At 45.1% G+C, this 144,179-nt stretch overlaps 2 protein-coding genes and 1 long non-coding RNA gene across 4 annotated transcripts; 2 read left to right on the top strand and 1 right to left on the bottom strand.

The window, feature by feature from the left end:
* Positions 1-43,318: 43,318 nt before the first annotated feature.
* Positions 43,319-110,978, bottom strand: LOC142768889 (uncharacterized). The gene is made up of 3 exons (XM_075871375.1): positions 109,119-110,978; positions 44,095-44,160; positions 43,319-43,617 (listed from the first exon to the last, which is right to left on the bottom strand). Exons 1-3 carry the CDS (start codon positions 109,298-109,300, stop codon positions 43,377-43,379), a joined length of 489 nt encoding a protein of 162 aa, XP_075727490.1. The 5' UTR covers positions 109,301-110,978; the 3' UTR covers positions 43,319-43,376.
* LOC142768427 (uncharacterized) lies at positions 73,568-75,799 on the top strand. Its single transcript, XR_012885280.1, has 2 exons — positions 73,568-73,909; positions 75,505-75,799. It is a non-coding gene; the product is annotated as an uncharacterized LOC142768427 (long non-coding RNA).
* A 17,279-nt stretch (positions 110,979-128,257) lies between the features above and the next one.
* On the top strand, positions 128,258-135,092 carry LOC142768890 (uncharacterized). 2 transcript variants are annotated; one of them, XM_075871377.1, is made up of 3 exons: positions 128,258-128,391; positions 132,737-133,122; positions 133,216-135,092. In XM_075871377.1, the coding sequence occupies exons 2-3, from the start codon at positions 133,065-133,067 to the stop codon at positions 134,544-134,546; spliced, it is 1,389 nt and encodes a 462-aa protein (XP_075727492.1). In that variant the 5' UTR covers positions 128,258-128,391; positions 132,737-133,064; the 3' UTR covers positions 134,547-135,092. The 2 variants fall into 2 exon arrangements, with proteins under 2 accessions (XP_075727492.1, XP_075727491.1); XM_075871376.1 differs by having other exon boundaries at positions 132,737-132,925; positions 132,991-135,092.
* The last annotated feature ends 9,087 nt before the right edge of the window (positions 135,093-144,179 follow it).

The raw sequence follows: 144,179 nt of genomic DNA on the forward strand, positions 1-144,179 counted from the left end.
TCATGACAATCAATATATCTATCGAGCGAAATTTTATTTGCACTCTGGAGATATCAGTGCATCGACTGTGCTGAAACAGAGGACCAAAAGAAAATAAGCTGCACTCGTGCAGCTTAACAAAGCTGTGGCCGCTCATGCAGCTGCAGTAAGAGGGCGCAATATTTCAACAAATCTAGCAATAGTATCGGAAGACGAAGAAGTGTGTTGTGAATAGAAGCTACTTCTGCTAACTCCGGTGTATTTCAGTTGTAATTTAAGTCTGTTGATCAGTTTTCGCTGCTCCCTTGGAGGGGATGGATGTAGACCATCCCGGGCGCCCGCCGGCACCAGCGGCGTCAGCGGCGGCCGCCTCCAGGAAGCAGATGGGACAAGCGAGTGACAGCGACAGTGAAGATACTCATGCTTACTATCTCAGCAGTGAGGACTTCTCAGATGACGGTTTCCAACCTGTGCTGAGCCGCAAAGCGAAGAGGAGAAACATGAGGACATCCTCATCCTCAACTATTCAAACTGTAACTGAAGCGCCAAAATCGAACACTTATACCATCCTGTTTCTGCCTGCACTTCCTACCGTCCGCATGAAACGCCTTAACAGACAGTCTGTGTCGAGGTCTCTGGAAACGCTCGTGCCTAATGAGATCACGGACATAAGAGTGAACGCCAGAAAGAATATACTGGCTGTAGACGTTTTGCACGCAAGTGCGTTGGGCGTTCTGCGCAGTGTAACTGACTTGGACGGCAACCATGCAGGTGCGTTCTCATGTTCCCTTGGGATGGGATGTAGTAACCGGTGTGATCTACGACATTGATGTGACTATTTTCAATAATGACTTACAATTTCTTGTCAAGTCAATAACTGATACTCCGATCGTTGATGTCACCCGGCTAGGCAAGTCTCGCTGTGTGAAGATTGCGTTTAGGAGCACATCACTCCCCTCTCATGTGAAGGTGGGGTACTTCAGACATGCTGTGCGGCCTTTCATTCCAAAGCCTCTCCAGTGCCGTAAATGCATGAAACTTGGACATGTGAGCAGCGTCTGCGAGAATTCGGTGGTATGCCACCGCTGCGCCGAGCACCATGAAGCGGATAAGTGCGTCGCAACTGTCAAGAAATGCTCTAATTGCAATGGATCCCATGAAGCCACATCGAAGGACTGCCCGCGGATCCAGAAGGAAATTGCCATCTTGAAGGAGATGGTGCGCGATCACTCATCTCATCGAGAAGCCGCAGCTAAAGTCAGAAGGCGTCGTTCACGTCGACGTCGGTCTTCAAGGACGCCCGCTACCTCCTCGACACGTTTGCCAGCCTCATCAGTACCACCTCCTTTACCTCCCAGACCACATGCTGTGGGAAATGCTGTAAAGGAAAAAGCCAGTGAGCATACCCTAACTGCGACAGAGTGGCCTGCACTTCAAAGGGAAGCAGCATCAAGCGAACCGAAGGAGTTTTATGACGGCCAGTCCGCGATCCCGGTTCGAGATCTTTCCAACCAAGACAGGCAAGTGACGGCAATCGTGCAATCATTAATTGCCACGATTCGCACGCTACTGAGCAGCATACAATCTCCGTCTGCTAAGAGTGCACTGCAAATACTGGATGCACTGAATCCAGTTCTTGCTAACTTCGTATAAGCACAATGGCTCAACAAAATTTCATCTTCCGCACTGAAGTTAAAAGTGCGTCGATTTTTCAATGGAATGCCAGAGGCATGAAGTCCCGTATCTCGGACTTTCGCCAATTTGTTCGGGCCAATCCATTCCCTATACTTGTCATATGTGAACCAAACGTATCAACGGCTTATAGATTGTCCGGTTATGAAGCTTTTTGTTCAGCTGCTTGCGAAGAACGACGCAAAGTAGTTGTTTACATTCGCACAGACTTGACTTATCTTTCGCACCCAATAAGTTCAAATGACGACAATCAGTACGTGTGTCTTCGTGTAAAGAAGAATGCAGTTTCATTCACGCTTATTGGTGGATATATATCTCCGTCATCGCGATTTGACTGCGACAGATTAAAAGACATCCTGATGAGGACCGATGGGCCTTGGATCATCACCGGTGACTTCAACGCCCATCACATGCTTTGGGGGAGCACTAGGATGAATGCCAGGGGCCGGAACATTGTTACATTCGCTTCCAATTACGACCTTTCCATCATGAACGATGGTACCCCCACATATCTGCGGGGTCTCACGTATGGCAGTTGCCTTGACCTGACATTGGTGTCACGATGCTTCTCTCACAAAGTTAAGTGGTTTTGCGATATTGAGACCCATGGGAGTGATCACATACCCACCTACGTGAGGATCGATGGTATCATAAAAAATTCCTCTTCCGGTGTTGCAATTGGCACTGACTGGTCGATGTTTACATCGCGTGTTGAGAACGCTTGCCAAGAAGGCCTCGCCTGCAGCCTGGAAAATACCATAGCGGAAGGTATGCAAGCGTCCAAATGTAAATTACCATTTTCGTCTGAAATAACACAGTTTGACATCGAACTGGAAAAATTACGAGCTATACGAAGGCGTGCTGAACGACGATACAGACGCACAAGATCAATTTACGATCTGAGGGAAGCAAGGCGGCTCCAGAAAAAGATTCAACGACGCATTTACAAGCTGGAGAGCGAACGCTGGAAAGCATTCTGCGAATCTCTAGACCCTCATAAGCCGCTGTCTTATATCTGGAGAACAGTTCGTGGTCTTCGCTCCTCTCCGCAACAACGGCACCCTTTTAAAGCTTTGGCACTCCATCATGGAAAAACAGAACTCGAGGTGGCTGAAGAATTTTGCACGAGAGTTGCCGGGAATATTATGAACGAGAGCATCGACGCTGTGATCGTTCCTGAGACGCGATTACCAGAAATGGACATTACATTCACCATGGAAGAACTGGAAGGTGCGTTAGTCGCTTCTAAGCGCATGTCATCGCCAGGTCCGGATGGTATTACTTATAGTGCGTTGGGACACCTTGGACAAAAAGCCAGAAAAGAACTTTTAACATGCTTCAACAACTCCTGGCTCAGCGGCAGTGTTCCCCGAGCATGGAAAATAAGTCGATTAATACCACTTTTGAAATTGGGAAAATCACCATTGGACTTGACAGCGTATCGCCCTATTGCCCTCGAAAGCTGCCTCGGAAAAGTGATGAAAAGAATGGTTCTATTTCGTCTCGAGTGGTACTTGGAACGATACACCAAATACCCTTCTTGCATGGCAGGCTTTCGTCGGGGCCGCTCCTCCATTGACTGTGTCCTTGACTTATCGACATTTGTTCAACAATAAAAAAGTCGCAAGCGCATATCAGTGGCACTCTTTCTTGACGTGAAGAGTGCATATGATAATGTAGCTCACGATGCCATCCTCACTTCTCTCGCAGCAATGGGCATTGGTGGACGAATGTTTCAATGGATAAAAGATTATATAACTGGCAGGGGTTTCTTTGTACAAACATATGAGGGTACAACTGCTCAACATTACACCTACTGTGGGGTACCTCAGGGAGGTGTTTTAAGCCCCACATTGTTCAATGTTGCTCTCATTGGTCTGGTGAAGGTTCTGCCAAAGTCGGTGTGCCTATCCATATACGCCGATGATATTTGCCTCTGGAGTGCTGCAGTTACTCGCCCTCAGGTGCGTGCACGAATACAGCGGGCAGCAACCCTCACAACAGCCTACCTTAAGAAACAAGGCCTAACTATATCAACTGTGAAGTGCGCGTTGATGGCGTTTACACGCAAACCAATGACGCCATACCCTGTTTACATCAATGGGCAGAGTGTCAAATATGCACGGACGCATCGTTTCCTGGGCATAATAATCGACAGAAGTCTTTCGTGGAGCCCGCATTGTGCGTACTTGAAGAAGAGACTGCTATCTATTGTGCATATAATGAAATTCTTGTGCGAGAAAGCATGGGGAACTTCTGTGGCCTCCATGCTACAGCTGTACAGGGCCCTATTTCTGGGTCTCTTGCGCTACAGCTTGCCGGTACTGACTAACACTTGCAAATCGAATACTCATTCATTGGAGAGTTTGCAGGGTCAGGCACTGCGTATCTGCCTAGGTCTGCCCCGATGCGCTTCTACTTATGCCACAATCATGCTTGCCAAAGACCATCCGGTCAGGACATATAGAGTTGTGGATTGCCTCAGAGCGCACATTCGACATGCTAGCCGTGTCCCCGACCACCACTTGGCCCTTCTACCTTCCGGAAGACCACGTGCTACGTTTTCAGATGTCATAGCCAAGCACCTAAACAGCATTCCATCAGGATATACGCCAGCTGCCAGAATGGCATGTCCTTTGTGGTGCCTCGACCAGCCGCAAGTACGTCTAAAAATTCCGGGAATCAAAAAGAAAAGATATCACTCCAGAGTAGCACTGAAGCAAGCAACACTGCTATTATTACATGAGTTGTACTTAGACCGAACGCAGATATACACTGATGGGTCCATCTCGTCCAGCAGCTCATCAGGTGCCGCTGTAATTCCGGCTGCTGCAATGACAATCAAGTTTAAGTTGTCGCATATGACTACATCTACGGCATCAGAGCTTGCTGCTATAAGGGCTGCTTTACAATATCTCGTTCAAGAACGTCCAGGAAAATGGGTCATATTCTGTGATTCGAAGGCAGCGCTTCAGAGTTTGCAGTCTGCCATGCGTAGGAGGAGTCATGACCAACTGGTACAAGAAATAAGACATTGCCATCATGAAGCTCTAGCACGAGGGCATGATATTATATATCAATGGCTGCCTGGACATATCGGTATTACCGGAAATTAATTAGCCGATGATGCAGCCCGCTCAGCCCATGAAGAAACCCGTGTAGTCCCGATTCCTCTATCAAGGAATGATGCAGCAAGACAACTTTACCTGCTGGCTCGAGATCTCACACGCACGTTCTGGTCGTCTACCAGCTTCCAAAGGTGTCAATTTTATGAACTGGATCCTTCGCTCAAGCTAAAGCTGCCATCACAACTTTCCCGCTCCGATGCGACACTGGTATGCCGCCTTTGGTTGGGTGTTGCATTTACAAGGGTGTACTCCTTTCGCATTGGTATGGCAGACACTCCTACATGCGACTACTGCGGAGCTGAAGAGACCATCGAACACGTCCTGTGCAGCTGCGCTTGCTACGACACACAGCGATGCCAGCTCCGGATGGTATTGAATCAACTTGACCCCGGACCATTTTGTGTGCAGAAGATACTAGGACCTTGGGCATCTGCCTCAGTTGCGCAGAAAGCAACTAAAGCACTGCTACTTTACCTAAAGTCAGCAAACCTGAGCGACCGCCTGTAGACTGTGTGTGCTCCCCGAGTGTGCTCGTGATTGTGTGTACCTTCTCATCTTTCTGCAACCTCTTTTCTCCTCTTTATCCCTTCCCCAGTGCACGGTAGCAAATCGGATGTGCGTCTGGTTAACCTCCCTGCCTTTCCTTGCATCTTTATCTCTCTCCCTAGCAATAGTATATGCATTGCTATTTATTTAGGATGACTTTAGTAAGAAGAATAAATAAAGACACATGTACGTCAGAAGCTTGACGTCACACATCGCCAACTTCAGACGTCGCCGTGACATCGTCATAACGTCATCAGGATTTGACTAACGGGACGTCACGTGAAGACACGATCCAATGACATCGCTTGGTGAAAGTAGGAGCCGATCACGGAGTATGTGCCGCGCATAGGATGAGGTGCATACAGTTTTTGGAGCGGGCGGGGGACAATCAATACGGCGGGTGAGATAAAAAAAAGAAGACGCACGAACATTGCTTCTGTAGGATAACTGTCATTCAGTTGTGTTCGTAAATGTCCATGAGGAAAAAACAGCGAGTTGCAGGAGGACTGGGAAAGAAAGCACAGGACGGAGCGCTTACTAGTAACTGAAAAGTTTTTATTCCAAAAGAACATTCTGATAAATAAATCACACAAATGCATGCCATCACAAGCCGTGCTAATTATCTAGAAGCATTGTGGATTATCAACAGACGCCAATTTTTTTATATACCTGGGAAGCACGCGTTAAAATATTGCATAGCAAGAAAGACCCTCAGCTAAGGTTCATCGAAAAAAGCAAACTCAAAATGTGGAAGCAGTAAAGACGCCTGGTTTAGAATTTCTTCCCTTTTTATTTCGAAAGGCCTCAGTTATTAACCTGCGTGTTCACTATTTCTGCCTATTATTTAAGAATGTGTCACCAAGCTCTCACTGGCAGCGCGTCACTAACTTTGAGTTCGGTGACCCTGTAAGCGAGATTCGATGTTTCTGAAAGGGTAAATTCAAGCAGCGGCACGCCTGGTTTATGGATTCATTGCATGCATGTGAAAGTATTACTTTGTAAATGAACATTTTTATGCGTGAATATTGACTTACCTCATTCTTACTGGTGACATTATGATGCAAATTATTATGTAAAGGCAAGGAGCAGCCGGAGAACTAACGAGGCACCAACATGTTTACTTAACAAATATCACCAATAAAAAAATAAATTACGCCTTCCAGTCGTCTTAGGTGCTCGCACGAGAAACCCCCTCAGTTTTAAATATTCATTTACGGTTTAAGGCAATGACCATTGTTTCCTTGTTTACTTTTTATGTGAATATTCAGTATGTGCGACCACGTAAAATGCTCATGTTTTTCATACTGCATGATTTGAGCATGCGCAGTTGCGTGCTGGGCTCCCTTTCAGGCATTGCACATTTTCCTCTTACCCATCTAACCTACGACATTTTGTTGCCTGCAAACACGAGCTCCACACTCCTTCACTTTGTTCTTGTGTAGTGTATGTACATAATTAATGCCCAGTAACGAGGCCGGTGGACATTCTGTAGCATTATAAAGCACGTAGTTCCGAGGAAATGGACGAAAAAAGGCACGAAGATAAAATGAACACCACGCAGAACAAACAATGAACGAAACAGCATATAAAAGATAAAGGAAAATATATTCACAAAAGTGGCCAAGACAACGAAGTCATTTGCTACAGCATTATGGCAAGGTTCTAAATGAATAACAAAAAGAGAAAAGAGCGAGGGCGTAATGAAGTTTACATAATTCAGAGCTCGTTTCCCCGGGTTATTCCGAACGTGAGATTCGCGAAGAAGCACAATTTCAGCTTAAAACAAGGCAGAAGCATGAAAATCGGGAATAGAAGAAGGGGCCGACCAAGGCGCCTTCATCAGGACACAAGCCAGCAACGCCACGACGCACCTGGTGGCAGCGGAGGGAAACTCGGAATTAAAGTTGGTTTCACGTGTTTTCACGCAGGCAACCGTTTCTACCAAGTAGTGATGCGGCAGTTCCGTTGGAAGTTTGATCTCGCCCGTACGCGAGTAAGTCGGAAAGAAAAAAAAAAGGGGGGGGGGGCGGAAGGAGCGATTTTCTGGGAGAATGGGCTGAATGCAAATTTTTGCCGTAGGTTTCGTCGGTGGAATTGCCTGACACGAGAGGAGGAGAGGAGCAAGACTCTCTCTTTTTTTTTGTACTTGATAAACCCGCGCAGCCATTCGCGGTAACTCGTTTCAAAGGTACCACCGGCAAAGAGAACAACTGCCGGCTCCAGCGACTCGAAAGATTCGCCATCGCACGCACGCTATTCCCGAAGCTGCGTGGTTCACCGGCCTTTTTCATTCGAAAGAGCTCCTCCCCTTTTCCCACTACCTCATCCCCAACTGCATACGGATGCGCAGAAACTTTTTGGTAGCGCCACCGTGAGGGGAGTTCGTTGCAACTTTCATGCAGCTTAGACGAACAGCGAGCTCTATGCTTCTCGCTATGTTAGGGAGTCGTCTTTCAGTTCATAATTGAACACGGAGCTTTTCGCTTGCGCCTGTATGACGCGGAACGCAGATTCTTGCTTCCGTGGTCCTCGCAGGAAGTGTAGTGGGCCTAACAAATACCGCGTTGGGAGATTGAAAGTTTAATGAAAAAGAGAAGAAAAAGGGGAACGAAAAGAAAGAAAACTCTAAAATTAGCAATGATCTGCCAGGAAGGTAACCTGGGTGAATGAGAGAAGCGTACATTTGGTTGACGCGTTGTTTTCTAATTCTAGAAAAATGAGCGAAAGTATCTGCGCAGCGAACAGGTGTGTACAGTCGTGCCCAATATGTGTTGTAGCATGCTGCCTGTGTTCAACGAAGCGCCCAAGCAGCAAGGAGGCACCGGTTTAGAAAACGTTAGTGCCGCAAACGCTGCTTTCACCAGTAACAGGCTTGGGTCCTTCAACCATGGCCACGACGTCACAGCTCACACTGAACTGTCACCATACGCGGGTTAAGTTAGGCTTAATTGCGCATTGTCAGACGTGTGCATATGCGCCTCCATGCATTACATGCGTGTGTGAGTATTGCACATTTGCTTGCGGAAGTAAACTACTCTTCTCTGCATTTTAGGACTTTAGTACTTCCTGGCCTTCTTCGTCCTCTCTCGCGCTTTCCCTCGCTCTCTGACGCCCCAATTTCAGAGTTTGTTGCTATGCTTGCGTTCAAGCATGCGTGAATCTATCTAAGCTTCCCTTATAGAAGCCTCACAGAAAGCCGCAATATGTGGGAATACCAATACGCAGGTGCCAGTTAGTTTACCGTAGCCGAAGTAAATGATTTAAAGAATTTTTTAGCACGAGACTCACTCAGAGTGGACCAAGTAAAATCAATTAAGGTCGCATTCTTTTTTTTTCTTGCGGGGACCTATTCAAAAGTTTACAAATTATATTATTATCGTTGTGGTAAAAATATGATAATAAGAATGATATGATATCCAAAAACAGGGGTTGTATCGACCCGACGTTTCAGCAAGCGGACTTGTCTACTTCAAGTGTTTACTTCTCGGAACGTTGGCTTTAGATAACCGATTGATTTGACTAATATGTGGGGTTTAACATCCCAAAACCACTATATGATTATGAGAGACGCCGTAGTGGAGGGCTTCGGAAATTTGGACGACCTGTAGTCCTCTAACGTGCCCCCATATCGGAGCACACGGGCCTACAACATTTCCGCCAACATCGGAAAGGCTATTAACAACCGTTGTTCAAGGATTTTTCATCGCATGCTTCCATCTTCCCCTTGCTACCAATACTCATACGTGGGGTTTTACGTTCGAAAACCATGATATTATTACGAGAGACTCCTGTTGTGAAAGTCTTCGTAAATTTTGACCATCTGGTGTTGTTTAACGTGCATTCCCGTCGCACAGTATACATGGGCCTCTGCCCTTTCACCTCCATCAAAATGCGCTGCAGCCGAGATCGAAACTGCAACATTCGGTTCCGTAGCCAAGCACCCTAGCCACTGATCCGCCGAGGAGGAGTGACTCTCAATATCAACACATCAAATTATTCCTGTAAAGCGTGCTTTCTGTTAGACAGTACTGTTACGCCACATAGCTTATTTTGTGCGCCCGATAGAGCTCCGTTCAAGATGCTGCGCTCGTTTCCGGCGTGGTAGCTAATTAAGGCAAAATCCTTAAGATGCCTCATCAAGCGCGAAAACTTACGTTAGCCTCCGCGGTGTCTCCGAGGTTCGCCTAGCGCTGCAGGCACGTCAATTAACTTATTCATGTGGGAGAGGGGAGAGCAGGTAGCCCTGCACTTGGGCGGCCAATTCTGCTCTGGCGAGGGCAAACCCATAGCCAGAATTTTTTACGTGAGAAGCAAGGGGGCCAGCTGTTGAGGGCCTTGAAAAACCAGTTTTTCAACACGAAAGTGTTGTATGCCGGGGTGAACCACGGCTCCACTGACGTGTTTCCGTTACGGATATGACGTTGTGAATTATGTAATAACAGAATGCAAGGAAAGAAACGGTATGCAAGGCTTTGACGCAGGGTGTCGAACCAGCGACCTTTATAACAACAGCGCGTGGCACTAACCACTACGCCACAACGCGCGTGCACTGAAGAGCGTTAACGGCAAGCCATTTATATGCACCATATACCATTTGGCGGTCCCCAGAGCTTCGCAGACTCGGCGAGTTTTCGTCATCAATAGCAAGATGGCGCCACGAACGTGTGTTAGGACCACTCTAAAAGTCGTCGCCTCAAGCGCTTCGGAGCAACGTTTCTAGACTAGGTAAGTTGCAAAACTGAGCGATGTTGCGTGGCGCCGCCGCTGCCAGCGACAAATATGGCGCTGCTGTCGCATCCAGATTCACTCACTGCATGCTCGCTCACAGAACACCTAGCTCGCTCGTGTCACTGCCGTAACCTCCATCGCTGTGCATGTTGCAGTGCGTCGATATCTGTGGAGGCTTTTTTTGTATGTGTTGCGTGTTTTCATGGTGCCCGGATGTTGCGTTCTCGGCTGTAGAGTAGCTACAGGAAATAAGAGACACCACGACATTTCTTTTGTGCCCACGTGTACCTGAGCAGCGAGAGGTATGGGACCACGCTATTCCTCGTGCAGATAAGAAACTGCCTCAGCTACTCACGTGTGTGATATGCACTTTCATGAGAGGAACATCCTGAAGACTTTCACTCACGTCATATGGTAAGAAGGTACAAATCGCAAGAGAAAAGTGGGACCTCGTTGAAGGATGCGTTCCACGAATATTCCCGAATTTGCCCGCTTACCTTTGTCGCGGGGCCCGCGACAAAGAAGCGAAAGCTGCCCGATAGGAGTGGGGTATTTTCCGGAATATCATCGGCGAAAAATAATAGACTATCTCCGAGCACTGAGCTCGAATACAGTGAAATAAGTCTCGACATGCCGTCAACTAGTGGCGTCATTTCGCTTCAAGACATAGAAAACGTTATTTTGCATGCTGGCGGAAAGTTGTTGAAAATGGCGAGACAAGACGTCTTGTGGTGTTTCTAGGGCTCAAAGAAAAAAAAGAGCGCCATTTGTGGAGAAATGCGTTGTCGTCGAAGAAGACATGACAGTCACCATTAGCAGCCGTCGCCATCACTTAGCCAAGTCGCCTGGTAATGCAGATACCATCGCCCAATGGGCCAAACTTCTGGAGGACATAGAAAAGCTGCAGGTGTGTTCATGTTGTCCCAATTGATTGATATGTGGAGTTTAACGTCCCAAAACCACCATATGATTATGAGAGACGCCATAGTGGAGAGCTCCGGAAATTTTGACCACCTGGGGTTCTTCAACGTGCACCGAAATCTGAGCACACGGGCCTACAGCATTTCCACCTCCATCGGAAATGCAGCCGCTGCAGACGGGATTCGATCCCGCGACCTGCGGGTCAGCAGCCGAGTACCTTAGCCACTAGACCACCGCGGCGGGGCATGTTGTCCCAATGCGCCAGCAGGCAGACTCGTGAGTAATTACTACGAAGTGCTCACCGATACCCCAAAGTGCGGTCTCTGCTCGAAGCTTTGGCTGCAGCTGTGTTAACAGGTTTCATTAGAGGAACTCCAGAAGAAGCGGAGGGAAGACATGCTCAAGAGTATGGCCGCACGCGTAGCTTTTTGACGGTCTAAGTTGCTAAAGAATGTGACTGACATGAAAAAAAAAAAAAGCTGACTACATAACCAGACAAAAGCCACAAGATTGCGCCATATTATTGTAATTTATTTTCAAGCCGAAAAACACAGCCACAAAAGAGGATGCCAGACATTGTAATTGGGTTTTTCGCGTCTAAAAATCTATTGCGAACGTACACCAACTAGCAACTAACCGACAGACTCGTATGTTATGCTATGTATATCAAGCATTATTTATTGTGGGCAGTTCAGAAAACCATAATTATACTGTATTTGCCTTACACCACTAAATATTACGCAGTATTAAGTTTCTGCGGCAGCACAGCAAATCTCGATAATATACTGTTGGTAAGCTCTTTCAGAACGGCCGCCACGGCGTCTTGCCATGACGACTACGCGTTTTCGTCTGCTAGCGGAAGCTTGTTGCACCGCCAGCGCCACCAAACCGGAAGCTGTCCCGGCGCCGTGTGCCGAGTAGTCTGACGCGGGGAGTTTTGCAACTTACCTAGTCTAGAAACGTTGCTTCGGAGAGCGTCGTTTTCACAGAGCGTGGTCTCTCCTGCGCGCGCGCTTTTCATACTCGTGATTCAGAAGAGCACGAAGGTCACATCACTCGCTGCCGCGGCTGCACTTATGAAGGAGCATGCTCCTCACACACGAAGTAGTAAAAATTGTCCCAGTTGTTCGTGATCGTCCTGTGTATACATGTGCACTCGTTTCGTGTGCATTTCTGTTTATACAGCGCGCTTCAAGTGTCGAGCTATAACAATTGTTAGACAGAGCTTGTCCTCTGTACTCACATTCCGCGCGTGCCTTCTGCTTAAGGTGCGGGCTTCAGCTTTCGAGCTTCTGCTGCTTTCCGTTCTTCGCGTGACTTTGCAATTTGGTGCTGTAGCATTCATTACTTTGGCTTTGTGGCGAAACAATGCACAATCATCGCTCAACGACCTCTGTGATGACACGTTTCACATTCGCGTTCTACCGATTACAAGAAAGAGAACAGCCCCATAATTTTAATCATCTATTCTTGGTGAAACTACCCTCTTTATTTCAATATCCGAGGATGGGGGACGTACAGGACCCCTAGGGCACCCACCCTCCCCTGGCTATGGGCCTGAGTTATGCAGGGCATTACCGGCAGTGGTCGCCAGTGTGACCTCACGCCAAGTTTTTTTTGTGCAATTTCATCATCCTGCTGATTTTTGTTTATTTGACCCGACGCCGAGAGTTGAACCATGGACCTGTTGAGTGGCATCAAGAGGTTTGCAGGTACAACATGGTAACGGAAATCACAGGGCCAGGTTGATTAGCGCAATACGGGAGGGGCCTTTGCCCAGCAGGGGGTTATTGAGGTTGATGGCAATCTTGAAGGTTATGCTGATGATGATACGTCGTAAGACCGGCATCAGCGCCAATACGAATGGTGCAAAGAAACCAACTCCCTAATAATGGTCAGCCAAAAGTAACGTGACTCTCAGGTGAACGTGCGTGAGCAGCCCTCGTATCAAAAGCCAGATGAACCCAACGGAACACGACGTAACCGATAACGCAAACCTGTGACTTCAACAAGGCATCATCAACCAGCACAATTTGTAACCCCGCAATGACGTCATTGTGACGTTTCTATGAGGTCAAGTCGTGAAGTCATCAAGTGACTTTGTCGCTTGGTGAAAGTTCAAGCGATCTCGGAGGCACCACCACTTGCGAGAGAGAGAGAGAGAGATAAATAGAGAGGAAAGGCAGGGAGGTTAACCAAGCTTGGCTCGGTTGGCTACCCTACACTTGGGGTGGGGGAAAAGGATATGCAAGACAACGTAAGGTGCCGAAAACTTTCAGAACGGGGAATCGGTGAAATCCACCATACGAAAAAGGAAAAAAAGTATAGAGGGAGCATTACGTCATGCAGCCAGCCTTAGTTAGCCAAACCGTTCTGAAGCCAGCTGGGTCAACACGACATGTCAACTTTTTCGTGAAGACCACGTGAGCAATGAGATTTGCCGAGACTTCGCGGTATTGCGCCCGGTAGCTCGTTAATCGAAGTGCGCCTTTTCGGCGCAGACCAGCCGGCTCACGCAAGAAGTTCGAAAACGGAACGCCACCGAGGCCACTAAAACCTACCGCGACGCTCCGACGTCCATGTCACGTATTAGGGTGACACAGACGGCTTCAATCGTGTGACGCAATGCTCCCTCCTTTCCTTCTTTCTTCTTCCATGCAATCCACGAAGGAGAAAAAGACGAATGTGACTGTCACTTTCCAGTATTCTTAGGCAAATGTATATTATAGCTCTTATATAATACAATGAAAGCTTGACTTATATGTGTATGCTTGTTGAATCTTATGTGGGCATATGTGCGTGGAACGGTCATCGCATTTTCTGCGTGAAATCAGATGAAACGTAATTTTGTAGTACCCGCTGTGACATCTCCGGCGATGATCGCAGATGGTAATACAGTCTGCAAGGCCACATAGCTGAATCACATGAGATTCTTCGACTTGGAAGTTTCTTCAGATCTTGAAGGGGCACACAAACTTTCGCGGCTGAGATAGCCTGTATGGTTGATTCCCAGGAACATCCATATATCATCTGCAAAATATCAACAGCGAACATAGCTAGGAAGGTATCTGAAAAAAAATTTCAAGTTTGCGCGAGCACTCCACTCCATCGTGCCATCGACACCATCGAAGGGGACCTTTAGGCGACCTCCTGCTTTCCTCACGTCACGGCGCTGCAGTCAACAAACAAGTTATGATGACGTCATAGCCGCCATTTCTTTTGCTCCGTTTGTAACCGCAGTTTGTAGGCCCGTGTGCTCAGATTTGGGTGCACGTTAAAGAACCCCAGGTGGTCGAAATTTCCGGAGCCCTCCCGTACGGCGTCTCTCATAATCATATGGTGGTTTCGGGACGTTAAACCCCAGATATCAATGAATATGTTACCACAGTCTATATTTCACGGTGGCTGATTGCGAGTGCGTGGCCGTGGCGCAGGCTTAAAAAATTCTGTGTTTGGCGATATTGCAGTCCCATTTCCTATTCGAATGTAATTCTTGGTGCAGACCGGGTGAAAGTGTGTCACAGTTCTGTATAGTGACGTGATCAAAAGCTACACACGCTAGGCGGCGACAGTTGCACCCAGTTTTTGGAGCTCTCTCAAACCGAAACTGAAACTGATCTATAATAAGGGGCCTGTAAATAATTATCTGTCGCGTGCTGCAGCAAACGATGTGTTGTGTCATGACTAACAGGCCCCCAGCGACACATCGCAGCAAAAAAAAAAACGCTAGGCCAAAGTTTTTGTGTCAGTACCCCTTTAAATAAGCGAACCATATCTTTCATTTATATCTGATGCTACAACACGGACACGCTTCGCCCGGCGTTCATCAAGGCTTCTTTCACATATGTGTTGCACTATGTTCTGCCTCCTTACAGCATCGAGAATTCTGACTGGCATCATAGTGCTTATCAACTCAAGCAATCTGCAAGAGCCAGAGCGACGCTTGTTACGTGCTAGATTTCTGAGCGTTTTACAGTTTATGGTATAGTGTGCACTGTACACTGATGTGTAATGAAAATAATGCTTGAATAAAACCTCTACGAGACACGCTTCCTTTTAGCCGTGTTTCCGTACTTCTTCCTAAACCATTTTATCTTCAAAACTTCTCAGCGTCTCGATCATCGTTGCATTTTATCGTTGTTTTACGGAACTGCCAACTACACTCAGTGGTTGCAATCAAATGCGGAGCTGCCGTAATAAGATATAGAAAATTACTACGAATTCACCATTTAGCCGTGATGGCGAGTTTCACAAAAAAACCAGCTCAGTCGAAGACTGGGCGAGCAGTTAATCTTCCGAGGCTCATTTGGAAACTCCCTCAACTGTCGCTCATTACTGCATTCTGAATAACCTTAGTGAACGCAAGGAACGAGCGCCAGCTCGTTGAGAACGTGAGCGCGGGACTCGAGGGAATCGCACGCCTGACGACCTGCTTGACGAGACTCCGAGCAAGTTTTAAGCTCACGCGCAGATTCTCCTCTACGAAACGCACGATGAATCAGTCAGAAGGTACGAAGCTCCTGCGGACGAAGATCTGCACGATGGCGCCTGTGCGCTACCATCTTGTTCTGTGCAAGGCACAGGGGACAGCCGTTATCAGTCCAGGATGATTGCAGCTTTCGCGGACTCGGAAGAAAGTGTTACTCTAAGATGAGACGGTGTTTCAGAGGGAAGTGTTGCAGATGGACCAGTTAAAATAAAGTTTGGAGGAGCTGCGCCTTAGTTAATGCGTCGGGAAATGTGCTGATTATCGTTGGGAAAGAGCGATGTTGACTGAAAGAGAGACCGTGAGTTAGAGGTGTGTATCTTGGCATAAGTGATAATATATTGGCCGGAAGCAGCGTTCTGGCATTCTGCTCAACGTTGAGAAATAGAAACCAAGCAAAAAAAATTTTCGAAAGAAAATGCGAAGGTTTCGGTTCTGAGGATGAATATGTGGGTACTCTGAACTTAGTATATATCTTATCGGTCCTGAGAAATAATCTTACGGGAACCTTGGGAACACTGTTTATGAACTGTGTAACAGAAACGACGAGAGCAGTTTAGAACTACAGGAACACACGCGTATAGTGAAAAAGTCTGTCACTCTTCTCTCCTGTGCCATTACTTAACAATTCAGCCAACCAACTCACTGAAATGTCAGTCCTATTTAGCCTGACAACATCACCACCAAGGCCAGATCACAGTCCATGCTCTGAGGAGAATACTATATGGGAAAGCTGTATTTGGGTAAGTTTTGGTCAGGGGCGCAGCCAAGAGATGACATACCGGGCTCGTGACCCCCCCCCCCCCCCACGGTATTTTTTCCGCCATGGCAAAAAAAGTGAAAAATTACCATTACAAGAGGGTGTACCTCCCGATATTACAGAGGTGCACCCTGCCCCAGCCTCACCCGAAAAAAAAAGTTCAGGCTACGTGCCTGGTTGTGTCGTATCACTTCCAGAGGCAAAAGATGCGCAGATGAAACATTTTCTCGGTGCCCCAGAACTTAGCTACTTCCATACAATTCTCCTTTATTTACTGGAGAAAACTCTCGCGCTGCGATCATTCTGCCCCCATAGGAATGATGGGTGGTGCCCCGCCGTGGTGGTCTAGTGGCTAAGGTACTCGGCTGCTGACCCGCAGGTCGCGGGTTCAAATCCCGGCTGTGGCGGCTGTATTTCCGATGGAGGCGGAAATGCTGTAGGCCCGTGTGCTCAGATTTGGTTGCACGTTAAAGAACCCCAGGTGGTCGAAATTTCCGGAGCCCTCCACTACGGCGTCTCTCATAATCATATAGTGGTTTTGGGACGTTAAAATTCCACATATCAATCAATCAAGAAATGATGGGTGGTGCATGGATTTGCCTAATAATCACGCTTGTGGCTTCAAATACGCTTATAACCTGGTTCATTGTAGTGTTTTGGCGTTTCTTTCAAATAATGGATTGGATAGTTGTGAGCTTGAGTTGAGTTGAGTAATCTCTGTTCTCCAACGGTTGTTATTTCGCCCAGATAGGCCATCAGTGATGCATCAGAAGGGACAATCGTGCAAGTTGGTGGACGTGAAAGAAGCGCTGTAGCATGTGTTTTCTTTCCCCTCCCTGTTTTGGTCGCGCTATTATTCGTTTAAGACGCCAGCGATGCCCCGTTCGAAGAACATCTTTCGAAGACTTCGGTGACGGCGCCGGCCCGCTGGGCGGCACACTATTGGGCTTCGGGCGCCTTGTGAAGGAGGGTGGCTTGCGATTTCTCAGCAAGGCACCCCGCTCCGGAGGGTTTTTCTTTAAAAGATGTAAATTAGTTGGCCTGAAAGGTGAAGGTGGGGAAGCGCAACAGCTGAACATATGCTAAACTTTGTGCAGATGGAGGCCACGCTTATCCGAAGAGAGCCGAAAGAACAAAGTTGAGAAAAATCTACATGTTGCCCATTATTTACACGACTGCTGAAGTGCCATACGTTGAGGTTCTCATATATAGTTACCAAAAGATGGAAAAGCATTCTTCAAAACTTTTTAGCGCGAACGACATGGAAAACAAAGAAAAAGACACAAACAGCACTCGTTCGCGTCCTCGTATTTGTGTTCCGTCTCGTTCGCGCTGAAAAGTTTTCAAAAATGCATCAGTTCGAACTTGTCCACCTATCCACCTTACTGCAGAAAAAAAACAACTTGAAGTTCCGGCCAACAAAAAGTGAAGAAGGCACGACACGAGCACTGGCTTACAACTGACTTTATTTTTTTTTTTTGACATGCGGCCGTATATATGCCTCAACATTAAAAAAAATGGGAATAAATAACATGATAAACAGAACCTACCTTCCATCGATATGGAAATTTCGCGTGTTTTTCTCTCTTTTATAGGCATGAACCAAATCGCCCAAGCGGGAACGCTAACGTTAGACACCTGGGCCAGAGGTCTGTCTGGCGAATTGACAGAAAATTTTATGACTACATGACTTCCTCACATGCTCGACAGAGGTACCCCTTCCTCCCTGGAGAGTGCCAATGACTCCTTCACAAGTGTCGCCACAATCGCTGGTGGCACATCTTACCAATCGTAGCGTTCATTCGCCGCGCGACGTAGATACCGCGCTAACTTTGTTATCAGCGGCTTTCACTCTGTCACGTACAAGTGTAGTTCTCTAATAGGAAATACAATTCTAGAACAATCAGATATATCACAAGGGTACCAAATCTGCATCAAGCATCGATAGTTGTTCCAGTATTAAAAAAATATAACTGTAAGGCCTTGAGGTACCAAAACAATTGATTGGTTTATTTATTAATTATTATGTACGATTTAGCGTCCCGAAATCACCATATGATTATAAGAGATGCCGTAGTAGAGGGCTCCAGAAATTTACACCCCTGGGGTTCTTTAACGTGCACCCAAACCTGAGCACACGGGCCTACAACATTTCCGCCTCCATCGGAAATGCAGCCGCCGCAGCCGGGATTCGAACCCGCGACCTGCGGGTCAGCCGCCGAGTACCTTAGCCACTACACCACCGCGGCGGGGCGTACCAAAACAATGACACGACTATAATGGACGGTATCGTGGAGGGCTCCAGAAATGTTGGGCACAGAAGTTTCTGCAACGTGCCCCTAAATATAAAAAAGCCCACGCCCCTCCAGCATTTTCTCCTCCAATGAAAGTGCACGATCAAATCCCAGTGATGGAGCAGAAAATGCGTACGCTGCGACCGAGACTCCGACGCGCAACCTTTGGGTCATGTGATGAGCCCCATAACCAGGAAGTATGTCCAGCAGGAAGCATATCTGAGATTCTGCTGTCAGTTGTATCAATAGTCACTCGAGTTCGTTAGTCAGTCTGGTGATGTGCTTTACTCGAAGCTTCAGTGCACTGCAACATTGTGATAGTATTATGCTGCAGCTTAAGACTTCTATTTGTACAATATAAGCATCTGAGAATTAAAACAAAGAATTCCATGATCTGTGCCACCGTACCTGTGTTCCGGGATACTGTTTTCGTCTTTTTGCAAATGCATCTGCGAAATATCCCGTTACATCAAAGACAAATGAATCTCAGTATCTGTATTTTTTACTTCTTAAGCATGCATTTTTATATTTGTATTCTGGATTACTTTTATGAGTATCTTTGTCCAGCCTGGTCTAAGGAAGGTCCAATGCATGTAACAGGCAAGTTACATGAAAGTACATCGCAGTTTTCCTAACTGACCTATTTTATTCGCAATAATCTTGTTAAAAAGTATGCGATTTATATTATATTTGCACCAATACGTTCAGAAAAGCCGAAACTTCAACTACTTCTTCCCCCACCCGATATTTAACGCTAACAAAAATTATTAAGGAATAAAGAAACACCACATACTATACACGGAGAAGTGGCTTCTGCATATAATAAACGTTTCAAGATTCTGATTGCCGTGAAGCATGTCAGGGGGACTAGTAAAGCTTCGTAAAGGCTATAAACGTTTATAACCACAACACTAGAGCAGATGCCTGAAATGATCGGACTGCAACAGAACGCTCTTCCTCTTGTATAAAATTTCGCGGAGTGTAGCGTCACCTTTTGGTTATTTCCTATTTATTCTATATTTTCTGAATTGCACGCTCAAAACCGAGGTAGGCCTATAAACTTCATCTTTTCTGAATCTTTTGCTGAAAACCCTCTTTAAATGAGATGTGTTTTAGTTGTAATACCACCCAATAAAAAAGTTCATTTCTAAATGATCCACCCTGTGCAAGGAGCACGCATGGCAATGTATGGATTTCAGGCGGCAGATAGTATTGAATGCAATCTTTTCTTTAGTTCACTACCTCAAATAAACTTTTGTGCCAGTGTTCGACATAGTTGACTATCATCACGCCCTTTCACCTTTTTTTTCGTACCGGAAAACAGAATCGGTGTTGTCGTCTGAAATTTCTAGGACAATTACTGAGCTGACTGATCACAAACTAGGCCCCAAAATTTCTAGGACAATTACTGAGCTGACTGATCACAAACTAGGCCCCAAACAGCAAGCTAACGCTCGGAAACGACAATATTACGTGGCCATTTTACTCTTCGATGAAAATAGCTAGCTTGGAGTCACATAAGTCACTTATTCTTGATGGAAACAACATGAAAACTTGGACCTGCTAGCACAATTAAGAAGAATAAAAACAAAATAAAAAGAAAGAAAATACACCATTGCGTTCCTTTCTTGTGATCACACTAGTTTAATTCCTATTCTCTGCAGATTAGGAAATTCTATGGAATGCTAGAAACCTTGCCCCCTACACACAGAAAAAGACTCACACACATACACAAAGACCTCTTTGTTTGCATTTCCGAAGCGATTCTTCCGAAAGCAGCCCTTCTGGGAAAACAGCTGCCACACTGCTCCATGCCGCACACTGATGTGCTCTCTGTGTCCAAGAAACCAAAATGGCTAAATAGAAAAAGATAAATGGACTCGGTTGATATCCACATGATGAGAAATGAAAGCCCGAGAAAATAGCGTCGTTCTCGGGCAACTTACTTTTACCCCGGAGCTATCGTTAATTTCCAATCAACGCGTGGGAGAAGCAGGAGTCATTAACGCCTCACAGCGATCGTCCATGGGCATAAGCGGAAGCGAAATAGGAATACAAACAAGTCACTCGACGAGAGAACGTAAGATGGCACGAGATGGCACTGGCTGTGAAAGAGTGAGTGGGGAAGCGGCCGCTTCATCAAGAGTGGCGGCTGCACGCGTGAAGCAATTTGTTGCCTGTCAACACCGCTGGCAGCGCTGTCTTTGTATTACGCGTGCTTCTCGCTAAAAAAAAAAAGATATGACAAAGGTGAAGAGAAAGAGGCTAAGGGGAGGAGGAGACATGGGAAGGGATGTTTTCGGCTAACTCCCCAGTGTCGAAGCGTGCCACAACAACCCCCCATGGCGTCGATCCTACCCCTTTTCTCTTTTTTCTTCCTCATCCGTTGTTGCTTTTCCGACTCGAGCCAATCCCACATCCCACCCTGCCCCGCTTGATTGTCTCTTGCCTTCTGGTTGTTACCACCCAATAAATTGTTCAGGCTGTTGGGTTTTGTATCGTTCTTTCGCTACCCTCCCGCATGAAATGGACGCAGAGTCGTTTATTTAAGGTTAACTGGTATAACAGCCCAATTAGTATCAGTTGTCTTGCCGAACGAAGTGGAGTTAAAGCCAATGGCTTTAACTCCACTTCGTTCGGCAAGACAACTGATACTAATTTCATTGGCCTCAGCTGGCGAATAGTGGTGGACATTCTTGCTGAGACGATAGCCTCGAATGTCTCACCGAGCGTGAAAATTTCCTGTCGGCGTCAGCATATTTGATGACAAAAAAAATTCAGTGACGAGGTTAGGACGAAGTCACGTATCCGCACTTGTGACTTCCCCATTCACTATGACGTCACATAAAGTGACGTCGCAATATGACGGGATCACTTGGCGTCGTTTGGCCAAAGTGGGCTGATCCCGGAAGCAATGAAAAGACCCCGTGAAGTGCAGCAAGCCTGTAATGCTTGTGATTCCGGAGGCACAGAGTTTCCTATAAATACATCACAAAGAACACTGGCGCCAGTATCCACAGGAGCGGCAACGCATGGCGCTTCAGCAAGCGTGGGAATGATTGGTACTGCACGCGTTTGCCTAATCTTCGTACTTTCGGCTCCGTTTGGCTTCGCGTGGCTTAAAGCTGCTTTGTTACAAAACAAAAATAAGGAGATGTTAAGCAGTGACACTTCACTACCTTAACCTTATAGACTTCCCATTTCAAATCGCCTCATAAAGTTCACAGGAACCCAATATTTCATTCGCAAAAGAACCAAAACAGCTATAAACAAAGCCACAAGTGCGTACGAGGCCCGCAACTACGAAGACGGAAGACTACGCAGATACGTGTGCTACCGATCATCCCTATGGTCTCGGAAGGATCGTAGCACCAGAGTCACCTTTAGTTAAATTTAAATAATTCAGGGCCCGAAGGTAGTGCGATATTACATCAAGGACAGAAAGCTTTTAGGGCGACGCAGGGCAATCGCTACAGTCGACTGCGATGGAAAATATGATGGCTTTCACCATGGAGGCATGTTGCCCAAATGCATAAGGGACTTTGAAAATTTCTGAGATGGTAGATGCGGAAGTGTGCCTATCGTGACAGGTGCGTTATGCCCTTCGACCCACCTACAGAAAAGTTCACACTGGCTGGACTCCAAGAAATACTACGTGGGGGAACGCACCCGAACCTCCTGAGCAGCATAGTTTCCTAAAATTAACTAGATGGGACTCTGGCACTGCGATCGTTCGGTGATCATGAGAATGATGGGTAGTACACGTATCTGTCTAGTGTTCGTGCTTGCAGGCTTCGAATCGCACTTGTGGGTTCGTTTACTGCTGTGTTTTGGCTTTGTTTCGAAGAAAAAAAAACGAACCCATTTGAACTTCATGACCCGGTTTGAAACGGTAAGCCTAAAAGATTAAGGTGGTGAAGCACGACTGCTGAAGATTTGCTGATTCTTCTTTCGAGACAATACAGCTTCAATCTACGCGAACCCAAACAAAGCCAGAAATACGAAGATTAGACAAATCTGTGTACTACCATCCACACCTACGCTCGCTAAAGTGCCATGTGTTCCAGCTCCCGTAGATAGTAGCGCCAGAATTCCCTCTAGTGTATGGTTAGAAAATTAAAGGCTGTGCAGGGTTCTCTCCCTTGCTGGCGTCTATCATAGAAACGCTGCGTGCATTCGTTGAAGAACCTGGGCCCATTCTTCGGAGACCCTCAACGCGTACGAACAGCGGAAGTGCACCCTTTTCCCCCTATAATTATAAGAGGCCGCCGCAATCGAGCCTCGGGGGCTTGTTGTCCCACATGCTGTGTTAAGCAGTTCGGTTAAGCTTCGAACACCACGTACTTCAATGCGGCTGGTTGCGATAGGCAGAGACACATAATTACTGCTGTCAACAACATGACGCTGCTGACGTGGGCCGCCCTGCGTATGCGCTCGGCCCCAAAGGCAGAGACAACGGTCATAGCCATAGTTGCAACCTTTCAGGAGCGTAGAGGAGATTCATCATTTGATTCGTACGGGGGGTTTCACGTCTCAGAACGGCCATATGATGATGAGAGACGCCGTAGTGGAGAGCTCCAGAATTTTCGACCTCCTAGATTCTTTAACGCGCACCCAAATCTGAGCACACACACCTACAGCATTTTCGCCACCTCCGGAAATGCAGCCGCCGCAGCCGCGATTCGATTCATCGACCTGCGGGTCAGCAGCCTACCTTAGCCACTAGACCGCCGCGGCGAGGCGATACTCATCAGTTACTCTATCCAACTGCCAGAATACCTGCCAGCTTTTTTTAACAGGCCGCCTTTCGGTAATGACACTGAGGCTGCTAGGACCCAAGCTCACTAGCCACCATCGGTTGATCTGGTGCCCGCGACACGCAGGGCTACAAGGCAATGAAAGGGTGGACGCTCTAGCTCACGCATTGTGTAACCGCGGAGAAAATCGCTCTCTTTCCTTGAACGTACCATTTCTACTTAGGGAAATTCTAGCGCACCAGTGCCGGATGTGTGAGGCACTTCACAAAAATGGGGATATTCAGTAAGACGTACTTGTGCATCTACTGAAATTACACTCGATGTATCCGATGCTTCACCCGGCCTTGCATCCATGGACCGGCGGCAGGCCTACTATCTACCACATCTTGAGGGGGTGTGATCTCAAGCCAACATGTTCTTAGCCAATGTCCTCGGCAAACCTCTAACACTTAGTATGGAGCAGTCACCTTCTCCACACTCACATTCTCCCCACACGCTTCGCCTAACACCGATTCCCACAGTACGTGGGATATGTCGAATTTTAACATTTATTTTATTTACATCTGGATTCACCGCTCACGCACCCTCGCTTACAGCCAATGACACCAACACTGGAATGCCTGCGAAACGAGCTGTTTAAAATAAGGTTTTAAAAAATAATCTCGGACATGTTAGGGACATGAAGAAAATAGTTCGCATGGGAACTATTTGCTGATGAGGCGCAGCAAGAAATGGCTGGCCGGATTGCTTCCTGCAGCTGCCATTTTCCGAATTTTCTTGCTATGATTGATTGTCCAACTTCAAACATTATAAAGAGATCACAATAAGGACCTTGTTTTTGTAGTTCACTGTTTGCAGTCAGCATTGCGGATATTCGCTGGGTCTGCGAATCTCAGAGGTAAAGGAACGTGTTTTCTGGTACACGTTTAGTATTCCGGAAAACTCGTTTCCCTGTCCACGTTATAACCAAAGGCATACGTAAAGCTTCTCAAGCAAAGGGTGTGTTCTTTAAATGTGAAGCATTTCTTAGCAAACTTCGGTGACTTTGAGTATCTATCTATATATCAATCAATCAATCAATCAATCAATCAATCAATCAATCAATCAATCAATCAATCAATCAATCAATCAATCCATCCATCCATCCATCCATCCATCCATCCATCCATCCATCCATCCATCCATCCATCTATCTATCTATCTATCTATCTATCTATCTATCTATCTATCTATCTATCTATCTATCTATCTATATATCCGTCTGTCTGTCTCTGTCTGTCTGTCTGTCTGTCTGTCTGTCTGTCTGTCTGTCTGTCTGTCTGTCTGTCTGTCTGTCTGTCTGTCTGTCTGTCTGTCTGTCTGTCTGTCTGTCTAGCCGCTTACTTTTGGGTGCTTTCTTGGTCACTCCCTTATTTTAGCGGGAACGAAAATTAGTATGTGAGGGTAAAATGGTTTGACGAATATGACGCGCTCGTCAAGACATGGAGTATGCCACAATCCCGTCGCGTACGTACTCAAAACACTTTTCGCCAGACAGTGGCACATACCCGTGGACAGATATGTGCCGTTGGTATGCGGGTATGCGCCACAGGTGATTGACACTTATAGTATCCACCCGGGAACGACGAGAACGCACATGGGCGATTTTAACGCGCGAGCGTTGAGCAATACCCGACATCGGTAGCGTCGACCCAACGAAGGCATAAAATAAATGTCAGCGTTAAGAAAAACCTGACATAGGCAGCGTTGACCCACCGACGAATGCAAATAATAACATTCAGGGTCCCTCCCAGCAGGAATCGAACCCAAGCATTTTGCGTGCCAGTCAAGCATTTTGAGTGCTAATCAAGCATTCTACCACAGAGCTGCGCCAGGTCTCGGAACTACTTATGGGACGGCTTTATGCTCTCCCTTAGTGAAGTACCCTGTACTCTAAATCGTTGACTGCTTTTTTCTAAACAGACGCTAGTCTTCGCGAAACGTCAATAGTGGTTGCACTAGTGGTTGCACCCAATTTTATAAGCATTACATATCTACTCAATTGACACGGCCGTCATGTCGGGTGAAGGTCAATTGGGGTTAGGTTCCATGCGCTGAAGTTTATTTATGTAGCAGTGTCTAGGGCCAACATCTTCGTAAGCATCAGCTCTTCATATCATCTTCTAGTATTGCTAATACGAATGTTCCAGTTGCCATCGTAGCGCAAGTGTAAACAACTGGTGGTATTAACATCTGCAACTTTCATTTTTTGAGTTATTATTTCTTGACTGTCTCACTTGTAAATGAAGATATTTTGCGACGATTGAAATTGGCTTTCAAACCAATGAAAGGCCAGTTCCTCAAAATTTTCTACACATAGAGTTATTAGGTTGGTTTGTTTTTGAACACACGGGACACACACAAACACATACAAATGCATAAACACATTTGAACGTACACGACGCAGCACTGTGTCCAATGTGTGTACTGTCCCTTTTTCTCGCACTTGCCACAATAACGCTCATCTTTCCTATGGTTTGTGCAACGATGTTTACTTTTTTATAGTTCTATCACCAACTACAGTACTAGAGTTCATCCAGTAAAGCTGTAGCCGCATGGATGGATGGATGGATGAATGGATCGATGGATGGATGGATGAATGGATGGATGGATGGATGGATGGATGGATGGATATGGCTGTACCCTTTAGGTCGAGCGTTGGCTATAGCGCCACCAAGCCGTAATACTTAATGAACCAAAAACTAGATTTATTTTTTTCCTCAAATAGAGAGGTTCAGTATTCGTGCTTTGCACTGAAGGGTTTAACTTTCACTCGTGCCTTGACTTTAGCCACCAATCAGATAACCTCCTTCTAGTTAATTCTACCCGCTTAAAGTCTATTTTGCGCTCATTGTCCCTAAACCCCAGTGCTTTGAAAAATTCTGCGCCATCATCCTGAACTATAGGGTGAAGCCCTTTACAGAACATTATCAAGTGTTCGGCAGTTTTTTCTTCCTCTCCACACGCACTGCATACCGATGTCTACCCCTTCATATTTGGCCCGATATGTCTTGGTTCGCAATACTCCCGTCCTGGCCTCAAACATTAGAGAACTACCCCGAGTATTATCATAGATCCTTTCCTTGGCAATTTCCTCCTTAAAAGTTCGATAGATCTCTAGTGCGGACTTCTTAATCATGCCAATTCTCCACATATCGGTCTCAGCTTCCTTCACATTCTTCTTACCATAATTCTTTTTGGTTTGTCCCCCTGCTGTTTTCCAAGTATTTACCAGTCAATTTTCTGGTTCACTTCCGCCATTTTTTGTCGACATTCCTCATGTACAAGTAGCTGAATACCTTCCTAGCCCAACGCTTCTCCCCCATTTCTCTGAGTCGCTTCTCAAATTTTATCTTGCTGCTAGCTTCCCTGCCCTCAGATGATGTCCATTAGCAGAAAGGTGCCGCCACCTAACGACGGCGCCCGAAACTCGCAATCGATCGCAATCCGCTTGCTGCGCCAGCAGTGTGGTCTCCGCGAACTTATTTCAAGCCACAGTTGCCCGATTCTCACAGCGAGGGCACTACAATGCCGCAACTGACAACGTGGAGATGAGCTTGCTACATTTAAAAAAAAAATGGCTTTTTCGTAGGAAACGTACGGTGAGCATCAGCGATGGTGACGAGTCAAATAAATCTAAATTTATAGGCTCAAATTATTCTACGGATTAAAAAGGTTGAACTCGTCTGCATGTGTTCTTTCGTGTGTTTACCGTTGCATTACTTCCGTTCGTACTCCCTCTCAGCAGCTTCGTTCTTACTTCGTTGCAAAAAAGAAAGAAAGAAAGAAGTGTCTACTTTTTCTTGGCGGTTTGCGTTTCAGCAAGATGAAGTGATTCTAAAAAGCCTCAAGGACGAAGTTCCATAACTGCAGGTTTCCAAATTTGGACTCTATCTCTTACCAAATTGGTATCTTCTAAAAGTGCAACATGGCGGTAGTGATTCAACTTTAGGCAAGTAGAGACTTAGAAGTATTATTTTAGAGTCTCTTATGAATTTGTCTTGAACTATTCAAACGCACGATGCCTCCATCGGGGCTATTTAACATCATGGTCATCATTATCTCATTTTTATGCGAGCACGAGAGACCAAGTGAAAAGCAGCACCTTGTGTGAATTATGACGATAATGAAATACAGTGCAGACCAATGACAAGCCCACTATATTCTACCACCCACTTATTGACAATTTGCATGGTGTAACGCTTGATGAGAGTCTACAATTCGGCCACGCGATATTAGGTCTGCCAAACAAAAAAAAATTGTAAACAGCACTTGTGCTTGAGCCAAAGTTACGAGAAGCGGACTTGTCAAAGCATCGGCTCCAAAGCACCGCCTGTTTACGTATTTCTCATCACAAACGACCATCTTAGGCATCTCCTGCCTTCTTCTGGAGGTGTCTTGACGACTATATTTGCCCGACATGACTACCATATATAGCATTTTTCCACCGTGCTTTCAAGTACTGGCGTGGCACTGTGATAGAATACTTCAATGAACCGTACAAAACCCCCGTTCGATGCAAGCTCAAACTTTGCTTTTTATGATCGAATTTTTAATAAGGTCCCGCGAGGTACAACAGGCGGCCTCTTTAAATGCCATTATCTGACTACGCACTCTCATCTGAATTCACTCAAATACTTCTGCCCTAAAATAAAATACCTGTCAGTATAGGTGATAGGACAGTATAAGTGCTTTTGTTTGAAAAGATAATGCAGCAATGACCTCTCATTGCCATTTTGTCTATCGTAATTATTCCAGAGCCACTTGATCACTGCTACTGCTAACACATTTACAACATTCCTCTCAGTTATCGCACGGACCACACAATGACTTCAACTACTCCCTTGTCTACGGAAACACTAATGCTTTCAACTACTCATCCCTCCAGCTCACCATATGGCTGTGGTACGATCTTTCCAATAGCATCGTCCGTGAACATAATCACAATATATTTCACCAGCATCTCATCATGCTTTTTTGGATAAATATTAGCTGGTACATTTTTTTGTCATGTTTTTGTAACACTATTTTTTATTTTCGTTTAATCAGCAAAGTGATACTGATGTACGTTTTGTTGCACTAGAAATAGTTTGACTAGAACAACTGAATTATTCGGCTAGAAATGAATGGACTAGAAACGAGATTGGTTTTGCACTACAAATAATTTGGCTGTGATTGTCATTGACTTTTAGGTTATTCTACATTGTTCCTGCTTCTAGGTATCAACGTTGTTTTTGATGCCATTGTAAGTCGTTCTTACTTCATATTGACCCCCTTTTCACAATGCCTCTGCGACTCCTGTAAGGTATTTGCAAACAAATAAATTCATAACTGAATAACGGATGATGAGATTTAACACAGTGGAAAAGTTCGTTGTAGGAAAATGAGAGAAACAAGGAGAAAGGGAGATGAAATGGGAGAGAACAAAAAGTTAGGAAAAAACAAAATAAGAGAAACTGCAAAAAGAACTAGAGAAATAAGAACGTGCAGGAAGATGACAGGAGACAGATGACATTCAAAAGGGAGAGAAGAAGGAAATGCGGGAAATATGGGTATGGTAATGATAGCAAGAGAGACGTTGAGAGGGAGTGAGGTGAGGGAAAGAGAAGAGAAAGAGACTGAAACCTAGCGAGACAAAAGTGACGAAAGACTGGAAAAGAAGACACATTAGGGGAAACATCGTAGAAGGGGGAGAGGGAACAACGAGTAGGAGAAAAGGAAAAGAGGAGTAGGGAAGGGGAATGGCAGAGATAAATAAAACGAACATACAGAAGAGAGGTAGTCACAAAGAGAAGTAGAAAAAAAAGCGAAGAGAGCGAAAGAAGACATCGTTGATCGCTTTTCTATTGAATAATGACGTCACGTCGCCCTCTCTTTTGATCTAGCGAAGGCGGTGGTCACTCGACAACCAGGGCGACAGCTTTGATCGCCGCTTCGGCGATCTTCAAAAGCCAAGCAGTCCTCGCCTCGCCGTCGCGCCTCGGTGAGGACATTCATATCCCCCTTCACGTCATGTCTCTCGCACGCCACGTCATTCTTTTGACCTCATACACATCTCGTCAAATGCTGGAACGCCTCTGGAACTCATTGTTAATACTGCCTTCATGCTTTCTCAACCATTCAACTTTTCTTTCATGTCTTTCCACGTACCAGGGCGCAGGTTCAGCTAACGTCATCCCGTGAGCTTTCACTTGCCGGGTGGTATTACGCTCTCTGAAAACGGCTGGTTTGCCTTTATCTTTCTTTCTGTCCTGTCTAGGAGAGCACGGAGTGCGTGCACAGAACACCCGATGATATGTGGCGTTTAACGTCCCAAAGCCACCATATGATTACGGGAGACGCCGTAGTTCAGGGCTCGGGAAATATCGACTACTGGTCTTTTTTTTCAACGTGCACCAAAGTCTAAGCTCAAGGGTGTACAGCATTTTAGTCTCCATCTAAAATGCAGCCGCTGCTGCCGGGATTCGATCCCGCGACCGGAGTGACGGTCACACAGAACACCCGAGATGCGCGTACTTCGCATTTGCATTGTGCGCGAGTAAAGCCGCAATAATTCCAAGACTTGCACTCATATTGACATCTACAGCGCGTGGGGTAGTAGCGGTTTAACAAAAAACAAACGAACGTGAAAATTACGGGCATAGCAGGCTCAGTGACTACACCGGCGCTTAAGTAGAGCGTATGGTGTGAAGTGAGGTCAGAACGAACGTTCTGACCGTGTACGTGTTCTGTGTCTTCTTCTCTGTCCCGTCCTGGATGCGCCATACCTCGAACAACATGAATAACCAACAAGCCCGCCGTACAACCTTAGTCAGAACGAACGTTAGAGCGCAGACGTCCGTTTTGTCGAAGCGAATCACGTTATGTATAAATGTGCATGCCCATGTGGAGAAATCGTTGCGGATCCGGCGTCGAAAAACGTTCGACTATACCTTGCTTGGACACCGGGTCCACATGTTTTGCTCTTTACTTCTCTATAACAGTGCATAGCAATCACTACAACTGTAGTTAACGTTGCCACGGCATGACGCCCATAGGGTATTTTTCCTAAGTATTTTCGAGTTCCGGTATGGCTCTGAATACTTTACTACCACGAATCCTCTATCTCTCTCTCTACGACACACACACAACTTTCTGCCCCTTTATCACCGTGCATACTAGCTATGAGGCACATACGTACGTACGTACATACATACATACATGAATACATACATACATACATACATACATACATACATACATACATACATACATACATACATACATACATACATACATACATACATACATACATACATACATACATACATACATACATACATGCATGCATACATACATACATACATACATACATACATACATACATACATACATACATACATACATACATACATACATACATACATACATACATACATACATACATACATACATGAATACATACATGAATACATACATGAATACATACATTAATACATACATACATACATGCATGCATACATACATACATACATACATACATACATACATACATACATACATACATACATACACACATGCATACATGCATACATACATACATACATACATACATACGCACATACATACATACATACATACATACATACATACATACATACATACATACATACATACATACATACATACATACATACATACATACATACATACATACACAATATATTGTAGCTGTCTCCCTGAAAGCTGCCTTTGAGACAGCGTGACCTTGGCCTTCTTTTTTTCGCCGCTTGTATCCTTCTATTGGTTGCTCATTTTCAATCCTCGCTTTTTTTTCAGATTCTATCATTCGCAGCACACCTCAGCCACACGCTATAGAACAGCCTTAGGCGATCGTTCAACAGCTCACGCACGTCGGCTTGGTGTTGTGGCCCGTTCTATGGCGCACAGCCCCTATTTCTTACTTACGCTATGTAGCATAGCACGTGGCCCATTCTTTGTGCACGTGATCCAAGCACCGTCAAACGTGCCTGCTTTTACCCTACGAAAGTTCCTCTCTGCACACAGCGATCCCGTTCTCAACAGTACAGTCATGTCCGCGCACTCTATTGTGCTAGCCTTTGCGGTGTGACGGCTGTATTGCCGTTCCATTGCAGAAGAAGACGGTATTAGGTGCTCACGCACGTTACCCTCCAGTGTTGAGCAACGCGACCAATTCGATGGAACACGGTACTTTGGCGGTCGCAGTACGCAATAACACCAATGCCCGAGAGAGCACATGTATCCATTGGGCTTTAGACTTCGCAGGTGACTTGGTGGTCACTTGAAAAGCCGTGGTCTATGACACACCACACACACACACACACACACACACACACACACACACACACACACATATATATATATATATATATATATATATATATGAGAAGACGGAAGACAGAGATTGACTTTGCAAACCCAAATTTTATGTAAATATATTGTAAAAAAACTAAGGCACCTATAGCCTGCACACACGAACTTTATGTCTAGGCACACTGACCATGCCTCAGGCAGCATGTGTTTGAGCATGGGAAACGTTTCTTCTTAATGATTTTTCTTTCGAACTGGAAGGCAGCTGTTTGTATTTTCCATACGTCACAATGTATACCAGCCGTTGTTTTTTTTTTTTTTGAAAATCAAGAGAGTACACATAATTTGAAATATTAACGACGGAATTCACCCAGTGGCGGCGAAACAGAGAGTGCCAGGCGAGCACTAAAGATGGTCGTTGGTCTCAAGAGGAATACCTTCACCTCCAGTATTGACAAAGTGATGAAAGTTCAAATGAAAAGCGTTTTTTTTTTGTAAATGAACACAGATAATCAGAATGTTAGAGAGTTTGCAGTATATATGCTTTACTATCGTTGACGTTTGCTACTCCCATTAGAACGCGAAATTAATTGACTCATTAATATTTCTTTGGGTTTAATGGAGAGCTTCGGAAGTTTAGACGACGTGGGACTCATGAACTTGCTCCTAAATTCAGGCACACGGGCTGCAAGCATTTTCGCATGCATCGAAAATGCGGCCGCCACCGCCTGGAATTGACCCCAAGACCTTCGCAGTCGAGCACAACAGCTCCTAGACTCCCGTGGCGGGTGCACAATTGAGTCCATGATGTACCCAACAAAAACAAACAGTTGCTTTCCTAGACAGTGCTGTATTTCCTCTTTTTCACAAGGACCAAAAATATTAAAAATAAAAATTATGGCACCCTAAATCTTCGCCTTTGGGAGTTGAACGCGATAGCAACGTTCCGTTCCTAGTGCGTACTTAAAACACTTAGTGCATGAAATGTTTTTGAACTTGATATTCACCCACTAAGTGGCCTTAAAGGGGCCCTGAAACACTTTTTTCTTGAGTAAACATAAATGAATTTCACTGGAAATGCGTAATGCCTTACGAATTCAACGCTGCAAAATTTTTTACAATCCGTACAGTACGAGCGGAGTTACATTGGTTTGTCACACGCTGCAATTGCAATCTCTGTTTTCTCGTCCCGACGAAAGCGCTGGAAGCTAAGCAGAGAGGAATGGGAGGGGCAAAAAAAAACAAAAAAAAACACGTCACGTTCGTCTTGTGATATTGAGCACTTTTTCGCGCGCGCGGACAAGTGACGGCCTCCCGTGGCGATCTCTGTAACGAGCGAGCGCGCCATGGTAAAATCAGCCAATAGGTCATGGATGAGCTTACCACGAGTCATTCTTGGGCTTCTTACGTGGTTTATCGAGAGAAGAGAAATCAATCTTTAGCTGACTTTGATCATTTCTTTCAAATTACAGGCCGCGTGCTGCGCTATAATATTTCGCCAGCGTGTTGTCGGGAGCCTCTAGTACCAATCCGGCAGGGTTTTTCTGACTATGCTCAAAGAGGGCTGCAGGGCCCTTTATGGGAGGGCGCAGTAGCGTGTGTGCCTTTTGTAGTGAGGTACCGGCTTTCAACCACGGAAACAATATGATAATCGCATATTCTGACGCCCATTGGCAATGAACTCTTGTACCACGCATTATTACTGCAATATTTCATGTAGCATTGTGAATCATGTATACAGGACGCGTGTGTTTGTGAAGCATGAAATTTACTGCTGCATTTCGAAGCAGAGGAAGTTCTTTTCATTGTTTTTTACAAGCAGACGCAAGGCCGTGCGGTAGAACATCCGCTTGCCAAAGAAACGACCCGGGTTCGATACCCACTTGAACCCGAACCACCACGGTTCGGTCCCCATGACACTTTGTTCAACCTTTATTGCATTTGCATATTTCTCAATTTTTGAGTCGCGCATAAGATGATGATGATTTGTTAGCTCACAACCAACGATGCCGACGCCAACGCCAGAATTTCTGCGAAACGAGCTCTTAATGGTTATCAATTTAAAAGTTGTATGTCATGAAGAGGCACTGCTGCACGCAGGTGAGAGGTGCGGACGGGCCCGCAGTCAAGCGATCGTGATGGTCTGGTAGCTTTCTAGGCGACGTCGTGGCAGGGCGTTGTCTCCTTCCCAGGACAGAAGTCAAATGCACTGGTTGTTGAGTGCTCAATGTCACAGATGGGCGTGGGTCCTTAACCATGTGGTCATGAAATTTCTATACTTAGGTTCAAAATAGGCTGTTCGCATCGCTAAGGTAAAAACAAATTTTGGTCTTCAATAATTTGAATGGCTTTGGTAAAGGTTATCTTATAGCTTAGAAAAGAGCACTCTATTCGGCGCAACGTGAAAGGTGTGGCAAAGAAAAAATTCTGGCTGGGCCAGCCCACGTTTTATTGTGACATTTATGCGAGAAAAATAGTCAGTTTACTTTGGATGGTGACAAAATATGGTCGTTGTAATACACAAAAGTTCTCATCAACACTGATCTACATTACCATCACACTGGCAAAACTACTCATCCTGCAGACTTAAAAAAAACGCGCATCACCTAGCTAGAGCCCAGCAACAAGCTAAAAGCCACCATGTGAGACTGTGCAATCGTCCAGCGTGGCTGTTTCAATCCTTGCGTGACCTGTGCAAGCTTCACATTTTCATTTCTAAAAAAAGTCAAATTCTGCTTTTAGGTTATCTACTATCTGTTCTTACTTAACAAAATTCTCCTTGACCACGTTTACACAAGCTCAATTGGTGTGAGGAACGATCTTAGTAAAACATTTTTCCAGGTGTTGTTGCATTTGTTACGTTCCGAAATGAATGTTGATCGTAATCTGATAAAAAAGAGCAAAAACGCAATGGATGCATAGTTCTGCGTCAAACTCAGCCAAAGTTCTAGTCAAACGCGGAACGCAATTAGGCAAACCTATCAAGGCGAGGTACTTTCATGAAGTTGTGTTTTCGAGAGGCACAAAAGGTTTCATGGTTTTATCAGTGCAAAATCATCCCAGAGCATTCGAGCATTGCACTCACAGATTTCTCTGCTTGCTTGCAAGTCCTCCACAAACGTTTCCTGTGGGGAGCCATGGAAACTGCAACAGTGGTGCGCCTACTGCTATGTCAAAGATTTCTCTGCCTAGAAGCACAAGATGCTTGTGGGCACTATAGGATAAACCGGAAAATCTGTCCGGAACCTCACATCAGCCTGGACAGGTGGTATGCGGCGGACCTGAGGAGGCTGCAGATAGGCACTTTAAGCAATCCTTACATTTGCACGGCCTGTTGCCCGCACTGCACCCGCTGCCGGGCTGTCCGTGGTGCGAGCACGAACGACACGGTATGGCTCACGTACTTTGGCATTGCACAAGAAACAATGATAGGCCACGAGAAAGGACGAGCTTAACTGAGGGATCTTCTGAATTGGGCCAGCTCGCTGAGCGATGGCAAGCAGCCCTCTTCACCGAGACCCTCGAAGACTAGGTGCGGGTTATCCAGCGAGCCAGGGCTGTCGCCAAGCACTTCGGAAGATGTTAAACGAGCAGTAAATCCCTGGCAGCCTAGCACCGGGCACAACAACCGTTGAACAAATCAAGTTTACTCAACTCCACAACATGTTTGCTAGTATGTAGCACCATCATGACTTTCAACGTGAAACTTACCCTGCAAAGGTAAATTTTGTAAACTTCTGGCAGAGCTAACCAATCGAAAAGTGGGCTAATCGGAAATTATTCTTTATTCAGCAATCTGGGAGCATGGGCACACACTAAAGACAAAGAAAGAACCACACAATACGAGCGCTCGTGTTGTGTGTCTTGTCTTCCTGTGTTTTGCGTTCCCGCAGTTGGCTGAAGAAATTTTGTTACAACTCAAGCACCAGAGCCAACATTTGCCGATGCCCCGAGCAGCAACCTATTCACGTCGCTGGTGCAGCGACACGGCACCCGTCAATGATTGAGCAGTTCACTCAGCCTGACATCACTGTCGCTACGACGCTGTCAACAGGCTGTCCCTCTCTGGCCTTTAACCATCGTGAAGAAATACACACAGCAAAAAAGTGCATGCTGGAACCAGGGGCGCGAATCCGCCCAAGACGTTAGCGCTACAGCATCTATCAGTTGATTGCACAGTGCGGGAATAAGTGATGTGCCGGCGATTTGGTGGCATTAATAATTAGTTTACACATTAATTAGTAATAAACGTATGTCATTGTTAGGAATACAATTTGAAAACCAGCTGTCCGGAAGGGTAGTATAGTATTATTATTAGAGCCTGAATTCAGGAAAGTTTCTTTTTATTATGCTTTTTCAGTAATAGGGTTCATTACTGCTGCATTATTTTCACCATCTTTCTGTGAATGTCTTTTTTTTTTTTCAGGTAACCCTACTTGAAAATGTCTGGTATGGAAGCAGCCCCACATCTTTTGACCTATCCGCACGCAGTGATAAGCCGAAATCTTTACAGATAAAAAATTGTCAGATTCCACCTATACACTGGGAATTTAATATATGCGAAACATGATATGCGAAGGCTTATATGTCACTTGAAAATCAGCACAACAATACGAGGCATACGTAACTTATGCCGTACATGACTTTCATGTCAAGATTATCATGTTCGCGTCTAGAATTTTTATTGGTCGTCCATACACGTCTCATATTACCAAAGTTGATATTTATGAAGCTAGCGAAACGGCCAAGCGCGCGTTGTGAGCGTAGCATGCCACGTTTTACATGACACGCATGTCATGATTGCCATGTCTGGACGTGTCATTTACATTCGTGGTCTATTCACGTTAGGTAATACCAAATTTGTTATATGTGAAAAAGCCACGAGCACGCTTGAGCGTAGCACGTAGTCATGTTTTTCCTTGACACGTATATCATGATTATCATGTTTGGAGGTGTCGTTTACCGTCGTCGTTCGTTCGCGTCACGTAATAGCAAATTTGGTATGTGTGAAGCTGGTGAGAAAGCCGCGAGCGGAGCATAGGAGTGGTATGTACTCGTGACAGGAAATGTGCATTCGCAGAGGGAGTAAACATCGCGGGGAAGAATGCGTCGGCGTCGCTCCATTGGGCGGAGCGTAACAGAGGAGAGAGACAGGAAGGGACTCGCATTCGCAGTAAAAGTGGTCACACAGCACGCACACCGGATTTAACTCAGCCATGAGATGATTCGCATCTAATTCGGCGACCCTCCATATGGAAGAGGTTTTCACAAAGCACTTGCCCAGCGGTGCATCCTCTCAGACTCGATAACGGCTGGCAACAAAAAGAGTAGGTCTTAGCGTTAGAATCGTCGAGTTAATATACTGACTCTAGTGAAAAAAAAGCTGCTCACAAAGGCCACGAAATAAACGCTGTAGACGTATTCCAAGTTTGTAAACTGTGATAGGTGCCATCGATTTACTCAGGCGCTTGTAGCGACGTTGAGGAGTGCCGACTCCGCTCAGCCCAAGGCTCGCAACGACCCTTTATGATCGCGTAACAACTGACACAGCAGTTTTCAGGGTGGCTTCAAGCGAAGCGCGTCGGGAAGCCTCCTGCACGAACACGCATACTGCCTGCACATATACTTCATAAAGTGATCGGCGTGTTGGCCGGTGTGCTAGCTCTGTTGATATAGCATCAGACGCGTTATTCGATAGTTGCAGCTTCGCTCCGTGCCCAGGGCAAGTTGTCGTTTCGCACACTTTTCTTTCGTCCGAACTGCATTAAACTTGTTTCTAAGAACCTCCCACATACTTCCCCCGGCACTATTGCATGTTAGTTCTCATTCACGTGTGTCTAATAAAGAAAAACGAGTCCTGAAAATTTCCTCCCTTTTCCTTCATAATTGGCCGTTGTATGTTACTTGAAGAATTAAAGTAACCACAGAACAATATTCTCAGGTCTTAAGTTGCGCAAGTGCTCCTTTAGAATCCGTATGGCGAGAATTGTGAGAGTTGTATAACGCAAATTCTGGCGCACCATTAAATTAATGTAATGGCCACAATAGAAACGTTCCAGGATGTCTGCGTTCTTGCGGTTGGTGGTCTCGCTGGTCAGCTTATCTTCTATAGTGTAAGTACACTAACTTCATGCCTTCAATGTGTTGGTTTTGAACGCTCCAATCCGAAATCTTATGCAAAGGGAACGCGAATGAACCTTCTCACTATATAGGCCAGAAAATACGTAACGTCCGTTGCAACGATGATTCATGATTGATATGTGGGGTTTAACGTCCCGAAACCACCATATGATTATGAGAGACGCTGTAATAGAAAGCTGCGGAATTTTAGACCACCTGTGGTTCTTTAACGTGCACCCAAATCTGAGCGCACGGGCCTATAGCTTTTTCGCCTCCATTGAAAAGTTTCAACAATGGCTTTTTCAGATATTTTTGCTGAGCTTTTTCCCAGATCACGTGGTTAAAAAAGGGTGTTTGGGCGTCACCTAAGAGCCTTTCAACACACGCAATCCGAACGTTACACTCATTTGTCTATAACTTGCCCAACTGACATCTTCCTGCTTTCCGCCACATGCCACAGCCACATCCCATTCTGCCTCATTGTCTACGCTGCACTTTATTGTGAATGGCGATAGCAATGATAAATAAGCCCCCGAAAATGGGCACTTGACTGAACTGCGTACTTTTCTTTACTGCGCGTTACCGTGTGCCATTTTAGCTAGAAGTGTGACCTTTGCACTTTAACTCCCAACCAGGTTATCTTCAAAGGCGCCTGCTCACACCATTTTTCGAGCTTGACCACCAAGACGCCCTTAAATCTCATTAAACTCTCTTCTGCGCCACCTCCACCTGTTCACAAAAGAAACTCTGTGTTCTAGAGTTGTTTCCTCAGACCTCGAAAAGCCTGAATAGCAATCTCCGTCGCATCAGCCGCCTGAAAGGAATGCGCATCTTTTATGTCCCCTTGCGAACATCGACCGCCCTGCGCGCAATCGTCTACTTTGCATATAGTATACCAAGCCACGGTCTATAAGCCTGGGCATGCCACAAACGCCCCCATACGAAAAACAGAAAAAAAATGAAAAGATCCTGGTTTTAAAGCTGTCACCCGCATGGAAATTCACCCTTCTCTGCTGCGGAAACTCCCCCGCCTACTATTCGCCTTGCCCTTCACCAAGAAAACAAGACGACAACAACAGAAAGACATGGTCCGAAGCGTTGACTTTTGAGATACGGTTGGGGGAGCTTCATTAAACTATTTCGCTCTCCACACGATCCCTCTCAGCTGCCGCTTCCTGCAAACCGCCCTCTAATTCTAGGCGCGTTAAACTCGTTTATAAAGTTCCTTTTTTTTTTCTGAAACGAGATCGAGCTCCGAGATAGCTACCACCGCGCTAAGCTGAGCAGCGCTCGGCCGCGGAGCTCTCGGTGTTATGCAGAAAATCCCTGCCCAACGCCGCTATCAATCCTCTCCACCTCTTTTTTTTCTGCTGAACGTAAACAGAACGCACGCTGTTTAGACTGGTAAGAATACTGTACAATACAAGGAAGTAAGAAAAAGAGAGAGAAAGCAAGGACGCAAAGAACAATGTAGCACGTCCTCACCCCAAGAAAGCAACAGCGATGCTAAAGAACGCTGCATTTGATGCAGTGAGGCAGGTCGCTATGCGCGTTAAGAAAGAAGGTAATGTTTTGGAGTAATGGAGAGGAGAAAATAAGATAGAAAAAGCATTTCGTCTTTCTTCGGAAAAGTAGTGACGCCATGGCAGTGATTAGCAATGAAATAAAATATAGGGGAGTGTGAAGCACGTTCCCGACGAACCGACCAACCGACTGACCGACCGGGAAGGGGGAGAGAAAATGTACGATAAACTTTTTTAGGCACAGCCTTAAGAGGAGAACAGATGAAAAAGAGAAGAGAAAGGCTCAGATACAGTACAATATAGGCAAGGAGGCAGAGAGAAAGAGAGAGAGATAAAGAGCCTGAACAGTTATTGCGCACCCTTGCCTAGCGATAACAACAGTACTGGAGAGAACGCAGCCTTCATTGTGGCGAAACCGTGGGGAACACTGGCAAAAAGTTGCTCTCTTTCTCTCTAATCAAAGCCCTGTACAGATTGATGTTAATGTTCAGAAATTCAGAAAATAGAGCGAAGAGAAAACTAAGAGAAATAAACATCGCGTAAGGATAGTGACATGACCACGATAGCAAGTATCAAATGATAGAAGTGGCAGAAGAGGGTAAATATCCTCTCCTTCAACCAACAATTCAAGGGGCGTTGAAACGATTAAACTGAGATAAATAGATGGAAAAGAAGAAAAGAAAGGGTACGAGGGTTTGCGCAGACTTCTCAGCTGTGTTTACGGCACGAACTGGTTCTTTTTATTATTTTTCGGCGTTCTTTCTTGGTAGGAGTCATGTCTTTGGAGCCTAGAGCTGCCAAATTAAAACTTGCTGCACACGCCGACACGCCGTTGACCGGCTGTGCTTCAGATCTAATCTTGATCGGCTCGTCGATTCGGTTAAAGTTTAACGGTGATCGATACCAAGTTAGGCGTGGCTCTAAACAGGTCTCGTCACGGCCTTTCGTCGCTAATTTGCGTCGGAGCAATACAGCTCGAGACTTGGTCGGTATTAGCCACAACCATAACTTAAAATGTGCGTTCCGTGTTTCCGTGGCAGTTTTTGTTCGTTTAGAAACAGTGGGAGCTATTGTAAACTTACGGATCGAGTTATGTAGCAGCTAACATCAATGGTACGAGCTTGAACATAGTTATATTTATTGTAACATCACCTGAGGTTTTACCCTCTGACACCACGACATAATTTTTAGACACACCATAGTGGAGGGCTTCTGAAATTTTGGCCACACGGATTCTTTCAGGTGCTCTTATATTCACGTAAGCTTACTACCAGTGATTCGCCTCTATTGATTTGCCACCGTGGCTAAGCTCGAGCCCGCGAGTTTCGGGTCTAATGTAGAGTATCGTAGCTGCTGTATCGCATGATGCTAGAGGTTTTGTTTGTGTTCTGTCACTACTATAGTCGTGAGGCCTTTGCTCCACGTGAAAATTACGGCAACGTAGGAGATAAATTAAAATGGGAAAGCTATAGGAAGGAACAGCTTGACTTTCTACTAAGTCTACTGCTAACATCTGTTTCAGAAGACAAAACCTGTATTGTAATATTGCTTGTTTCATGAGGTTTAACATTGCAAAACATCTCAGGCAATTAGAGATTCATTTTCGGGGTTTAACGTTCCATAACCATGATATGTTTATGAGAGACGCCGTAGTGTAGGGCTCCGGAAATTTTGACCACCTGGGGTTTTTTAACGTGCACCCGAGTCTAAGCACACGGGCCTACAACATTTCCGCCTCGATCGGAAATGCAGCCGCCGCAGCCGAGATTCGACCCTGAAACCTGCGGGTCAGCAGCAGAGTACCTTAGCAGCTAGACCACCGCGGTGGGGCAGGCAACGAGAGAAGTCACAATGAAGGAATCCAGATAATGTCTGCCTCATAGAGCTCTTCAACGTGCAATAATATCGCGAAGTGCAGGGACATCTATAGCATGTCTCTACCATCTGTTTGCGACGGCCGAGGTCGGATCACACCCTCGTATTTTGGGATTTCGGGTCAGTAGCCAACCACCGTAAAAGCTGAGCCACCGGCGCAGCTCCGTTGGGCACTGTTGTATACGCAACAGCGATAACATTGTACGGTGCTATTCAGTTACTGAACTTTCAATTAGTAGGGTACAAAGCTACGAAGGCTGTGAAGTATTAGTTTAATAGTGCTTCCAGGCGAGATGATTACAATAAGTATAAGTCCTTTCACAAGCAAAAAAAAATGAAGTGATAAATCTAAGGGCCAGCAGACTTGCGCTGCGCTCATTTCTGTATTTAAGGGCGAGTCTGACGTGGTGGACCAGTGATTATGGTGCTCGGCTGCTGATCCGAAGGTTGCTGGTTTGATTCTGGCCACGGCGGTCACATTTTGATGGAGGCGAAATGGCGAAGGCCCGTGTACTATGCGATGTGAGCGCCAGGTTAAGAACACCATGTGCTCAAAATTTTCGGAGCCCTTCACTACAGCATCTTTGGTAATCATATCGTGGTTTGCGGACGTAATATTATCGCGGACGCAAAACCCCAGATATGATTATAATTATTTAAGGCTCTTGCCACGCTCGAGGCTGAGAAATTATTAAGACAAAAGCACAGCGCAACAGCGTTCCCACGTGACAAGTGACTGCACTTGGACGGTTACTAACATCGCTTGGTTCGTTTGGCCACCACTAATTTATCTTTTTCACCACGCTTTGTTGCATGCGCTAGCCACCTAGCAGCCAAGTCATGAAATGCTCCTTGACCTTGGAAACATTCATTCTGGCACGAGCAGTTGTCTCGGCGCCGTCGAAAAGTGGCAGATAAAAGGACAAGAAAATGAGAAAGACGGATACAACTTGCTTTTTTTTTCACAGGTTACTCAACAGACATTTTCTCGGTTTCAGTTTAAAAAATCCGCACAAATTGCTGCGTTGCGCAAGACTGGGTCACAGAAGAGATAGTGGACTCGTCGTCTTCCGGGCATGGCTACGCTTGTAACCCTTCCTGAGTCTTTTAACCAATATTCTCTATAGAGCAGTATATATGGATAAGCTAGCGAAAATTCTTATATGATACGTATGTGTCGTATTCAACAATCTCATATGAACACATGAATAACATGTGTTCTCGTATGATTATTTCAGATCTTTGGATAAGTGTCATACGTCTCATACGAGATTTTTCGATGAGATATGCTTGTTCTTTATCCTTTTAGTCTGTGTCTTTGCACCTGTTTTTCTCTATGCATATATGTCTCGCTGTTGTGCTTCCCCGCCTTTTTTTCTATTTCCTTCCTTCTTCAAAGCTATTTTCCAGATTTGATTTTGAGTCTTCCCGAAAGCAGCTCTGTGTCAAAACTCTTTCATAGCCAGTATTTGCCGCACAAATATTGTAAATCCCGTTTGTGACCATACTATAGCACACTAGAAATTAACCAAATAACACCTGAGCAGTGAACACCGTTTAGCGGCTGCACGTTTCAGCTCTTTTCGCAAACCATCCGTACTGAGCGCTTGGGTAGAGATTGGATGCGTGCCATTTCACGAAGACGATGGTTTTCCAGTACGCCACCCGGCCAAGTGCGACCATAATAACCAAAGTGCTCGAAGATGTCACCACTCGTGAGACTACGACATCTGCGACGTAAAAGAGATTCTTATATCATCAAGCGATGGCGAATATCAGCTTGGGGTTTATTTTGTACTCGTTCTGTAACGGAAGGGCATCAAAAGTTAAGGCTTCAGCATACGTTTACGTTGCAACGTGTCAGCACATTGTTTTTTTTTTATGCGGCGTCGCATCCTGGCCCCGTGGACACAGATAGCACGCCACTTCGCATGACCGTTTCTGCTTTTTGTTCATGAGAAGATGACGCCGCGCTGCGTCAAAAAGCCACGCACTCAAACGCGAAAGTGTGGCCAGGCCTTCACGGGAGGATGAGGGGAAGCAAACAGCCAATATGCGAGTAATGAATTGTGTTTAGAAAAAAAAAATGTTTAATGATTTCGAGTACTTCGTACTCAACCAAGGGAGAGCACTGAGCCGTCTCGCTAAAACCTTCCTATTAAGAACGGAGCATTTCTCTTGCACGCCCAACGAGTGTTCAGGATTGTTTTAAAGACATGAATAAATGTACTGTAGCGACGGGGCCGCCACCGTGCAAACCCACGGTCATAAAATCCCTGCAGGACGTCTCGGGTTGGGGCCGGACCACGAGCTTCGTTTTCTTTCTTCCTTTACGGCTTTTCCAATCTACGTGCTGCTCTCCTCGCTCTTTCTCCTTCGTCTCTTTCACTCTTTTATGCTGCCGGTGAACTGCGTGTACTTGCTCTATCTTCCACTCCCTATAAATGACACAGTAAAGTAGACGTTGTTACTCAAAAGAAGTGTCTGTCTAGTAAAACCTTACTCTACAACAAAATATAGCTTACCAACATTGGCCGGCATTGTTTATCGAAGCGTCAAATAGCAGAACGCGTTTGTACATAACAATTCGTTTGTGTTTTAATGTTTTAAGTGGACGCTAGGTGGTGTCACCTTCTGACGAGTCCTGCATGAGGAAGTTGGATGGAGGGGAGGGAGGGAGGGATTGTTGCAATTTCGGCACACTACTGGCGTTATATTGGAAAAAGCCTAGCTCGAAGCAGACTAATTTGGTTCTCCTGTCTCCCAGCTTGGGTTTCAGTCCGATTCAATTTAACCGGAAGCCCTTATGGTTCTACTCTATATGACAGAGTTGTGCCTCCACCTGTTTTGTGCCTGTTGTTTGCCCAATTGATATGACAGCATTACCATTTCAAGTTGCTGATTTCACTTCTTACCGTCGCAAGGGCCTCGACGAGTTCCGTGTGGCTCCCCCTCGTCCCTTCACAACGTGTCGTTTCGTTCTGTCAAAAAACACGTGTAGAAAATGTCGATTTATTTAGTTAATGAAAAAAGAATCGCCGGAGGGGCCGGACAATCGCACTGTCAAACTAAAATACTGGCATCTGGTACACCAACCAGAATACCAGTGTCTGAGGTCTAGCGCATACAGGACAGAGAAGGAACATGACGCATACACAGCGTTCATGTGTCTTCTTTTCTGTCCCATCCTGGGTACGCTATATCTCAGATACTATAGGTAACCAACAAACGAGCCGTAGAACTAGAGGAGAATATATTATCCAATCTACCACTAAGCCCCTGAGTTAGTTAGCATAGACTGTATATAGAACACATGTCAGACGCTCATACCATGCGTTTGGTGCATGATGGCCCAAGCTGCCTATGCGCCCTAAAACCCAAACCAAACCATGCCACACACACAAACACACACAAACACACACACTAGCACACACACCCACGCACGCATGCGTGTGCGCACACGCAAACAAGTTTACATTTCTGGGGCGGTCAGTAGAAACGACACCGGGGATTGCAAAAATATTACCTCGGCTGTAGGATTTTCTCTTCGCGAAACGCGTGGAGATATTTTTGCCTGGGTGTCGCGACGATCCGTCCATTTGGTGAACAGCGAGAGAACCGAAGTGCGAAAGCATGTTTCGCTGCACCCACGCGGCTTTCAAAAGAACGCGGATTAGGATATTTGCGCAGGACGAAAAAAACAATGTGGGCCTTCAGTAACAGGTACACACTGGCGCCCATACAATACAACGTCAAACGGCAAAAAAAAGAAAATAACATCTTCATTTCTTTCTTTTTTTGGGAAACAGCCACATTCTTCCCGTTTTCAAATTCTTCTTCGAAAAAGAGAAGTGGTTGTATTTTTTTATTTTTTTCTGTCGCTTAGAACTGTAATTGGCGAGGCACGTAAACTTGATGGATTTCCGATGTCATTCTGGCTTGCTGTTGGTGGCTACATTGGCATGGCTGAAAAGGGCAACGCAGGAGCACATAGCCAGAGCGCTAATATGCAAGAAGGGTCTTTTTGCCAGGTAATAAATTGGTCTAACCACATAGGGTCAATTTCTCTTCAATCTGTGAACATCCTAATGGGCTCTCCAACAGGTTTGAAAATTTAGAGCGGGCAAGAGCAATGTAGATACTAGGCGCTGAGGATTTTTGCTGCAAATATTTGTAGTAAAAGGCACCCCAAAAAGAGGTAAAATGTCTTAGTCGCTTGACATTCACTTCAAGGGTGCGCGCCTCATCACGAAGGAGGTGACGTATACCAGCAATGGTCTTGCGTACGTCAAAGTTGTACTTGACCCTGCGAGCATCATTTGAGGCGATGTGTGTGATTTGTTCAATGTGTTGTCTTAATGGAAGTATGAAGGTTGACAGAAATGTTTCAGAACATACGAACAGAATCTATGTCCGGTACTTTTCGGCAAACGAAATGGAGCTCCCTCCATATCGTTTGCGTTAGTGTCCTCGCCTTTCTCTCATCGTACTGGGGCCAGCATTACAAGGCTTGGCGTGTTTTAAGTGCATCGTCCCTTAGAGCAGTGCCAGCGAGGCGACGCTGTGTATAAGGATGTACAGTCGACATGCCAACCTCTTCAAACGTGCACGCATAAAAGGGTTCATACCACAGAAATAAGCAGTACAATACAGAGAACGCCGAAACGACCCAACACCACTTATGTGCACGACCTGGCTTGGACATGCCAATCAATTGTAACCACGCGTACGTATGACGTGCTGTAGCGTCTGAGTCATGTGACATTCCGGTTCTGAGTTGCTCTGAAACCGTAGAGGGCAGGGATAGAATTTGGCTCGTGAATTCAGCACCGGTTTTGTGGCAAAAGTGGCTTACCTCCTTGCTTCATGCGTTCACCACTCGTAATAAACAATAAAAAATTCATGTGGCATAAAGCTTATTATTGGGCTCACAACAGCTTCTAGTGTCTAATTATAATTCTTTATGCAGTAAAGAGTTTGACAAAGGTTGATCGGGTCAGGTATTTTGACGAGCAAGTAGAGGTGAAAAAAAAACACAAGAGACGTTTCGAAACCCATACGGGTTCCTTTTTCAAACTAAGAAAGCGAAAATCATATGTCGTTTTTTATGCTAAAATGTGACCTAATGAGCCGGTGTAGAGGAGAGGTTTATTGTCATCTCTCTTATTGACAGTTTTCTCACTCGTCTGGATAAAAGCAGTATCCGAAAGCAGTGTTGTGGTCAAACTCTTTTCTTTGGCTCTAATAGCGGCGTTGTTCCAATCAATGAAAAGACCACGATTGTCGGCATGCATGGCCGAATCGTTTGACGCTTTCTTGTGTTGCCCACAGATCTTTCATGTACCGTTAATCTCCTGAACACACGACGCCCGAAGCAATTCGTTATTTTCTTGATGAAGGAGGCAACACTGATTTCCTCAAGTGACGATTCAATGAGCAAAGGGCTCCGTGATTTCGCAATCGTTCTTCGTGATCCTGCGGCGGCAATGAAGTGCCCCCTGTTCCCTACGCATGCGACGCCGGGGAGATGCTGAGCAGACAATGCGACGCAGATGAATGCGTGTGTGAATACCTGTGGCCTTCTTATGGTCGAATAAGTCTTGTAGTTGTGACAGCGCTGAAAGGTACGTATAAGATATAGCATAGCTTGCGCCCCAACGCGGTAACATAAATACAGGTATCCAACTTTACTTGAAAGCAAAATTTGAGGTTAAATAGCATTCCTATAGGCGCCTTTTTTGAAGATAGGCATTTGTAGGCACCCATAAAAAATTAGGCACAAACGTCAAAAGTAAGCATTTAAGCACCACAAAAACAATATAAAAGCCCTTCTTAACCTCTATTTTGTGCTCATAGATCAAAGTAGCACGATAGCAACGCAAAAAACAGAATAAGCGTTTGCTGATAATTCAGTCTCTAGATATCACCATGCTCGTCGTCATCGGAATGGAAGCCGTGTGCAGTGCTACAGGGGCACAAGGTCTGCGGGCCACACCACACAGTTCTTCGTGCTCGCCACAGTGCACAGTCATCCTCTTACAAAACTCGGCATAAGAGAAATGACAAAAAGCTTGACAGACACTATCAAAAGTTTGAACATTTTTACGTGGGCAACTAAGACCCGGTAAGCTCTTTGAACGAGCAGCCGACGGAGAACATTTCGGGGAAGGGACCTCTAAGGATGCCATGAAAAGATTTTCATAGTGTAGGGCCTTTTTTTTTCGTTTCTGTGGCAGTTCCGTTGACCTTTAGGTAATGTTATTGGTCGAATTCGAATTCATTATGTTTGAGTCAATGTTTTCAGATATTTATTCCTTCTTTCCCTTTTGCTAACTCTCTCAATGTCTCTCTTTATTTCTCTTTATTTTCTCTGTTTTCATAATTAGTACTGCCGGCGTTATGGCAAGCTTTGAGAGTATACGACAGTCCCTGCACCCATAGTGCTTCATTTTTAAAAATATGTTTTAATTGATAGCACAAATTTAAAATGCATAAGTTTTCTGGAGAGTAGCTTAGATATTTGTGCCATCTTGCGAAACAGGGATGTCAACCTAGTGGTTTAGTCTGCGTGTTATCTAAAATCCACGTCGCCGGTGCTACAAAATACGAAGTTAATGGTTCGATTTATATTGGAGTACGCATTCTCCGTATTGAATCAAAACAATGCAATTCACATTCAAACTCTCGAATATATTGAGAATCGAGCAGCACGTTAACACTTATCAAATTATTCACGTCGTAACAATCATCCCATAAATCTGCCAGGACACACGAAGGCCGATGTGTGAGTGCTACTACCAGACACTTGAGCGAATGATCACAGTTGCCCCGAAAAATTTCGTGTTCTTTCATTCCTGCAATCAGCGATCAGCTCTCGAATTTTACTAGTCACACTACCACTTATTATTTAGCTGATACACTGCAATTATTCAACTTTCAGGAGAATTTCATATAACGATTCCACCACAGATATTCAACCAATTCTATTAATTCTCACCCCATTTTTTTCCCTTTTTTTCTGACATTGCGCCAAATTAATTTCACAGTCAAAACACAGTAATCATATTCCCCTAATCTAGAAAATCTATAGGTTTTTACTTGCATTAACCACCGGCTTCTTGGCCAATCCCCCTTAGTGGGTGAGAGCCACAAAAGAAAGGAACAAGCAAGCAAGCAAGCGAGAATGCTTCTTTGCAATACAGCCTCCCAGCACTCATAAACATGTCTTCTCCTAACGCACAGTTGTTATGCAGAAAAGCACGCTTTACAGGGGCGCTTACCTTGCATTTCTGTTTTTCAGCACTATTTGCGATTGCTTTCTCCTAACGCACTGTTGTTATGCAGACAAAGCACGCTTTACAAGGGGCGCTTTTTTGCATTACTGTTTTTCAGACAACGTTTTTACATATTGTCAGTTTAATTGATTGATTTGTAGGGTTTAACGTCCCAAAACCACCATATGATTATGAGAGACGCCGTAGTGGAGGGCTCCGGAAATTTTGACCACCTGGGGTTCTTTAACGTGCACCCAAATTTGAGCACACGGGCCTCGACATTTCCGCCTCCATCGGAAATGCAGCCGCCGCAGCCGGGATTTGAACCCGCGACCTGCGGGTCAGCAGCCGAGTACCTTAGCCACTAGACCGTATATTGTCAGTTTAGTAAGGGTGCGCTGGCTCAGCAGTGCGGAAAGAGATCGGTGAAGGAGTGCCATCTGCTACCAGTGCTTGTGAAACAGCGGGAAATTTGTTTCCGAACACGCGGATTTTGGCTAAAGCGCCTAGATGAAGGCCGAATGAATACTAATTATTGATAAATAAGCGGTGCGCCTGTGCATAAATGATGATTTCTGTGTCTGCGAAAATTCAGTGGTGTGGTCAGGAGGTGGCACACCAGGCCTGTGTCGTTCTTTCTTTCCCCCTCCCTCCAAAAGAAATCTTCCTCGCTATTGTTTACAGAAAAAAAGCGTCAATCTAACACACTTCCCTGTCTGGCACCTACTTCAGATTAAAGTGGTTCCCCTAGCCAACAAAAATATTTTGCCTGCGCCTCTGCAATAAACAGCGTTCATCTACACCTTGAAGTTGTGGACGATTCTAAGCGAACGAGCCTGTTATAATTACGCATCGTGTAAATTGCGTGTAATACAATATTTAGAAACGGTTGTGCTTCTATTTGAACAGCTATGAGAAATAATTAGGCCACACTGGCTGTCTTGTGCGAATGAGCACCACGACCCTGCTACGATATATGTCAGTGATTTCTCAGGGCTCACAGCTGGCACAACTCACATAAATGGTATAAGTTTTATGCAAATATGTGTTTCATACAGAAGCGTTTTTCATTGTAGCCGAAATTTTCCGTGCAGTTACGAGAAAGGCTTCGAAAGTGAAGGAAGAAAAAACTACAAAAAAGACACAATGTAGTGCAGTAGATGACTTACAGAGAATATTTAAACAATGTTTATTTGAAAAACCTTTTTTCACAAATTGTAGTTCACATATGACACGACGATAGAGCATGCTTGGGTGAATTAGCAATTTAATGTTGTAAACATGCCGAACTGCAGTGCGCCGGGCTGTTGAAGTGGCTGTGGCTCCAAGGAAAACACTTGCGATCGGTGGCACTTCTTCAAAACCCCAAATGACCCTGCAGTTCTCAAGGCCTACTCTGCTGGTACTCCACAAAAAGCCTTCCAGGTGATGGTCAAGGCCTACATTGACGATCTAAATTTTGAATTCGAAGATCTAATCATTTGCTATGAGTACATTGTAGGTGCAAAATTTGCCGAAATTCCACGAGGTAGGGGGCACTCAAGCTCGATGCTGTTCCTTAAAATTTTCCGAATATTCCTGCACACTTGACTAAACCAGCGGTATTAAAGCGCAAAAGAAGCCCTCAAAACTTAAAGACGCCGCAATTTCGAGGGTCCTACTTAGGCAAGTGGTGGCGATGAGTCTGACGTTAACACAAAAAATAGCCATGTTGACCAAGGTTCCTGGCGCGTGTCCAATGCAGAGCTGTGTCCAGGTGTAGCAGCTTGGTTCCCTGCTTGACAAGACCGAACAAAGTTCCAATCCTGAAAGTTGTTCACAACAAAGGTGTTGAAATTGACATGGCAGTGGTGGTAGCAAAATATTTCACCGTTGTCTTCAGTTCTTGAGGTGAGCTTGTTTTCCTGTGCGCATACAGTGAAGATGGTTTGGGAAGTGAGCTGAAACTCTCGAGCTTACAGATGGTATCGACCTTTCTCAGTTATGTTAATCACCTAAAAGTATGCACGAGTTGTCATAGCAGCCTGTTTCCTTCCACTTCGACTGTAACATCAGCCCTGAATATTCGGGACGTGTGGAGGAACACTAAGTGTTTTGAACTGTCACACTGCTTGATATAGTTAGCTGCTTCGAATCTGCAAGTGAAAAGCGCGATCTTGCCCTGAATCGACGAGTGGAATAGAGATTCTCGGCCAGGTAGCAATAATACTTGCTCCAGATGGACATGTAAAATTAGTAATAAGTGAACACACGCCGACGCCTTGAGAGCGTATATTCGTGAATAGGTATATTAGTAAATGTCTGCGTTCCTGTATTAAATGTCAACCGGAATCCAAAGGTTTTAGTCATAACTATCACTGCTAACAGTGTAACGGCCATCAAACGCCATTCCACGAGTGCTGAAAAAACGCACCAATATTCTCAATCCACTGGCTTGTACCAAGGGACTATCACCGATATGAAAAATGCACGAAACTTCGGTACACACTTGATATGCTTGTGGAACATGCTCAAGGACGTTTTACATTCAATCGAAATTCAGGGTCATTCAGCATCCACTGGTGGTGCAGTGCTTAGCACTTAAGTCACTGGAGCGTGGCGTCAGAAAGGTAGTGTCCCACATGCATCGGTGCTCCAGTAAAGGTACAGTAGAACGATGTTAGTGTATCACATTCGAAGCCACAGAAAGCTGTTAGCTTGTGCACGAGAATTTACATCAGAGCCTTACTAAAGCCGAAACAACCTCGACATTGCTGGGTCCTACGTGGCGGCTACGAACACTTCATTGCAAGCGATCTATGCTTAGGCCTGAAACTCTAATACCAATCTCTGGATATATTGAGAAATTTTGTTTGTGTTCCTGATGTGTACATGTGCGCTGCGCCGGCTTTATTTTTGCGTGTGTAAGGGCATGCATGCGTATGTGCGTTTATTTGGTGCGGGTAGGTGGGTGGATGCATGTTAGCGTGCGTGAGAGAAAGAGAGAGTGGTTACGTCAGTGACCAAACATATATCTTCCCCGTGAAGCTCTGCTACGACTGAAGAAACCCTATACGCCTAAAACGCCATTCGAAGTGTTTCTTTGCAAGTAAACTTTAGCGACTACTTTAAAATGCATACAGGCTCGAAGATGCAGCTGCCAGAATACAGCGCCACATGCATGAAAGCTAGTAACATGGAGTCGACATTGATGGATTTCATGGAAGCAGCCACGAACTCGGTTTTCTGAAGAGTCTACATGCAATATGGTAGAAATGTTGCTTGTTGAAGCGTTTTAACAGAGCCTTCGAACGACCTGACACCGCCTTGTAGAAAGAGATGAGGGATGACGAAAATGAAAGAAAAGACACATAGATTTCTTTCTGCAGCTATACGGAACCTAAGAACAAAACTTCGTTTATCTTTTTTTTTGCTTTTTATACGCGCGCTTGTAATGCCAGTCGGTATACGCTCCGCTTTAGAACAACAAAGGCGCTTTATATTGGACTCAGCGAGAATATACCGACGTCGTTTCTTGGATGTGTTGGAAATAGTACACCAGTTTTCAAGCATATCCATCCACTTCCGGCTCTAGCAATGTTCTACTCGATCCACTTCTGGAAGTCCCTTCATTTCTCCAAAGCTCTACAGCCAGTTAAATTACAAAAGTGTGTGTCAACAACGCTGACATTTTACATTTTATCGTGCCATAGTTAGATAGACATATAGGTAAATAATAATGAATACCTAAACACAAACACTGTATATATTGATACGTTTATGGAACTGTCGCCCTGACACAGCTGAATTGGCACCCAAATGAAGAAGACGACAACGTGGTTGTTGTGGGTTGGACTCTTGAGTTTTTCCCGTTGGCCTGCATGACTGTGCGCTATTTAAGCCGTTAGCAAGACCAGCTCTCGGTGAATAATTCTACCCTGCACCTCCACCAAAAGATGTTACGGGAAAGATTTATTCACCGAAAGCAAGTCTTGCAAACGGCTTAAAGAGCGCGCAGTCATTCACGCCAACGGGAGAAACTCGAGAGTCCAGCCCACAACGACCACGTTGTCGTCTTCTTCATTTGGGTGCCAATTCAGCTGTGTCGGGGCGACAGTTCCATACACGTATCAATATATATATATATATATATATATATATATATATATATATATATATATATATATATATATATATATATATATATATATATATATATATATATATATATTTAAAGATTTAAAGTATCTAGTTTATGACCCCACGTTGGGGTGGCTTAATGCACAGAAGAGAAAGTTGTGAATAGAAAAATTGCCAAAAGATACCAATCTCATGTTGCATGGTGCCACACAGAATGAAATACGTGCGTTCAATGAAGCTCCGCTGTATATAATATCTACTTTTGATCTGTAGTAATCGCCGACTCTACTTTTTTCTTGCTATAAACCCTACGTGAACGTACGAACTTGCAACACATTTGTCCAACAAATCAACGTCTTTTTTTCTGTAATGTGACAAGTTTCGCTTTCACAATGTGGCTAATGCTGAGGAAAAAAATCAGTCGCATTATTTACGCAGACGCGTTTACATAATTGTGAAAGATCAACGCTAACACCCACTCCGTGGAATGAAGACTCGTTTCCTGAAGTGCTTCTAACTATAGGCGGGAAAACTGGTGCCGACTATATAGTTCTCGAACGTCGACAAAGGAGCTTGTCTGCTTATATCAATTCTTTTTATGTGTCCTGTCGCAATAAGTCCAAAGCTCACGGGAAAATGATGCCGAATCCCTCGCAGAAAAATAAACATTCGCTTTTGGTAAACAAGACTCTGGTATATCCCGCCCGCTTCAGTGAACAACAGAGAGAATGTCGTGTCCAATATCGATCTCACATATCACAAAGCGCAAGATGATATGACGCCGCTCGAAATAGACTTCTGGTCAATACGAAAGCACCGAGACACTCTTTGCGCGCCCGCACGAAACATGCTAGTTCGAAATCTCGATGAAAACGTGGAGCCAAAACTGTAATGCGTCTGGAAACCACGAAAGAGTTGACTTGTTCAGAGAGATGTTATTTTCCTTTAAAGCCTAGAGGGTTCACGAGTAAAACAGAATTTAAAGATCATGGCACCGTGCGTCTGCCCTGATAACATCTAAACCGATTCAGAAGGTGAAATACACACAGTACATGTAACGTTTCCGGTAATCAATCCCAAGAAAATAACGTCACCATGTAAACTTTAAAAGCGGAGTTTGTTAAGGCCAAAGTTGTTCCGGCTATTGCAAACAATAAACTCTATGGCGCAGTGATCTCACCGCACGTTGCCTAGCAACTGATGGTATCGCTTCACACCGGCTTCGCGAGCCCGGAGAAGTGAACTGAAATGAACTTAATTTGGCCCTACAGAACTGGTCAAGCACCCCCCTAAGAGGGGTCCTCCGCAGTTGCTGCCCACACTCATGCCGGGACTGGAAGATCGTGGCCCTCCTGGACTGCCGTGTATAGGACTTAGAGCACGGAGCTTTTAAGGGTCATCTCCCAGTCTCGCTCTCCGCTTAACTTTGTGCCTTGTAACGCCGAGCACTGCCAGAGCACGTGAGCGAATGTGCAGTTGTGTGCCTCACAGCTAGGACATCCTGGAGTTACGCCATCAGCAAACTGCTATGTGCTACGAGACGGGAATGAACCTGCCCGTAGCATCCGAAGAACCGACGTATGCGGCCGAGTGCAGCCTAGATTGCGCAGTCGGGTACTTCCGCCTAGACAATTGATAATGGGGCGTCACTTCGTGAATGGTGCCTGGTGGATCAATACTCCTTCAAGTTCCTGCCAGTAGCGCATGACTGCGCATGAACTGTGGTGTCAACGCGGCACCCTTGCGCTTGGCACTTCCCTCGACACAGTGCACCGCCACGCTACTTCGCCAGTCGCGATGAAAATATTATACGAGCATACCGAGCCACCTATAAAGGAGTCAGGGAGATTGGTTTACATGGCCTTTGCTGAACGAGAAATCACTGCAGGGCCACTCCATGAACGTTAACCACAACAAAATTGTGAGTAAGACCACGTTGATATGCATTATCGAGACTAACATTGGCCGGGCGAAGATTTACGGTTCTAAACTTTGGCATAGCCGCCAAATATCAGGAGCAGCTTTGTGCCGATCAGTTGCACTGTGTCTTTAGCTTTGCGCCGCTTGTGCAAGCTAGCTCCCAATTTTTTTTCCTCACTTCAACACGACGTTGTCGATGTGGTTGTAAGCGTGCTTGACCAACTGGACGGGCTTACAGACAACAAAAAGCAGCGGTAGTCTAGGACAGCATCAGGAGGACGCGCGCGGCAGGAGCCACCCTTTCGAAACTTTCACGAGCTGCCTTCCCCTCTTGCTTCCCCAACAGGAGACAGTCGAAACGCAGCGCATAATTTCCCCACTTCCCTGCCTCTCTTCACCCCCATCCTTCCCTCTGAAGGTAGCCTCACTTGAACTCGCCCTCTCCTCAGTGAACTAAGGAATCTTTAGTTTTCAGTGCCATTGCAGTGTAAACATAGGTGCGCACAATGTTCCCTATTATGAAAGTTGGAGGTGGACAATTTTTAACAGTTTCGTCCACCTCTCTTTCTAATACCTCCACTCTGAGGAGTTCACAATCAAAATAAAGGACAGAGCGGATGCAATCAAAAATTTTTGACGTTGCAATGACTCACCAACACTCACATTGGTACACTAGATAATTTGAGATATGGACATTTCGAATTCTTGTTTATGAGTTGACTCCCCACAAGAAGACATTGTAAAACACTTTTCGGGGAGCCTGTAACAGTTTCAAATGTCCTAGTCAATGTCAAAAGTGCTAACTTCCAGTGTACTAATCGGTGCACTTAAAACAAGTGGATGCTATTGAGTCTACGAAACTAAATTATTCGGTAACTAAACATTAAAAAAAGGAATAACTATCATACTAAGACTCTTCTCAAAAAACGCGGAACATTCAAAAAACATATCTCGGCTTGAAGCAAGCATGCATTCCCCCCCCCTTAAAAAAGTAAAATAGAAAAGCCACAAAGTTGCACAAGAAAAAAAAAACACGCAGCTGTGCATGAATAGATGACGCTCATCAATCTCTGGGCCAATCACGCTTGCGACTGCTACCCTGACCGCTCGAGTTGTAATTTTTTCTGCTTTCACACAAAAGAACGCAAACAAACAAAACAATAACCTGGCTACCATTGAATTTTTTTTTCAGCACGAGGAAATTTGAGAATAAATTTTCATACAGCGTCGTTCAAAGAAACGTCCACGTGATTACAGTTCGCCGAAAAGTAATATTTCTTCTGCGCTTTTAAAAACAAGCTATTCACTTTTTCTCGTAATCCAGCGAAAAGCTTTCGCCAGTCCGGCACTATATTTCACGCGGTGCTCTGAAAGAAATGTTCGCCTGCCAAGTTGAGCGATAAAAGCAGGAGGAAATATCTAACAGTTATAGTCCCAAAACTCCAAAGAAGAAAAAATTATATAGATCGCAGATAGAAAAGAGCCGTTCATTTCCGCTTCATCCACGAAGGGCATACCTGCAGCTCTATTATTTGTGTAGGCTTTAGGGCTGGCGGCACTGGCATAGCGCTTAAAGCTTCCTGCCCAGAAGACAGTTCACCTCATAAATATCCTATACCTGTTTAGACCATTGTTATTTCTTTCTTTTTTTCCCATTATTCTAGCCCTTCGTTATACACTTCCGGTTATCTTCCAAGGCCAGAAGACGAAAAGGACTTTGCTCAAGATTTTTCCGTATCATCTCTCACGTCCACTTTCTTGCATTTATCTAAGCTTGCTTGTCGCAGTTTCTCATCTTTCTTTACTTTCTTCTTTTTTGCTGGTTTACGCTGATAAACATTGTTTTTCGTTATGTTCCTCAGTGGTTTCATATAAATACCACAAAACACAATGCACGACTTACCTTCAGGTGGTCAAGTCCAGCAAGGCAAGCAACATGGAATAAAGAGAAAAAAAATTTTGTTTTACTCCCTTTGTTAGGTATTTACTTGGCTTGTTTTAACGGTTTCTTACTACCACCTGATACATTTATTTCCGTTTCGTGCATTAAGTAGTAAGTTATTGCAGTCGGTTATGAAGCAGACAAGTGAAATGAAGAGCTCGTTTTTCTTCGATAGATACAATAATACTGAGAGCTATTCAAATACGATGCGAAGGAAAGTATCACGGAAGTTATTGGAAGTAACTGTATGTGTATGTTAAAGTAGACAATAAAAACGGCCGCGTATCTTTGTGATGTGCTGAAAAGAACGTCGAAAGGCCATAGTATTTTGTCTACAGGCGCTGTCTGAGCTACGGCATCATCTGGTAGTAATGTGAAAAAAACAAAAGTTTTTTTTAGAACGCGGAGCCACTGGGAGGTGGCCTCAGCGGGTCGCTTCAAATAAAGCTCCTGAATGATTTAGCGATGGGACGGAAGCACGCGCTTTTTCGTTCATGGCATCGTATAGTCATTGCTGCGTAATCAACACTGTGGTCTTTTTAATTATCTGTCTACGCATTTTCTAAAAAAAAGACACAGACTACCTATTACTCGCGCATTGATGTTGCGCCCAAATATGCGCAATATTTCCTTTTTGATTGACAGTGTTCACTGGTATGCGCCGCCGCGGTGGTCTAGTGGCTAAGGTACTCGGCTGCTGACCCGCTTGTCAAGGGTTTGAATCCCGGCTGCGGCGGCTGCATTTCCGCGGAAATGTTGTAGGTCCGTGTACTCAGATTTGGGTGCATGTTAAAGAACCCCAGGTGGTCGAAATTTGCGGAGCCCTCCACTACGGCGTCTCTGATAATCATTTGGTGTTTTGGGACGTTAAACTTCACATATCAATCCGTGTTCACTGGTATGAACGCCACAAAGAAATCAAGATGGGTGGGCGCCGAGCAAGGGGTTAAGCTTTTACCGGTTGGGGGAATTTTAGGACAGACAGGCAGACTAAAAAGTTTGCTTTTAAGTATTCAGGGAAATGCTATCGTCTTTAAAAGACAGCCACTTCTACGCAAGTGCCATATATACTCTATAAAATAGAACTAATTCGAATTAGAGCTAAGTGACATTTCAATAAAAGTTTGTGGTATGCCTAACGTTTAGAATCTCTCTACAGTACAGTTTCTCAATGCACTGTTACCAACTCGAAGTGTTTGAATTTCGCCTATAATAAATACTTGTTCCCGTTAGTATTTGCACGTACCATTTATCCTTAATTGAATTTGTGCGAATTATCAATGCGATTTCTTTCATTTTTGTTATCTCTGTTTTTATTTGAGATCATCATGATGGGTTTTTGAATCCTACTATTTTTTCTGTTTTTTACTGACGCTGTAGAAATCATATCACGTATATGACTCACCGTTTGCCAATACTCTTGTAACTGCATTTATGCCTTGTTGGGAGGTCCCGTCGAGTATCTAGTTGGGACCTCCGAATGTGCATATATGTCTCCATGCCGCATTTTATTTTGTGATATGTTTGTTTTTTTATTTATAGTTTTATTTATTGATACTACAGCCTCAAGCAGAGTATACAGCAGGTGTGAATTACTGATACAATATATCGAAAAAGGCACCATAGTATACAAAGAAAATGCATAAAGTGAAAAATACAATGCATAGTAGTAAAACAATAAGGTAAAACAATGAGTAAGAAACAGCAACTACTAACTGTAGAATGCAAAAATACACCAAAAATATGAATAAAAAGAAAGGAGAATCAAATTTAAAGGAAAACACTTGTCTAATTGTACAAGACTATGCAATAAACAGGAACATTTAATAAAAGAGAAGTACACTCAACAGTGCTAACGAACTACTGCAGGTATTTTTTGAACAAAGGAAGCGTGTCGTGTGCTACAATAGTGTCAATTAGGTTATTCCAACCAACAATCGTCTTTGGGAAAAAAAGCACTTTGAATAATTCTTTCTTTCAAAAGGTGACAAGTTGTCACTAGTAGCGACCGAACCTACTACCTTCGGAATAACACGCCGAGTGTTTTTCCAATAGGCAAGAATCTCAAGGAATCGCTTATCCTGAAGGAAGTGTCATGCTCTGTTCTTCGCGTAATGTTGAATTACGACGATGGACTACATTGCTACTTCTTTTACCATATGTTGTGCAGTCATTATCAATCTTCACTGTGACCCCTTCACTGAATACCTTCGCACGCGTAAGCTATTTTAAATGAATCAATAAATAAACAAACGCCTCGATGACTATTATTGCCTTTGTTTAGGCCGTCGCTGGACCAATCGGTGCTTATATAGCAACGCCACAACAGAGCGACGTAAAGGAGCCGTTAAGGGCTTTAGCCCAGACATTCTCAAGGACAACGTCTCTAATGGAGATTTTATTCAAGCGTATTTCTGCGCAGTCTCTATGTGTAAAGAAGCAGCCGCTTTCGCCAATCCCACGCGCACTTTCGCGTCTAAGACCGGGGCCCTCGTGAATAAGGAAATTCGCGTTTATTAGCGCAGAAAGCTTTTGGGTCGAAAAGAAAATAAAACAAAGGGTTTCCATATTTCTAGACGATTGAGTACCATAAAGTATGCTGAATATGTTATGTGGACTCTATAGTTGTTCCTAAGAAGTGTGGCGATGGCCGGAATTTTACGTATATTTCAAGATGTGATTACTTGAACCTTCAACGCAACTACGTTGAAAGCATTAGCACATACCTAAGAGTCACGGCTCGTTTGCACATATAATTTATTAAAATGCTCTCTTGAACGAAGCGCAATACCAAAGAAGGTGAAACGGCTCAAAGTATTATGTCGGCGTGGGCTGCGGTTACTGTTTTAAACTTCAGCAGATAACGATGATGTACGGTTTTGCGAGGCGGGACTTCAATCTCGGTAATGCATTTAAAAAGTACTTCTCGGCTCTGGTTTGAGCATAAAGTGAAGCGACTGCAGTGCAACACGATATGCATGATTAGCATGAACAAGTGGCAACAAACACATCAAAATGACGCGATCACGTGTTTCAGCTGACTATATATATATATATATATATATATATATATATATATATATATATATATATATATATATATATATATATATATATGTGTGTGTGTGTGTGTGTGTGTGTGTGTGTGTGTGTGTGTGTGCGCGTGTGTGTGCGTGTATTCTCGGAGAGTAGTTGAGCGTTATTGATTTGAAACAGGTGTCGGCCATCTGCGGCCTCCTGCATGGCGTAACATAAAAAAATAGAAATAAGGCAAAAAGAAAAAACAGTGGAAAATATAAAAGTGATCTTGAAGAGAGCAAAGCTGCCTTAATTTTTTTTTGCCTTGTACTATGTGTATGTGAATTTCAACGTTGTCACGTGCCTGTTGCCAATCAACGTTATTGTTCTTCCAGTTCTGTTTATTATTATTCATCAGCTCATTTTTTTTCTTTTTGCCTGCAAGGCAGCAGCTTCCTACAAACAAACTCCTATTTCCCGTCCGGCGTCCGGCGTGCCGGCTTCTACCTCGACACCCGGCTCTCTACCTAGAACAGATGATGAGCCTTGATTTGAAGAATAATACCCATTGGCGTGTGAGGTTCCCATGGGCGAGTGGTGGCAAGGGCCGCCTATTGGAAGTATTACTTGCTGGAGGGACGAAGCGCCACACCACAGACATACCAGGGCGAATAGCAAAAACTGCCAAATGAGAACACTATGTTTTTTTTAAGAAACATTATTCTGAGTGCGCAGGGAACGTTTAAGAAAGAAGATAGAGCAGAGATATACAAGTACCCGTTCAGTTAGGTTCTCATTTCAAGCTTGGAATAAGGTGGTCTTGCGCATGCGCCATGATTTGCCTTTTCTTCTGTGTGCAATCTCCTCCCCCTTTTGACTGTATATATATTCCCGCCATCTGTGCAATTGGATGTAAGTGTGCGCTCGGTCCTATCTCTCTGCTCTATCTACCTCCTAAACGTTTCCTGCGCTCACAGGAAGTGCATTTTTTTCAAAAATGCAATAGCAACCAGCCCTAGCAGCCACTCTTTGACAGCACTATGAAAATGAAGTTAGTCAACTCTCTGTTTTCTGCCTCCTTCTGACACTGTATTATATATGCATATTTTTTTCTGCCATGTCCTATCTTCTTGTACAAATAGACAGTGAAGCCATGGAACGCGTAAAGGATATAATATGGGGTCTTTAACTGTAGTGCAGCAAATACGGTAAAAATGTAGAGAAAGTAACGTGGATCAAACCACAAATCACCATCAACAGGAGCCGAGCGTACAATAGTACGAGAATGCACCCGATCCTCTTCCTATTAGGCTACAGTCTGTCATCCTTCCGTCCACATTAATTGTGAATCTTTGCATGGAAACATCGTAGCGTCAATGAGCATCGCTATTAGTCTATTAATCATGTCATGGTTAAATGCTGGCTCTATCCAGGAACACAGAGGAAAAAAGGCATGGTTTTCAAGCTATATCTAGCACGCAACGGCACCTCATAAAGAGTAAAGCCACGACGGCGAGTGTGGGACACTCTTCATTGGCTTTCTTGGGTCACTTGTGTGTTGGTTTTATCACGCTGTGTCCAACAATATGGTCCTCGACCTTGTTCCTTTCTTATTTGTTATGTCAGGTGCACTTCTTCGCTCCCTTGGGGCATAGAATGTACACGGATCTAATATCCATTTATACTTGAATAGCGCAGAGACGAATCACAAATGGAGACTGAACAATATGATCGCTGACTTAAAATTTGGTTGCTTTATTCAAGTGAAACAGAAAAGCGAAGGGAAGGAAGAAAAAACAAAACATGTGCACCCAACCTATGCACATGACAGAATAATCTACATGCAGCATCATTGGTTTTTTTTTTTCGAAATACCTGAGCTCACAGTCAAGTAATACATGTCAACTAGCTCAACTCTCCCTTTTGCTGCTCTTGAAACTGATACCCCCTTTTTTCTATAGCATTTTCGTCTCCTTTTGATTCATCCCGTCTCAGCATCCTTTATTCATACTCCCGTGTAACAGCGCACCACAACAAAACAACCCTACTAGAAGACGAAGAACGACACCCACAAGGGTTGTGTACGTGCGTCTCGATTACTTCTAGCATTGCAGTCCGGTTGTTTTGTTATGGTGCGCTGTTACACCGGGGTACGTCAAGAGGAAACAATACAAATAAACGGGACAAGAAACGCTGACAAGACTTGGCACTGACCAAAAAATATCATTCTTTATTTTGCAGTCACAAATGTATACGCATCCTGGGAAAGAAAAAAAAAACGCTCGTGTTGTTAGCTCGTGCCAAGTCCCGTCAGTGATTGCCTCGTTTGACGGCACTGTTTCCCGTTATGAAACCGATTGATTGATTTGTGGGGTTTAACGTCCCAAAACCACCATTTGATTATGAGAGATGCCGTAGTGGAGGGCTCCGGAAATTTTGACCACCTGGGGTTCTTTAACGTGCACCCAAATCTGAGTACACGGGCCTACAACATTTCCGCCTCCATCGGAAATGCAGCCGCCACAGCCGGGATTTGATCCCGTGACCTGCGGGTCAGCAGCCGAGTACCTTAGCCATTAGACCACTGTGGCGGCGTTATGATACCGAGTGAACAATCACAGGTTCATACGAGATTGGGTACGAAGTGACGCTATCTCGCCTCAGATGCCACTTTTAGGTCGTTTACTCCTTTGGCCAAACGATGCGTAATTATTAACATCAAAGTGTTCACGTCCTAAGACCCTGTTATGATTATCAGGCATGTCGTAGTGCACGGTCCCGGAAACATCTACCATCTAGTGTGGTTTAAAAGGCACTGACATAGCACTGTTCACGGGTCCCTACCATTTCGCCTTCTTTGATATGTAACCACTGGGGCTGGGAGCGCACCAGCAACCAGCAACCGAGCGCCGTATCTACTCTTCCACAGAAGAGGAATGGCAAATGATCTTTTGTTTCCTCTGCTCCCCATGTTTCACAGAAAACTGGAATAATTTTTCGAAGTAGCAATTGGCCAACCCGTGAGATATGATCGAAACTTTTTGAATAAGAAGAAAAGGAGACCACAGCTCCAGCCAACCTTCAGTTTTGTTTCATGAAAACGAGCTTGATTTCGTTGACAGCATTTGTCGATAATTTTTTTCCACAGTTCAAACACAATTTTGACGTTTCACCTTTGTCTCGACATGCATGAGTCGGTCAGTTTTTTCACGTATTCATATGCTTCCTTGTGCTAGAAATAATTTACTCGCCAGCAAGTGCTCATCCTGTTGTCTCTCCTTTTTCGTCTTCGTCTGTGGGCAGTTAGATAAGTTAAATCATGCAATCCTTCTCCTTTAAATGCTCGGTTGAAAGAATGACAGCAGCGAGACGGCCGGTATTTCTCCCGAAGAGAAAGAAATTAATACTGCACCGATGACGAGAATGTACGCAAGAGACCGAAACTAGGACAGCGAAACGGCTAACCAGAGACCATGACGTGACGCGTGTCTGATACAAGGAGGATCGAAGAAAAATTGCTAGAGTGGAAGCTCCCGCAATGCCTTGCCAGCAGAAGTGAAGCCACCTTTTGCTACTGCCAAGATGGCGAAAACATGCTATTTTCTGATAGTGCCCACTTAAAGATCATGTGGCTATGATATGTTATGTAAATGCTACGTTAGTTTTATATTGACAGATAGTTGTTCCTGACAAAATAACACATAGAAATGAGTATGGATGACTGAATCTTCAGAGATCTTTGCCTCCAATTAGAGGCTCACTAAGGAAAACTAGTAACTGTGGAGCACCATGTGACCCGAAAGCATTCCCACATTAAACTTGTTGGACGTGCGAGGCAAGCGCTTGGTTTTTAATCGTTGAACGGGGATACTTTATCATGTTCCTAGTAAGATGGCCACCACAGCCGCCATCTTGCTTGAGGAATGGCTTCTTTTCTGCGCAATCATTTCCACTCCACCATTTTTTTTAATCCTTCTTGATCTGATAGCGTTCGGCTTCTTGCAAGGCACGAGGGCATGCTTTGCCGGAAAGCTTGAACATCGACCGAACCACTGCCGACGCGCAGGATACGAGATCGGGAAGCGCGTCTGTTATTTTCGTATGTCGCTCGCAATATTTACGGTTTCCGACTGGCTCGGCACGCAAGAAGCCGTAGTTTCAATGGTCAGTGATGTGAACGGCGGTTCATGCGTCGCTGAGATTAATCATAGCAATCGACCCAGCCACCTTTTCATTTTCGTTTCTCGAAGCACAGAAATTACTACGGCTGGTGCCGATTCGCTTACTTTGTGTTTAACAGCAACTTGTTATTGGAAAACTACGCACTCGCTTAAGATGTAATTGCACCAAAAAGGCGTTAGAAACAGAGCTGCAGCTTAAAAAACAACAAGTAATACTTGAGCACTGGAGCTTCGCCTGTAACAATAGGATGCAATATTGTACTCGGGACCCGTGAATTGCACTCTTAATGTTTTATTTATATTAGTGGTATTTCGGTGCTTTGAAGCGGTGAATGTGCCATTCTTTATTAGGGACGGCTTACTGCTCTCCCGTAGTTGAGTACCAAGTACTTGAAATTGTTAAAATTTTTTTCTAAACAACGACAAAAGCATGCAGCAGTGGCAAATGGTGTTGTGAGGCCCACGGGACGGTTCTATGCTCTCCCATAGTACAGTACTAAGTACTCAAAATCGTTAGTCACTTTTTCTAAACACAAAAGAGGAATACCCGAGCTGTTATGGCTCGCCATGCTCGACGACAAATTTGCTTGACAGCAGTATAGAAGATACAGAGCCAAAGCGCATTCCTGCTACAAAGCCTAGAAAGTGTAGTGAAGTTTACTGATAATTTCGTCTTGTTGCCTGGCTCAAATAAAAACTGTTTCATTTGTAATGAGAGTCGAAGAGCTGCCATTGGTGATAGGTAAAATGCAGTTATTCTTATCTTTACAAGAATGCCTTCCTTTACTTTGCTTTTCTTAAACGGCCGAAGTGATGTAGTCACGGGATCGATCCCGACCACGACTGTAGCATTTCGGTGGAAGCGAAATCCCGGAGGCCTGTGTGCTGTCCGATGTCAGCTTTTGTTAAGGAACACCAGATGGCCAAAATCTCCAGAGCCATCTTCTACGACATCTCTCATAATCATATATTGCTTTGGCACGTTAAATCCCAGATATAATTAAGGCAGTTTTGCCAGGAGAACGAAGCTATTGATGCGATACGAAAAAAAAACTGAATCTTATACATATGCCAAAAGTAGCTGATAACTCCTTCAGAATTAGATATGGCTTAACTCCAGAAAACGCTGGCGTAAGGGAACATTGCCGCTTTAAAGAGGGACGCGGTTTTTTGCGACCTGCCGCTTCGACGCGAAGTAAGCTGTGCGAATTCAGCACGCACAAAAGCACGAGCAGTCTGCTGGCTTGCTGAGACAGCTCACGCTCTTTTAAATCAATTTGCGCAGTTTCGGCCAGAGCGACGCACCCTCCCACCAGCACCCCTTCACGCCCCTTTGCCCTGCGGAGGCGGTCAGCCTATGTAGCTTCTGCTGGACCGTTGAGCCTTGGCGAGGCTTCAGTCGCCCATGGATATGACGTGATTTTTTTTTTGAAATTTGAGGTCTGTCCGTGCCTCCACGAATGCCCAGAATTAATTATGAAGAAGCCAATATCGCTACCCCCACTGTATGATTTCGCCGCTTTAACAAGTAAGGTTCAACTCTGTTCCGCCCATGTAAAGCTCCAAATTCGCTGTCGCACGATATGCTACACACAAAATCTTTTGGGAAATCCAAATATTCTTAAAATCAACATCACCAAACGCCAAGTTTGTAGCGAAAATCCCTCAGGGGCAGTGATAGAGAAGTCGCAAAAAGACACCTCTATCCCAAATTCCAGCTTACGATCACCACCGGTGCCGCTAGTTTCAGCTTCAGTGATCAACTATGTGTTCGAAGAGCTTAGGTGTTGACTTTTCTTAATAATATTTAATAATCAACAACAGTCTTCGGATCCCGAGTTGTCTTTCAAGGTACGTCAACCGTGTCATTAGCAGGACACAAAAGAAAGAGAGAAAGAAAGAAAGAAAGAAAGAGAGAAAGAAAGAAAGAAAGAAAGAAAGAAAGAAAGAAAGAAAGAAAGAAAGATCAAACAAACTTTCAACGCATTTCCAACCAAAGATAAAGAAAAAAAAATCCTCGCTGAAGCCTCGCATGAAGAGTCGCTGACTACTCTTCAAGAGTGTGAAACGATACCTTGTTTTTGGGGCGGTTACTGTCTCTTTTTTTTTCTCCAAAGGGTGACCATATTTATAACGCAGACATGGCGCCGCGGTTATTCTTGGATAGGGTTGCGAAATGACGGGAGTGGCTGCGTAAAATATGAATCGTATTGTCGAAAGGACGAGTTTTATGGGACACGTACGCTTTTCAGGAAGCGCGCGCGGTGTTGCAATTTTACGAGCTCGTCTTGTTTTACTCTCCTAAAGAAACCAGAGTTCCCCCAGGAGCGTAGGCGCTTGCGTTCACATCGTGCGCTACTTAATGGCTGCTTTTAGACCGTGCTCAGTACGCAAAGCTGCGACGAGTTGTTCTGGTTTTATGACGCAGATGCCAAATATACACTACGTACAGCAAATTTTATGTATCCCCTTCAGACAAAAACTATGATGCACTGTCAGCAATGCCGTCAAATTGTCATGAAAATCACAAGACACTCAGTATTACATTTGAAAAATTATTTTTATGTGTGAGTTTAAGTTACGTATATCAATTAACATCAAAGTATTTATTTATTCCAGCATCAGTGATCTTCAACACTTGAAAAACTCGGTGTTATGCCAAGCATGCGCAATTTTGGGAAACTTTATGGTTAGGAGGGCTGTTAGGTAAATCATTAAAAGTTGATTGAGTGATTTGTGGAGTTTAACGTCCCGAAACCACCGTATGATTATGAGAGACGCCGTAGTGGACGGCTTCGGAAATTACGACCACCTGGGGTTCTTCGACGTGCACTCAAATCTGAGCACACGGGCCTACAAGATTTCCACCTCCATCGGAAATGCAGCCCTTGCAGCCGGGATTCAATCCCGCGACCTGCGGGTCAGCAGCGGCGTACTTTATCCACTAGAGCACCACGGCGAACAACTATAAATGTTGGCGAAATGATGATTCCTAACTGCGAACAAGTTACTCTGGAAACGCTGGACTTATCATATGCGGTGATTCTGCCAGCAGAAGTCACCACAAATTTTACCCGGTACTGGAAGTATGCCAATAAATACGGCAGTCGATATTGATCACACATAATTGCCCACTGTATACATAGTTGCACAAACCGTGCTTACGAGGTCCTCACAAGTCATTTTCTCCAACAAACTGTAAGAATGAACGGCGTCAATTCCACTGGCTAGGACTGCATCACATCTACAGTGCCCCAGTTGACGCGCACACCTCCCGATATAAAAAGCTACTCGTTGACGTTGGTGGGCTAGACTGACACAGAGGTCTTGTGGATGCGAGAAAGATGAAGTATTCGGAGGGACTGCTCTACATCCGGTCGGCGCAGCTGTCAAAAACAAGTTGCCTGCGTCAGTGATAATATTGTCCGAGGGCAACAGCAATTATTTACGTCGGCGTGTACAAGACCAATGTTTAAGTGCGTGCCGGTGTGTGGAAAAGAGAACGTGCATAGGTGCTTACAAGTTCTCTCACTCATAAAGAGGTGGAAAGGGGGATATCCTCGTTTCTGAATATACGCTCTCGAGAAAAGAGAAAGCACATGCCTCCATCTCGGCAGGCCAAACACCAGACGCGATTTTCACGTACCTGCACCATCAGGCAGAAAGCGTATGCCTGCGTTGTACTGTATGCAAACACACTAGCAGTACAGTGCATCAGGAGTGTCCGTGTGTTTTTTTTTAATTGTACTGGTCATGACAATGTGCAGGGACTCTATGGAGTGTTTCAGCGTGCTACTGCTAGCCTCATAAGGCAAATAAATCATGCAGGCGAGGTATTCTCACTGCTGACGATGAAGTATATGAAAATGTTAAATTTTTCTTTCACTATGCGTACCTTGACATAGCGTTTCTAATTCGCCTAATGTTAAAAAAAATTAACCACATGTAAGCAGCGTACCTACACCCTTACAAATGTTTCAGCGCAGAAACCATCTTATTGGGTTAGTTTATATACGTGTTCTTATAAAATTAGCTCCAGTGAAAGAGCTTTCCAGTGATGACGTGCTCTTGATCCAAATTCCAGGAAGCCCCCATCCCACTCTTAGTCCTGTTTTCTGAAATTCGGAAGAAGGGGTTATTTTACCGAGAATAAACAATAAAATTGGTGTTTTTCAAAGCCTTCAGATAGTGCCTCCCCCTGAAAAAAAAATCCCTGACTACGGGCTTGCTCCAGCGGCGATCCCGATTCGATGGCATCTCGTCAAATGATCAGGTATCAGTGGTGCACATATTATAGAGCATCGTTTACACGAGTGCTAACAAATGCACGAATTATATATATGGCTGTTCCTTCCGAGAATGATTTGAGCTATTCTGAGCCGAGCAATGCACTCAGGCATGCTTGAAGTGTTATGAATAGATAGCCGAGTGAAAGAAAACCTCAACGGCTTTGTTTCTGCTTGAGCGGGCGTGCTTCAATAAGTCGGCTATTATTTATACACGGCAAATTCAATTACCGTTGTTCTGTGACTATCAGAAACAACAGCGCTGGCATGAATAGAAATCTATTGACGTCAGGGGAGGCAATGTTGTAGGTATTCTACACTACATATCTACAAACAATGCCACTCCTTCGGTCAACCGTTAATATCTAATTTGGTAGCCAAATATCACTACTAAAATAGACGCTTGGTAGGAGTTGGAGGAGCCAGACAAGTGCGAGAGAAGTTTGAAGCGAGGAGATGGAGGTAAACAAAGACGAAGAACACCGAACGTTGACATTGTGGCTTGAAGCAGTGAGGCTCGAAAAGTAAAAAAAAAACAAAAAAAAACAGAATTCACGATGATCAGGCTTTGACCATTGTTCTTGTTGTCATGGAAACAGTGCTTTATTAAGAGGTCGATGAATGCTGTCTTCATCTTACTTCTCCTGGCCTTTTCCCGCACGCTGTTCTCCTACCGGTAATATCACACTTCTTGTTTTGACAAGTTGTCGGACATTCGAATGATTAGGACGATAGATGTGCAAAGGGTTTCTCTAAAACAGGTGTAATATGCCACAAAACGAAATTTTAGGTTTACTGCTTGTGTCTTGGTTAAAGTTAACACATTTCTTGAAGGCACAGATTACGATTTAGTGCCTGTTTTTTTCAGAATTCACTAGATGCAAATTGCCAAAACGTGAAACAACAAGTTTGCTGTACGCGTGACGGTGAAAATTGACCTATTTTCTTTAGGCACTAAATATGATTGACGGCTGATATTGACTATCACAATTGAGTCACTCGCCATGATTGACTGTTATAAATAGTTTTTCTAACATCTCTGGTTTAATGAGTTAAATATATGATATGGATTACGAGATACGCCACAGTGGAGGTCTTCGGAAGTTCTGACGATCTGGGGTTCATAAACGCGCGCTGACATTGCGAAATGCACGGGCCTAAAACATTTCACTTGTGCCAAATTGTGACTGCTGTGGCCGCAATCGAAGTTGCCACCTTCGAGGTCAGCAGCTGAGAAGACAATGGCTGCGACCAGGCGGCCAGTGTCATAGAGCACAACCAAATGAACGCTTGAGCGCAGCGGAATCGTGCGTGGGCCCGGGAGCATTCGTGCTCCAAACTCCTCTGTTGAAATAAAGTTTTTCTCCTTCTCTTTCAAGCCACGTAACCACAAAAATTTCAAGACGGATGACTGCCACTATATGCGAAAATCACTCACACGCCGAGAATAACTCACACGCCGATTAATTTGTGGGGTTTAACGTCCCAAAACCACCATATGATTATGATAGACGCCGTTGTGGAGCACTCCGGAATTGTGGACCACCTGGGATTCTTTAACGTGCATCCAAATCTGAGCTCACGGGCCTACAACGTTTCCGCCTCCATCGGAAATGCAGCCGCCACAGCCGGGATTCGATCCCGTGACCTGCGGATCAGCAGCCAAGTACCTTAGCCACTGGACCACAACGGCGGGGCCCACGCCAAAATGTGTTCATGGCACTCGAACGGCACATTGACATGGATTAGTTATGTGGCCACAAAAAAACACAATTTTAAGTATCATCCTGGCCTGATGAAGAAATCTGATACAGTCTTTCACTCAATACGTGAAGCCCACGTCATGCGAAAGGAGCGGGAGCCGGCTGTATTTGTGAAAAGACCCATCAAACACTAGCTCTATATCCCATATATTATTTACACAAATACATGGCACGACAAGCTAATTATTCATTACTATAAAAGGCAAAACGCTTCAATCCATCACAAGCGTCAACAATATTAAAAAAAAACCACCTTTTTCATAAACACGAACAGTCAAACTCTTCGCTGAAAATATTTCTTGCGTATTTTCGTTGATGATTGGTTCATATGTGAAGTACAAGTCCCAAAAAGCCATATTAATATGAGAGATGCCGTAGTGGAGGGCTCCGGAGATTTTGACCACCTGGGGTTCTTTAACGTGCACCGAAACCTGAACAAACGAACCAACAGCATTTTCGGCTCCATCGAAAATGCAGCTGCCGCAGCCGGGATTTGATCCCGCGACCTGCGGGTCAGCAGCCGAGTACCTTAGCCACTAGACCACCGCCGCGAGAATAGTTTTGTTAGTATAGCATGAAATTACCATCCGGTATATCAATAGTGTTATGTTGCGTTTTATGGGCGTTACATCGGGAGCATACAGAATGCAAGAAAGGAATTTTCCATAATATTTTCTTGGAACAAGTGCCAGCCTAATTCCGATGCCTATTATGTCATGTCCCTGCCCCCTCCCAGCTGCCATCTCATAGCCTATCTAGCTTTATCTAAATGGTCACCGCTATCTCATAGTCGGACAAATTGTTAGAATTTTCTCAAGTGACAGCTACCACCACTGCCGCCACCACCTCTGCCCAATGCATCAGAGTCGGATAGCCGAAAAGACGCTGAGGCTTCAAAATAGGTAGCCAATGTCACGTGGCCCTTACTACTATCCCCTCCCGCGAATTCATATATAGCTGGTGCAGGATGTCCCACAATCAGCGTCCACAGATGATTTTCACGACGAAAACTTCCTAGTCCAAACTTTTTCTACTTCTCTCCTGACCAGGATGCCCACTATCTCAACAGAATTACAACTACATCAGCTGAATGCGCGCTATGAGTCCTGAATTCTCCTCAGGCAGTCTTTGGAAGTCTTTTTTACACATATTGGATTATTCGGATTGCAGTCTACCTTAGTCATCTGCCGAAGTACCGATCTTTAATATTTCTGGGTTGTGACTGCCTTAGTATGCGCGGTGACTTCCCTTTCTCCCCTTTCCCATCCTCAAATATAGGTTTGAAAACCCAGTACAAGCTGGTTAACCTGCCTGCATTTTATTTTCTTCTCTCTCTCTGGCTGTTGCACTTCAGTATATAGAGGAAATTTCTTTGCAAAGAAACGGGATATGATTGAACGTTTTCTCAGACTGCAGACTTATCCCCGAAGAAACGCATCTTGAAGTTGTCTTGAATAAATAAAAAACAAGAAAACATATCGCATCAAGAACCAGAGACTTCACATCTTCCCGGGCGGTGACCTCAAAGTAAATAAACAAACAAATCCACTAACGAAAAGAAAAGTGAACGTGTTGAAGCACCCAAGTAACGAAAGACACCAGTTCCTATGTGTCTTATAGCTTGTCTTTTCTGATTCTTTTTGAGTCGAAGTAGATTTCCAAAGCTTTTGAAAAAAAAACGGTAAATTTGAAACAAAACCAGCTAATATCGAAACAATAAAAAAGAACGAATGTCAATGAGAAACCAAGCTTTTGCTTTTGCTCTTTCAGCATTTTATTATGATTACAACTCCTTGCGACGTTTGTACCCTGTCATATCGCAGATCTTCAGCTACGGGAAATGAAACCATCGGCGTTTCTTTGTTGACACGTTGACACAATAACACTACGTTTTCGGCTTGCCATGTCTCTGCATTGCGACAATTGCAGACGCGTTTTTAAATTGAAAAAAAAACACTGCCCCAAAAGAACAAACACCTTTCAGGAGCACTCTAAGCCAAAAATGGCCAAAATGGGAGCAACGGCTGATTTTACTCCTTCAGACCGACTGTTACTCTCCGAAAAGACCAAGCGGAACAAGACGGCCGACTTGTTCGAGAATGGGGGAGCAACTGTATTCATCTTAAGTTTGTAAGGGAGCAACAGAAGGAGGAACCGCTGTAAATGCTCTCGTCACGCAACGGTTACTCCCCGGCAGGACACCGCACACAAATATGCATGCCGCCCACATTGATATTCATGGGCCAGATTGTTGTTTGTTCTGTGTGCCAAACTTCACCAAACCAAAACAGTGATTTATTTTAGCATCCGTAGATAATAAGATAGCAGCGCTGGCTGAACACAGAAGGCCTGAGAATACAGTACGGCAAATACCTAACACACGCAGCAGCAGAATGGAGAGTTGGCACGTCAAAGCGGACCGAACACCGAAACACGTGCAAAACAACGATAAAAAAAGCCTAGACACGCCGTTCGTCCGCGAAGTAAGGGCGTCAAAGTCGATCAAGCACCAAAACACGTGCATAAGGAGCCCCCCCCTCCCCCCGCCCAGATATATCGGAGAAGGAAAAAAAAAAAGCGGACCCAGACGCGCTTATCATCAGCCATACACTTAGTAGCACGCTTCACCGTGTAGTTTGAGGGCAGAATGACAAATCTGCGCCATCTGCGCCCGCACGACAAGTGTGGCGCTAGTGTAGCAAACAATGTAAATTACAAAGTAATTTTTATTCAGTGTTTATGTTGACTAGCACTAAATAAAAATTACACTCAACTTTTTATAATTATTTATGAGTTTTAGTGTACCTCAGTTTTTTTTATATAAGTGTATTAGAAGAACACACTGAAATTATTGCGCTGACGCCTGTGCTGCCACTGCTCGACGTTTTTTTTTTTTTTCGGCGCAACTAGGTTCGCGTTCGCACTACTAACTCATTTTCATATGGTCTGTGGTTGGCGAGCACATGGACGTGCGCGCTTGTGAGCTATGTTTTGATTGTGTGTGTGTGTCGCAGATTTGCGTTTCTACTTATTCGTGATGAAGGTTAGTGTATATTTATCTTTATTGAGCGCGAAGTAGTTGTGGATTTTGCTGCTGGGTGGAACAAACACATCGTAAACGTCTTCAGCTATCTGCAAGCCTGTTCGCTCGTCGGACAAAGGACTGTGCATGTATCAGCGTGCAGGTGAGTGGCATTTCCAGCAACATTTAACGCTCTTACAATACATTGTTGAGTGGTTGCGCTATTGAAAGAGAAATGATTTGCTCTTATTCACCGTATCCATTGCTAGCCGTATCGGACTAAATTACCTCTATTACCGCCTGCATACCCTCTTGCTTCCCCTGTCACCACTGCAGTGCCAGTGTACTTTTGCAGTTAAAAGTTCATTTCCGCAACACTACCTCGCTTGAAAAAACATTGGGGCGGGGTTGTAGCTGCATTCATACTGGCACTTTTCTACCATTGGTTTTATGTAATGTTAACGGCTGAGTGTTGGGGCCTTGGGCCGCATTTTTTAGAGATGTAAAGTGTATGTAAATCAGTAAGTGAACAAATCATTGTCGCATCACTTCAATGGCATAGCCAGGCGGTTGCGCACAGAATTTTTTTAGGCCGGGCGTAGGGAGCCCAAATTGACGACCATATTCGCTTGCCCGGCCTATTCAGATAAGCGGACTCCCCCTCCCCGCACGCCTAAAAAAAAAAAAATCTGCCCACATCACTGCGTCACTTGCTTCACCTCTGCGCTGAACGTACTATTTTATAAGCGCACCATCAAGCGAGCGGTTTACATATTGACAGAACAATTGGAGGAGGAATGACCCAAATCTTTCAGATTTCTTTAGTGATGCAAAACCTTAGCGAAACTGAATATAGTAAAAGACAATCATAAATGCTGTATGTTCTCGTTAGCGCTGTCATTATTCTGCATCATGAAATCTTTATGCGCTGTGAAAACTTGGCATGTCGTTGAAGTCACATATCGACGTTAATACCAATCGACGAAAATTTCGACAACCTCAATAACGCCGTTTGGGATTTGCCGCATGCACATAATTAGGCTGATTCCCACTTGGCTGTTCTTAACCTGTCTTCACTGCTACCAAATGAAACAATATTTGATGCATGTCTTTACTTTTTTTTCAGGGATATGACACAAATTTGGTTATACTGCAGATAAAGATGCTCCCAACGATGCTAAAGTACAGAAAGCAAGTGAATTTTGGTAAGTGCAGACTTTTTGTACTACGTATATGAAAGCGTCGCTTTTTAGGGGCAAACTGTGTATGTGTTGGCCAGAGAATAGTTCATTATGCCACATGGTTACACTGGCACTGACAATTCGACATGGCTCCGCTGGCCCGTGTGTGTGCTAACACTGTTACCGTTAAGATAAAATGTTTATGTTTTCATTGCAGGGATTGCTGTTTGTACTAAAAAGCCAACTGCCAAGATTTGTTTACGCTGGTACTCCTAAAAGTATGCTTTCCCTATTTACATGGATTTTGGCTTGCACAAAGCATAACACTTGGGCTTAGATTCACAAAGCTGTCCATGCGCAGGCCTTCATAACAGCGTTTCTTGACTTGCCTTTACCCTGTTTTCTGCAGATGTTTCGTGGGTTTAAAAGTGCCACAGCATGTTGACCTCCCCCACACTGAAATATTCGCGTTCAAAGTTCCGCAAGAGTGGGCTTAACTTTCTTGTGCACCTCTTTGCTAGTCCAAGATACTGAAGTGTTATGCTCTTACTAGAGGTGGCAGTGTTTCTAATGTTTGTATTTCCATCACATTGACCAAGTATGCGATCTTGGCTTGACTGGTAGCACATCCTCAACAAATGTCTTTGTGGCACATGTAGAAGGCAGTACAAAATAAATAGGCAGACATTCACACCGGGAGCTAACTTCTAATAATGCTTTTTTTTTGGAAACCATGGTGTGCTTATTCCAATTTGTCTAACAAGCAGTAACCTGTTTGGCTGTGAACCAACAAGACGTTGAACTAATAAAAGCTTCACATCTTGTTGCTCTCAAATATATATATGTATTGGCAAGCTATCTGTGACACTGTCAAACAAAGAATCAGAATATCTGTGCGTGCCTCAAGATATATTGCTTCGTTTACATATCTCGTGGCTTTGACTCGTCAACAGAGTGAACAAATGCACCCTAGTTTTCTAAATTTAAAGCATTTTTTGAAGGTAGCACGGTCTACATTTATTTGTCTATAGTTTTGTCCAGCCGTTTGCGTCAGGTACAAAGAAATATACTGAATATTATCATGTAGCCTCTGCAAATGGTTGCTTTCAAGCAGGCTTGGCATGCTTGGCTTGTGCCTACAGGTATTGCACAATTCAAGACGCAGCAGCGTATGATAGAACAGTAGAATCGAGAGCAACTATGTGCACGAGCTAAATAAGTATTTTAACATGAGCGGACAGTACGTGTTATCTGCCACACACATGACCTCATTTAGAATGCCCATTGGTGAATGGGCTCATAGAAATGTCACTCAGCTGTGTATAGGAAACAAGTTAACTGAACCTAAGGGTATCTTTAACTGCTACAAATATGCCTTGTTGAGGTGCTGCACATTTTCTTCCAGAATATTGCTGCCTGAGACATCATGTGAAGAGCGTCTACCACATCAGCATTTATATGGCTTGCCAAGTAACGTTTGGCCGAACCTTTCTTTTTTTCACATTTCGTTTTGCAGTAGACATCCTAGAATGTAAGCGCTGCTGCAGTGTGTGTGACCCATTGTTATGAATTGATTATGGCATGTTTAACCTCACACTTCTATTTTTTTTTTCTTGCAGCAATGAGATGCTTCACATATGCCTGCGGTGACGTTCTGCTGCCCTAGCCTGATGGAAACACCAGCTGCGAAACTTGAGTTCTTCAGAATTGGAGAAGTTGCCCTTCTCTCACCAATGATGACACAGACTGCCCTATGCTAGAAATTCAAGATTGTTTTTCCACGGATGACGCAGAAAACCTTTGATGTATTATGGTGTTTGTTTAGTGCTGGCTGTGGTGTGGCAAAGTCTACTTTTACGTGTGGTCACACGTTGCCTCATAAAAAGAACAATAAAGCATTTATTTTCTTTTCAATATTGTCCACTTTTTGTATTAGAAGCACCCAAGCAGTGCTCTTCCAAGGAGCTCTCGCCATGTGTTAAGCGTGTGACAAGCATACTCGAGATAAATACTCATTTCCCCAAGGAGTAACTGAAAGCATATGCAGTTGGTTTTCAGAGAGTAACTGCGAACACGTGGGAGGAACGGTAAAGAGTAACTGTTGCTCTTAGAAGCGCAACTGGTGGGAGTAACTGGTTGGTCGGCAGGGAGCAACTGGTGGGAGTAACTGTTGGTCTGCAGGGAGGAACTGGAGGGAGTAACTGTTCATCCCCCGAAGGAGGAACTGAAAGGAGAGCAACGGTTCCTCCCTCTGCAGTTACTCCTTTTAGGAGAGTAATGGGAGTGGCAATGCAATTGCTCCCTGAAAGGAGCAACCCCTATACCCCTGTTGCTCCGTTTTGGCTTAGAGTGAGAACTGCAGCCTTATAAACTGTTTGATTTAGCGAAAAATCGCCAGGCTTGCGCGGAACGCGCAGTACAGTCACAGCGAAAGCTGGAATAGTGGTCTTTCAGGCGCTTTTCTAAACACTCCTTGGGTAACTGCTACAAGCATACTTGACGGGTACCCACTACATCAAAAATAATCATAATTTTAGCGTAGTATACCGACACTCACTATGCCATCCTTCGTCATTCTTCATTCGGAGAACCGTGGTATGGGCTTCAAACTTGCAAAAAAATTTGTGCAAGTTTTTTTTATGCAGTGACTGACAACGATAAAGAATGAGGCCTGAAGTGGGTATGCGCCACAGTTATTAGGTTATGAAGAACACGCTTTTATAATGGGTTAGAGCATTGTGTGACCCACTCGTTACGCAATTCGCATTGTGTGACTGGAGGCGAAAATGCCGTAGACCCGTTTGTTCAAACTTGAGCGCACGTTAAAGAACCCCAGGAAGTCGAAATTTCCGGAGTTCTCCACTACGGCGTATCTCATCGCCATATGGTGGTTAGGGACGTTTGAGTTTGAGTTTATTTAGCCACGTGACAAGCACACGAAAATACACTGTTTACAGTTCCTATGTTTACACGGTTTCGTGCGAAGTTCACACTGTTTCCACGGTTTGGTGCGAAGGGTAAAAAGCTGCATTTCACAGCTTGACTGGCCCCTTCACCAACAAAAAAAATTAAACTACAAATTTAAAAAAGTTACAAAAGTTACAGGCAGCGGAAAGCGACAATACAAAAAGAATCACGCATGTGGCCCATCACAGCAAATAATAGAATCACAACTCTAAAATACACACAAAAATATTCTTAACAAAGCAATGCATGAAAGAATAAAAACTGAATAACCATTAGACGTTAAACTCCACATATCATTGTGTGACGCCTGGCTGTTTCATTGCTGTTCCAAACCGCTTTATTACTCTTACTAACGCGATTCCTTTCCCGACATTAGGCATGACAAAGGCAAGTTTACAAACAAGTTCCAAGCACCGGCGTAGCTCAGTGGTAGGATACTGGGCTCGCACTCAGGGGAACCGGGTTGGAATCCGACTGTGTCCGTGTTTTTTTTACTGAGTTTTTTTTTACTTTCGTACGATAGTGTTTACAGACACCAACGGTGGTAGAGGACAAATACGGCGCTGTACGCTATCCGTGCTGTGAACTAACAGCTTCACTGCGAAACACATTCCTCTACTACTCACTGCCCTAAAGATGTGGGTCATGGTAAGAAACAATAATAACAATGTCCAAGGGTGCCACGAAGTGACGGTCTGCCATGATGGTCTGTATGACTGTAGACCAGACCAACCTCAGTGCAAAGGTAGAACAGTTGGCCAGAGCTTTTGAATTAAGCGGCTCATTCGGTCAACTCAACCGCTTATAGAAACTGATGGTGCTTTTCACTCATCGATAGGTTGAGCACGTGAACGAGGGAGAGAGAGAAAAATCTATTTTAAAACCCAAGTCCACGTCGGAGCTTCAGGGGGCTGTCGCTGATCTCTCCCAAGATGGGGATTTCTTGCCGAAGCTGAGTTGCCTGCAACAAGGTTGTTCTGCCCAAGTTCGCAACCGAAGCCTACCATGCAAGCAAGTTTCAGACCGCCCATTCTACAAAGAAATCCAATACTGCTGTGTCAGCTCACTGCCGTCAAATTTAAGTTGGCGCCTTCTTTAACATGATCCTCTCTAGGTTACCTTAACAAAGGTTGTTTATAGCCCTTGTGAATGAAATGTATTGATCCTGGCTAGGCACTCCCATGAGACAAACTTTTAAATCTGAAAACTTCTTTTCAGAGTAACTTGAGCTAAAGTGATCGCGCATAGTGAGATTGCATTCGCTGATAGGAGAAAAAAGAACTTTAGGTAAAGAGAGCGTTTAGATCGCAACACGATAGGAGTGTGGTGAACCTTTCCCACAATTAACAAATTCAAACGTATGCCATTGAGAAACCCGCAAGGAGCTAAGAGCACTGGGGTTTTATTGTTAGCGCCTGCAGGTACCTTATTCATACTTCGTCGTTCGCATTTTTTGTCTGATCTCCAATTTTAGAGCAACTTTCGTTACCATATCATTTGCCTATCTAGGGACGCCTTGAAAAAAGAAATAGTGTGCCACACATTATTATTGCAAACAATAAAAACAAGTTCAGGAGGAGATGTAGAAAGATACTTCAGAAAGGGGCGTCACTGGAGTTTCGACGAGTGACAATTGTTAAAGACGATTAGACTACCGGTCTGAACACTGGCTACTGTGACCCTTCCTGCTGAACGGTATACCATATTTAGACGATTCCAACTCTATTCAAATGTAGGGTGACCTCTCTTAGATCTCAATAAAAAGAAACAAAAACTAAACAAGACGATGAGGAAATGGGTGATCACGCAAAGTACAGAGTGCACTGCATAAATTATTCACATTGTAACAAAAAAATATAATTGAATTCTGGTGTGAAAAGGCTGCTTTGCGATTGCTCTTTAAATCTTGGCCCAAAAGCTTGCTTTGTGGCGTAGATGGAAATTACTTTTAGAAAGCTGTACACAAATCCTTGCAAAGTACGCTGGCTGTACGTTTGAAATAGGGTTACTTTATATGTATCTGCTACTTTTAGATATTAGAGTTGCGCATCCGTTTTCCAGAGCTGCTAGCGATCATGCCGTGCAGAGAAGCTGATGCACAGGCCGTGCTTGTAAAAACATGGCCGCATAGCCAGCAGTGGTCCCCGGGCCCCTGCAATTTATCGACTAACCATCGTGTGCTCTGTACCTCATTAGCTATGAACAGGTGCTTTTATTTGATTTAAATTTATGGGTTTAAGCTTACACAGCACAGTATTTGCGTGAATTCAGCACCATCCCCCCCCCCCCTTAAAAAACGTGCTGAAATACTCGATGCTGTAAGCTTAGCGAGGTACTTTTTTAATCTCGGAGGACATATATTGTGTGCTTCTGTGTTGTTGCTTATCCTTAATACCTGGCGCCACTTGACGAAGCGGCAGTGGTGGCGCACGTTATTCGGCACTACACTACGCCTTTGCGTTTTGCGTTGCCACGCAGACAAAGAAAAAATGTTGTTGTACACCCGTGGCACAGTGCCCAAAGAGATGCTTCTTCTTTCTTCCCCGTTGTCGACACGCCAGGCAAGGCGACTGGCGATTAGCGGCAAGCTTGAGCGAGTCGCCTGCAAAAACAGGGCGTGGCTTTGCCGCGTAACTATTAGGATAGACGGGCAAGACGGCGGAGCTATGCGCAGCTCCGCTCCCGTTGGGAGCACATCCAGGAACTTTAACGAGAAAATACGACCACTGTGAAAGGTAGACCCGGAACGTAAACAAAATGTCGTAAACATTCCACAGCGTGCCTCACTTCTTAATTGCATTAGTTTCGCGTGTACGTCCACCTTACAACTGAAACTAGTTTCGGTTTCTATTGTAAGTAAACCGCCTGACTTCGAATTTTCAGTTTAGATAAAATGGGTTGACCAACAGGCCTGTAAATATGGTACCTACAATGCTTATACGGAAACACCCCGCCCTTAGCCACAGGCCACCCTACCTTTGGTTAATTTCCCTGAGAAGATAGGGGCCAATTGTGTAAGGATTATCATGGTGTGGCTACGGTTCTCGGCTTCTGACCCGCAAGTCACGGGATCAAACCCGGCTATGGCGGCTGCATTTCCGATGGGGGTGGAAATGTTGTAGGCCCGTGTGCTCAGATTAGGGTGCATGCAAAGAATCCCAGCTGGTCGAAATTTTCGGAGCTCTCCCCTATGGCATCTCTCATAATCATATGGTGGTTTTGAAACGTTAAACCCCACATATCAATCAATCAATCAATCAATCAATCAATCAATCAATTAATCAATGAATGAATCAATCAAGGATTTTACAGCTCATTCAAAAAAAAATTCGTCTAAACAATAGACAAGCATAGCTTCGACTCTCAGTTTCTTGAGTTTGATGACAAACAATCTCTGGACAATTTTTCGTTCTTTTCAATGCACAAAAACTAAAAATTATAGCATTGCAAGTCCTACGCCCGAATGAAGGCGCTCATTCTAAAACTTCGTTCAACTGAATTGGTCGCCCCACTCTGCAAAATGTAAATAAGCACTAAAAAAAATGCCTCAAGAAGAACACGGAAGAAAGCACCTCCAACGAGAGTGGTGGAACATAAAGCAATATAAATGATAATCACCCACCGCACAACTACTATTCTTTTCGCAGTTCCCTTAGGAAGTTTCCGTCTGCATAGTGATTGGTATACTTGTTCTTCGCCAATCCTATCTAATCTTTCTTTATTATTAAAATGATGAAGGGGCAAAGGTTGGTGCCAATATGGTGGCACCGGCTACTTGTTTTGTTTTAGTATACGAGATATGCCGTATGATCAACAATTAGGGCACAAAATGCGAGGCTGTACAACATACGATGTGAAAGAACACTATAGGCAAACTTCACAGGCCAGGTCACATAAAGCTAATTGGTGCATATGTTCCAAAACTTGCTGGCTTTGTGGCATATCTTTGCTTAATTTCAGCGTCTCTCTGAGCCAACATTTTTCAGTGTGACGAAGAATGGCTCACAAGCCAATACGCTGGACCCCTGATAATATATTCATGGTATTTGTACGCGTGTCGTGTTTTCTCATTTTAGATAGATAGATAGATAGATAGATAGATAGATAGATAGATAGATAGATAGATAGATAGATAGATAGATAGATAGATAGATAGATAGATAGATAGATAGATAGATAGATAGATAGATAGATAGATAGATAGATAGATAGATAGATAGATAGATAGATAGATAGATAGATAGATAGATAGATAGATAGATAGATAGATATCCATCGTTTCAATTGACGTTGAAAGGTTTTATGGCACATTAAAGGCGTTTCCACCACGCTGTGCACTCCATGAAATTTCTTCGTAAGTGAGACGGTGTATAGTCGCTGAATGCCAAAAAAAATATTAGAGAATAAAGGTACATGCAGATAACAAACAAAAATGAACTAATCAATTATTAACTAACAATGGTGGGGACCATGAACCACCTCCGTCAGAGCCAGGGTGGTCCACCGGTTGAAGCGTTAGTTCTTGAGGTTATTTTTATGTTTCTATAGGTTTGTGTACCTTCACTTCCAGAGAGTATGATATTATTAACCAATAAATATAACGCCTGGTTATGTAAACCCTATTTTTTTGTGCCAGTAAACTCCAAATTAAATTGTCGGCCAAAAATGTGCTTTGCTTGCTGTGTCGAACTTTGTCAGCCTCGTCTTCTTCACCCCTCGAGTCTCGTTCCAGTCCCGTGACATAGCATCGTGGCGTGTTCAGACGTGAATTGTTGCACGCGTCTTCTGAGACTGTCGAACTATATATATATATATATATATATATATATATATATATATATATATATATATATATATATATTAAAGAAGTTTGGAACTTCTTATTCGGGCAGAAAAAAAAGTATCTCACGAACTACGTAACAGAGGTGTCGAAATGGCGCTATCGCAGAAGCGTCAGGGTTTCGCAAGCGCGTCGAAGAGAAAAAGATGAGAAAAACATACCAAACACGGCCATTTCTAAATAGTCATTCTGTTGAAATTTTTATCGTTCTTGGGCCAGAAATCTACGCTCGAAACGGGAGAACTTTGTCGGAAACGGCACAAAGAAGGTGCGTCGTGAAGAGGCGTTTGTAGGGTGTTTACCGAGGAATTCTGGGAGCCGTTGTCGCCGTTCCTGGAATATCGGAATCGAGGAGAGAGGATCTGCGGGAGGACAGGTTCAAGGGAGTTTACGCAAACACCAGCCGGAGACAAAGCCTTGTTGTTCGCGTTATTGCGAAATAGTTCTGCTGGCTCGTGCCAGAAAATAACTTAATCAAAACAGGAATAAACAAATAAGCTGTATGACGCTCATAAGAACACTGTTTCTCTTTTCATAACTGTCAAGAGCGCCGTTTACAACGCATGCGGGTGGTTGTGGGTACCCTCTTGCGACATCTGCGTCTTGCCTGCAATTACAAAGTTTACCAACCATTTCGAAGAACTAATTGAAAAAATTCGTATTGTGACGTGTTTTCGATAGCAAGAAAAATAAGACTCAAGTGAATTAACGAACGCTGTTATTTTTTTGAAAAAGCAAACGTTTCGCCTAAACATGGCGGTGTTAGGTGACGAAAGAAAGGTTTCTAAATTGCATAATTGTGGCTTACATAGCTGAACCTATTTTATACAGAAATAGTTGTCATTCAATTTAGACATGCGCCAACTAGCATAGGTTACGTATAATAAGAAGGTGGCATTAGCAAGCCTTTCAAAAAAAAGAAAAAGAGGAAATAGGTTTTTCACCAACAGCCTGTTGCCGCATTCCGCGGCTCTAAAAAAATCAGCTGAGCAAAAAGTGTGGGGAAAATAGTGCGACTTCTTCGAAGCTGAAGTTGAAGAAGTGGCTTTTAAATCACGCATTCAATGTTTGACCTGCGTATAACATCTTATAGTTCCACATTTTACGGTAATTTTCTTTGGTAGCCGCCGACACTGGAATCGGCGCAATAAGCTGTAAACTGAAAGCATACACAATGGTTTCGATGGTCATGTCAGAAATTTAATTCACGCAGGTGAGAAAAAGGTTTTTGTACTGCTCGAGCCTAGAAAGTAAACAGAGGTTCTATTGGCAAGTAAAAGCCAGTTCTTCGTGAGCGGTAAAAGCGTGCAGAGCAGGATGGCATATTGAAAGGAAATAAAAATGACACTGCCCCATTTGTGTACACAAAAAAATGGCGCTGCTTGCGTAAGTCGCACAAAGCTGGATTCTAGCAGAGCTACTGGGCACCTAGCTTGCACTGGTTTGGCTAGGCTTTCAACCTCTGATTCTTCCCGTTTCCAACCTTTGGTATCTATGTGAAACACGGCAAGGCTTGCTCTTTTTGAGAGACGAAAGTATTTCTTGGGATAACTGAATGCTAAAATTTCTGTCTCTTTGTCTTTCTTTATGTCTGTCTAAATAAAAAAAACGGTAAGAAGGCGAAGCGAAGCGACACAGAAGTTGTGTCAAGCCAACGTTTCGACAAGCAGAATTATTTCCCTCAAGGCGCCGAAGCGAATCCGTACAAACGCGTTGCGGCGCGTTCGTACGGACACACATACGTACGGCGTTACACACGTGAGTCTAAGAGCTGCTCCGCGTCTAAAACTATAATGTCGCGCAGCCTAGTGGAAAAGCTTTGAAGCTTGAATATGGCATATTGAGTCGGTCACCTCCATGTACGTATTCGCGTAGTCCGTTGCTGTCGTGAGAGGTAGTCCTCGGAAATGTATCAAGGACATATAATATCCTGCCCCACTCCACTCTTTGTTGCCTACAACGTTAAAGAAATCACACGCCGAGAAGTGGCGCTGTCGTCATGGTTGTCAGTAGACCAAGACGAGCTGCAGTTCGTGCACGTGGTGTGCTCGTATGCACATTAAAGCACCGCGACTGAATACCGCTATCGAACTCGCTATTTTCATCAAGTGAGAATGTGACTCCATATTGATTACAGGGAGAAACATTTTAATTACGTATACTTCGCGACATTTTGCCATTTTCCAGTACATGATTAGACTGACTGATCGGTTAGTCTTGCGTTGCGCTAGAAAAATATGCACCATAAAAATTATTGTCTGTACCTTTAACCATCTGTACTCAATGTTTCATCGGGTACAGAGCGTTTAACAGTTCGTGATGATGATGACTTTATATCTACGACCATAAGTTTCGTAAACGAAATTCGGGTAAATGAGCACGCTCTTTGAACAATGCCTCCCAGTCCTTCAACATCTGAGCGGACAACATTCTTATCGTATACACTACAATGTGACTGCTCACATATATGCAGAGACATTGCTTCAAAAAATCGGCAGGTCCCACGTACCTTGTGAATCGACGTTATGCGAAGCATGCGGAGGAAGGTGGGCGTTTCGCAATTTTTTTTATTGGGCGACACGTCATGAAATATGTTAAATATATGTACAAATGTCGCACGCACGAATTTATGTTAAGAAGTTGCAGATGCTTATATAACGAGTTGTTTCCACTTGCGCCACAATGCTTGCAGGAACATGCGTATTAGCAACACCAGAACCTGATATGAAGTGCTGATGCTCGCGAGGGTGCTGGCCCTGGACATTGCTACATAAATCAATTTCAGCGCATAGCAGCTAACCACCATTGGCGTTAACCAGACGTGACCAGACGTGACCAGACGTGACCAGACGTGACCAGACAGACAGACAGACAGACAGACAGACAGACAGACAGACAGACAGACAGACAGACAGACAGACAGACAGACAGACAGACAGACAGACAGACAGACAGACAGACAGACAGACAGACAGACAGACAGACAGACAGATAGACAGATAGATAGATAGATAGATAGATAGACAGACAGACAGATAGATAGATAGATAGATAGATAGATAGATAGATAGATAGATAGATAGATAGATAGATAGATAGATAGATAGATAGATAGATAGATAGATAGATAGATAGATAGATAGATAGATAGATAGATAGATAGATAGATAGATAGATAGATAGATAGATAGATAGATAGATAGATAGACAGACAGACAGACAGACAGACAGACAGACAGACAGACAGACAGATAGATAGATAGATAGATAGATAGATAGATAGATAGATAGATAGATAGATAGATAGATAGATAGATAGATAGATAGATAGATAGATAGATAGATAGATAGATAGATAGATAGATAGATAGATAGATAGATAGATAGATAGATAGATAGATAGATAGACAGACAGACAGACAGACAGACAGACAGACAGACAGACAGACAGACAGACAGACAGACAGACAGACAGATAGACAGATAGATAGATAGATAGATAGATAGATAGATAGATAGATAGATAGATAGATAGACAGACAGACAGACAGACAGACAGACAGACAGACAGACAGACAGACAGACAGACAGACAGACAGACAGACAGACAGACAGATAGATAGATAGATAGATAGATAGATAGATAGATAGATAGATAGATAGATAGATAGATAGATAGATAGATAGATAGATAGATAGATAGATAGATAGATAGATAGATAGATAGATAGATAGATAGATAGATAGATAGTAAGCAGTCTCTTTCTTTTGTAACAACAGAACTAATTCGAACTAAATTGAATTGAGAAAATAAATCGAAACCCCTAGCTTGCCGCAATCAAACCCCACACTTTACAACCTGATATGTGGGCGCCTTTATTTTGTCTGAATAGGTTATCAGCCAAAATTTTTCGTCAAAAACAGACTTATAAATTCAGTGACCAAGTTTTAAAACCACATCATTTTTGGGGATTTACCGAGCATATCTGTATGAGTGCGAGGATAATCCTGTATTTATACTTCAACATCTTCAGGATAGGATTGCCAGCCACAGTCAATCATCCCACGGAGAATTTCACATCTGATTCAACATGCATCCCAACGACGTCATAAGCTTTCACCGCGACACTTGCAAGCTCTTCTATTTTTTTTTCACGATAAATCAATCGTTAGATTACAAGCTAGTGCATTGTCTTCTCCTGGAGAAAAGATTCACTGTGGGCATGCTACTCCTATGTCAACGGACACCAGAGTTTAGGGGCCGCGATGTATTAACTTAGTAAGAATACCAGTGCCGCGACAACCTTCACCTTTACGAAATCCCGCATGCCCCCCGTCGCGGTGGTCTAGAGGCTAAGGCCCTCGGCTGCTGACCTGTAGGTCACAGGGTCGAATCCCGGCAGCGGCGGCTGTAATTTCCGAGGAGGCGAAAATGCTGTAGGCACTTTTTTGCTCATATTTCGGTGCACGTAAAAAAATCCTAGGTGGCGGAAATTTCCGGAGCTCTCCGCTACGGCATCTCTCATAATCATGTGGTAGTTTTGGCTTGTTAAACCTCGGATATCTATCGTAGACAGGATAACCGCTGGTCGTTAAGGGTAACTAACTGGATTCCAAGAGAAGGTAAGCGGGTTAGGGGGAGACAGAAAATTAGGTGGGTAGATGAGATTAAGAAGTTTGCGGGTATAAATTGGCAGCAGCAAGCACAGGACCGGGTTAACTGGCGGAACATGGGAGAGGCCTTTGTCCTGCTGTGGACGTAGTCAGGCTGATGATGATGATGATGATGATGATGATGATGATGATGATGATGATGATGATGATGATGATGATGATGATGATGATGATCAATCGAAATCCCGCATACCCAACTGATGCTACAATCTTCGAACATATACGCAAAAGTAGCTTTCGAATGAGATCAAATGGATGTAATGTTGCGCTTAAAATGGTGGGTAACCTTCGTTATTAAGCAAAGTCATTTTTCATACCAAAGCGAAAGCAGTGTGTATTCAAGAGAACGAGCAAACACAGCGAAAGAAAGAGGCACATGCTATGACTAATAGACACTGAATTTCATTGCTCACACGGCATGTGTTTGTCCGTTACCTAGAATACGCGCTGTCTTCGCCTGTGTATGAACAGCCAACTAGTTCGAAATGTACAATTTCAATCACTTGTTCAGCCAAAGCTGGGCGAAAGATCTACGTAGTTAAGACAACATTGACCATCTCTAGCCAGGGGACTATTTCGAAAGCATAGAACGGGGGAGAATATTGAACGCAAGAGGGGGGCGCACAGGACTAGTTGAGGCGAGTCTGACGGTGAAGACGTGAGAATAGCAACGAGCGGAGATCACTGATAGAATGGATGCAAAGCAGCATCCTCCAGACGACGTTGGTTTAATAGAAACGGAAGAGATTGAGCCAGGAAAATTGAATTAGTCTAATCTGTGCCTCGCCTTTTTTTTTCAATTTCGCGCTGATAGTTTGAGAAAATCGCAACCGAACGACTTGTCAAATGTTGACGCCTCTTAGCGTTCACCGACTGCATCGACACTAATTATTTATTCATGTCATACTCCTCCTAAATCTGAAGCTTTGAAAAGCAATGCTTGAGGATATTCATGTAGAGCTATAGTATTAATTTCGTATTTCTTCATGAGTTGAAAACACTTTGCAATTCTAACAGCTCGCCTGTTGGCTGTTTGTGCCCTCTCGTTTTTCCATTCTATCCTTTCCCCGTTCTAGGATATGACGCTTACAAAATAGACTCCAATAGTGAACTGGTGCTGGAAGTGTGTAGGTAGAAACAGCAGGGTGTTCTTGGTACGCTAGTGAACACAGTAGAAGAAGCACACCGTTTTTCCGCAAAAGTGAGCAACTGCTGTCGTTTACGAAACGCATCGTAACATTGAAAAAATATGAGACCGCCCTTGAGCCTGAGTTAGAGGACAATAATCAACCTCAGCCTTTATTTATCGAAATGCCTGAGGCTAGTGTACTTAGCTTAAACAACGTGAGATGGTCCAATTTTCCTGAGCTTTTCTTTACGGCGCGCTTTGTAATCATATGATGCTCTTGGGAGCTAGAAATCTAACCTAAATTACTATTACGCACCATTTATAGTGCCAATATATACTTTTGCGAACCATTCTAATAGAGAGTAAGTAGAAAACCGAGCGTAACACGAATAACAACAGACGTACACTACAAATCGTCGTTCCGCATTCGTTAGCAAGCAGGAGATTAAAAAAAAAGCTACTATCTAACACGCCTTTGGCATCACTTACCAAACTTTTATTCGAGACTGGCGTACCATTAGCAACTGATCAGTCAGCATTGGCCCTATTTAGCCAAAGCTAAGCCGTGCCGTTAGTGTCTGCGTACAATAGGGCGTTTTCGATAAACTAGTGAACGTGGTAGAACCTGGACACCAATCACCTGCAATTGGTATCTTGCTCACTATTGTTTGCTTGCAACTGTCAGCACTTTTCTTCGTTTACTCAATACTTAACGCTGGCCAAAATAAGGATCCCTTTGTTCAGAATACGCCAACAATAACTAAACTGACCAGCTGTTTGTATCCACACTTGCCATAATTACCGGTCATTCAGCGTACATTAGTCAATAATAGTAAAATAGCCACTATTTAGCCAGTCCTTCACCTGACTTGTCAATTTATCAGCTGGTATTGCTTACCAAATTAGTAAGCCAACATCGGTCATCTCTAGTAACAACAATAACGAAACTGACAAACTGTTTGTGTCCGCACTTGCCATAATTACCTGTCATTCAGCGTACACAAGGCAATAATAATATAATAGCCACTATTTAGCCAGTCCTTCACCTGACTTGCCAATTTATCAGCTGGTATTGCTTATCAAATTAGTAAGCCAACATTGGTCACCTGTAGTGAAATCTAAACAGTGTTGACTGCGTAGGAGTATAAATGTGAAAGGGTGTTCCTACAGGAGTACCCTTACTGTAGTGTTCACTCGCACTCTATAGTGTGCTAGTGAACACGCTAGAACCGTCTAGCTCACAAATCGTCCGAAGAAAAAAAAAGGGGGGGGGGGACAGAAGGTTAGTACACCATCCACTGGTATATAAAATATGGTGACCTTTCAGTGCAATTCTCAGAGAGATTAACTACGGGAAACCGAGAGGGATCGCGAATGAGGTCAGACGCGCTCCGAAAACTGTTCGCATGGTAGCTGAAATAGCTCGATCGTTTCTTTCTCGGAATGCTTGCGCAGGAGGGAGTGCACCGAAACGACAGACATCTGCGCATCGATTTTCGCCGAGCTGAAAAACGTCGTCAATGGGAATCGGGAAGTTGGTTATCTTCCTTGCAAGCCACATTGAAACGGCCGCGGTCGCTCGTTACCGGTTTATACGGCTTCCCCTTTTTCTCGCCTGATTAGCCACACGTTGCAGTAGCGCTGCTCCGGTTCATGTCAAACGAAGTATAGTACGGGAAGACGGTCTCGCTTCAACTGCACAGCTCTGAGATCGCACGACTTGACTACGATAACGGGAAAGTAGAGAAAAAAAATGGGACGGTAGCTGGAAACGGTGATGACGTTGCCTGTATTTCTGTTTTACGACCTACTGGCGCAAGCGCTAGCTTTCACTTCAGAGGCAAAGACAATGGGCCTTCGCTGTTTAGGGAGATCGTAAACGGCCAGAGGTCAGTGAAGACGTCCGCAGTGTCATAAAAAAAAAAGCTGGCGTTCGGAAGTGCTCATGCGCAGAGCGAGAAGAACAGAGAAGATACCCGGTAATCGCGTATCTACACTTGCATAGTATGTGTATGTGCAGCTAGTCTGTAGAACACCACGCTTGAAATGTTCGCCTCCTACATGTGGGGACGTGTATGTATTGAATGTCATTTTTGAGCTCTACAAAAAGTGAAGGCGTGCTACTTTACCCACGTAGAAACAAAAAAAATAATTGGCGCTGCCCTTGTGTACAATCCATCTATCTATATATCAATTATCTATCTATCTATCTATCTATCTATCTATCTATCTATCTATCTATCTATCTATCTATCTATCTATCTATCTATCTATCTATCTATCTATCTATCTATCTATCTATCTATCCGCTTACGTCTGAAAGCAGCTACAGTTTCTGTTTTTACGCAAATTCCTGTGTTCATGTCTTTTTGGCTGAATACTCATTTCCCTAATGCAATGCATATATTACCTCAACAATGTTTTATACGATAACATATAAAAGGGCGTAAGTGGACCCTAGAGACAACAGAGGCAAGAAGTGGAGGCAGCAGTTTCTGCGACGTGAAATCTGGGCAATTCTGACCAGCCTCTTTTTTTTTCTTTTATGCAGAATCGAGACCGGTCATCTCTCTGTCCCAGCAAATGAGGGCGCATTCACGCAATCACCTCTTTAAAACCACAATAGTTCTTTGGAATCGTCCATATTCTTGCGCGGGCTCCCCGAGTCCCTCCCTGGAGGAATAGCTTTCCAGCACGCTCTGAAACCCCGCGCCAAGCTTCCATATGGGTGTGCGGCGGCAACAGTGTCGTTAAAAAAAAATGGAGGCCAGAGCGGGAGGGCGAAGAAACACTCATCTAAAACCGACCACCCACCAATAGCAGCGGGACTTGGTGGGTTAGTTTGTTCGGAGGCGTATCATCGACTTCGGAAGAAGAGGGGAAAAAGTGCGACAAACACTCTGGTCAGTCACTTGACCGCTTCGAGCGGGTATTGATCGTAAATGCCCAGCCGAGGTTGCAGAGGCCAAAGAGACCCTTCTGCACGCAAGCGCTAGAAACCGCGTCAGCTAACGGTCTTAAGGGAATGCCTCGACCGCTCGGGCGCTTAAAAAGGAACAGCCGAGAGTACACCCAGCTGTTAAGAGCAAAGTGGCGTTGCGATACACACGACAAAGGGTCAGACCCCCACGGGAGAGCGTTCGAGAGCAGAGCCGGATGAACGTCATGAGAGTTTGAGGGGTCAGGCCCTTCAAGGGAATCGCGAAAAAAATTGTGAAACGATTGCCAGACGTTTGTGTTTTTCTTTTTTTGTTGTTGTTGACAACGTTGCGGTATGCGGTGCGTAAAAGAAAAGTTATATGGGCGTCGAAGGACAAGGCGTGGAACATAGCGCCGAACGGTCTTTTTCAAGTGGCCCTTCTTTCTTTCTGCCCGCTCAAGATGCGTGCCCTTCACGTCTGACGACGAAAGCCTTAGAAGACTTATCAAAAGAGGAAAAGTGACCATTGTCGGCACTAACTTAGTGCGACGTAAAAAGTCATTGAAATTTGATGACGTTGTCATCTAAGGCGTTCCATACTTGGTGCATTGATCTGAACGAAACACCCCCAGGACCTCACCAATGAAAAACGTTAGTGACGTCATCAAGACGTCACTAATTTTAATTATCTGCGGCCAATTCCGCTACAAAATGTGGCATCAGATATTGATGTTGTGACATGGCACCATCATTTGCTCGCAGACGGGCAGGTCCTGGAGATGTAAAACCACGCTGGGCAGAAAACTTGCCGTAGAAATAGGAATGGTGGGTGCAAGGGTGGATCAATGTAATCAACCAATAAATCAATAGATCAATGAATTGATGATTCAGTCAAACAAACAAAACACCTAATTTTGCCATAATGAGTACGATATGCTACTATAGATAATAAAAACAAGGAGGCCAGAGAAAGAGGCTGCTTTCAAGCAATTCAGAAGAGAAAAAAATAACTCAGAGGAGACGAAAAAATTCGGCAGATCCCACGCACGTGAGAATCGACGTTATGCAAAGCATGTGGAGGAAGGTGACCTTGTTGCAATTTTTTTATTGAGCAACACGTCATGAACTGACGCTAAATATATGTACAAGTGTTGCACGCACATACATACGCTGAAGAGTTGCAGATGTTTATATAAGCAGCTTGCACTTGCACAACGATGTGAACTGCAACATGCCTAACACCAGAAGCTGATATGAAGTGCTGATTCTTGTGAAGATGATGGCCATGGACACTGCTACACAAATCAACTTCAAGGCATGGCAGCTTACCGCAATTGACGTTAACCCGACGTGACGGCTGCATCAAAGGAGTACATATGTAATGTTTATAAAATTGGGTAGGCAGCACTGATATCACTAATGACGTTTCACAAAGATTAGCGTCTATTTGATAAGTAGTTGCGAGACCTGGCGTAGCTCTGTGGTAGAATGCCCGAATGGCACGCAAAATGCTTGAGTTCGATTCCTGCTGGGATCCTGAATTTTATTATGTACATTGTCGTTCTGATGGCTTCAGAGGAACATTCCAACGAACCAAATAAAGTTTATTTATCCATCCATCCATCCAATCGTCGGGGGGTCAACGCTGCCTATGTGAGGTTTTTCTTAGTACTGACACTTATTCTATACTTTCATATGGTCGACGCTACCGATGTCGGGTATTGCGTAAAGCTCATGCGTTAAAAAAGCTCATGTGTGTTCTTGTCGTTTCTGAGTAGATACCAAACGTCAATCACCAGCGGCGCAAACCCGGCCGCATACCAGCGGCACATACACGCCCGTGGGCATATCCACTGTCTGTCGGGAAGTGTTTGGCGACGTACGCGATGGTACTGTGACATTATTTGAGTCTCTACCAGCGTGTCATGTTCGTCAAACCATCTCACTCTCCCATGCTAACTTTGGTTCACGCCAAGTTAAGGGAGTGACCTAGACAGCACCAAAACGTAAGGGGCTAGATAGATAAATATATACACTCAAAGTTATCGAAGTTCGCTAAGAAATACTTCGCTTTTGAAAGTTTAAAGTAATCTTACACTATCTGCTCAAACGGAACCCTGATGAAATGCGTTGCAGCAGCGTCGCCGACGCTTGCGTTCGGGTTTCCTGGCTCGCGCTTAGTCAGTGTCACAGATGTGACATCACCATTCACAAGCGCACTCCTCTTAGCTAACCGTGGCAACGCCAGCGACGGCCGGGTAAGCATAAACGCATCGGCGCATCTTTCAGCGGTTGAAGGAGCGTCGTTGGCCGCTGCCCTCTCCATTGCGGATAAACGAGCCGAAAGAGTGTTTCCACTCGACATGCGGTTGAGCATTGCGGGCGGTGGAGAGGGTGAAGTGAGAGAGAAGTGTGTTGCGAGTGGGTAGAGGAGCCGGCAGCTGCGGGCGCTGCGACGAGCGTGCTGCAAGAGATGAAGAGAGCGACGTAAGCGCACCTGCGAGGAGAACGTGATGTCAATGTGCCGCTTTGGCGTGACCTACTTGTCTCCGCTCCGACAACTGCGGCAAGGAGAACGTGTTGCGGCGCGTTCGTACGCACGCGCATACGTACGACGTTACACACGCGAGTCAAAAAGCTGCTTTGCATCTAAGAGGACAAGATGGTCCTTTGCCTTAGAGTTGTCTCGGGTAATGCATAAATGAATGTGTGAGAATGCACAACGAACCGAAGAGTAAGTATGAAGACAGAAATCATTGACACTTATGGGACCAGAAAACGACCAATAGTGAAAACACATGCGGAATGCACACACGTTTTCGTGGAATAAACTTCACTTTTACTGCGCAAGCGGAACTATCCCACATGTTCTTAGTTCAGATTTATCCGTCAGTGACGGTGTCTCTCCTTGGAACGGTACAAGTGTCACTGCAAAGTAGTACTAACACTCATATTTTTTTGCGTGATAGCCACTCCTGCGATATCCCTGTAACCGGGGTGCAGTTTGGGAAAAGCGATGATATATGCATGTGGTGATCTCTTGCTATCTCATTATATATGCAAGTGATGAAATTACACGCAGTAATATGCATCTAATGAACACCTATTTCGGTTGTTTTGTAGACGCAGTTCAACAACGGCTTTCATCACAACAGCCAAACAAAAAACAGCTGTAATCGCAGTTATGCACAAAGAAGTTTGTACACAAGAACAACCACCACCAAGTAAAAAAAAAAAACGCACGTGTATAATACTAATAATGCAGTGGTGTACTGTGTCAGCGACGCTCCAAACTTTGTCATTGCTGCATGAATGCAACGATTACTTACTTTCCTAAATACCCCGTAGGAAGTTTACCTGAAGGGTGAATAAACGATTAATACAAATGGTAAATGCATATGTTGATTATGTGACGCGTAATCACCGCACTATATATCACACATGTGCACAAGTACGCACGCACGCCAGAAGGTACGAAACTCAATAGACCAAAGCTATGCATCACCACCCCAAGAAGTAGCTGAAGACACTTCACTCTGCGAAAGCCTCGTTGCAAATGAATATTCATGAAAAAAAAGGTGCCTCTACAAACTTCAAGCAGAAGAACTCCAAGAGCTGAGACAGTGCAGCTAAAGAAAAGATAGACTTGACGATTCCACATCTTATAAAGTACGCAACGATCAAAACCGCGAGTTAAATCGCGAAACCTCTTCAGTCTGAGCGTGCTTTTACATCGTCGGTTAATAATCTCAAAGACGATAGCGGTACCGAAAGCAGTCGAGGGTACATAACCAGTACACCGTGCTCTACTAGGTGGTACTTGAGCACGTTCAGACGCATCGCTATAATGATCACGTCGCCTGGTTAGGCACGCAGGCATACGATGATGTTCGGCCAAGTAGGAAAACTCGACAACAGCGCACTCATTTAAAGACCGAAGCATGCAAGGGAGCCGTAGACTCAAGTGGCTCGTTATAGAGCCCTGAACATACGCTTCCCCAAACAGGAACAGCATATCTTTATTTAGCATAATTAGTGCGTCATAGTCCTTAAAAAACAGAAGACTGAGCTACTTATTAGGCCCTCTTGTTAACTGGGCATGCAAACACTTACGCAAGAGACAATTGAAGACACCACAATCAGCGACCAACAACGGCAAGTGCTCACAACGGTGAACAACAAACACGGCATGAATAATTGTCGGCGCATGCCCAGGCAAGAGGTTATATCTAGATATCCAGCACGCCTGCTGGATTGGTACATATAGAATCTTGCCTGAGCCTGCGCAGATAAGTCGCCGTATGACAGGTCCTATAACCTCTTGTGCGGGCACGTGCGCACAAGTTTTTCCAGTGTTCCTTTTGGGCCATTGCACGTCTTTTTTAGTTGCTGGTCGGTGTTTTTGGTGCCTTCACTGCTATCAAATACCTGTGTTTGCAAGCGCAGCCTTTTAAACCTGCATCATCATCATCATCACCATCATCATCATCATCATCAGCCTGAGTACGTCCATTGCAGGACAAAGGCTTCCCCCATGTTTGGCCAGTCAACTCGGTCCTGTGCTTACTGCTGCCAATTTATACCCGCAAACTTCTTAATCTCATAGGCCCACCTAACTTTCTGTCTCCCGCTAATCCCCTTGCCTTCTCTAGGAATCCAGTTAGTTCCCCTAATGACCAGCGGTTAGCCTGTCTACGTGCTACATGCCCGGCCCATGTTCATTTCATCCTGATATTCTTAACCCCGGTTTACCAGCTGACGAGTGCAGTAGGTTAGCTCCCCCTACATGCGAAAGAGTTGGTACGCCACTGGCTGGGGTCCTTAACGCACACGTCTATTTCACGAATGCTAATTAACTTCGCCCCAGCTTCTACATATTCAGTGGTCAGGCGATTATGGCTAAGACCTCACGTCTTGTCGATACCGGGTCAATATTCAGTAGTTGCCAGGGTAAGAGGCCTATGCGCATTTCTGCGCTGCCTGAACCTAAATTCCTGACATCTTTTAGGCGTTTCGTTCTTGCATGAAGTTAAGCATGGTGAATTCCGGGTATATAAAAGATGAGGTTCTGCATGCTAAAGTCACGTTGTGAATATGAGATGCCAGAGCGGAGAGCTCAGGAACACTGACCACACGATTTTATTAAGCCTGTGCTGACTTCCCACGGCACACAAGCAGCCCGCATATTGCATCCGTTGAAACGCGACAGCCACATCTGGGGTCGAACTCACGACCATCCATTGACTGAGGGAAACCTTCTTAGTGTAGGAGCTTACGCAAACCACAAATGCTATTGTGCGTACTTCTCTTGTTTTCGTATTAAGGAGGTTCTACGGGTGCCGTATCTGTCCATCTGTAAGTTGTTCTAGTTAATGAAGAAGCTTCCTTGACAACAAAAGCAAGAATATAAAAGCGCAACAGCTATATGAACACCGTGATTACAGTAATGATTCTGAAAAAGGTACGAACGCCTATAAAAAAAGAACCAATTCATTTTGGCTGTTCATGAGGAAGGCAGGCAAGCCTATATCCTCGCACACGCACACATCCTGCAGCCCGCTCTTGGTCCCCCACTTTGTTGGGAAGCGGGAAACAAATAACTCCAGTGAATAAGCAAAGCATAATGTCCAATCACAAACGACTCGGTCGAACATGGTCACTCAGACAAACACCGTAATGCTGAGCAGAAAGGATGAGAATAAAAGGCGGGTGATAAGTAAGACGGGAAGGCATACGTTTGTCTGAAGACCACCCTATTTGGGTATGAAAGAATGTCGCTGCAACATGAGAAAAATAAGCAAGGACTGATTGAGGCCCGACCTTGGTGGCCTATCCAGGAAAGGGCATGTCAGATAAGCCCTGTTCCAGGAAATATAGTATGCAAAAAAATAAGGAGAAGAATGGGGATAGATGGACAAGGGACTCGGAAAACCCACGAGGTACCTTATGCATTCTGTGAAGATGACTTGAAGGCGGAGGCAACCTTTTGCTTCTTAGCTTCGTACTAGTCGATAGGATCGATCTTCCCACCAACCCCCCCCCCCCAACTCTTCCCAGGAAAGCTCTCCCCTTAACGTCGTTTTCCAGCCCTGCCTCCTGGATCGGACCCAGTAGGACCAACCGGTGATGGCCGTGTTCATCATTGTGGGACGGCACAATTACACACTGATGACGCGTTGAAGTTGCAATCCTCAACCACGCACTTTTCGCGTCATTCGTCATGACGCCCACGATCACTTCTCGCATTATATTAGTCATCTGAAACTTCCCGCTCAATAACTAGCTGGTATAGTCGCGCACCAAAAGCGGACCCAGAGATTATGAATGCTGTGCTAAAAGAAGTAGATACACGTACGGATCACGAAATTAAGGAATCCTAAATCTTCTTCCTTATGAGTTTAACGTGATAGCGATATTCTGGTACTAGTGCTTACTTCGCACATTTAGTGCGTGAAACCTTTCCGAACTTCCTAAGCATCCACAACGAAGCCTTCAGGGAACAGGCGCAGTAACGTGTGTGCCTTTTGTAGTGTGTCACTGGCTTGAAACTGTGAACTCATTGTGATAATCTCATGTCCAGACACCTGATGGCAATGGGCGCTTGTATCGTGCATTATTACGGCAACATTTCATCTAGCGTTTTGAAGCAGGTATACAGGGCTCGTGTGTTTGGAAAGCATGCGTTACTTTCCCTGCACTTTGAAGCAGGGATAGTTATTTCTACTGTATTCACAATCAGACGTGTCGCAGTGTGGTAGAGCATCCGCTTGCTGGAGGACGCGCAAGTTTGTTCTTCGGATCCCGCAAAGCACAGGTAAGCTGTATCTCATATAACCCAGGAACAGAACAGTGTAGAGTTGGAGCATTGCTTGTACCGATGCACCCCACGTTTTTCCAGCAAGGAACCTCAGTACGTGGGTGATCATGGTGCGTTTAGTTTTCATGTGGGCGATGTGAGGGCTCCAGGAGAGGTCGCGATCAACTCATCTTAAAAGGCGCGATGAGTGAACGCGGACACTGTACAGTACGGAAATATGTAGCTATGTACTAGTGGTGCCATGACTTAAAAAAGCGAGGAGCTGGGCAGCTTCCTTGTTTATCTTTCTTTTGTTCATCTTGCTAGTATTCTCGTTTTCTATATCTTTGTTTCTATTTTTATAATTCATTCTTGTCTCAATTTGTGTTTTTTCAATTTTGATATATATATATATATATATATATATATATATATATATATATATATATTACTGTGACGTAGCAATTACAACGCCTTCTTCAATTCTTCACTTGAGTTTACAGCTCTTATGTGTTGTTACCAGTTCTTCTGCTCTATTCATTTCTTTGGAGAATAGTTATGGAATTGGTCGTTTTGTTTTGTGTGATTTCTTTTTTATTGCCTGCTTTGTTTTGCAATGATCTGTTTCCCTAACTAAGGTTTCTTTTTTTACTGTTTTCTGGTCCACCGGGGTGGAACGGTGGTTACAATGCTCGAAATCTCACCTGGTGGTCACGAGTTCGATACCGGTCGCAGCAGTTGCCATTCGGTGGAGACAAAATGCTAGATGCCCGTGGCGATGTCAGCGAACATTAAAGGACACCAGGTGGTCGATCCTTCCAGAGCCCTCTCATCAAGGTGTTCCTATGAATTATATCGTAGCTTTAGGGCGTCAAACCTAACTTACTAATATTAATCTACTGTTTTCTACGGCTTCTGTTCTATGAGTGTTGTGTCAATCTCCGGAAGCTGGCGTTTCACTAACGCTTCGCTGGCTCAGACAGACGAATTAGCCCTTCGGTGGCACCGGCATTCGAGGGAGATGCTGGCGTTACAAACGTGCAGTCTGCTCGACTTTATACGTGCAGTGCTGGTCAAACGTTCCAAGCCCACGCTTCCTTAAGAAAAAAGATGGGATAGTTGTCTGGGAACTTTTGACAGCCCCTGTACAAACTCAGGGAATTTCGATGCCAACGCAAGCAACGAAACGCCGTATAGCCGTGCCTTAAACTACTGCGCAGTTTCATGTTAAATTTGCAAGTTTATATGTCCTGTTGATTTCTGTGTAAACCGTTTTTTTTTTCATTTTGTATTGTACTGCATTCCATTTTAGCGTTTGTTTTTATTTCCTTCTATTGCACTATTTTCTTGCTTGGTGTAGTTTTTATGCTTTATTTGTTGTGGTTTTTCTGTAACGCACGCCCCCCCCCCCTTTACTCTATGCTCTTTGGGGCCTGTAAGGTACCATTATTATTAGTTTTAAGTAAATAAATAAATAAATATTGAATGCCCATGTGGTCAGCTAATTGCACCTTTAAGTGATCTTAAGGGAACCACTTAAAAGACCTTCACGAAAAAATGAGTAAGTGGGCTGGGGCTGTAATGGATGGGGTGGCACGTGTTAGGCTCACATCGCACATTACGTGAAGCGAAAACTTTTATCCTTGCTGCAAGCAGGCGCACCGCCACAGCACTGCCACCACATACACAACAATACGAGGTGCAAAAAATGGACTTCAAGCACCATCTCAAGACGTAAGGCCAACCTTCGCAAAGATAAAAAAAAAGAAACGAATGATAACAAACTCGACGTCGACGTGCAGACGGCACCGGTGGCAGCCATGGGATTCGTGGTGCGGGCTTTTCTGCACTGAGTATACGTTCTCGATATCCCCAAAAAAGCTGACGCCAGGGCGCACACGTAAGCAGCGAGCGGTCAGTCGTGCAAGCTAAGGCATTCCCACTGCTTCGCGGCCAAGAATAGACACTCGCCGAGTAAGGCCTGCTCGAGCACCTACCTTTGGTATCTTGCATCCTCACCCGATTATGCTCTTGTTCGAGGCACGCACAGACTATCTATTAGGTTAATTCATTTGTATTTCCCTTAATCAACTTTATACCTGGAAGGCGGAATCAGGATTAAGATTGTTATGTGTCTGGTTTTGCGTCTTGATATGGTGATAAGGGTCATCTGGTTTTGTTCTTGTTTTATGTTTTTTCGTAGTGTAATGAAGTTGTTGATGTGCAAATAAAGCATAGGTTCTTCTATAAAGCCCGAAAATGTAAACTGTGTTCCTACTTTGAGGTTATTGAAGGGGAAAAAAACGTAAACTTAGAATCAGGATCGCTATTCACGAGGTTGTCTGTGAACCTGGTGTTTATTCTCTTCTAACGAAACTGAAAACGTAATCCAGCTCTGATAATTTGATTTTTGGTTACAAAATTTCAAGAAACACATTGTGCACTATTAGCTCGATCTCAACAGCGTTATTTTCTCAATCGCTAACGACTGGTCACATTCTTATTGACTTTTGCAAAGCCAAATTATTCCTATCTTCAAATCAGCTGATCACGCTCATCCTAATTATCATCGCATCTCATTACCGAGCACGTAATAATTAAATATTATGTGGGTACGAATGCCCCCAAACCGCCATATGATTATGAGAGACGCCGTAGTGGAGGGCTCCGGAAATTTCGGCCATCTGGGATTTTTAACGTGAGCCCAAATCTGAGCAAATGCACATATGGCATTTTCGCCTGCATCGAAAATGCAGCAGCCGAAGCCGGGATTTGATCCCGCGAACGGCGGGTCGGTAGCCGAGTACTTTAGCCAGTAGACTACCACGGCTGGGCATTCACAAGCAAAATCTGCAAGTTACTCGAGCATATTGCACATACTGAAGAAATCACCTACCTTGCTGGTCACAGCATTATTTTTAAGCACCAGCACGGTTTTCGCGACGGCTACTCATGCGACACCCAACTCGCCGGCTTGATTAACGACGTTCACGCACTGATGAACGGTAGTTTTCAAGTTTAAATCAGAGTTCTAATTTTTTCAAAAGCATTTGATCATGTTTCACACTAGAGGTTGTTTATCACCCTAAAATATTTCTATGCAAAACTCATTTTCTCTCTAGACAAATGCAGTTTACATCAATTAACAATTCTGAGTAATGTTTTGCTCATGTATTATCTGTAGTTCCTCACAGCAGCGTGCTTGGAACTTTACTTTTTCGATAGCATATAATGACGATTTCACGTGGGTGTAGATGTCCAGTGGGTAAGATTACATGTGGTTATAGCGGGTAATTAGCCGGCTGACAGACTCGCCTGGAGTGCTTTGAAACTTACACTAACGAAGATGGCTCCTAGAGACAATCTACATCTGTTACGCGAAACTGTCAACAAGTATTTCCAATCGTTATGGCTGATGCCTCACCAGTCATGTGTGACAAAATAGATAATAAGGGAAGAATCCTGTTTGCTTCATCGCCTCCGAACGGGGCCGGCGCGTACACCAGCATGGCTCCACCAGATCAGTCTCTCCGCCACGCCATCGTGCCCGACTTGCAAGGAGTGTAATGACAGTATACTATTCACTTAAGTGTCGTGAGCTTAAGATAAAGCGGCAATGTTTTTTGGGGAACTACATCGTTTAGTCTCACCACATGACAGTGTACCTGATATTGTATTGTCGCGTGGTCACTGTATCTTCAGAAAGCAGGTGTAGTGTCTTCTCTTCATGTTCTTCACTGCTACAAGCCTCGCATGTGACTGGTGAGGAGCGACGATTATGTTGGGGGGGGGGGGGGGTGCAGTGAGAAAGGGGTCCGGTACAATACTGCGTGCGCAAGACCACGCAGGCTGCCGGCTAGAGTTACGTCACGCTGCGCGTGACTTTCCAAGGGCACGCCCACACTTAGTTAAACACACACACACACAGGCACACAAAAAAGACATCAGTTCAATACAACTAGCGAATAGTAAACCAGGCGAGGCAATTGCGTGCAAATTTTGCAAGGCTAGATCCTACAGCGACCTCATACGTCTTCAGAAAAAAGAGGACGAATAAACAAAAGCTCGTTCACACATGCAAACTTGCTTATAAGCCCTAGTAGCCCACGTTATTCGTGCATGCAGTGTACTTATCAACTATGGTTCTATAATATAGACTACTTTACGTAAGACTTACGGGTGATGTCCTCTGAGCCTGTTAAACAAGGTTTTTTTTTCTTTTTGTCTTGTATCTCGTGACGAACTCATAACGTCAAGAAATGCTGAACGCACACACACTACTGTTTTCGCTTGTATTCACACACCACAGTGTTGTTCACATTAAAGGGCACTATAAACGGCGAGGTTAACAGCTCAATATGGTGGCAGCGAAATGCGTCCGTGAAGTAGCCTGTACACGGTTTTCACTACCCTGAATGTCAAGCCTCAGAGTGTTACATGCAAACGCAGATAAGCAAATACGAAATCTGCAGTAGCATTGCTCAAACGCAGAAGCACGATCAGAAACGCGTCTCGTTAACGTAAATGTAATAATAGTGACAAAGCGATGAATAGGTATTTGCACTTGCGCCATTCATGAGCCCACATAAGTCGCGGATAACAAATTTTTTAAATCGAATTCACAAGAATTAGTGCCCCATTTTGGTAGGCCTGAACGGCCAACGTACTTTTCATGCAAATTTTAAAAACCTACTGAAAATATATATCTAGATACCAAGAAGAGATAAAAAAAAGAATACCTGTTACTCGTTTGGCCGAGGGTTGACTCACGCCATGTATTGCAGACATTGAAGTGAGTTTCACGCCCTCTTGAAAATATTCGCGTACGGTGAATCTTTAAAGACAGTTAGAGTTCATTATTTCGACCCCCATTAAAGCGGAAAACCGGATTATTCGTTCGTGCTTTCTGATACCAGCCAACATATTTCCTTCAATGGAGCGAATTATGCCACCCTGTGTTCGAATAACTTGAATTCACATAGCATATGTCCAACGCATTCTATACCATATCCAGGAACGGAAATGTAGCAATGTTTTGTTTGGCTTGAGTTTGTCATAATTGTATTTAGTACGCATTTAATTATTTGATTTTTCTACAAACATCGAGGTTTCCTTTTGACACAGAAAAAATATATTCATAGACTCCGAATTAGTAGGCAATTGCTTCGGGGTTTTACTCATTTACGGAAGTAAAAGTAGAACTTTTGACTTTGGTTCTGAAGTGCGGCATGTCAAACGACCCGTGGAACGCCGTGGTGCATTAACCGAAGTGATTTTACGGTCATACGCAGCACACTGAAGTTAGGTCAAGACTTGCTGACTACGAAGAAGGTATTGTAGCTTTCTCCCATTTGACCACAAGTTGACACAACCAGCATAAACAAGCGCTGGATTAATGTGTTCCTCAAGAAAATCAAACTGGACTGATTTAACAGGCATTTGTTTATTGTTCTCTCGTTATTTCGACATTCACTGATTTCAGAGCCCTTCCGTCCCACGAAATCTTAATAAACGAGCTTTTACTATATCTCCAAATAGATAAATACATGAAGCAACTCAGGACTTGCCAATAGGAGTAACAGGCACTTGTTTTTAAGCGAAGACCTCAAGTGGCTACGTCGGTTTCCTTATCAACAAGATTTGCGAGAACTTCAGGTCTCGTAGCATCCCGTAGTGTCTCGAAATGTCTCACCAGAAGACCACATCGCCTTGTCCCATTGATGACGAGAACTCATGAGGTCACCATTCGACGACCTCATCGCATGACATCAGTGTGACGTGCTGGCAGCATTACACAACTTCATGTTGCTAATGTCATCACACGACGTCATTGCTATGTCAAAAGTGTGCAGATACTTAATGCCTGCGGTTCCTGAGGGTGAGCAAAAGAAAAAAAATATACCATCGCCCACTAATGGAAACCATGTGGGTATGCGTAGCAGCGCTGGTGTTCACTTGCGTTTCCATGTTGTTGTTTTTTTTTTCATTTTTATGATCAGGTGTATGTTTCATTTGTGTGTGGTGGAGTTGTGTATATGTTGTGAACATCCTCACGCTCACGTGAAGAAATATCCCTCGGTGACCTCCGCTTCCCTACTGCGCATGCGCCAACTCTCCCCTCTCTTCTCGCACTCGCGTGAGAAGAGAGGGGGAGAGTAGGCACCAGCGCAGTGAAGGTGGCCACGCCGCACACCACCGGACTGATTTGCGCAAGTTGCTTTGCATCTAAAAAAATATCACAGCATATCCACGAAGTGAATCATGATGAATGGGGCGAAGCATCTGTCCGTCCGTTTGTCTGTCTGTCTGTCTGTCTGTCTGTCTGTCTGTCTGTCTGTCTGTCTGTCTGTCTGTCTGTCTGTCTGTCTGTCTGTCTGTCTGTCTGTCTGTCTGTCTGTCTGTCTGTCTGTCTGTCTGTCTGTCTGTCTGTCTGTCTGTCTGTCTGTCTGTCTGTCTGTCTGTCTGTGGATACGCTGTGCCGGCTACGCCGTAGGGATGGACCGCCCTAGACCATAACGAGCTTCGCCCCTAAAAACGCCTGGCCTGCGCGGAAATCACAGCACAGTCGCAGCGAAAGCCGAGATTCTTCTACGGCAACCGGTACAAGCACGTTCACAAAGCACTAGCTATACCACAAACTAAATGCGGCAGCTGAAGACGATGAAGAATTATGGCTGAGCCCTTTGTAATTCGTTGGAGGCATTCAACTACGCAGTGATTGCTCAATTCGTATTGTGTGATGTCTGGTTACACAGTTCGCTTTGGTCGTCACATCGGTGTCATCTTACTCTTCTGTCGAATGCTAACGCTCTAGCTTCCCGAAGTAACGCTTGTATGGGGTCCTTTTGGGAAAGAGTTTCAAGCTCCGAAATGTCACTGTGGTAGAAAACTGGGCTGTCACAAAAGAGGGGCACTGCATGGTTCAAACCACGTTCCATCCAAAATGTATTTTCTTCTTTCGTTTCTTTGTTTTTATCTGGAGCAAAGGTGTTTACTGACACCGGCGACGGCAGCGGACAACTATGGCGCTAAAAATGGCCCTTAATGTGATCGCATAGCAGCTTTCGCTGTTGAAAATAGATAAACTTGTTTAAGCACAGAGCGCCTTCGGTAGGGTTGGAGCGAATGATCAATACGATTGAACGACAAGCAAAAGAAGACTGCGTGCGCCTTCAGATTACCATAGGTGAAGGCACAAGCACCCGTGTTACATCTTTATTTCAATGAGTGCACCAAAACGTCGAAGGCTCGTTTTCTATAGCAGATTCACGGGAGTGCAGTGCCCGTGATGCGTCACAAAGAACGACGAAATCGAACGTACGCCCAATGCAGATAAGCCAGCCCTCCTCCGCAGGCTCTGGTGTACAAGAAAAACAAAATAAAGATAAAGGCGAAACTGAAATCGGGAGTCTTTCCGCCCAAATCTTACGTGCGATAAACTCACAAAAGAAACACGGCAAAGTGCATTTTTGGGGGAGCTACAGCACCTTTGAATGGTAACTAGGCATGGTCGATACGCGCGCTTCGCACACGGGCAAGTGAATACGATGATCAAAAAGCAAACAAATGACAGCATCGAAAAAGAAGGAACTGGGAAGCAACATATGGTTGTCGATATGAAGAACAAAAGCAAAAGTGTTAAGGAAAGAACGGAAGGAGGCAAGAATTGAGGAGCAAGAGATAGCACGGAGAGAAAAAACGAATGTTCCCGCCGGGTACAAATCGAAGTGGAGAAGAAGCGATGACACCGGTGGTCGATTTCGAGAGCCCGCGGTGATTCGTTTTCATTATTGACCCGGAAGAGTAACCGTGTGCGCGGCTAGCGGTCATGCGTCTTCTCGATGCCGGACCGTATACTACGCCCACAAGCGGACAAGGACACTGGAGACCGTTTTGTACGTCGCTCTGCTAATCGTTGCGCCGTACATTTTTGCCGTATAGAAATAAAGCCAGAGCCGAAGAAAGAAACGCCGTAAGCCATAACGGAGTGCATTTGTCCTTGTCGGTGTACGGTGCTTTGTCTTTTACCCCTCGCAGCGTGACCCCTTGTTTTGGAAGTGTGCAGTCCTGCCAGGAGGAGTAATTGTTGCGGCCCCGCTGGCTGGCAGCGGGCGAAAAAGAAAGAACAACGCGGCATCGAACAAAACCGTGACTGCGTTTTCTGGTGTATTGTTATGGTCATTGCCGAGCACGGGACTAAAAGGACGAACCGTCAGGAAAGCAACAGTGATGTGCTTCAGAGCAGCGCGAACACGATCGAGCACTTCTGCACGAAAAGAGCACATTGTTTCAATTTTTTTGCTTGGTTGAGATCAACTGTTTGCCTCCGACGTCTAGTAAGCCAGTTCCTTTTGTTGTTGTTTTTTCCAACCGCAGCCAAGATTTCTATATCTAGGAAATGGGAAAGAAAATATATTCGAGAGGTTCATATAAACACACCATCCTCGCGCTGACGTCACGCCATCTCTCGGACATGAATGAAACAAAGATTGATCAATGAGGACATCGAATTAAGGAGTACATCAATTCTTTTTCAGAATACAATCCTTTGTCTCCGTCGTGGCGTGGCGTTTTGTTTTGGAAGGATTAAGCCTTAACAGGAGAAGTAATGGCCGTGGTCCCGCTGGTGGGTGGCGACGGCAAAAAAAAAAAAAAAACATTGTGGCACAGAAACAACAACTGTACGTATTATCTGGCTGATTGTTCTGAGTCTGACCAGAGCGGAGTACCACAGGGGCGTGGCCATAAATACTTTTAGGAAAGGGGGGACGGAGAGAGGGTTCAACCATACTTCATGTACGTTCGCATATGTGTTTGTATGCGTGCGTGTATAATATATACGCAAGCAAAGCTGAAATATTTCAGGGGGGAAAAAATTCGAACCCTACGCGCTCCCCTCTTCTTTATCCAATTAAACTGTTTTGTGCGGTCGAGCACTTGGAGGCGGAAATGGCGCCTTGTTTCAATAGCTAACCCATTGAGATAACCCGCATGCATCTATATGGTCTCCTACTAGCCACCATACTTTTCAAAGGCGGGCTGAAGTATTGAAATGACGTGCGCAGGCATAGGATGTTACGGTCCAACAAAACTAGATAAAAAAATATACTTCACTCTGAAGTACAGCGAACACTGCCTGCCGAGGAAATCGGGCTAAAGGTGTGTCGATACACCTTACGAGGGCCCAAACTTTCCTTTGGTGGATATCTATTCAATCGGGTAAGGCTGTACTCTTGCGATAAGCAATAGTCCAGGACTAAGTTTGTGAAGGCCTATTTAAGAAAAAAAACTGCATATGCAGAATAATCGGCTTAGAGATCTAAAACCAATGAGCAAAGATTGTGGCAACTCTATAAACCCGTGTCATCATCAGCCTGACTACGTCCACTGCAGGACAAAAGCCTCTCCCATGTTTCGCCATTTAACCCGGATCTGTGCTTGCTGCTGCCAATTTATACCCACAAACTTCTTAATCTCGTCTGCCCACCTAACCTTCTGTCTCCCTCTAACCCGCTTGCCTTCTCTTGGAATCCAGTTAGTTACCCTTAACGAACCCGTGTATTCCCCAATAATATCCTCCCATTACCGTAAATTGCACATGCCTGACCCCCTCGAGAACTCTAAATATGCATTTGAATTAGTTAGTGTGGCTTATTTGCGTTACCTAACCAATCAAACCGAGTTGGACAAAAATGGTGGCATGTTGTAATTGAGCCGTTTGCTTTCACTGGAGTTGTTGATGGTGCCATTGAAATGAAGAAACTTAACAGTTCAGAGGGCATGTTTTCATGCAAACAAGCCGGCGGCGATAGCGACCAGCCGCCCTTCATAGGACATGCATTTAGATTGATTTGTGGGGTTTAACATCCCAAAACTACCATATGATTATTAGAGACGCCGTAGTGGAGGGCTCCGGAAATTTCGATCACCCGGGGTTCTTTAACGTACACCCAAATCTGAGCACGTGGGCCTACAACATTTTCGCCTCCATCGGAAGTGCAGACGCCGCAGCCGGGATTCGAACCCGCGAACTGCGGCTCAGCAGCCGAGAACCTTAGCCACTAGACCACCACGGCGGGGTAGGACATGCATTTTCAGGGCATCGCTTTTTGAATAAATGAATTACTCTCAGTAAAACCTAGAGCTACTTTGGTAAGCAAGCGCACTGCAATTAATGCCGGGCTCAGATGTGACTTGGTAATCTGAAAAGCACGCAAGCTTTAAAAGCGAAATGCTAATAAGCGAAATAACGACTGTTGCTTCAAAGCGGTACTAAGAAGAAACAGTAACTTGATTCACATTGACAAATTGCACTTCAAATACTTTAACGCCATATATGTTTCACTGTAATAAGTTTATCATTGGCACAAAACATAAAGGTTGAAGTTTATTCTTTTTTTTAATTTCACATCGAATTCACAACGCGTGAGCTCAAAATCTTCAAAATAAACTTTTCTTATTTCAGCAAGATTCGGTTCAATGCAGTTTTATAAAACTCCGTACATAAAGCATGCGGCACCCGCAGATGCCACTGCATTTGGATCAATTATAAGCTACGGAGGACGACACCTTGAAAATCTATGACATTGCGGTGACTGATACGATTCATATGTGGGGTTTAACGCCCCAAAACCACCATTTTATTATGATAGACGCCAAAGTGGAGCACTTGGGAAATTTCGACTCCCCGAGGTTCCTTAACGTGTGCCCGAATCTGAGCGCAACAGCCTACAGCATTTTCGCCTCCATCGAAAAAGCAACCGTCGCCGCCGGGATTTGATCCCGCGACCTGCGGGTCAGCAGCCGAGTACCTTAGCCACCTTAGCCGAGTACCTTAGTGGTGTCTGGTGCGGAAATCTCAATGCGGCGTGCTCACCCTCATTTTGTTTTGACGTGTTTTCTTACTTACCAAGCGTGGTGTCACGGTAAGGGTGGTGTTATCGGGATTGTGAAGTTATACTTTATGCGCGAAAAATTGCTTCGCTCTTTAGTGTTCGCTAAGGCCGCAAAGTACCCTAAGACACAGAGTACCAACAAACTATTCGCAGCAAATTTACGCTATGCCGGCGAGCTATGAAGCGTATCCACGACTTATCGCAAGGCATATTGCCGCCGTAACGTCCGGCGGTTGAGCGAATGCTTATGTTATGCTGGTGTGTCCTTACGTGAATCGATAAGATTGTCATGCTTATGCAGATACGATTGTCATGCTTATGCGCAAACCACAGCACTGTTCGTGCGGCTCTTTAAGTTAGGGCAATATTCTTCAGAACGGCAGGATTAACCACGTGTAATTGTGGCACCAAGCCTCATCTGTTGAATGATTTAGAACAATTATCTCTCCTTCGAGAGAAAGTCATACCCCCTTTCCCCTTGAGGACGAAAAAAAAAATGATGCGACAATGACAAACTGTAAAAACGGAACGATTAATTAAAAAAATTCTGTTTTTAAGTTATAATTAACTTTGACGAAAAAGGCGCTAATATAATAACGAAAAGTAAGAACTAATGTCGAGGATAGTGCAACTAAAATACAGGGGCAACTTGATAAAGTTTTAACAAAGCAATATATTTAATATATAACAAAGCAATATATTTACTCTTTAACATTGTGTTTGCAGGAAAGTGATCTTTTCAATGTACGTTTGCGAGAATATTGGTGCAATGAATGTTACTTGTTTATTCCCCAAAAGTTCCGTCTTACTGCAATGCTGAACTGCATGAATCAGTTGAGAAGCACATGCTTAGTGAACGTTGGCCGCACGAAGATAACTAAGTTTGCAGGGGAAACGTGAATAAGTCCCCGAAAACACAACAAGCAAATATTACAAGCCACGCGGTAGAAAAAAGCAGCTCAGATTCACATATAATAAGCGAAACCCGAAACTCTGATTCACAGGGACATACCTGTAGTAGCGGATGCTGACCTGCGGACTGATGTCTCGGTAGCCGGGATTCAGTCCTGGCCGAATCTTGTAGCGCACGGCCGGACGGTGCCTGTAGCATCCGGGTCTTCGAGGTCCACCCCTGGACCGGCCAGGAAGTCCCTGATGGGATGGTCCTGCCGTCGAGCTCCCGGGACAAAGCATGTCCTGGCACGGGAAAGTTCGCGCCACTTCGTTCACCGTACGATGCACACTGTTGGCGGCGCTCGCTGTCGTTGCACTGGAAGTGACGTCACAGGGTCGAAAGGAGCCGTTTCCTTCACGCGATTTCAGCGCTCCGGAAGGGCCACGGTGGGTTGAGATTCCTTGAATCCAGATCACGTTGAGCAGTCAAAGCGTCGAAGCGGAAGTATTTCCGAGACTGTGATGGATCACAGTTGCTTGGTCTTCAACATCAAGTGCCAACAAAGTACAAATTGAAGACTGTTCAGCTTGCCAAAAAAGTTCATGCTTGTGGTCATGCTTATGACATTAATATCCCGGGGGTATTTCTCGAAAGATATTTGCCTTTTCAGCCCAAGGTCATGATATCTTGTAGGACTTTGAAGCTTGTAAAACATTTGAAGCATTTACCTCGAGGAACCAGCCCTGAAGTGACGCTTCGCTTTCTAAGCGTCAACCGGCACAAGCGAGCGGGCCATTACAAGCCTCGTGATAATACTTCGAACACGTAAACATCCGGTTTGATGTAGCCGGGAATCAACACTCAGAGGGATCAGAATGATCGGTAGATTTCTTAAAATTACCCCGAGACGTATGTCAGTCGGCTACGGCTGATACCACGGCAGCTTCGGGACCCGATCCTGTAGCTTCTTAGAACTGGCCACAATATCACCTCTTTTGGCTCCATTTCACCTAAGTTACTAGGAGAACCCGCTTGCTAAATCTGTGAAACAATGCCCTGCCTCGGATCAGACACCGAGCGAGCGCCACAGTGAACGACTCAGCCCTGTAAGCGTAATAAGCATACCCTATTATATTTTCAGGTTTCACGTTGTTGCCTCAGCGTGGCAAACGTGATTGCACGCGACAGGTGCGAAAACAGCTCCAGGTTTAAACTGATAAGCGCAAAACTCGATGATTTAATAAGAGCTGCGCAGTTCCATCGCACTGGTGCAAACGCCGATTCCGGGAAAGCACTGCAACCAACCAGGCACGCAGGTTGAAAACGCACATCCCAAGCACAAACACCTCGAACACTTTTCTCTTGGGGAGCGAACACGACGAGATTCTTCCGGCATGTACTTCCTCGTTCGCAACACAGCAGAGAAAAAAAATGCCGCAAAACGATGTTCCGCGTCACATCGTGTCGTAAAGAGGCGAGAAAGAAAGGGGCAAAAAAATAAACGCCGGCGGCAATCCCAGAACTGATTCGTTGACACAAGCACCCCCGCAGAAAAAAAACGAGCCGGAAGTGTGCACTGTTTCTCTTGTCACCACGCTTCAACGCAGATCGGTGTCACTTTCACCGCGCGAGCAAGAGCACAACAGCCCAGCCGCACGGTAAACTTCAGCCGCACCAGCCCAGTGTCGACACTTCTCGCGTAAGCACACCACACTCGCGCACACAAACACTGGCAAGACGTCTGTGCCAAACAGTGCGGCAACACCAGATGTAGTTACCCTCCACCGCACGAAGCAAGGGCTGGAAAGCACTCAATCCGTCAGGAATAAGCTGGATTCGGGGCTCGGCGTAGAAAACGCCTAGTCACTCGCCGTGTGGAAGTGCTAGCGTGGCTCTCGCACTTCTTCGGCGCTAGAATCGAACCCGGCAAAAAGGAAAGATAAACTGTTCGGCTGTGAAATGCAAAGCCGTCCCAAACACGCCTCAGCTTCCACTCGCCCGACTAACGTTCGTACGCTAAGCCACGGCCAACCCGTTCCGGCAGCGGAGTGTCTCGCTTCGCTGGAACGTTACGTCCGCTCTTTCTTTTTTCTCTCTCCCTCCTATTCTCACACTCTCTTCAGTCACAACAAACAACACGATCACCACTTATATATCAACCGCGGCGCCTCGCTTATCGCCGACCGAAGGCTCTCTAGCTCTTTCCAGAGCCGAAGCAGGCTTCCACCCACCTCCTACACCAACGCTGCTCTTTCGCGGCGTCGAGGATGGCGTTTAGAATAAATACGACCTTCGGAGCGTGCGCGCGAGAAATACCGACCTCGTCACTCTTGGCGGGCAAAGACCGGCCTACTCACCCTCCAAAACAGCGGGGGCTCAGTCAGCGTGCAGTTTTCCCTCAATAGTATGACTCACCGCCTCTGTCCACCGTTTCACCTTTTAGAGTTGGTTACATAAAAGAGTGGCGTAGCGATCTCGCTGCAGTCCAGATGGTCTGCAAAGGACGGGTCAAAGCCATCCTCCTTCTTTTTCAAGTGTCCCACAATAAAAATGCAAGATCAATCACATCAGCTTCTGACGCGCCAACATTTATCTGGATTGGTGGCAGCGGGTATTACTGTGTTACCACTGTATATGAGATGCCCGAGAGTTGCGGTGATGGGGTTCTTCTTTCTAAACTTCGATAGTTTGCCCTGAATAGGCAGAGGTAAGTGAACCTGAAAACGGGGCTGAATTTAAACGTCAATGGCCCTGCAACTCGATCTACTAATAAAGAAGGCGAAGCATTCGGGGCCCTACAAACGTTGAGGGTGCTGAAAACTCGTCACGGTCTGCTCGCGTTCTAGAATGGCGTCCAGATTGCAGAGTATTCCATCACACCACTGCTCGTAATCTAACCAAAGTCTTCGCTTACGTTATAAACGGACGAACTCGGCTACGATGTGATGTGCTTTAGACAGAAGCACCACGGCTGGATCGTTAAGAACGCAAGCTCTTCAGTGCCACAGTCAGAACACTGGACTTTGTTGGCACGCGTAGAAGTACAGACATGCCGCGCAACTATTCGAAAAGTGGGCGTGCGTGCGGGCACAATGCGGTCTCGACAGCTCCGACTCTGTGAGTTGTGGACCTGCACTTTTGGGCGAAAAAGAGGAGCACCGATTGAGAAGGAGGAAAAGGGAACTAAGGGTGAGGATGGTTCAGAGCGCCTAAACAACCGTAGCGTCGTGCGTGATCTGGGGCAATTTCCGCTCGGACGAACAATGGGTATGGCTGGCTCCTGGAAATAGCTGACACGAGCACGCAGCGTGCAAAAGAAAGAGAGAGATAGAGAAGCGAGGAAGTAGTGTTATCGCGAGGACGGAAGAAGCCCGTTATGCTCTTTCGTTTGGATGCTCCGCGCTCTCGTTTGTGGTTAGTCGCGTTCTTTCTCGAAGTAACAGCGACGTTGGGAGTCTTCAGTGTTCAAAAGTTAGTTCCGCCGAGAACACTTCACCGTTCTTTGTTTGCTTGCTTTGTTGCTCTTAGCGAGCTTTCGAGCCAATCTACGTCCTTACACCACGTTCTTTCCCGAAATATCCGTGAAGCTGTGAGACTCCTGCGTTCAAAAGTTCCGCCCTCAGTGAAAAAAATTCGCCGTTCCTTGTTCACTTCCCTGGTATCTATTACTGAGCTTTAGAGCGAAGCATCGCATACCGCGTTGCTTGGCTTATAAAGGAGCACTGCCTCGAGCCAGGCGGCACTTGGAACAAAACCGAAACGATAGGGTTAACAAAACAAAAACTCCGCCTCTCATTGTGACGCGAACTGCGATGACCTGACCGTCGTAAAAACGACGAGAGGTCGTGATAAGAGAGGCCATTACTCCCTAGCAAAGTGCTTTCACGTTCGTCTGCGATCGCCGCACCTGAGGCGCACAGAGTACGTCGACTTGAAAAAAAAGATCACGTGACCCAGAGCACTTGGAGCGAAACATATGCGCTAGGCAGACGTGAGCTCTACTTTTTTTTTTTGCTTAAATGAGTATAGTTTCGGTGCTCCACCGTACGAGAGGTCGTAAAATATCAAGAGACATGACAATTTTGGTGTTCCATTCAACCCTTACTTGCTTTCTTAGAATATAGAATGACTTTGCAACCACTGCCACGGAATCACTTAAACTCCACTTTACACAAGACACGTACAAGGTGACGAGAAAGGCAATACTTGCATCGTAGCCCACACAAGAGGCTAACGAAGTTTGGTTGGAGGTGTGCGAAGGCTGACCTCTTCAAAAGAATAAGTACTAAAATGGGCTAACCCTAAATGAACACGTAGAGGTTACATTTTAACGTCCTTTTGTTTTTGGTACGCCATTGTTCAGAACCGCGTCTTGCGATGCAACCGTACGCTTCCTTGAACTTTTACAACAGTAACAAAGAAAAATCACGCATTCAAACTCAGAGCTTAGGAAACAAAAAGAAATAAAGGTATCTATTTTTGTGCACACGAGCTTCGAGACTAGTAAATAGGGCACCCGCAAGTTTCCTCCACTTTTTGCAGTGTTTGTTTTATAAAATGTACAAATCATCTGCTCGATCGAAATCCACAGAAAAAATTCCACGAGTGTTCTTCCCCGTAATGCGCTATACAAGTTCAAGTACCACAGAAAGAGTCCTCAGTTAACATTTGTATTTGCCTATCCCAATCGACTCCAGAAGCCTTTGAATCTTCCACACTCAACAGAAAATAGGATATCTTTCTGGCCTACTCTGAACCACAAATGGCCAAAGCTGTTTAGCGATGGCTCCAGTCTTTAGCTAATCAAGTTGCGGTGCTTCTTACAAGAACACTTTAGGCAAATGTCCATTTCTGAAAACTTCAGAAGGGTAACGCAAGAGCAATTGAGTTTCAGAAGAAACCGCAAGTGTTGTTCAAACGAACCAAGCCGTCTTTCTCAAAGTTACGATTCATTCCAGAAGGGTCTGACGCGTATCGAACCGCTCCGCGCTGGACTTTCGTTGATCGATCGAAAGTTGGCGGCGAAGGCTCATTAATTCCTAATTCAAACCACTCACGGCACAACTTTTTTTCCCGGGAGAGTCTAGCTAACTTCAAAAGAACGAAGTTGGGACCAACACAGATGTGATCAAAGAGAATTCCCGGTTCTCGAAATAAAACTAAGTGCCAAACTCCAGCTAGATTTTTTATCGCTCAACAAGTGGCTGGATCTGAAGCGTACTCCCCAACCTTCGCAATTGACTAAAGTGCCTAACTCCGTGAACAGAATATACCTCCGTAAAGAAAGGCGGAATGCTCGAAGCGTTAGTACTTATTCTCTCAGAAAAAGTTCTGTGCTTGTATATAAACTAGGTGTTTATTGTTTACGTTGCTAACTAGCAAAATTGTTTATGTTTACTAAGCGGATATAAAGGATACCTTTGTTATTTCCATCAGAGCAGAATAACTCGATCAAATTGAACTTCCCTGTGATGTTCAAGTATATACATACCACTCAGATTCTGTAACGATGTATCACATATTTTCAGGTTAATTCGCTTACTTGGGTAAGTTCCTACAATAAGAAATGAAGAAATTAGCATACGAAGAAACCTCGTCAGATGGTCGATGTCAAACGTTGAAATATTCTATACTTCAAGTGTCTGTCCAGCAGGGACAACTATACGTTAATAGTCTTTACGTCCTTGACAGTCATGACATTTTCCGTACCAATCGAAGCAGTTGAAGCCCCCGTTGTTGTTTTTTTCTTATTACAGTCAGAGGTTTCAAAATAGAGTCGTTCGTGCTGAGTATGAACCATACGTGACTGAAAAGAATGCTTTATAGACGTTTTCCTTTTCTAGTTACTGTGTTTTACAGGAACATCGATTAAACTGGAAGTGGTGGCAAGGAACAAGTTTCGGAGAAAATGCCGGTTAAGATAAAAGGCTAACAGCTCGCGAAGACAGCTGCCTGTCTAGAAGTCCATTTTGTGTCTGACAACTGGAAACTATTTTGGCGAACACTCGTGCATCTTCGGTATACCCTGACGAAAAACAACAAAAACAGATAAACGAGCGCGAACGATATCGGAGAACACGGGAATTCTGAATCGGCCTACGCTTGGCAAATCTGACAGGCAGAGCTCCGCTGTGAAATTTTTGATGGATAAAAACGAAAGTGGTTCTTACTTGCCGAAAACAGTAAAACTGCAGCTTGCTGACAGGCTTTTGCTTTCACACCAGAGTTTAAATCGTTTCATGCGGCAACGCTGTATACAAGCTTTGGCTTCTTATTGGAGAAGTTTCAAGCAACCCGACGGTGCTTTTTGCTGACTAAACAGGGCTATCTGGCAACGCCAGAGTGAAGATGTTTTCTCAACAAAAAAAGAATGACAAAATAAATATTACAGTCTTAATTTAAAGGTTTTTCACACTGTTACACTAATATTATTCTGGAACACTATAGTGTTAACCTCTTTTAGGTTGTGGGAAAAGGTGTTGGCGGTAACTTTAGTCCTACAAAGAAAACATGAGGCTACACCAAACTAATAGATATTCCAGCCATTCAGGACAAAACTATGGTAATTGAAATTCCGCGAAGAAGTATGCTATTCGTAGAATAACAACCACGACTATCTAAAATACATAAACGCCGCTACTCCAGAATTTTGAAGATAAAATGCGTAGTACATCACTGGTCTACCACTCTTTTAAAAGAAGTATCTATAAAGAATATCAAAAACTTTTAAACGAAGAAAAAAGTAGCAGGTTGTACTTCGTCTTTAGCATCAGGTTACTGCATCTGGTTTCTTTCTTTTTTTCTCAGTTTCTATCGCGTTGATCAGTTTTCGGAAACTCAGTAAGTCCCACTCGTCACATCTTTCACTGGCTCCCCAAGAAAAAGTGTATAGCTTCCATTAGTGATTACCGAGAGCGTCGTCCAAGCTAATTTTTCGCAGCCCGCGTGACAGGCCACTGAACGTCAACCACTGCACGACGTTGACTTACGTCACAAGCGACTCTGCAAGCGCTTCTGCAGCGTAGATCAAGTTTCTCAGACGCCTCGCCTACAACGCTAACTAAATTCACCCCACGCCAAAGTAAGGGTTTTCGCAGGCCTCTCGAAGTGGGGTTAGCCGCCTAAGAAGTTATGGACGCTGGATGACGAAAACTCGCGAGACCGGAACCAAAACATTTCCGCGAGGAAACAGGATGAAGCCAGCGTATTTGGTCATCGCACTGTGATGACAACACCCCTGGCCACAAAACACACACACCAACTTCACAAGAACAGGTCTTGGAGAGAACGTTCGCAGTGATGCAATGGAGAGGTCACGGGGCAGAACAGTCAGGTCGATGACAAAAGCAGAGCACGAACAATCGTGTACATCGCAAGCTGCGCTCGTATCCAATTCGACTTGAAGTGGTCTGACTTTTCGTACTCAACAAAGACCAGCCTACGTCAACACGTTTTGTAGACAACCATGTTGCGTATAGCTGTATATTTATTGTTAGTCCCGCAGGAGGGTTCTCCGGGAACTGCATAAAACTGTACCTCCTCCCAAACGCATGCTCAGAGAACAGCCGGCTCTGTCATTCGCAGACGTGACTGTCGCAATGTTGGAACAGGACGATGCACCTAACTGTATACACTGAACACACGACTCACTACATACACTGGTAGCAAGTTCTTTTTGTTTCTCGGCTACAGTGGAGACGGCAAGTGCTGCAAACAGGCACACGGAGTTGTTCGCGGAATGGGTGCGTTGTGCAGTAGGCGGTGGTAGTTTCACCCGGCTCTGTTTTTTTTGAGCAACAAGCTTGCGAAACAGCTGGTCCCAACCGTCCGGTCTGCGCTGACGTCCGTCTACGAAGCACAGGAAACTTCTTCATCTAACTCGAGCTGCAGAAAGGATGTTTTGAAGTACAACGGGACAGTGATGGAGCTCGCCTTGAAGTGCGACGCTTTTCAGATACGCTAAAGCGTTCGCAGAGGGTAGCGGAGTCACACGCAGTATGGAAAAAATGGCTAGCAGAGTACAAGAGCCGACAGCATTGCTCAAGGGCTCAATTTCTTGCTTTCATGGTAGGAAGGTAAGGGCCTTAAAAGCGTGCACTCAATTGAGGCGCGTCAAACGGGTCAAGTCTTCATTGACAGCTTCCTGTTGACTACAAGCGAGCCCGTTGAACACGTAACGTCATCAAAGGCGCGAGAACCAGCTTTTTTGAAAGAAACATTTCTTTGAGAGCTCACGAAAGAACAGTCAGTTTGCTGGACAGGGACGCAAGAAACGCGAACTTCTCACAGTTTTCGTTGTTTCAGTACTGACGTTCCCTTGAGTGTCATGGAGGAGATGTCGACATTGCAAGACTGAGGTATACCAGTGACAGTGAGTGATCACGCCGACTATTGCAAGAAATTCGCCACTTTTTTTCATTCACATCGAGAAGCTCAGAACAACCCTGGGTATATTGAGTGCTCCTATTCTTGCGCAAGGGAAAATGTCTGCTCTTGTCCCCGTCACTGCTAAATGTAGGAGGTCGTGGCATAAGACATTTTTTTCTTACATTCGGTATCTGCGGATATGCAGGAAAATATAAAATTTTCTAAAAAACAAACAAACCTAATTTTGCTTTCGAGTTCCCAAAAAAGAGGCCTGAAAACTATACGGGAAAGAATCCACGGAATGAACGGTTGCTCTTGAGAGTGCGTCGATTTCAAGTGGGCACATGCCCCTGTGAAGCACATTCAGTCAAGTTTGGTAGAAATGCGATAAAAAAGCAGCAGCCACATTCTTTCAGTGGAACCTCTTTTTTTAGTTCATATTGAATGGACTTACTTATATTTTCGCTATTTGTTGCGAAACTTTTACGGTTTGCCATAAAATCTTTGGAAACGTTAACAGCTCTTCCGATTCATAAAACTTTCCGGCTAACTAACAACTACCAGACAATGCTTTTTATCTCTCCCACCCTTCTAGACTCTGACCTTCAGATAGACACAGACGCCGTGTCAGATCTCCACTTATGGAAGCGGTAGCAAAAAGTACTTTATAGTGAATTGAAATACCGGAACAGATAGAAGTGTCGTGCTATTAGAACACCCTTATGCAGTGATCAGATCTGACCAGCAGAGTCACATAGGATGAATCGTATATCTTTCATAGCCGCATAAAATTTGCGCTTTCCAGCACCTCTGACTCATTCTTTTCGAGCTACTCGACATTCGCATGCTGCGTCAGCGTCACCTCCAGTCGCCACGACTATCCTGAGCACGTCGGCAATAAATTCCCTTCAACGCGAGACCACCCGCGTCTCTATTCAAACAGCACCCAACGGCAACTTCCCCAACTGGGTATGCATCCCTCGCAGTCTCTGACGATGTTCGGCATCAGTGAAAAACAAGTGACGCCGAGGAAAAGCGAGAATGTTGGTCGTCCATCGTCGAGGAACATGCGTAGAAATCCACGTGCAGCTCCCCCGGCTTCGTGACCAACTTTTGACGGTGTTCTGTCGCAATGTTTTTATCTTGAAAACGCACGCGCCACTGTACGATGATCGACAAACACTTCCTGCACACTTTCATGGCGTGGTCTTCATTACTATTCAGAACAAACACAAACCTTTCACGAAGATCGGTTGGTCAGTCCATGCTCGTCCGATGTTTCAGACATACGCGAACGCCACTTGAAGTAGACCAAGATCTCCTATTCTTGGTCTGTTATTATCTCCCAACGCCAACAGATAAGCATCGGTAGGCACTTCGTCACGAACTGTTGCGTGCCCGTGGAGTATTCGGGAAATACCCTTCGCGGGAACTGAAACACGCACCGCGACGAGCCTCCTGCGCGACGCGCCGCGAGTGAAACGAGCGCTGCCCCGGTGCGCGCGACTTGCTCTCCCCGTCCGAGACACCCTTCTCCTCACTTCCCCAGAACGTTCTCCCCACGCATCCCGCCGCTTCCCGAAACCACGTGGACGCTTCCACTCCGCCGTTCTAAGAGACAACTCTTGCGCTCTCTTTCCCTCCTTGGCGCGGATTTCCCTCCCAAACTCCTCACGGCTCTTCCGCAAAAGCGACCGCAGCGCCACACACCTGGGCCATGCGGGAACCGCTGAACAAAAGTGGCGCGAAGTTGAAATAAGAGATGACCTCTTGGTGAGGAGCTGAGATCTATCTATCTATCTATCTATCTATCTATCTATCTATCTATCTATCTATCTATCTATCTATCTATCTATCTATCTATCTATCTATCTATCTATCTATCTATCTATCTACCTATCTATCTATCTATCTATCTATCTATCTATCTATCTATCCGTCTATCTATCTATCTATCTATCTATCTATCTATCTATCTATCTATCTATCTATCTGTCTGTCTGTCTGTCCATCCGTCCGTCCGTCCGTCCGTCCGTCCGTCCGTCCGTCCGTCCGTTTGTCTATCTATCTATCTATCTATCTATCTATCTATCTATCTATCTATCTATCTATCTATCTGTCTATCTATCTATCTATCTATCTATCTATCTATCTATCTATCTATCTATCTATCTATCTATCTATCGTTATCCGCCGTGGTGGTCCAGTTGTGAAGGCGCCCAACCGCTAACCAGAAGATCACGAGAAATTTCGGTGCCCGTACTTCGGTGGAAGTCAAAAACTAAAGGTCCGTCTGCGTGGACTTAAGTGCACGTTGAGGTGCGCCAGGCTGTCTAAATTCGTGGAGCCCTAAAAAATGGCGTGTCTGATAATCATATCCTTGTTCTAGAACTTTATGAAGCCACCACTCTTTTTCTTTATTTTCTCCTTAATATTTTCAAATATTTTGTTACTGTTGAAAACGACTCGCAAGCGAAAACAGTGAAGCTACGGCAACCACAATGAATTGAAGAGAGATGGTTCTTCCATGACTTTTGTTACGTGCGGTTCTTGCAACTGACATGCCCCGAGGGGGAAACGTGAGACGCAGCTGAAGGCACCCGTCCGAAAGGCGTCGGAAGTTTTCGGTTCACGTATCACATTATCGTTATTTTTTATGCGTAGGGGGGGAGAACAAAGCACCCCCTGGACTTTGCTTCGCATATTCTTCGTGCGAAGAATAAGTTTCAGTAATGGCAGCAGCGAAGTCACAAACAACTTGAAGTCGAGCATTTCGATCAGAGTCAAGTTGCTGCCATCTGCCCTGGAGTTATTCGCGGCACGCCGGCAGAAACCCAAATGAACAATGCAGCATTATTTATAGCACTGTACTTTCCGTTGTATTGACGACTCTTTGCTTTTGGTTGTATTCATGGAACAGGAAACACGAGTTTTCCCATTGAAAGTTCCTCCTCTTGTAAAAGGCGGCTAAGCAAGCCCTAGAAGTACAAAGAACAACTGTGTTAGTAAGGGGCGTAGCCAGGTCTTAGAATACTTTACGTATGGTTGAACCATCAGCCGTGGCTCAGTTGGTATAATGTTGCAACATTTAGGTTTGACGTTGCCATCGCAAGCAGTCCGGTGGCAACGCGACACCACTTGTTCACTGGCTGAACAAGGGGAAGGTCTCTGCCCTGTAGTGGGCGTAGTCAGCATGATGATGATGATGACGACGACGACGATGAAGAGGTTGATGATGTTGTTGTTGTTGTTGATGATGATGATGATGATGATGATGATGATGATGAACCAGTTCATTCGGTATAGGAACTAGTGGCTATACTACCACCACAAAGCTTGACGCAGAGTTCCTAATGAAGTAGATTGATAGAAGATAACCGTGAATTACTTGTCAAACAGAAAAGTGTTAGTCCGAAGAAGGCAAGGCCCCCAGCTACGCTGACTGAATTTTTTTAGGCAATCTGCTGCCGCGCTTTGGTCGTATGTGCATAGCCCCTCCTGACTTAAGTAGGAACGGAGTATACTGTTTTTAAACGAATTGTACGTGAAAAAAATCCCAGCATATCCTCAGAGTGAAGGATTACGAGCGGGGCGAAGCGTCCGACCATCCATCCTCCGCCCATCTGTCTGAGTCTCTGTCCGTTCGTCTCTTTTGTCTGTCTGTCTATATGCCCACTCTTATTACACTAGAGGACTCATTGGACGGACGGACGCTTTGCCCCACTCGTAGTCATTCACTCCGCGATATCCTGGCTACGCAGGATGTAAGGACGACCGACCAGGAATTACGCTATAAGAAGATTCACCCCTAAAACTATTCTACATAGGTGTTTTTTCGGTTCATGTCTAAAAACCAGATTAGAGGCAAATGCCTGTTTTGTTTTTCAGTTCCTATTGTGCCGTTTTGATATTTCAGCATGAATTAGAAGTTGAGTCATGCTTTGTTTTATGTTGTTTTATAGTGCATGGAAATGCCTATTTTCGACGTTCGTGGTTAAGTTCCTATAAAAGCCTACAAATGCCTACTTTCAATATTGGTGCATGTAGGAACATCATTTAAACTCAAACTTTGCTTTCGAGTATGGTTGGAGACTGGTATTATTGTTACCACGCAAAATGGAGTTTCAGCAACTCTATGGGGTGCAACCTATACTTTATCTCATCAGTTCCTCCTTTGAGCACTGTCACGGCTGCAAGGCCTCTTATCCAAAAGAAGTGCCGATTATCCGCTGCACATGTACCAATTTGCGTCGCATCATCTGCTCGGAATTTCCCCAGCGTCGGCTCACATGCGTAGGGAAGAGGAGGTAGTTCCGTGCAGCCGCATGACGACGAGGAACGAATACGAAACCGTGAAGCCTTTGGTCAATCATGTAAGGCTTTAATCTTGGAGAATATAAAATGATAGGGCTGCTTACAACGATTTCATATTTCACCGGCTAACCAGCGACAACTCGTAAAACGATAACTCTCAGCGCGTCCCCTTCGAATACCGAAGCCGCAGATAGAAAAAAAAAACGTCAAGTGCACGTCGCGTTCCTAAATTATTCACGAATCAATGATCTTACCTGCTGAGAAGAACGAGAATGAGAGACGGCTGTACGTCCCTCCCTTCTCCTTTGCCCACAGACCGGTGACGATAAGACTGACGGAGCCAAGAGAATTAGGCAGAAAGAAAAAGATGAATCCAAGAAGATGAACATAAACCCGGCAGTAATCAGATCTACTCTTTCATGCATTAGGCGTGCGTGCGTGACTACGTTAGCTTGACTGCTTGCAGGAGAGCGTACAAAAAGAACAAGACAAATGACGAAGGCTTCATAGGCACACAGCTGGCCTATACGGGCTACAAATGGTAATAGCCAGGCTTATAACGCTTCCCGCGTTTCCCTTTCGAAGGAGAACGATAACCATATCGATCGACACGGCCACATAACCACCGCTTCTCTCGTGGACGTCATTCAGAACCTCCTCTCCCACTGGCATATTTCTTCTTCATCGGCTTACTTTAATATGGAGCGCGCTTTCGCCCACCTTATATGGCGTCGGTTACCGTAACGTAATTATGCCCTACGTGCCAGACGTGCGGTGGTGCGTCAGATTTCAACGTCATCGAGCGCGAGAATGCTGTCCTGTCTGTATTTTTACATATACTTATGAAGCTCACTGGTACATGACGAGTTGCGGCTGATATAAAGAGAAAATTTGACGTGCACGCTGAAGAAGAATGCCTCGTTAAGGTTCTCGTTGAATGCTTGCGCCGGTGAGAGCTCTGAGATACTGGGCATCGTTCGAGGCTGTTCCAGAAGGGTTAACGTTGCCTTTATCTTGTGCGCGTGTGCTGCAGTAAGCGCTGCAATCTTTTATTAGGTGAAATAGCCGTCTTGTCGAATTAGTCTTGGGTACATTGCTGCTCTGCTTGACAGCGCATGTGCTTTAGACATCTTTTCTACACTGATGAATGCTCAGGCGCGCGATATCAGTAGAGAAACATAAAAACAAGTTCATTTGCAAGGACTCCTAGACTGGGACGTAAATTAATCAGAACTTGTTGCTGGATGAGTGTCTGAAAACTTGGCAATTTTATTCTAGCGCTGAAAAAGACGAACACGCAGGGGGTGGTGGTACAAAATTTGATATTGTCGTCTTTTACACGTTTGCCATTTTGAGCACTAAAATAAAAAAGAGCCCTATACATCAAACCAAATGGCGTAGTCAAGATTTTACTCTTTCTCACTAGACATTTAAACGAAGCACTTTCAAAGACAACTCTTTTTTTTTTCATGCGCAAATTATTCCAGGTTAAAAATTTATATAGGACCGGGCGCACTCATAAGTCAATTGTGCACCTTGTCCTGTCTTAACTTTTATTCTGGGATATTTTGCGCACAAGACAAAGTTCCCCTTGAAGAATGCACTACCAAAGAGTCCAAGCAGCCATCATGTTGCTGTAAATTAAGCATGCACATGTATACATGCCCGCATAGCAACATACGCAAGAACACCTGGACCCCTTCCTTCACCCCCTTTCCTAATGAAATTTGTGGCTGCCTCCTTGTTAATTAAGCCTTTATCTCTCTGCGAAGCGTTTGATGCAGGTTATTTTGAGGTGGTATTTTACACCCACTTCTGCGTATTCAACACGTCACAGAAGGTATCACGCATGTTCTAGATTCTGCGCAATGAACAATGAAGCGAACCAATAGATCCATGCAAACTGAGAAAAGATGTGTTCTCGTTGCTTAGTAGACAGCCATAGCCTGGCCGCCAGGTAATGTACCATAACTTGGGTCGCGTTGTGCCCGCCACGGTGGATCAGTGATTAGAGTGCTCGACTGCTGATCCAAAGGTCAGGTGCTCGACTCGACCCCAGCCGTGGCGGTCGAATCTCGGCGAAGGTGACACGGTAGAGGCTCGTGTAATGTGCGATATCAGTTCACGTTAAAGAACGCCAGACGGTCGAAATTTCCGGAATCTTCCAGTATGGCGTCCCTTGTAACCATGTCGTAGTTCAAGCGCGTAAAATTCCACATACTATATTATTATGAGGCGTATTGTCTATATATGCCCTACAGCAGAGGTGTCCAACTCACCCTAACTATAGCAGTGTGCAGTCATTCAGTTTGGTGCCGCGCAAGGATCAGGACAGAAAAAAACGCCAGAGTGGTACACTCTTAAACAGGTCCCGCGTAATGTTCTAGGTACAGCCAGGATGTCGTACTTTTGTCGTCTAGTTTCTTGAATATGGTCAGCAATTAACCAAGTCCTGATTGAAAGTGTAGGGAAGGTAGAACCGGTTATCATTTAACGTTGCCATTTGAAAATATTTGGCATGCCTGGCTCGCTGTCAATTTACGAAGTGAACTTATCGTGTGAATTCAAGAAAGATATCAGCACACGTTTCCACAATGACATGAATATGGATGCCAATTCGAAAGAGATGTCGGGCCATGGTTATGTTTCAACACACGATGACCGTACAGGGTACGTCGTGAAAAAAAATGAGGTGCTTGAGACCACTCTCATCTGCGTAGCATACCCCGACAAAGCGTTATAAAGTGCAATGGGCGTGAAAGAAATGCCATCAGCTTTAAAAAACGTCCCTAAATTTTAACGCCATATATCTAAAATATCTATAATGACGGGCATATGAGGGCCTGGCACTCTGCGCAATGCCCGAGGACCCCCAGTTTGAGACACCTGTCCAACATACATTACCAGCCCTGTAACCATGGGGTTCCCTAAAACACCGCCTCTTCCCTTGAATTGAGCTTGATGGGGTATTCTAAAGGAAATAAGTAAATAGAAATATATGTTCTCTAATTCTCCCAGCATATCCTTCCCCCTGCCCCCCGCTGCCCCCGAAAATTTTCTGACTATACAAGCCTTATCATTCAATATAGATATTAGGGGCGAAGCTCCTTAGGGCGTGGGCTTTGCGTCCCCTGTAGCCTGTATGTAGCCACCTCTAGTTTAGTTCTTGCAGTGTTCACTAGATGGCGGTACCGTCCCCTGTATGTAGCCGCCTCTAGTTTAGTTCTTGCAGTGTTCACTAGATGGCGGTACCGTCTCCTGTATGTAGCCACCTCTCGTTTAGTTCTTGTAGTGTTTACTAGATGGTGGTACTTGTAGCTGATGATGAAAAGATGCAAGATGTTATAAACTAGAGAGCGGTACTTGTAGTTGATGAAAGACGCGACATCTTATAAAATAGGAATGATGTCACATATGGCGCGTGTCATTGGTTGAAGGCAATCGTTCGATTTAGTGCGGCGACGTACGCTAGGGGGAGCGATGTAATAAAATCGAGTGGGCAAAATGTACGGAGGATTCATGGTTTACCAGGTTTACCTCCGGAGCTTCGCCCACTCATCATCATTCACTTCGTGGATATGGCGGAATTTTTTTCCGTAAGATATCCGGGCGCCGCCATGTTGGGCTGTGAAGTCCAAGTTTTCTTGTTTTTGTAGCTCGCTACGTGAACTCATAAGGCCACGATGCACCTTGTGCATCAACCCAATTATATTCCTGTGCATGAGTTCGTCACAACATTGTTCGTTTTGAGGTTAGGAATGCGAAAAACAAATTTTACAGCCCAGTATGGGGGCACTAACACGCTTCCGTAGAATAGTCTAAATATAGTGCGAAAAGACGGGGAGGAATAAAGAAAAAGGACGTAACGTGAGCATTCCCTGCAGACCCGGGCCGTGACGTCATTTTCGCACTCCTTTTCGCAAAGATTAGAGGTACGCTTTGTCTCCCGGGCGTGTTCGGAATGTTTTTTTTTTTCTTTCTTACTGTTTATGCATGAGACCAGCTAGAGTTCAGAGCCAGAAGAAAAAAAAAAACTGCCCTTGTCTGTTTTGTGGGAGCATTAGAAGTCCCGTTTCGCGCGGAGATTTTCGCGAAGTGCTCGAACAATGGGCATTCGGGGCGGTGCACCGCTGTTTATAGAACAAAAGGGGTGAATCATATTTCCCTTCGGTGCGATGCTCGGTGTTTGGTGGCAGCGCTTTTTTTGAGGTCCTCGCGCATATGCAAAAGGTCTAATGAATGCCTGACAACAGCAGTTTTTGATGAAAAGATATTATTTTATTCTAGTGAACAGAAGGAAGACTCACTCCTGCGACGTATACCATGATAAACTAAAACAAGGCTTAACTAATTGTGTAATACGGGATTAACAATAACCGACTGTTTTGCACTTTAGAATTCTCGAGACACTAGCGCTAAAAGTTTTAAGCGACGAAAAATAAGCTCTTATGACTCACGTAATACACCATGGTAGAAGCATCAGTCGAACAAAATTGCCGACTCCAGCTTAATCTCGACTCTTGGGTCTATCTACTTGAATAAGAAGAGGCAAAGAAATATTTCCAATTGGTCCTCAAAAGACTGCAACTTCACCAGATGGTGTGGCACTGAAGCTTCGTGTTTGCAGCGAAACAGCACGTCCCATAGGTTTAGTGCATTGGGTAAAAGGCACTGAGAGAGCAGCGAGTGAAATGAACAATGTAGAATGTTTGGGGTCACGTTTCAAAAGAGCGCATCGCAGAGGCGCAATTGAAGTCAACTGGTTGTCGTTGTCAAGACGATGGTGTTATACACGCAGCCGAGGTTGGCCTGGTAGAATGTACGCAGGAAATTCTCGTTCTCCATCTTTCTATCTGCCCGTGTTTTTTTGTACACGTCACATAATACGTGATCGTTTCGAAAAATATAATTATGCTGCATGTTTTCAAGGACACAGTCTGCATGTTCAGGATTTAATAGCCTCAGGATTATAAACGCTTCCTAGTTAGTAAGCCCTGCTATCTATGACGTTAAGCGCCTACGCAGGACCTTTGCTCTATTTCGCAGTGGAACTGTTATGCGCCAGTCTTCAGCTGATCGCTGCATACGTATATAGGCCCTATCAAATAGGCACCCTCCCTCTTTTGAAAAAAAGTAATACTGCAGTTCCATCAGGTGAATGCTTATGATCAAGTGCTAGATCGTAATGTCTACGCTGAAGTCGTCGACCAGTGTATGTGACAGACAGATGAACGGACGGATAGACGTACGCACGGACGAAGACGAATGGACGGGTGCATAGACAGACACACGTATACGGACGCATGGATGGATGAACGAACGGACAGATGAATAGACGGATGAACGGCATGCCCTTTTAATGCGGACAAGACAGGATATTTGCCGGTGTCGACGGGCAGTGTGCGCTTGCTTCGGTGGTAATGGCACAACCAAACAGCGCGACAGAGGACGGACAAGTTGGCACTTGACTACCGACCACAGGGAAGGGAACGAGCCTGAACACTGACTTGAATGGCGCTACTTTAGTTATTTCCGAAAGCTTCAGTCATCAAAATGTTTCTAAGAGCTTCTTCGCCAGAAGCCTACCCCGAAGCGCCCAATAGGAAGGTGCCGACGCTTCACTGGCCGTGCATGGTATCTGCATCATTGAGGCGCTTTGCTCGAACGACGTCGAGTTCGGCGGCCACACCTCGGGAAACCCGCGTCACAGGATGCAGACCTGAAAGCTCGACGCCAGCGTATACGCCCCCCCCCCCCCCCTTCATGGCTCCATTCGCGAGCGTCGTGCTTTCTGGAATATTCTGAGCAGGTGATCGCGGCCCTTCAGACCATTTGGGGGCTTCATCATCATCGTCTTTTGGTCCCGCCACATGGTTGTCAAGAGCGACCACGCGTACAAGTGGTTGCACTAAGCTTTCTTCATGCGGCGCCGCGTCAATAAAAAAAATGAAAACCACGCTCTGACGTACGGTAACGTGAGCATGTGGCCAGGCCTTCACTCGTTGCAAGCCGCATTTATGTTAATATAATGTCCTTGTCTTTTTCTTTTATAATCAAAGTTTGTGAAACAGAAAAGTTTGACTAGCTGCCTGTGCGCGTGCTGCATATTCCCAACTATGCGACATACTAAGCAGCCAGCGGCATACAGAAAGGGAAAGAATAGTCTTCAGGTAAGGCTGGCTTTTCAAAACGACGCGCAACCACATTCAGTCTTTCCCTTCTTTCCTCCGTCCTTGATAAGCACCACTTTTCTCAGGACGCTGAGCCATGCTCACAAAGAGGGCGGCAAAAATTGCGCCACTTCTTAAGTAACGTCACAGCGCACACAGTTTGCGAATGAGGGAAAAGTGAGCATGACAGAATATGAAAAGATGTAACAAAATAAGATACATTTGTTGATGTGAAAGATATTAGTTCTTAGCACGCCCTTTTGATGAATATCTTCTTGTAGTTTTCAACCATGTCCCCGAACCCATACCTCTTTTTTTTTATCTGGTTGACACTTTTGATTGCCGACATGTGCGCAAGCGCATAATTATCACGCTCTCGTTTAACGACGCATCAATGGTGTGGAACTGTATCGCACTCGCGACAGCTGCAAACACATTTCCGTGGGCTATTCATTGGGATTAGTGGCTCAGGGCATAGTGGTTTGGAAGCCTGGTTGCACGGAAAAACTTTAAGGCAACTAGTAAGGAGCATACAGTTGGTGAGTGTGGCATTGAATCCCCATTTGTAGTTGTTTTTTCGCTATGTCTTGAGTTTTATGTAGTCACAAACTTTGAATATGAGAGGGAAGCTCGAAAAAAGAAAGGCTGATTCTACGCATTGTGGGAATCCGCGTACAGACAGACAGCGACTATCTTCCTGTGGCGTACTGTTTGACATTGAGCTTGTCGTTACGAGGCGGATGAACCTACTTGCGTATATTGGGCGCCTTGTGGGCATATGCCACGCATACCAGGTCTGTCGACTACCGGGACACTGATTGACTGATTTGCGGGGTTTAACGTCCCAAAACCGCCATATTATTATGAGAGACGCCGTAGTGAAGGGCTTCGAAAATTTTGACCACCTGGTGTTCTTTAACGTTTTCCAAAATCTGAGCACACGGGCCTACAACACTTCCGCCTCCATCGGAAATGCAGCCACCGCTGCCGGAATGCGATCCCGCGACCAGTAGGTCAGCAGCCGAATACCTTAGCCACTAGACCACAACGGCGGGGCATAATACCGGGTCCCTACCCAGGAGTTTTTATCGGGAGATGTTTACGTGTGGAACGGTTATCATCAGCAACTCATGTCACTGTGGTAGTGTGTAAATGCTTTAGTACCACCTGAAATGTTAAAGCCTGTAAAAGGTTTGGGACGTATGAGACCTCAGAACCTGCGGAACTACCCTCTATATTATTGGCCACGTCGCTTATATCCTGTATGCTTCGACGTGACGTTGGCACCCTCGTTCAAACTTGAATTTCACTGTGTGAACGAATGGATGGGGCTGTATACTTTCTTTATCGGGTGGCCGCTCGCGCTATCAAGCAGAAACTTGTAGACAGACTAAATTTCACGCCTGCCGTGATTGTAGGCTTCATTCAGGTAACTTCCTGTTGGTTGTTTTTATACCTTCTAATCCGTCTATTTACTCTAGCCCGCAGTCATCATTCTTCAAAAAGTTAGCCACATTGTTTCGGGCTATAGGGCAACGTCTGTGCTGTTAACATTGAGCGCAATCTGCGGCGAGCTGTGGTGCAGTGCGCAAACAGCTTTCGCTTGCGTATTCTCAAGGGTCAAGAAAAAAATATGACAATTTTACGTACAACACAAGGGGACTGGCACCGTTGGCATGTTAAACGAATGTTTTCTTATTTTTGCACATTGTAAAGCGAATCAATAAGGTCATTAAGGGTCGAATTAACCATGCTCGTGCGTATGCAACCGCCAACCTTATATTTATAGCACAGTTTGTCTGATTTTTAAGATACAAAAACGGCAAAGTTAACAGTTAAATATGGCTGCTGGAGACATAATCTGGCTTGCGGCAGCCATGGGCATCCGATAGAACAAAAACTAACCCAGCTATGGTGTGCGAGCTATGCTTCACCATAGCTAACCTCCAGCGCTTCGTACATGTGTAGCAAGTGAACTACGGTGGATTTTGTAGATAGAACAATTTAGAATACTTGCGCTTTAGTAAAACCTATATAGTAGTAGCAGTAGTACTGCAGACCATTCGCATGTGCAGCGTACCACAACGCTATAGACATACCGTGAAAAACCTAGTCAACATGCTTAAATTTGCTTTTGACTGGCGACGGAAAAGGCAATGGGCCATTCAACTGTGCAATGGTAATGTCGTCCCGTAGAAAACGATAGTTTAAAGAGAGCATTTGAAATCGGCTGCCTTCTGCGACAGAATCGAGCTACTCGGATTCGGGGTGCGAAAATTGCCACAAGGTTATAGACACGCTGAACTATAGAATGATTACGACCCCCTCGTGTTCATTAATAGGTGCCTACCGAAGTGCAGCCGTAAAAATAAATCGTAACCGTGCCACCGAATTCAGCAACCTGACTTCATTACCCACCACGGCTTGTCACTCAAATTCAGCACCCACCACGGCTTGTCCTGGTGTACGACAGGTCTGCGTTCTTTTACAGCAAGGCTGTATACGCGGGCCCGATAACCACAGTTACGGTAAACCTCACTTAACCAGAGTATAAGATACATTTAGCGCCAACTGCTGTTAGCATATATATGTTACACGCGAAAGGTTGTCCTTAGTTGGGGTTCGTGCAGCATTCCGCGTGACACTCCGCTCCACAATTAAAAAAATACAAACGCTTAGCTGATTTTCAGAAGTTTACTGGCAAATACAATATATTTTATTCAAAATAAATCCTCCCTCCTAGCATCGGTATTCTGCGAGCGTAGTAGAACAAACCGCGGGATGCAAGTATAGCATCACTTTGTGTGCAAAACTGCACAGGAAAATGTAACGCATTTCTGCAGTGATTGCATCTGCTGGCGTTTTTTCCCCGGCCGCATGTGCTTTGCTGACGTCATCTTCGTTGCCATCATCGCTGGGTGCAAACCATAGGCGAACGCAGCGTTCTCCATCGGGCAGTGGCGTAACCAAGGGGTCCCACCAAACTTTTTCTTACCAAAGCATATGAAGCCCCCCGCCCCCTTCCGCAAAAAAAAAAAAATTCCTTCATCGCTGCCATCAGGTGAGGGGGGGGGGGGTAAGATTCATTGCAGCACTCTCCTTACAAAGTCATTCTATATGGTGCACATCCCCCCCCCCCCTTTCTTGAGACTTCCACGGCAAAATAGATACCTTTGTTAGAATTCGAAAAGGCCATCCCGGAATACAGTTACTGGAATACAGGTACCGGAATACTTTTTATTTCGTGGATCTTGATACTCCGCAGAAGAATTCTCGAAAGCACAGGCGCAGGATATTTTGAAAGTACTTTGCGATAAATACAGTACCACTATCTGCGATGACGAAAGTAGGGGCACCTCTGGGGGCACTAAAAGAATTGCCCACGCATTGAAGCTTACAATAAAAGGATATGGTTCGGTTCCCTAACAATAACGAATGATTAAAGAGAGTCTACGCAGTTAATTTTTACACAAACTTGGCTTTCCTCCAAACTCTTGCTGACTGTAGTTAGAGGAGTTGGAAACTTGGTTTCCAAACTCCTCTAACTACAGTCAGCAACTAACAGCTTCTCAAATAAGCTGTCTCCTATACAGAGACAGTTAAACGTCTAGACAAGGCCCGCCACATGACTGGCCACTGAGCGAAATTGGGGCTGTTTTACTAGGCTGTAAAGACAGCAGATTTGTCGGCAAGGCAGACATTACTACCTCTGGTGGTTCTACCGTCTGTAGCGTCGAGTATTTTACCACATAGCCGGTGACACGTATTTTCTTGGCTCAGTACAAAAACAATATTTGTTTCTCCATGTGAACACATGAGAGTATTTCCGAGTTAAAGTATACAGGTAACCTTCTCTTACATGGAATTCCGATTCAACCCATACATCGTAAAATTATTTTCTACAGATATAAAAAATATTTCTTAAATGTACCTGTATATAAAATACATATACTGAAAGGCATCTTACATATACTATCGCGATAATGCGCAACACTGCTATCATGATACTCGCTGCGCCATCTTGAAACTCGGCTACCGGCCGCAGTGGTGACTTCCTGAACGTGGAGGTCACCTACAAACCTTGCGTCTCAAACACACGGGCCGTGTGTAACGGAAGTACGTCAGCGAGATGCGCGCCACTAGATGGTAAAGTACAAAAAGACTAGAACGAAAGTTTCCATTGACGGGGGTTGAACCCGTAACTTCACGGGTCGCGGAGATAGCGGGCGGTCACTGAAGCCACTGCCAGTCGACTACGGGAAAGAGGCTTCACAAAAGCACCTTTCGCATCTCTCTACTTCCTCTCGCACTGTTCTGTGTTCACGGTTCGGGGTCAACGCCTGGAAGCGGTAGAGTGAAATAATGCATAGCCTCTGGGATTAGCTCCAGAAACACGCTGTTGCTATTACCATCGCGTGCGACGCGTTTCTAGAAGTTTGATTTTGTCAACGGTATCAACCATCGAAAAGTGACGGCTTTAGCCAAAGCCTCGGTCGTAACAGCCCTTACTCAAAAAAAAAAAAACAACTCTCCGTCACTCACCTCGCTGTCCCACCGCACTCCCTGCTCACCCTGTGAGAAATCACAAAAATGCTAGAAATGTGATAAGAAGCTCGTCCAGTCACACAAACCGGTGCTATATATGCCAAACACCAGCACACATTGTGCAAGCTCTCGCATGTCAATGTCTTACAAAACAGACATTTAATTAGATATGTGAGAACACGTTTCAATTTCATGGTATAGAGGTTACAGTGACGGAGGGGTTAATCGTAATATTTTAAATAATTGATACCTATGAATTGACCTAACTCTCTGTCATTCTGAGTTACAAAACATTGAACTACCAATAATTACATTTCTCTCTTTTTTTGTTCCTCTTAGGCTTCATCAACCCTGCCACTTGCAGATGTGTGAAAATTTCAAGACCTGTCTCGTCAACCGCTAGGTCGATCACAAGGGCCTCGTCAAATACAGCAGGACTCCCCAATTACTCTATTCACTGGCTCATGATAACGGTGCACGACAAAGCCCTCACCTATGGAAATTGATATCCACGACTAGCCCATGACTGTAAGTTTTGACTGACCACCATAGTGACATTGCAGGTCCTAAATGTTCCCTATTCCTGCACACAGATGAGAGAAAACACCCCACAATCATCTGCAGCTTGGCGCAGCGTTTAACGAAACAATACTACTGTGACATCAACATGGCCAGCGGGGACGCTACTGAGTACTCAAGTGAAGAATTAATGCTTTTCCTGAGAGGTGTGCCACCACATTGCCCAAGATGCAAAGCACTATGCCTGTCGGGTGTGCATTTTAAACATGGCGTCAGCCTCATTTTTGTGTTTTTTTCAGAGGCGGATGCCGCAGTGCTTCGGCGAATGTTGAGCACAAAACGACCCGTCAGAGAGCTTACTATATTCTGCATCTCCATGGCCGCGTTCAAAGTTGCTTTCGATAAGCTCGAGGAATGCCTCAACTTGAAAAATGCTTACTTCTTTGACGTTGACTTCGAAGGCGAGGATATCGGAACAACGCTCTCCGTGGCATTTCAAAGCCTGCACACGCTTGAATTGCGCTGCGTAAACACCGGGCCGGGTTTCGCGAGAGATGTCGCAGACTACATCCGACAGAACAAGTCGTTGAGAGACTTGCAGTTGCTGGACTCTTGTGGAGGTGACGAAGGGGCGGCAGTTCTAATCGAAGCCCTGGCGGTTAACGATACACTCAAGAGGTTCAGCTTACTCAGGATGCGGTTATCTTCGGGACTCCTGATTATCATTGCGGAAATGCTCGCAACCAACTCGATGCTGGAGGCAGTGAGCATCACAAGCGTGTGTCCCGTGGAAAAGGACAAAGTGTACTGGCTGTTGGCACAACATTGGTACGCCCGCGTATTCAGAAGGCTGGACATCATTTGGCCTGAAGAGCTTCTGCCACAACTCAAGATGCTTATCCTAGAAGATGCGTGCTACCCCGTACTGGCCATTAGCATCACCAATTCGGTCGACAAAAGGCTTCTTTCGGAGCTTTTTCTCGCCGTGGGTGTTCGGAAGAAGGTCGAAGGGCTTCGTTTTACTGCCATCGGATTCGTTGACACATTCGACGAGCTTGCGGAAGGCATTGCTTCCTTAGTGAAGTATACGAAGACACTACAGGTAATTAATAGCTTCAGGCACGTAAATATAGGTGAAGAGCATCAGATTCTCTTTGTCTTGGACGCCTTGAAGAGGAACAGTTCCGTCAAGGAGTTCACCATGTACGTTGAATATGTCACGCCCGAAATTGCGGCGTCTCTTTCGGAACTTTTTCAAATGAACAACACGCTGACTTCAGTGGACATCTGTGGCCTTGACTGCGAAATCGGGAGCAGTGAGGTGGAAACGATCCTACGTGGTTTGAGGACCAACTACACTCTGACCGAGCTCCAGCTTTCCGACCAGCTCGATGAACCCGAGGAACTAAAGGAGATGGCGGAGATACTGGCGAGGAACGTTTGCCTCAAGAATCATGCGGCGGAGTTTGGGATTTCAGGCGCTCCCAGCAGCAACGAAGAAGGCATGAATCGTCTGACGAAAATGTACTCAAACGCCGCAGTCGTTAAGAGGGCGCAGCAGCTCACCGAGCAGACGGCACGGGCGGTAATAGAGGAAATGTGGTCAATCATAGAACAGTTAAATAGTTGATTAGTACTGCAGTCATTACTTTTAACCAAATCACTCTGACGACAAACTAAGTGACATTTCTCTTGAACTTGATGGCCACTGAAATTTAGGAAAAGATGAGGGGTTTTGGCCACCTACAAGGTGCTCAGAAATATGTGCACGGGCCACTGTACACAATGCGCTCAGAATATACCCGAAGAAACAGCCCGTCAGGCTTGAGGGACCAACAATTTGGCCTACTTCAACATCTGCATCTGTAGTGATGACGTCCACAGATCTAGGTCACAGCGGCAATGTTTCTTCTGATTAGTTTTTGTTAATGTTTGTAATACTAGTATGTTGTTGTTGACCATATGAATTGTGTGTTCCGTAAAATTGTGAATGATTTCAGCGGTATTGCAATAAGACGTATACCGCACTTCACTTATGCGCACTTTTAGCTTTGACGATCGAGAGCCCACGTACGCGTGAATGCTTATAGACGTTTACCTACATTATGCGTTTCATGCTGTGTGAGATAATAAAGTCATGCTCTATGCCCCTACCGAGACAATGGTGGCAAGCGAATACTGGCTTGTGCGTTGCTGACCTAGATGCTCCTCTTTCTTTCTTTCTTTCTTTCTTTCTTTCTTTCTTTCTTTCTTTCTTTCTTTCTTTCTTTCTTTCTTTCTTTCTTTCGCTTTCTCTCTCTTTCTTTATTTTTTTTCGGCCTTTCTTTCTTTTCCCATTGCACGGCACATCGTTACTTCTTACTGTTACCTTAATTTCTCCAAGACGTGGATTAGAGAATCACCCGCGTGCTTTGCAGCACAACGCTTCAGTCTGTATAAACTTATTCCACCTTTGGGAAGATTGGTAGGTGCTGTCGAGATACTGAGCAGCTTCTCAAGACGTCGCAGATTGCAGGGCCCGCCTAGGCCGAAGCTCGCCAGCGACGGTTCTCGATTGGAGGCTGCTGACGTAAGAAATCTCCAAGGTCTATGAAAGAACCATGCGGCGTGACGATAGGCAGCAGACGATAGCGTCAGACATGACGATATGACAACTGGCTCAGCAGCGGCAACGCTCGTTTCCGAGCACAACACGTCGTGAAGCCTCCAGCTTCGCACACATTCCTCTAAAACAAGAACGAAAGTGTTCTTATCCCCTTTTGGATAGAGTTCCCCTTAGAAGTTACTAAAATCAAAAAGAACTCGTTACAGTTACATTGAAAAAAAAAAGTGGAACGGATCGATACATCAACACTTCACTTGAAATTTTTTGTCAAATTATAGTGATGATAATCTCAAGGCCAAATAAAATGAGAAATGTAATATTCATTCAGCGTTACGTATACTTTACTACCTAACCATCGGAAGTGGCAGATTATATATAGATAGGAGTGTAAGAAAACGATCTTAGTGGAACATTTCATAGGACACCAGCCATACTACAAACATTGTATAGCTGCAACTTGAATGGTCGTCTATTATTGGACCAACACATGTGGCACTTTCTACATCAGCTTTCAAATGGGCAGTCAAAATACTGTACTTCAGATATTAAAACATTGGTGCTAAAGAACTTGTATCACATAAATTTTGATGTCGGCATAGCCAATCTTGGTTCTGATTAGGAAAAAAATAGGATTGGCGCTAAGTGAGTTTGAGATAAGTACAAAAAATAAATACTAAGAAGTAGTTTGAGTGTGAATCAAACCCAAACATTTTACGTAGCAGAGAGCAGGCGTTATACCAATCAGTCAGGTATTTGTTTGAAAGAGCTTCGGAAAAAATATTCAAATATCACGTAATTAGACGAGTCATCTTAACGCATATAGTGTTGCATGACAGGAGCGTACAATCATGCTAGGCGTCATTACATAAGGATAGCGCAAAAGTGGATTTTTGAAGGTCTAACCATTACAAAGCACTCGGACGATGTCAACATCTGCGTAGGTTTGCATTTACCTAACTGAGGCGTAGTGCAATCTACCCTAATGCGCAAAAGAAATATGACGCAGTGGGCACTCCGAAACTGCAAGTGTAAACGGCATTTAAAACAGTTTGAAACGGCAAATGTTATGCGTTCTAACGCTTGTTTCTTTGCGGCAAAGGTGAAGCATCCACCGAGAACCGAAGTCACGCTAACAGCCGATGAGGCGACACGCATGGAGCCTGGTTACGTTATCGCGTTCTTATCTTGAAGGCAACACTTCGATGTCATCCACGTTTTCTTCAAACGAAAATTGCCACACATGCACCGATATGAAAGTTTCATGCACAGAAAATCGCACCGAAACGAACAATACGCAGGCGTTTAATAAGTGCTGGTTGAATATTAAAGTGTTAGCATATATGAAAGAACGTTTCATATACAAGTCTCTTGTTCGCACTTTGCAAAGGTTCCACCTCAATGTTGGTATACGACCGAGCAGCTTTGTTTCGTCGTTAGCATTTTCTTGGCAATGTGGAAGAGCCATTCCATCAATCTCTCGAAGTATTTGCCATGTTGACCATTAATAAACGCAAAGTCAATCGAGGTATGGGTGGGGGCAGTCTAACGGTTCATCAAAAATGTATCGTTTGATTAACTTCCATACATTATTTATTATTGCGCGATAGGCGTTATCGGTGCGGTGACTATTTAAGTGAATGACAACAAAAGATATAGACCAACATCCACGGATATAATTGGCATCTTAAATAGATGCCTAGCTGAACGCCACCATCGCAGTCACCAGACAGGCGCACTGCGGCTTCCATTGGACTTCGGTCTTCTTCCCGGCCATCCACACACCCGGTTGTCAAGACAAATTTGTTTATAGCTTTCGGCGGCATGTGCGTAATACTGAAGGGACAATGGAGCCACTCTCACATACTAGGTTGAAGCTTTGCAGTCCCTGGGTGCGCGAACATAAAATATATATAAACGTTCGAAGCGTACACTACGCACTTCAAGGGGGCTCATGTCCAAGGGATAAAATTCGAAAGTGTGACTTTGCCAGCTTTACGTTGAAGCTCGAGACCATTCGTGCGCAGTGGGAAGTCACTGCGAGGGATTACGGCGGTCAGCACAACGGTGCTTTACTCAATTTCCGCGCCTCAAGTGCTTTGATTGGTCGCTGCGTACTATGCTTGATTAACCCGATTCGCGACGATCATTCGCATCTTTCGGAGACCCCATGGAACCACACGAAGGTGCCTCGACTATGCCGACAAAGCCACATCGGGGTGTTGCAGAGTGGCCGCAATGCACACGCACGCACACACGCACACACACATGCACAAACTGACGCTCTCACAAACACTCAAAAGCTACTTATGAGTTGCCCGTCCGGAAAAGTCACCGAAGTTAAAAATAGTGTGCTCTCTTCTGGTGGCTGCCACACAGTGGCGTTCGCATTCGATCATTTTCGAATGCCAAGTAAAACTTCTCCAAGGAGTGTCAACATTCCTACCCTCCAGAACGGCCTTTAATTGCTGTCAGATTGGATCATACCAATGGGGAAAATAATCACAAATTCTTCACACACGTGGTCAGTCTCAGCATGGCGCACGTCCCTACGCTTACGGAGGGTGACTTGAAGTGAAAACCAGGTTACGGCATATTCCAGTGGCAGGTAAGTGGTAGATTCTTCAAGCTCACGCACTAACACATCCTCGCTCTTTTGCGCTATGTTCTGCGTACGTGCACATGATCACTGTCAATGAACGTTTGCAAAAAGGAATTCCGTTCTAACGTAAACGTAACACGTTGCCGTTACAGTTCCACCGATCCTCAATGAAACTGTGGCGTTCCTTTGTTCCTCCATGACAAACTAGTTCCAGGAACATCGTTCCTTGGAACGCCGTGCCGTACAACACTGGAAGGCGATCGTTGCAGCCGGGGTTCGATCCGGCAGTCTCGGGTCAGCAGTCGAACGCAATAAACAGTGTACCAATGTAGCAGGTTCTGCTTTTCACACAATGACGCAACACACCCGACTGAGTATGAGGGCAAATCTGTCACCCACTCAATGAATTGGGAAGGGTCATCACGCCGTTATGCAAAAGTTATTGCTTTGGTATGAAGGCGGGAACCTAAACTATTGTTACGGGTAACTTATTTAATAAATTAAATACGATGCACTGTGCTCGGCGAACAAGATGGCGACAGTTTATCAACAACCAGCCACCAACGTCGTCTTTCTCTTTCTTTTAGACAGGCTGTGCCGGCTGTTGCGTATCATAACCCCCCGGCGGTAGAAGCACCGTCTCGGTGCTTGAGCAACTCGGATGCGGTAGAAGGAGGGTGATAGGGCTTGAGTCGAGCTATGTGCACGATGTCACTCGAAGGTGACGATGATGACGTTGAATCGGCTGGAGCAATCTCGTATGTAACGTCAGTCACCTGGCGAACGACGCGGTATGGTCCAGTGTAGCGTGACAGCAGTTTTTCAGAAAGACCTACACGCCGAGTGGGGGACCAAAGGAGGACAAGGGAACCTGGTGAAAAGTGCACGTTTCGATGATGGGAATCGTAGAGCTGTCTTTGGTGCTCCTGTGAGGCCTGCAGGCGGCTGCGGGCGAGTTGGCGTACGTGGTCGGCTCGCGCGATGGCTTCGCCGGCATACTCCGTGACCGAGGGCAGCAAGGTGTCAAATAGTAGGGTGGGTTCTCGGCCGTATAGAAGATAGAATGGTGAAAAGCCGGCAGTGTCGTGACGTGACGAATTATATGCGAACGTCACAAATGGCAAATTAACGTTCCAGTCCTGGTGGTCGGCTGCTACGTATTTAGAAAGCATGTCGGTTATGGTGCGGTTGAGGCGCTCCGTAAGACCGTTCGTTTGCGGATGGTACGAAGTGACAAACTTGTGCTTGGCAGAGCAAGAGCGCAGGATTTCATCAACGACAGCTGATAGGAAGGTTTGGCCCCGGTCAGTGAGAAGTTGGCGTGGAGCTCCGTGTACTAAAATAATATCATACACCAGAAAGTCGGCCACATCGGTTGCGCAACTCGTCGGAAGTGCTCGTGTGATAGCGTACCGTGTCGCATAGTCAGTGGCGACAGCGATCTATTTGTTGCCTGAGCTGAAGATTGGGAATGGGCCAAGCAGGTCGAGGCCAACTCGAAAAAAAGGTTCAATGGGAATGTCGATCGGCTGAAGAAATCCAGCTGGTAGGGAAGATGGCTTTTTGCGGCGCTGGCAGGGCTCACAAGCGGCGACGTAGCGTCGAACAGAGCGGGCAAGACCGGGCCAAAAGAAACGACGACGTACACGGTCGTATGTGCGAGAGACGCCCAAGTGGCCCGCCAAAGGAGCGTCATGAAGTTGGTTGAGAACAGCCGCACGAAGACGTGCTGGTATGACGGGGAGCAAGTCATTGCCATATGGATCGAGGTTACGGCGATACAGGATGCCGTCTTTTACCACGAACATTTGTAGAGATGCGTCGCGAGGCCTTGACTCAAGTTTGCCAATGATGGTTCGCAGGGAAGCATTCAGGCGTTGTTCGTGGTCAAGGTTGAGTAGCTGCGTCACAGACAGAAGGTCCGGAAAGATGTCAGTATGGGCAGCCTCTTCCACAGGGTAGCGTGATAAGCAATCAGCACCTTGGTGTGACCGCCCTGTTTTGTACGTTACGGTGAACGTGTATTCTTGTAATCGCAGGGACCAACGAGCGAGGCGTCCTGTGGGATCCTTGAGTGAGGCCAGCCAGCAGAGCGCATGATGGTCGGTGACTACCCGGAATGGACGCCCGTATAAGTATGGGCGAAACTTGGCGACTGCCCACACAAGAGCGAGACACTCACGTTCCGTGATTGAATAGTTGCGCTCGGCTGTAGATAGCAGGCGGCTTGCATATGCTATAACACGGTCATGTCCACGTTGATGTTGCATTAGCATTGCCCCGATGCCATGCCCACTAGCGTCAGTGCGAACCTCGGTTGGAGCTGATGGATCGAAATGGGCTAAAATCGGCGGTGTTGTAAGGAGCGTCGTGAGCTGGGAAAAAGATGAGGCTTGCTCAGCGCCCCATAAAAACGGGGCGTCCTTCTTCAGGAGGTTTGTGAATGGGCGTGCAATGATGGCGAAGTCTTTAACAAACCGTCGAAAGTAGGAGCACAAGCCCACAAAACTGCGAACGTCCTTTGTTGACTTCGGAACAGGAAAGTCCGTGACGGCGCGAATTTTCTCGGGATCCGGGCGGACTCCTGCGGCATCGACGATGTGGCCAAGTACGGTTATTTGACGACGAGCAAAGGGGCATTTCGACGAGTTCAGTTGAAGTCCGGCTCGACGAAAAACTTCAAGAATCGCCGATAAACGCTTGAGATGTGAGTCGAATGTGGGCGAGAAAACGATAACGTCGTCTAAATAACATAAGCAGGTTGACCATTTAAACCTTTGGAGCAACGAGTCCATCATTCTTTCGAATGTGGCCGGCGCATTAAAGAGACCAAAAGGCATAACTTTGAAGTGATAAAGCCCGTCAGGAGTGACGAATGCGGTCTTCTCACGGTCCATCTCATCCACAGCGATCTGCCAATAGCCAGATCGAAGGTCGATAGTGGAAAAATACGTAGCACCGTAAAGGCAGTCTAAGGCATCATCAATTCTAGGCAACGGATAAACATCTTTCTTCGTAATTTTGTTGAGATGCCTATAATCTACGCAAAAGCGCCATGTCCCATTCTTCTTTCTGATCAGGACGACAGGAGAAGTCCAGGGGCTACAAGAGGGTTCGATTATGTCTTTTGCAAGCATCTTTTCGACTTCCTGTTGTATGACTGTGCGCTCGGACGCGGAAACACGGTATGGACGTCGGTGAATGGGACTCGCGTCACCAGTATTGATGCGATGAGTAATAACACTCGTTCGGCTTAAAGCCGTGCTGGCGAAGTCGAAAATGTCACTATAGGACTCCAGTACGTGACGAAGGGCTTCCGCTTGATCAGGAGCGAGGTCTGATGGTACCATGTGGTCAACGTCCACGCCCGATGAACGTGATGGAGTTGGTTCATTGTATGAGGTGCAGCAATCATCCACTCTGAAGGGTTCAACCGTATGGTCTTGTAGAGCAGTAATTTCGGCCAGGGAGATACCTTGTGGAAGAATTTGGGCAGTAAGGGCAAAATTGACAATAGGAAGGCAGGTGCGGTTTTCAACAATTGTCAAAATGGTGTGCGGAACAGCGACGCCAAGCGTAAGCATCACGGCATGAATTGGTGCCACCATGTAATCGCCGTCAGGTACAGGTGGTGTAGAGAAGAGGTTGATATGTGTGACACAGTTAGGCGGAAGGCGTGCGAAATCAATGCAGCAAAGGCGACTTTGGGGTGGGTTGGTCAGATCAGAAAGTAGACGCATTTCAAGGTCAAGACACTCGGCTGAACAATCTATAAGGGCCGAGTGAGCGGTTAGAAAATCCATGCCTAGAATTACTTCATGAGGACAATTTTCTATAACGGTGAAAAGAACAGCAGTGCTTCTATCGGCGATAGTCACACTGGCAGAGCACATGCCAATAATCGCGGCAGTTCCCCGTTGGCGACCCTCACGGCTCGGTTCAATGCGGGTGTGACAACTTTCTTTAGGCGACGACGAAGAGCAGCACTCATTATGGACACATGCGCGCCGGTATTGATCAACGCGCCGCGCACAGGTACATTGTTTAAAGTAACGTTCAACAGATTCCGGGAGGCCGCAAATGTCACACGAGGATTTCTCGCAGAGGTCGTCGTCAACGCAGCTTCACCTCCAGAAGCTGCACTGCCTAGTTTTCCGGTCGGGGGCGCTGCGAATAGGTCGGAGAGGCCCGATCCCGATCTAAAGGGTACAGCCACATCCATCCAGAGGCAGGACGGCGTTGTGGGGGCGAACGAGATTGACGGCGAGCAGGGGATGGTGAGCGGGCGTAGCGAGGTCTCGTCAGAGGTGCGGCAGAATCAGAGGATGTGGTCGGCATAGGGGAACCAAAATCAAATGTTGAGGACGACTGGTGGTCAGAAGTGGCTTGGGTAGGAGGCCCATAGCGTGCCGGCGGAGCCCAGTGATTGCGGCAGTGGCGAGCAATATGACCGACACGTCGGCAGTTGAAGCATATGGGCTTGTCGTCCAGTGTACGCCATTCGGACAAATTGCGCTGTCGAGGGTAGTTGGAACCAGATCGAGGAGCGGATGGACGACGATAAAAAGGCTCGGCAGAGTAGACTGGTTGAATGGGGTGTAGGCCGACGTTCGATAATTCTTGACGAACGACGGCTTGTATCAGTGAGATAGTGGTCGGTGAAGGATCAGGCGTTGGAAATGGAGTAGCTACTGGTTGGGCTGCCTCAACCTCACGACGAATGATGCGGGTGAGGTTGTCACATCGGGGAACTGGGCGGACGGAGTCATCACAAGAGGAAGTAGCAGCTGTGTTCGGCAGGCGCGTGATGCCGTGGGTGACGCGGCGGGCTTTAGCCTGTTCTAGACGGCGGCATTCTGTCAGGATCATGTCGATTCTCGTGACATCATTAAAAACCAGCAGGTTGAAGGCATCGTCAGCAATCCCTTTGAGGACATGGTTAACTTTTTCTTCTTCTGACATGCGCTGATCGACATTGCTACAAAGCGCCAAGACATCAAGAATCTATGAGACATACGATTCAGTAGACGTCTGGGCGCGAGTAGTGAGAGTCTTCTTGGCAGCGAGCTGACGATCAGATGAATCGCCGAAAAGATCACGGATCTTCGATTTTAAAAGATCCCAGCTTGTGATTTCGGCTTCGTTGGTTTCGAACTATGTCCGCGGCGTGCCGTCGAGGTAGAACACAACATTGGCGAGCATGAGCGTGGGATCCCAGCGGTGGGTAGCACTGACTCGCTCGTACCGGTGCAGCCAGGAGTCAACGTCGATGGTGCCGTCAGCGGAGAAAGTTCCAGGATCCCGCAGGGGTGGCATGGTGACGTAGGTTGTCGACTCGGATCGAGAGACCGGTGGGGATGAGGCACTGGCAGTTGAAGTAGCCGAAGAGTCCCCGGTGTTGCGACCGCTGTGCGTCTCCATCGAGGTACGGGAGTCGTCCACCTCCACCAATAATGTTACGGGTAACTTATTTAAAAAATAAATACGATGCACTGTGCTCGGCGAACAAGATGGTGACAGTTCATCAACAACCAGCCACCAAAGTCGTCTTTCTCTTTCTTCCAGACAGGCTGTGCCGGCTGTTGCGTATCAATATAACTGTGAAAGGACAGTTGTGCTCTAGGGGCTCATTTTGTCCTTCTCGTTGAAGCAGCCACATTGGGTTGTTGCACAGAAGAGCATTGATTGTTGGGGGTCCACAGAAGAATGAAAGTTACAGAAAGGGAAGTGTCGTGGAAAAATGGCGAGAACAGGCTCTCGGTCGGAGAAGGAGAGACACCGTAATGGGAGCAAAAAGAAACATCTGGGGCATTTGAGAGGCGTTCAAAGAACTGTGCGAGCGGAAATTGAGAGCTTTGTTCACCTGGCATATGAATCAGGCATAATCACAGGACAAGAAAAAGCACAACATAGAGTGTTGACAGGGGCCACATCATTTGGTCGGCGTAACAGAATTTATATTTGTATTCGCCGTCATTGCAAGCGCCGTTGGAAGGAACGCAATAGAAAAAAAGGAAGGTGGTTATAAGAAGAAACAACCATATCCACGACTTCGAATC

Source organism: Rhipicephalus microplus, chromosome 8 (assembly GCF_043290135.1).
Source record: "Rhipicephalus microplus isolate Deutch F79 chromosome 8, USDA_Rmic, whole genome shotgun sequence".
Classification (NCBI taxonomy): domain Eukaryota; kingdom Metazoa; phylum Arthropoda; class Arachnida; order Ixodida; family Ixodidae; genus Rhipicephalus; species Rhipicephalus microplus.

Coding starts and splice junctions, on each gene's coding strand:
- LOC142768889 (XM_075871375.1), bottom strand. CDS start 109,300: ATGCTTTGTCCCGGGAGCTCGACGGCAGGACCATCCCATCAGGGACTT. Junction 44,161..109,118: donor GTCAGCATCCGCTACTACAG/GTATGTCCCTGT, acceptor GTTTTTTGACAG/AACGAAACGACACGTTGTGA. Junction 43,618..44,094: donor TCGTCGAGGCCCTTGCGACG/GTAAGAAGTGAA, acceptor TGTCATTTATAG/GGAGTGGAAGATAGAGCAAG.
- LOC142768890 (XM_075871376.1), top strand. CDS start 133,065: ATGGCCAGCGGGGACGCTACTGAGTACTCAAGTGAAGAATTAATGCTT.